This window comes from Pogona vitticeps, chromosome 1 (genome assembly GCF_051106095.1).
Source record: "Pogona vitticeps strain Pit_001003342236 chromosome 1, PviZW2.1, whole genome shotgun sequence".
Lineage (NCBI taxonomy): Eukaryota > Metazoa > Chordata > Lepidosauria > Squamata > Agamidae > Pogona > Pogona vitticeps.
Window position 1 is genome coordinate 160,802,924 of NC_135783.1, and position 133,443 is coordinate 160,936,366.

Consider the following 133,443-nt stretch of genomic DNA (forward strand, 5'->3'; position numbering starts at 1 on the left):
AGCAGCCACTTTGCAAATATGTTAGTAAAAGAAACGCATGATTTCACTGCTGATACTAGATTTAGATTTTTTTTTCTGAGGTGGGGATGGCCTACTGACATCAAGAGTAGTAGGGATGTTGTCTGTGTGCACGCGTGTGCATTCATACACCCACGTTTATGTTAATGTAACCTATAGTGGAAGGTCCTTCTCTGATTATTTCATCAATACTGATTACAGTTGTTGGATCCCTGCATCCTGTAGATTTTGACTGTACGAGTACACAGAGCATCGCTGTTCAGACTTGTGCTGAACAGGCTGTACCTGTTCTCTGACTTAACTCCTGAACAGCCCTAGGCGCTTACAGTAACGCTGCCGCTGCGGCTCTCCCCGTGTACTTACAGGGAGAGGGAGTGGGCAGGGCTTTTTACTATGCCTAACGGGCATGGACTTCTCTCGCAGCCTCCTCCCCTCCCCTCACGGGTGATGTGGGAGTGGGAGAAGCTATTCTTCGTATTTCTCCATTGCTTCCCCCCCACATCGCCCTTTTGGATACACCCTGGCCTCCCCTGGGGCGCTAGTTTGAGATCTCAGCCGCCCATTTGCAGCCCGTTTTCCCCGGCCTGGGTTTCTCCCTCGTCTTCCTACGGTGCCTCTTGCCTGACTCGGGTGTGTGTGTGTGGGGGGGGGGGGCGGGGAGTGACGGATAGGTGTCGGTAGCAATCAGGAAGTCCGACTTCCAGCAAAGAGGCTCTTAGGCCGGCGGTGGCCTCTTTGTTTCGCAAGCGAAGGTCGCTTGACTCCTTAGAGCCGCCGTAGCGTCCCAAGCCAGGAGCCGTAGCAACGGCGGGCGGCCGGCAACCGGCCAGCTGTCATTCGTCCGGAGAGCCATGGACGCGGCCCACCGAGCGGCGTTGCTCGCCGTCTCCTGTCTCCACACGCCGGTCCACCCACGGACCCGAGTCCCGATCGCGCGGTACGAGCGGGAGCCAGAGAGCCCCGCGGCTGGCCTTCGCGAGTGGCAGGTCGGTATGCGGGGGCCGCCCCCCTGTCGGCGGACCCCCAAGGACAGCAGTTGCTGCCACCTAGTGGCTCGGGCGGAGAAGGACGGGAGGAGCGCCGGGCTGGGGGCTGTGGTCTCTGCTTCTGGCTGTCATCGGGTGGGTGGAGGGGCTCAAATGGGGCATTAGGAGCTTGGCTGCGGGAATATTTTTTTTTTTTTTTTTTTGCGGGAAGAAGCGAATGTCTGTTGCTTGTACATCTCTTAAAGTCAAAGGAAGTGGGGGCTGGCAACTCCCATGGCAAACAGTTGGGACTTCGTCCTAAGCGTGCAGTGGTCACATTTAAGCCTGATTCTGTCACTTTCTTCCCAGAAGGCAGCCCACTTACATTTGTGGAAAGTTATTTCACTCCTTTCCTAAACTTGGAAAAATTATTCTGAGAGAAGATATTTGGTAACAATTAGAATGGCTTTTGATGGATCATCTAGATCAGTGTTTCTCAGCCTTTTATATCTCACACCTTAGCAGTCACTTTTTAAAAAATCAAAACAAAAAAACTGACCCAACCAAGAAAAGGGGGAAAATACTCTTTTCTGAAGAAGGCCATTTAAGTATCCATAGGCATTCTCTTATATTTACCATTTATGGTAAGTTTTGATGACATGAAAACTTTCAGTGATATTGTTGGGAATACAATCATTTGTAATTGAAAACTGATAATGCTATTGAGTGTAATTTTCACTGTGAAGGTAACACTGCAGTGGTGTTGGGAATAAACATTATGGCTACAACTCAAACACAGACGAAAATAATACTGTAATTTAATTGTTGCTTACAGCACTACATCCCATGAAAGCTACTTGTGGCATCTCACTAGTAGGATGTGCTGGAAATGAAAAACTAGAAGAGAAATTCTGCTAGGGATTGTTGAAAGCAGCAGAAAAGAAAACCCCAAGGCCAAATATGAGCTGGATTGATTCAGTAAAGAAACCACAGCCTTGAGTTTGCAAGAGCTAAGCAGAGTTGTTAATAACAGGACCTTCTGGAGATCACAAATTCATATGGTCACCTTAAATTATTATTATTATTATTATTATTATTATTATTATTATTATTATTATTATTATTATTATTATTATTATTATTATTATTATTATTATTATTATTATTATTATTATAATAATAATAATAATAATAATAATAATAATAATAATAATAATAATAATAATAATAATAATAATAATAATAATAATAATAATAATAATAATAATAATTCTATTTATATCCCACCTATCTAGTTGATTAAGACCACTCTAGGCGGCTTACAACAAGGGGTACAACAATGAATAAAAGCAGTTTTACATAAAAGAAAACTTTCAACAATTGGGTTAGACACTAGGAAAGAAAAGAAAAGTGGAATCAGGAATTAACTAGGGGGGAAGGCCTGCCGAAACATCAATGTTTTTAGTTGCTTTTTGAAAATACCCAGCGAGGGGGCCGCGCGAATATCAGGGGGTAAGTTGTTCCAGAGGCGAGGAGCCACTGCCGAGAAGGCCCGATTTCTTGTCTTTTCCTTCCGGGCTTCCCTCGGCGTTGGGCTCCTCAGCCTCACCTCCTGGCTCGCGTGAGTGACACGGGTAGATCTTGGTGGTAGAAGGCGTTCCGCCAAGTATTGAGGCCCTAAACCGTTTAGGGCTTTATACGTGAGCATCAACACTTTGAAGTTGATGTGGAATCGGATGGGCAGCCAGTGCAATGCGGCCAGAGTGGGTGAAATGTGTTGGTATTTTTTCACCCCACTAAGAAGTCTGGCCGCCGCATTCTGCACCACCTGAAGTTTCCGCAGCAGCCTCAAAGGTGATTTGACAGCACATGATAAAAGATGTGTACCACTAGTCCTGAACCACTAATCTAGAAAACAAATAATTATCCCATCTGGATGGATTATAGCTCAGTTAGTACATCCACGTTCTCACTTCCATTTCTACATGCTTAATTCTTGAAGCATTTTCATACAGAGAGCTGCACATGCCAGCAGTTAAAAGACACTATACAGCTGTCTATTACTCCTTAAAATATTTTCTGGAGGAACATTGGACAAACGGTGTCGTTGAAAAGCAGACATCATGATCACTTACTGCTCTTTTCCTCACCTAACAAATAAGGCAGAGCAATTGTTCGATGAAAGCCTCATCTGGACCCACTCTTGGACTTTTATCGGGAGCATGATGGGAAAAAAATAACAACTCAACCTTTAAGACTCACTGCACCTGCAGCATCTCAGCAGCTGAGAACTTCACAGACCTCCAGCTATGAGTACTAACATTTGTTTCCCTAGCCTGTAGTTATTTAGCTAGTTTTATAAAAGAAGAAAAGTTCTTCATTTAAGCATTGGAAGGCTTTTACCAAAATCAACTATGCTTGTGCTCTCTGCCCCCAGTGTCTCATACAGCTATGAGAGTAATGCTCATAGTAATGTTATTCTCAGCATAATGAAACTTTCTGCATGGTCTAGAGATTAATATCTCACATGCACTTTCTCTTGTAGGGAACTCTTTTTATAATGATACATTGGTGGTTTGAATCCAAAATTGACCATACTGCAAGTGTTTATTCCTGCTGGATACCTTGTTAAACTGTGTAAACTCCCGAATGGCTATAGGCCTCCTCCTCTGCTTGGCAACAATGATAGGAAAAAATATGGGTATATTTTATGAGAGGTTCCATGGCTTCATATGTCTCTCACTGTCAGCGGTGAGATGAAATGCACAGCAGCCAGCAGTGGGCGTAACTAGAGGCAAAAAGTGGCTACATGCATGTGTGCACAAAGAGAGAGACAAACAGGTGAGAGTTCTCTGTCTCTCTAACCCCTACCTCCCTTCTCCCAAAGGCAGGTAAGCAAACCTTCCTGCAAAGACTGCCTCACTCCTGGTCTGTTAATTCATTTTACAACTCAGCTGAGGAGCAGAAAAATGCACCTTACCAACTGATTTGTATTGATCCATTTTTCTCTGTGCTTGGGTCCAAAGATGGGCAATTAGCTTTCTCCACTCATGTTCTGTCTTATTAAAAATTTCATTTATCTCTCATTTTCTTTCTTCCTCCACTCGCCCTCACAGAGTGTGATGGAACTGTAGGTGTAGCAAAACAAGAAACTCAGGTGGGACTGTGACATTCTGCCTTTGGTAAGGAAGCAGGTAGGGGTGGATTGGCTGAGGGACCCTACACCTGAGGTGGGCAGTGATCGATTTGCTGGAATGGCCAAACTTCTGTTGCCTCCTGTACACCCTGCTGGCTGAGAATGGAGGTGATGTGGCAGTAACTTTGATGTGAGTATATATGGAAGGTGGTAAGAAGGAAAAGAATGCAGTTTAATGAGCTTTATTCTACCATTATAAGAGAAAAGATTCACATTTTAAAGTTTGCTTTCTACAAAAGGTTGAAGACTCATGTTTTAGAACTTTCAAATTTCTTCAGCTTAGGGAAATATCTTACTTTAGTCCTTTATGATAGTGCTTTAATTTTCATTGCACTGTATTACGTGGAGGAATTGTCACAGGTATTATTTGTAGGAATTTTAAAATAACAAATAGTGACATTTAGGTAGCATGGGTACAATTTGAAAGGGCAGATGCCAGATGGTTTTCTTGAAATCTGTCTAAATCTCTTAATGAGCTTTGTATCAAAGGACATGAAACACATTTATGCACAGCTGAACAGAACCGTGTACAGTGTTTCAGTATATGTATTGCTGAAATGTGATTATTTGTAGAATATTACAAACAGAAATATTACAAATAACTATATGAAACTGTTCCAGAAACTTTACATAGGTGCTGCTTTATAGTCTAGTCCTCTGTGTCAGCAAATGCCTCCTGCAGCACCTAAACTTTGACAGCAACATTCCCTTGCCTGTCATATGTTGTTGGTGTACTTTCTACTGGATTGGAGAAATAATATTTTCCTTTACGCTTATTGGGATAAACCATTGCTTCACGAAAGATGCTGTGGATGTTCTCACAGGATTCTCCTGTGCTTACTTGCCGAGGAGCAATCTCTTGGCGCTCTGACTATGACAGATAGCAGAGTTTTGATCTGATGTTGAAGTTGTAGAAAATGGACTCTGCTGACTTTGTCTGCTGCCCCAAAAGAACTTCTTTAAGTGATACCACATGAAACAGCTTGGGGAGTTGTGGCCATATGACAGTTACTGTACTTCATCTGGGCCATTACTACCTGCAGATTCAAACACTGAGATATGCTGAATTGTCAGATTTGCTTATGACACCTACTGTTTGCCAAATCATGTTCAGTTTAATAAAAGCTGTTTTGATAATATCTCTTTTTAGGACAATTTCAGCCCTGAGAGGGAGCAGAGTTCCACTGCATATACTGATTGTAAGGAATGCATAGACTTCTCTAAAATGTATCTTTCAAATCAAGAATATTACCTAAAGTTGGAAGAGCTTAAAAATGCTCACATGGAGACCATGGCCAAACTAGAGAGCATGTATCAGACTAAACTCTATCTAAAAGGAGTTCAGCCTTTATCCAGTGTGGATGTGAACCATAATATGAGTTACAGGTATGGCTTATAATAATCTTTTACTTCTGGATTTTCTTTTGTGTGAAAATGTTAAATATTTTAGTAGTGTTGCAGATTAATTTGCAGGCTGATGCCACTGCAATAAAATTTTGGCTCCATTTGACATACCAGATGCTAAGAGGTACTGTAAATACAAATCTTGATTTTTCAAAGTTCTGAAAGAATCTTGAATTCACCTAGATCCTATAACTGGGCACATTCTGAGCTACCTGCAGAACAAGGAAGAAGCCTAACGATAAGTGTTTTATTATATTTCACTCAATCAATATATTAGTTATCTATAAATATGGAGTCATAGATTTTTTTTAAAAACTGGCTTTGATTTTAATGTTTTTCAATGTAGTATAAAATGTTTGAGAAACCTCACACCTCTTGTGGTTTACAATTGGTTAGTTACAAACTTGAGCTTATATAAAGAGAAGGATCTTCCATTTGTGGAAGAGACCTTGTTCTAGTGGAGGGTTCTGTGGTGGGAAAAAATATATAGTGTTGCCTGTTATTGCTCTTCCATAGGGTTCTCCAGTGCTTTTGGGTGGCTTTTGGGGAGACACACGTCTGCAGGAGGAAAGATTAATCCAAAGTCTAGATCTAACCACAAGGATTTATATATTAGATGAGATATATTTATCCTTCAGAATTATCTTCTCCAAACTAGTGGTGTCCAGATGTTTTACCATCAGCTTCAGCTTCACTGGCCGTTAGTTAGAGATTGTGAGACTTGAAGTCTAAAACATTTGAGGGCACAAGGTTGGGGAAGACAGCTCCAGACTTACTAAGGGCTGGTATAAGTGTAACACAGACCCCTGGAGGCTGGTGGCTCCCGTTTTGTGGAAAGGGGCTGTAAATTCACTCAAGGTTTTAGTCTGCACTCTACAAGGGCTATCCAAAGTTAAGGTAACTAGGGTTAAGGTAACATAATAAAAAATATAATAATAATTTATATTGTGATTGGTAACCAGAGTACATTCCAATAAAATCAGTTACACACACACATACACACACGAACCTGAACATCAACATAAAACTCCTCAAAAGATGCAGTAATCAAAAAGAATTGGGACAGTCTACAGATGGCTAGACTTGCCACTTCTACTTTTTGGCTTCATGGTTGATGAAACAACAACATCAGCAACAACAACAATAATCATGTGCCATTAAGTCAATTCCAACTTAGGTTGACCTATTTAGTATTGTCTGGGTATAAAGTACCAAGAGGCAGTGCTTTACTCCTCCTGATAATGGCCTGGGCTATGCAAGTTACCCAAGGCTGAATAGATGGCAGGACACAAGATCCCCTCAATCACATATGCTTTGGGTGATTTTTGCTGGCTTCTCTCCCAAGAAGAACTCAAATTCCTAACCCCTGCCTCTGCAGAAAGATACCTAAGCCATTGAGATATACCACTCCCCCAAAAGCCCCCCCCCCCGTTTTGTTCTGGTACATTATATTGGCTGAGACCACAGAACAACACAACACACACAATAATACACAACTGTATCCCAGTGGGAAAAAAGCAATAATTTATTGGTACAATTTTTGTTCCTGCTCTATTTTGTCTGTTTTATAAAAATAAAAGCTACATGGGAAATGGTCGAACACTGAGACATCTGCTTCAGATAACAATGTCATAGAATACATACATTGCCCTGTTCTGTGTGTATTCTGCAGTGTGACTGTACAGAACTAAAATGACCCATCCTGCTGCATGAAGGTCAGCTGTGGATAAGCAATTGGAATAGGGATACAGATTGCTTCTTCCCATTGCTTTCTTCTAGAGGACAGAAGTGAACCACATTAGCATTAGTGAACCACAGGCAGATCTTCACACTGTCATTAAAATAACTTTCTGTGGGAGAGCTGAAGTCAGGTGGTTGACTTTTCCTTCATTTTTTTCAGTGTTCTATCTTAATTTGTTAGGTTAATGAATGTTGCAAAAGATGTAGTGGCTAACTTGCTGGGACCTGAACACTTCCATTGCCCCATCCACCAGCATGTTATGTGGTGTGAACCAATTGACATGTGTCTGATAAAGAGCCCACAAAAGCTTGTGTCAAATGAAAGTTGTTCTTTTTTATGGTTCCACAAGCACTTTCTTGTTTACATCCTCTAAAGTTAATATTCAGGTGTGCTAAAAGAAGAAAACTATTTATTACTATTACTATTTATTAATAAAACTGTATCAACACATTACATATTTTCTGAAAATGTTTGGCTATTTAAAATTTTGGCACAGAGAACTATTTCTTAGGCTTTCAGCAAGGAAAATGATGAGGCCCAGTCTACTACGCTATCTGCGTTCTGTAGACTTGAAGCATCCTCTGTGGATCCTGCTTCTGTTCTCATTCGCAAAGGCAGTGTGTTTCATTCAGTCTGGTTAGATTCTGATGCTTGCATTGAAATAGCTTTCACATTTTTTGTTGTCTTTAGGTCAACGTGGGACAAGAACATTTTTCAGCTTCAGAATCTGCATAAATCAGTTTCTGAGCCAGACTTAAGCAACTCTTTTAGTTCAAGTCTGTCTAATATATCTCATAAAGACTTAGAAGAAAATGATAGTGAAGATGGGTTGCTATTGTTTCATAATGATCAAACTGACAATGCATGGGATGGGTTATCCCTGGAGGATTATTCCCTATGTACCAAGAGTACTTTATTCAATCTACATACTATTAAAAAGAGCAGCAGGAAGAAGAAGAAATGGTCCCCAAAAGTTACAGTCCCCAGGCCCTTCCAGATGACTATTCGAGAAGCTAAGAAAAAACAACAGAACATCAAATCAAAGTCACTGATTGAACTGGAAAATAACTTGCTGAAGAAACAGTTAGAGGAGGAAGCAGAGTGTCAAAAGAAATTTCGAGCCAATCCAGTGCCAGCTTATGTCTTTGTCCCTCTCTATCATGAAATAATGCAGGAAAATGAAGAACGTAGGAAATCACTTAGAGAAAAGAGGAGAGAACTCCTTCTATCCACACAAAAGCCTTTTCAATTTATTGAGAGAGAAGCACAGAAGAAAGAAATGAGGAAACTACAACTGAACGACTTTTCCTCACCTCAAAAGGTGAAAGTTTTCAAAGCAAAGCCAGTTCCTAAATTTGTCTACAGCTCAGAAATTAATGAGAAGCTAAAGGAGGAAGAGCTGTATAGAGAAATTAGAATTCAGATGAGATCAGAAGAGCTTCTACGTAATTCCTCCCTTCCCAACACCAGGTTAGGAACAAGAGAAGCCAATAAATGTAGGCTTCAAAAATGTCTTGAACAAAGTAAAGAGCTGGAATGCAAGTCAAAGCTCAAAGCCAAGGTCCCAGATTTTGAGACATTACATAAAAAATTCAAGAAACAACTTCAGAGACAAAAGAACGTGATGCCCAGCACAGTCTGTGAACCCTTCAGCCTCTGCACGGCAACTCTCCCTTCCAACAAAGAGAAGATTCTTGAGGACATCCAAATGGATGAAGAAAAGTTAAAAGAAACACGTTGGCCTTATGCTTCTTTAAGATGCAGCCCTCAGATGAGGCGTCTGAGTGCAAGATCATCTTCAGGATGTAATGAATCTATAACTCCAAGGATTACAGAATCTACTAGAAGACGATTACAAGCCATTAGGTAAGTCATTTGTTGGCACAAACTGGTGCAGCCATGATAAATTAATTCCAAATTGTTGGTGGAAAGAAGAAAAAAGTTGCTAGAATAAGGTATCAAATATGTGTCTTAGCTGTTGTCATATGTCTTCAGTGAAGTGCTTATCACCTTTACTGAAATTCAAGGCTGATGTGAAACTGTCCAGAAAACTTGGTGTCTGGATTTAAGAGATCTGAACTATCACTAGAAGCTTAGTGTGACATTTACTCACGTGGCCCTTGCTTGTTTCACCAAAGACAGAGCTCACATGAATATCCCAACACGTCCTTTACCACACTGCTACCAGTTGACCTCTGTCAACACCCTTTAATTAGAAAGATTGAAGTCCAAGCTGAGTATAAAGTTGAATAACACCGGTTAATTGATTACAGTTTGCTTAAACAGGTTCTTCACAAACTTTAATGTGAATATTAGATTAATAGTAACTTGTTTCACTCTTAACTCTCTTAGTTCTCTCTAAGTTCCACACTCTTAAACTCCCAACTCTACTACCCTCTCTAACTACTGCAGACTAACTTCTACTTCAGACTCTCATCTCTCTTCCCTATCTCTTTCCACTCTGCTACAGCCCCCCTTCTATATAGCTGGCTCCGCCTCCCAACAACTCCCATTGCTGCAGGCTAATACCATTACATATATGGGAAGGCAGGGTGTCCGCTACACTTAGCACTTCTGTATGTCTTAAATGTCACTAATAACTCCCAGTTAGTATCCATTAATAGGCCTACTTACTCATACCTGTAATAAAAGGGGCTGAGCAATCAAGACAGATTGCAGACGATGTAGACCCACCAATTTTACATCTCTGCTCATCTTTTGTGTGGGTTTTGAGTAAAGTCCAATATTTTATATAGACAATTGTGGATCATAGTGTTAGGAAATGCATTTTTCCCATTGTGTCTTGATCTTTGCCTGATATGAATTACAAAGTACAATGGAAGTGGAAATTTTCCTGTCTTTGTCTTCCATTCCACACACACCCATGTTATCTGTTAAATTCTTAGATGCATAAGAACGAACTGGAAAGAGGGAAGAAACTGGAATGAGTGAAAAGTGATTGAGAAGGAGATAAAATACTAACACTTCTGTTCAAGTGACTGGTGGTATGAGGCACAAGCAAACGTTTTAGTTGTCCCTTAATCACAATGGACCTTAGAATCTTTGTTCCCACCTGATGCCATTTTACCAGCAGCTTACATAAAGACACTGCATGCCATTGTTCCTGAGAGAAACATGAGTAAAGATTTTTTTTTTCAGACACAATAGGTTTAATCCAGGAATGTGCAACTTTCAGAGGTTCCAAGGGCTACAAACACCCACTCCTGGAACTGTAAAGCTTCACTCGTTCCCATGGATATTCCTTGTACCATCTAGTGGCAATTACAATTTTACAATATTTTGAGAAGTGGGAGGGGGAATCCAGTAGTACTTGCTGCCCGCCTGCCCCCATCATGGTAAAGTTGCCTCTCACACCTCTTAAGAGTTAAGGGGACTTTAAAAGCCATTATTTTAACATTTAGAAATGGGGTGTGTGTGTGAGGGTCAAGAAGTCTGAATTGGGCCTGGCTAGGGAAGGGCACATGCAGCTCACAGGCTACACTTTCTCTATCCCTGGTTTAATGAATGGATGATTAAGGACCAAGACAGAGAAGCAGCACCCACTGCTCCCTTCCTTGGTTTAATCTTCAGATGGCTTCTGGACTATGTGTATGAGGATACAGTGGTGCTAATGATTTCCTGAGTCCAGTGGTCTTGAATGCAATTGGGACTGTCCCTCTGGCAATTTAGTGTATGGCTCCCTGTGTTCCCTAATACTAGAATGTAACCAAAATCGTACTTCTTAATCATTCATCATAAGCACTGTTTCTTGATCCATGTGGCTATAGCCTTTAGAAAGTCTTAGCAAACTTTTTTAGGATTTAAATTTGTTCAGTTCTAGTCTATTTTCTTATTTAGGGAATCAGCTGAAGAAAGACGAAAGGTAGAGGAAGAGCAGAAAAGGAGGAGAGCAAGACAGAAACAGAGAGCAAAAGAACTGCAGAGACTTATATCCATCCGGGCTGAGGCAAATGATCCGCATCAGAGCTTAGCTCAGATGTATAAATCGAAGTCAAAAACATTCAGGTATTGTGCAGTGTGTTCCCAAATCCTGGCCACTTAGCTGCAAGATCATTAGTGCAGTAGCAGGCAGCATAGCCTAGTATTGCTCCTTCCTTTGTTTCATTTTGCTTTAAAAAAAAAAGCTCACATTTAAATCCCATACCATTTCCATGTCACGGTGTATTAAACAACAGGAAGCATGAGAAGCAGAGAATGAAAGAATATCTGCAGGAACTGGAAGAAATGGAAGAAAGGGTGGAAAAGAGGCCACTGCTGTTGGAACAAGTTACGCAGGTTATTGATCTCTCTAATCTCTTTGCTAAGTTTATCTCTGATCATTGGGGTGCCACATTTTCTTTTTATTGGACATTCAGATATGCCACTTACCCCCTTCACAACACCCCCTTATGCCACGTACCCCCTTCACAATACTGGCATCATGCTTGCTGGTCTCATTTCATTTATGAAAGTTATCTCCACAAACCATGATTGTTGCCTGCTTGCTTATAACTGTCTACACTAATGTTCCAGTAAAGCTCTCACTTCTCTTATCTTGAAGTCCTAACCCACTCAAGTTAACAGACAGAATGAAGAGCAGGGATAACATCACACTATCAGACTTTGGAATTTTGCACAGATTGATTGCAGTCTGCCTTTTGAGCCAGAAGGATCCTAAGGTAGCTTATGTTAAACAGTACAATAACACAGGAATAGCTTACACCGCTTCTGGTGCATAGCAGTACCCTAGGATACAATGTCACTTCTTTTCCCCAGTACTGCAGGGTTGGGTTTTTTTGTTAGATTTTTGCTTTGTTTTGGATTTCGTTTGGTTTTGGTCCCCCCCCCATCCCCTTGGAGAAAGCTGAAGTATCTAGGAACAACAGCTGGAAAAAAAACCTGACATGTAATTGCTGAAATCCAGTAGTAACTCACAACTGAAGTAGATGCAGTGAAGCAATAGAATTTATGGAGAACTAGATTAAACAGATCCCCACTGATTTAGCGTGTCTACTTTAGTTGTGACTTACTACTGGATTTCAGCCAAAAAATATTTGCCAGCTGGGGGCTGTGAGTGCTTCATTAAAAATGCCACAGTTTGAAGCTGTATTCTGACAATATTGTAGTATTTATTATTTTCAAATATAGAATGGCTAATGGCTCTTAAGTCTTTTGTGTTTTGAACTAAGAACTATTTGATGACAGTGGCCAAAATCCTGTGAAGGAAAGCTATGCATAGAAGAGCACTGGCTCAGTGGATTTTCCCCTGGGTCTGTCCTTCACGTCATCAGTCATGCACTTAATTTTGCAGCTAATGGAAGTTAGTGACAAAATGGAGAGGTTGCTGAAAGATGCAGGAAGGATATTTATGCAATTGCCCTTCACATATTCATACTACATATTTGAAAAGGTTGGGACTATGATATTTAATGCTGTTATTCTTTTCTTTCTCCTTAAATAAAGAAAAATGCACGGATAGCAGCAGAAAAGCATTATACTGATATTCTTCGAGGGCTGGGCCTGTGTGAAGAGTTTGTTTCAAAGAAAGGCCACACTGCTGCAGAAATGCTTTTGGGAAGCCATGGTAGCAACGGTTCTGAAATCGTTGGAGAAAAAGATATTGGAAGGTAGATACAGCCAAAGTCTTTTACTAGAGCAGGGTAGACAGCACATACCTCCTATCAATTGCAGACAAAAAAAAATTGTTTTGTTTTGTTGCTTCCAACAATAATTTCTGCTCCTGGGGGCCTTCAGAAATGGTAATTCTCCTCGACTGAGCAAAGTCCTCTCTGCTCTTCAAAAAGGGCAAAAAGTAGGAACCAGGGAACTACAGACCGGTCAGCCTGACACCAATCCGAGATAAAATTCTGCAGCAGATTGTAATAAAGTCATTCTGCAAGCACCTTGAAAACAATGCAGTAATACCAAGAAGCTGACATGGATTTGTCAAGAACAAATCCTGCCAGACTAATCTTATCTCATTTTTGATCAGGTAATCTCCTTGGTAGATAGTGGGAATGCTGTAGACATAATATATAGAGATAGACATAATATATGGAGGTGGGCATGAACAAAAATCAACCAATAGCTGATCCTGTTTCTCTTCATACTCCACCTCCGCTGCCATGGTTTCCCTTCCCTTCCCTTCATGACTTTCTTCTCAGACCCCCAAAGCCAAAATGCTGTGTAAAATTTAATAGTTTCAAAGATAACCATTATGTCTCTACACAGCAACGTAAAATTGTGCTAGTTGTTGAGTGTGAAATAATTCCTTGTGACTGTGATGCAGTGGATATTTCAGAACTTAGTCTGTAAAATGTTTGTAAAGAAATGAACTGTCCTTTGGAAGATCCTGGCATGAAGAATTTTTTCCCTTTTTCCCTATAGTGATGATGAGAACAAGTTAGATGAAAACAAATCTCAAGTAGGGGAGAAGTCACAAGTCCAGCCAGTTGAATCGGAGGAGGAGGAGGAGGAGGCTGAGCAGAAGGGGAAAAAAACAGAAGATGAGGAGGAGGAAGAAGATGCAGAGCAGGAGAAGGACACTGAAGGGGAGGGAGAAGAGGAGGAGGAGGACGAGAAAGGAGAAGATACAGAGCAGAAGAAGGACACAGAAGAGGAGGAAGGTGAAGATGCGGAGGCTCAATCAAATCAGAGTGACCAAGATGCTCATGAGTATGAAGATGAAAATTTTGAAGAAGGTTCGATAGAAAAATCCAGTGACAATGAAAGCTAATTAAAATATACTTCTGCTCCATGTTGCTTGCTTTTTGGTGCTCAGAGCTTAATCTTTGGCTCATACGTGAGATGGATAGGTGTGAATAGAATTTTGAAGTGTTTTAAGTATGGAGGACTTCTGTGAATTATTAGTTGGCCTACCTCAAGTACTGGTTTTATTATGATGCGCAAAACAGCTAAAATGCCTCAGGTTTTCACCTGAGAATCACCTTATTTTACAAGAGTGCAAATGCATACTAATTTAGCTGATCTTTTTACTGATTTTGTTTAGCAAATTACAATTTACAATCCAATTCCCTTCCAACATTTCTACATATCATATTTTAATCTTAGCATTGTTAGAAGTGTACATATGTGTACCTATGAACTTCTAGCAGTATATTTTCAAAATATGAAACTTCTTGACTTTTCAGTTGACGTAGCCCTGGAAATAATACAATACAGGCTTCAAGGCATGACACTCTTATATGAAATATCTCCACCAGCTATGAATTATGTAAAGCAGCTTAGTTAAGAATATATGCTGGTAGCGTCAAGTCTCAGGTTAGACATGAAATCATAAAGTCATGTCTGTTAGACTGTTAGTTTTCACTCTCAGTTGCATGAAGGAACAGTGTCACCTAGATAGTAAAATCAGGAGCTTTTACTGAGATAATGGCTGGAATGCTGTTGCTCAGTTTAGCAAGTCACACTAGAGTAGGCCCACTGCCGCAGTGGAGATTTAGTGAGTCAAGACCTCTGTAAATTCTATTCATTTAAATGTGTCTACATTTAATGTAGATGAAATCCAAGTTATCTCAAGGTGTCTATCCTAACTATGAATCAGGTGTCGATCTGTCTGTAATTCTCACCATAGAAATAAAAGCTGAAATGCTTTATAAAACCACAAAGAAAAGCTCTATAAATGATTACTGTTCATGGTTACAATTATTACCCCCAGTATCAGAGGCAGTGTGACTCTCAGTATCGGTTGTTTGCCAACATGAGTGGGAAGGTGTGATTGCACTTCTATCCTGCCTGTAGTTCTCCCATCAAAGAAGCTGGAAGTGTTTAATGTCCAACAGACCACTGCTGCTGATGGCATCATCAGCTTTACATGGCATAAGTTATAGCAATAGGATGTCAGCTGTTGTGTCTTAACTAAACAAGGAATCCAGTGTCAAGGAAAACATGGAAATATTCATTCAATTCACAGTGTTCCCTGTATAGTTAGTAATAATTTTTCTGATGCAAAAACCCGCTCACAATTCTTATGCAAAGATGTGCTTAGTCACTGTATTATTAAGCTCGGGTCCAGAAGCTGACAAACAAATGGAAGATGAAGTCTTGGGCAGAGCTCCATAGGGATGCACAAGTCTTTTAAGAAGTAGTTACATAAAATACTCAGAGGGAGCTCACAAATAGGGTGAGTGAAAGAGGCATTTTGCATGGGTTTGGTGGAATTGACCGGAGATCATGTGGTTCTAATACAGGGGTGGACAATTAATTTCTATAGGGGGGGCCACATGAAAAATCTGAACTGTGTTCGAGGGCTGAACCAACTTAAAAATAAAATGAAACAGTGATGTTATGAATGTTTTTATTTTAAAGTTGTTAATCTTCACAAATAAAGAGGTTTTTTGTGGTATTTTAAAGATAAGCAACTGATCAACTTTAGACAAAAAGCTATAAATGGGAACATTCCTGCCAGTTCTGAGGGAAGGAGATGTGTGCTGGCAGAAAGTGACTCCCTGCTGAGAAGGCAGAGGCAGCACATTGTGGACCTGACAGGATGTCTTGGGAGGTGTGCTGTTTTCCTTGTGTGAAGGTCGAGGTTATGACAGAAGGCTTGTCAAGACTCATCAAGGCCAATTAACACTGTGCACTTCTGGGTAGGAAGTTGAAGGCACAAGTGGATTTTTTCATCACTCCTTCCTGTCAAAGTTTGTGGCCTAGGAAGAGAGCCAAGAATCCTGGCATTGAACAACTGGTTGCACAGATGGGGTGCTGAGAAATGCTTAACTACCTTGACCATAGTCTGTGCTTCCATGAGAAAGGACTCCTGGCAAGAGATGGCTTGCGTCTTACAGGAACTGGGAAGCAGATATTTGCCCAAAGTGTTGTGAATCAGGTCAGGAGAGCTTGCTTTAGCAAGCTGAGGGCATTTGAAACCAACAGGAATAGGGAACAGGCTGAATCGGGCATTTTTTGCATGCAAAACATGTGCTCTCCCATGATCTCCTGACTCCTCCTTCCATACTTGGTTACTCAAGAACTTTTGCTTGAAAGCAATCATGGTACATTTGCATTTGGCCAGACAAATTGCAAAGCACAGCAAAGATAGAAGCCATCTCTCCGAAGGTACCAAGTTACCTGGCTGATTAACTTCCCTCTAACAGGAGTACAAATGTTTTACAACTTTAGATTTCTTGCAAGCCTTTCTTGCAAGACAAACTGCAAAATGTCTTTATTTTATTTCCTATGACAATTTGGGGGAAAGGAGTCTTGATAGTAAAATATATTCTTTCTTTTATAATTCTTTTTTAAATTTAAGTAATAATTCTTTAAAAAAATATTTATTGTCTAGAGTGGTCGCAGTGACTAGATAGGCAGGATATAAACAAACAAACAAACAAACAAACAACTAACTAACTAACTAACTAACTAACTAACTAACTAACTAACTAACTAACTAACTAACTAACTAACTAAATAAATAAATAAATAAATAAATAAATAAATAAATAAATAAATAGTTTAGAGGCCCACAGTATATTGATCCAGATAATATTTGCTACCCAGTATGCAAATTTAATTCAGAAAAACAGCTTTGTGCATAGAGATGGGAAGGCATGGTGGAAAACATGTTTTCCCTCCATTTTTTTCCAAAGCTGTTTTATTTCCAGAAAAATTGAAAAAAAATTGAGAGTGTGAAATATGTTTTTTATAATGATAAATAATATGTCTATGACATGGTATTCAAACTATATAACATGAAGACCTTAATGAAATACTTCTGAGACACTGTGTATTTAGTAAGTTCTCTCTAGAGACAGAGGGACATGGTGGCGCTACAGGTTAAACTGCAGAAGCCTCTGTGCTGCAAGGTCAGAAGACCTGCAGTCGTAAGATTGAATCCACGCATTGGAGTGAGCCTCTGTTGCTTGTCCCAGCTCCCGCTATACCTAACTTACTTCATTGCCATCTCTTGTTGTATTATTATTGTTGTTCTATTTATATTGCCATTATTTGTACTGTTGTTAGCCGCCCAGAGTAGACTTCGGTCTAGATGGGTGGGGTATAAATTAAATAAATAAGTAAATAAATAAATAGGTTGCAGATCTCATGACTAATAAAAAATCTTTTAGCATCATAATAACAAAATGATTTATTAAAAGACAAGATTTCAAGGAACAGGGCCCCTTCGTCAGGTATGTATTCTTTCATTCTTCTGATAAAATAATTTAAAATTGTAGTAAAATCTTGATAAAATGGTCAGCAAAATCTTATGTCACAGAAAGGATAGTAGGTTCCACATCTGTATTCCAATTGGTTGGTTGGTTTGCTACAGTAGACTAACACAACTAAGGCATGTCTGTACTGGCATATAGTTGTGATATATAGCTTGCTGATGCCACAGTTTGGATTGATAAACCCCCAACCTTGTCCACTAGTGTTTCCACTTAGAATCATCCATCCTTCCCTTTAAGAGCTGTCGCGCACCTTTCTGCCCCAGCGGTAGGGTGTGCATTCTTTTTGGCATTGTTTGTCTTGTTTAGCCATCAGCAGCTGCAGATTCTGGGGGAGAGTTTGAGAAAGTGGGGGGAGAAAGAGGGAAGGGAAGCAGGGAAAGGGGGAAGGGAGAAATTGGAACAGCACTCAGATGATCAAGGGTCGTGCTTAATTGACAGCTGATAAGGCTACAAGGGGTCATTAGCTGTATGGATGGGAGGAGCTTGCCAAATGGCACATCGCTCCTCCTGACTTCAACAGTCCCTTTGTAGCTTGATCCACCCCACACTCAAAATAGCCAGTCTGGACAGTCCCTGGCTTTCCTCCTGAATACCGTGTTGTCGTGATTATGTGATCTAGTTAACGGAATGATGCCTTTGTTCTTTGCCTCAGGCACTCTCAACGGCTATATGAGTATCATTTCTAGCGTGACAGCTCAGGGTAGGAGTGGTTTTCTATTGTGGGATCATAGCCAAGATTTGGAAGTGGGACCTCTGCTATCTGTGCTGTTCTAATGGAATAATACTCTGTATTGAGACCCCTTTAGTATTCTGTGCTCCGTGAGTCTGGGTGTTGTGCACCGGGCAAAGGAATGGATGTGCAAAGGGACCTGCCATATCCCGCCCTATCAGTAGTCTTTAGGAATCCGCTTATTTGGGGGTATAGTTCAGGAGTTGTTACAATACTAAAAAGGTTTCGTCATAGCAGTAGTCCACATCTGTTGTTCCCAAGCTATAAAGTGGTTTCTGGGACTCGTTCTGTTGAGCTTCCTCCTCTAACTTCTATTTTCTCTTGGCTATGTGCCCCACTCCCATTGCAAAACTGTTTGTTCCTCTCAGACGTGAACAGGACAACTATATTTTATGGAGTATTCTGATGAATGTCTGAATAGGGGCACTCTTTCCATAACACTTTTGGGCTCTATGGGATAAACCTATAGAGATCTATCTCCTACCTACAGGCTTGTAGAAACATCCGAGTGTTATAGTCACTACTCTTTTCCTGAATGGCCTTGTATATGTCTCTTTTGGAAGAAGGTCTGTTTGCAGGCTGTGTTAGTGCTACAAGCGGATTCAGAGTAATTATGGCAGAAGTCTTTGACTCAGAGTGCTGACATATAGAAGACATAAAATTTGGTGGCTGGAAGGGCATGGACCCCTCCACTGATATTTCTTGCTGGAAGGGCATGAACAACGCTGTCCAGAAGGAAACAGAAAACAGGCTGGCTCAGCATTAAACCAATACAGCCCCAGGTGTTCCTTTCCATTCCTATATCCTCACAGGCCTATGTTTAACCAACAGGCCAACAAACCTCTGGGTACCAAGTTTTCTACTTACTACTCTGATTCAGTTTCCAGCTTGTAGGAAGCATGGCAATTTGGGATGACGGATATTTGCACCTCTCTTTCTGCTTGTCATTGTGCTCATGTCTGGCCTCCTGCCTGCTGTACTAGGATGGTCTCCTCTGAGAAAGTGTGTTCTGTTTGCTTGCCTGAGTCATCTGTGTGCAACAGATAGGGTCACACAGAAATAAAATCCACATTAGTGAAGCATCCTACCCTGCTCGGATAAACTCAGCATGATCAATGAACAATTGGGTTTATTGGAGAGCAGGGTCACCAGCGAAGTCTTGAATACATGCCCATCGATGTTGTTGTGCTGCCAACTCTTGGTTCTTCAGCTATTGTTGTGGGATTGCTTGGATTGCAAACTGAGCATAGGAACCTGATTACATTACATCTGGTGACGCAGCAGCAACTGTGATGTTGTGAGGCTGTCAGAATGCCCTGTAACCCATTCATTTTATAGTTCAGATTCCACTATTAGTATTTGATCAACCCTATCTGAACCTTTCTTGGGGTCACATGTATATCTGTGTTTATGATTTCTCCTGGGACTCTACAGTTGCAGAATTTCTCTCCACAATCTTTTTTTTTTTTTGCCTTTAATGCCACATTAGATGAAAGAAGATATACACATAGAAAGGAATTGATCAGTTTTTCAGTTCTGGAAACATGCTTACAACTTTCATTTGAACCTAAGGACGTGGATCATGAGGATAACGTTAAAGCAAGGGATGAATTTTTTGAGAATTCAGAGTTCTTCATTGAAGAGCAGAACTGTCATGGAGCAGGCTCTGTCATTTTATTTCAGTGGTGCACAGGCAAGAAGCAGGGCAATATTTCATGATTTTTGCATCCTTACACCCAGACATCTTTGCTAAGTCATTACAGTTGGCGTACTGATCCATATGCTTGCAAGGATTGGCTGAAAATGAAAGAACATTAGAACACATATGAAGAAAAGTAACATGACATCAAAGATTCAATTTCCAAGGGTTCCTTCTCTCAGGTATTGGGATTTTGGGCTTAATGTTTTGGAGCTTCAAATTAGACCTTGATTACTCAAAAGAAAGGAATGGCACAAAAAATACAATTTAGAAGTAGTTTAAATGCACTAGTAATTGGATTAGTAAGTAGTTTTGCAATCCTGGTCAAAATCTGGAGAAAGCTGGGCAAAATTTGAAATGCATTATGCCCAGGTCCTAACCTAACATGTTATGCAGAAGTTCTTCACATCTGTTAAAAATGGAAAGTTATCTAAATATGAAAAATTCCCTCTGTGTCTCAGTTTTAATACACACAATCTCAGTCTCTCTCTGTCTCTGCCTTAATTTAATATTACATGCTTTATATTCTATCTATTCATGTTTGAGTCCAATAAATTGGATAAATCTTGATATCTAGAGACCTTCACCATTAGCTGTGGCTCGCCATCTGCCTGCTTACTGGGATCTTCCTCTTTTTTCTTTTTCTTTTCTTCTTCTTTTTTAGCTAAACTTCCAGGGCTATTACATTTGTTTCGTGATGTGTATGAAATGCAAAAGCCAGCACACCATTAAACTAGGTGCAGGATTCAGGGCTTTCCCACCACATAGTCATTTTCAGTGTCCACAGAGGCAGATCTAGAAGAAACCGCCTGTGATGAGAAACTTGTCTCCTTGTCAGATTAAAATATATCCTCACATTCCCTTCTCTTATTCTGATTTAGTGGCAGTTGCCTAATGGTGCAAATTCTGTGCTCTAGTTGAATGTCGTTCCTTAATGTTAAAGACTGCTGTTTTGACATTTGAAGTTCTTTGCACTTACTGCATAGTCCTTTGTCACAAGCTGAAGGGCAGTCCCCGCATGGTGGTCCTGATGTGTATGGAGTATTAAGTGAACCTACGTTCCCTCTGCGAAGACAAGGGCAAAGAATCAGGCACTGTAAATGGTTATGAATGCACGTTTGCAGTACCTAGAACCCGAGACAGTTTTCTTTGAAAAAGAAATATGTATGTATTCATTAAATAAATATCTATAACATTTTAGTGATCCAACAAAAGTATTACCTGAACCTGATTTTTGCTTCTAGATATGGACTGCATAGCTACTTAGACTTTTTTTGAAAATTTGATGGATACTTTACAGAGATGGATTTCATAAACTCTCCTGTGCTGTTTTCACAATTTTCCTACTTAATTATCTATTAAATCATTTGTTGGCTGCCTTTCTCCCAGTGAAGGGACCCAACAGGAATCACAATGTTAAAAAACATAAAATAAAAAACACAATAAATTACTGATTAAAAACAATTAAACTATACTACTAATGAAAAATCAATCAAGTAATTTAAAAACATTTCAGACTATGAAGTCAAACTTTAAAAAAAAACAACCCAGGGGTTCAGCATCCAGGACTCAGTTATAATTGTTAAAAGTTATTCAAAGCCTGTCTAAAGAGTTGGGTCTTCAACTGTTGGCAGAGGGATAAAAAGGAGGGGACCAACTGTACCTCCCCTGTGTATAATATTAGCTGCATGAATAACTGATGACATTGCTGTCTCAGAAGTAAGCCCTGTGAGCTAGCATGAACAAATGGTATACTCAGAAAGAAGTTACAGTAACCCTAACCATATGGTTATCCCATGATTTTCTGGGGAATGACTTAAAAGCAGAAAGAATGACCAGGTTGCTTTTGTCATCTTGCTTGGCTGGCATTGAAGCGCTTTCAAAACCATGCCTCAGATGTTGCAACCAACACCAACAAGATACTACCTGTGATCTCTAGCTGGATTACTTCCAAACCTTCACCCAGTACAGAACATACTATCAAGCATCACCAGAGGTACAGGACCAATATTATATTACATAAATTATATGTCGGAAGAAATGGACTTGTCCACCAAAGCTCATATAAAATATAGCAGTTATTCTCTAACATTGCCCCCTTACCCCGGAATAATGACGTGAGGCCAGAATTATGGGTTAAACACAGGCCACACTTTATTGAAATAATCAATGTTGCCAATCCTTTGGCAAAGGAGGGTCCTGCTGTACTGCAGATTCAAACACAGAGGTCTGAACGGACCCTATAACAAACAAATGGGCAAGTCCCTGGCCCAGGTTTTTGCAGCCGTGAAGGCAGTGAAAAACCTGGCCGGTGCAATTTTGACCACGCCCGGACCCCAAGCGACCCTCTCCTTGTTGACTGTTGGTCTGGGTGTGGCCCGAGTGCATCTTTCCCCCTAAACACTGTAATCACATGATCTGCAGCGCTCGGAGTTCAGATGAGCTATACATTACCTGAGATTGTTATGGGACTCACCAAAAAACCTGTTTTATCCACACTACCCACCTGTGTGACCGAAAATCCCACCTCAAAACATGCCAATGCACCTTTACCAGTGCAGGATAGGTGAAAAATGCCTGCATCCAAAGGCCAATCAGGATGTGGGTCAAAAATTCCTATCTGGCCCCAAAGGTGACCAGATAAACTCACACCAGAATATAGGGCCGGGCGGGTGAGTGCCAGCAAAAGAGGAGGAAGAGGAGATGGGGAAAACAGTCTTTAAATAACCTGTTGTTCCCCCTCTCCCACTGAGTTGCTCACATGAGACTGTAAGGTCTTGCAGCCTTCGAGGAAGGAGGCAAAGGCAAGCCGTGCTTGGCTCAGCAGCAGCTCGATCAATGTCAGAAGAAATGGACTTGTCCACGAAAGTGCTATAAAACATAGCAGTTAGTCTTTAAGGTGCCACCATATTTTTGCCTTCTTTACATTTTCATTTTTTTTGTGTTGCCTGACATCCATAAATTATGTACCAATACCAATTAGTACTGACTGCTTGTTGGTTTCCATGTTAATTTACAATGGTTGTCTTGACTTTGAAAAGAAAATATGATGGCATTCAGGGCAGATCCTTCTTGGTGGTGATCTTAAACTGTACCATCTACTCATTTCCAGGAACTGTGTGTGACACTGCCCTTTGAAATATTCAGGAGGAAAATGTTTGTATTTCTACCCCCTTTTTAGTAACTATAGTGATTGAGTACAGTAATTGCTTATCATCAGTTTGGGTGTTGTGTTCTTATGCAACGGCTATCATTATTTATGCTTTTAATGGAATTTTGTATGCTCTCTCAGGGAATCAGTTAGGAGTGGAAATGTGTTTCTGAATGATAGATTGATAGATGATAGATATATTGAAAGTATAATCTTAGAACTGCAGAGCTGGAAGGGATTCTATGGATTATCAAGTCCAGTTCCTGTTAAGGAGGCACTCTGGGGAATCGAACTTCCAACCTCTGGCTCCTCAGCCGGAAACCTAAACCACTATTTAAGCAATTTGTTTTTGAAAGAAACATTTCCTACTCATTTTACTAGCGTTCTCATAAGGGTACACATATTCTTACAGTCATGGCCTATGGGTTTTTTCCTCAGATGTAAGCCCTACTGAATTTAATATGATGCTCTCCTTTGTAAATGGGCACGCAGTACAATCTTATAGATGTTTGCTCAGACATGTTCCAATTTAGGGGAGGACCCATAGCTTAATATTAGAACACATACTTTGTATAGAGATAATTGTAGGCTGAGTCTTTGGTATCTCCACTTGTTAGAAGGAGCAGATAATTAGTCATGAGACATACCTTTGCCAGAGGCAACAGAGAGAGGCACTTATTGTCAAAGACAATATTAAGCTACATGGACAAATGTTCTGAATTCTAATAATACATTTTGCTTTGCATATAATTGCAATTTGCTGTGTGCTGATTCCCAGATGGAAATGCCTGGGATTGTACCCTTATTTTTTTTAAAACATTCTTCATTTTAATTCAATCTACTTATACTCCAGTCTACTTTTTCCTTCTAAGTAAGAAAATCTGTGCAGAAGAACTAATAGAATAAGGAGTGACAGACCTGAAACACACCTGAAATATTCATTAAAACTAAACTTAACCAAGGATCTGATTCAGCCAGCGCCACACACACATTTAAGCCCCATTGTTTTCCCATTTTTGCAGTCAATGTGGTTTTAATGGAATTATGCCCTAGAGAAGACAATCATTGAAACAGATGGTTAATACATACGCAGGGCAGTACTGGCAAACGTAATAGTGCTTGAAGATGGCTGTAGGACACGAGGCAGCGTAACAGCCTATTAGATAAGACTTATACCAGACCACCTGCAGATATGAAAACATAGACATAAGAAACATTTTCATGTATATTTGTTCTGATACTGAGCTATGGAAACATACACACAAAGCTTGAAAGCTTAAACCATTGGAAGTGACATCATGGCCCTCTGAAAGGAGAAGCAAAAAATAAAACAAAACAAAAACCAGCAAGAAAAAACAAACAAATTCAATTCATGGCTTTGGGGAGCTGAGTGCAGTTTACTGCATCACAAATTGTATAGTTCTCAATTATATTATTTTAGAGTTGTTGTCTACTCCTAAATCCTCCAAACTTGGCACAATAATCTCATATGACAGCCATCAAATAAGCTTTCTAACAGTTCTTGTGGTCACCCTTATTGACTTAGCATTTAAGCACAATTTGACAAAATAAATAAAAGATCATTTGGGCTACCTGAGTGTAATGGCCTATTACGGCTTTTGGAGCAGTGGCTCCAACACCATACTTGAAATGTTTTGATTCATTGTACCAGCTCTCAATGACTTTAGACCATGAAGTAGCTGCAGTTGACATGTAGAGGTTTTCACCACATTGTATTCCATCTACAAGGGAGAACATAAATGGTCAGCAGGTAGTATGAAATATACTAGAAAGAAAATGAGTGAATATTTCTACTTGAACTTGGGGAGATCAGTGATTCTTCCACATCCCAGGAAAAGCAATGAGCAACCATGTGAGGTAAGTCAAGCTGAGCAACAACAACTGCCCAAGATCAACCAATAAATGTTCAGTTAGGGACTATCATTTAAAATTAAAAACAAAACACCAATTCAACAGTAAAGAGCTTTCTGGAAAAACACAAAATGGTGGTCACTAAAATTCTCTTTCTTCACACTTGTGTCTCCCTCTCTTGAGACAAAAAGTTCTTGAAATAAAACAAACCAAAAAATTAATTTGTTGCAATATGAATGAAATAGATGACATGCTCCTTATCACCATGGTCTTCTTCTAGTTCCAGCACCTCAGGAAATGAAAATATAACAATCATCTCATTTTGGAACATTACACTTGCTGCTGAAGAGGACTGCCTAGTGTTAGCTTCCTGGTCAAGGACTTTTCCATGGGTAGAGAAAGGGCTTCTACTGAGAAGCTTTTCTCGGTGGATGGAGATGAGTGGAGGTGCCGCTTCTCCAGATTTTAGTCACCACCAGGAATGAAATAAAATACAGTATATGACCTCTCTAAGGTAACTTTATACACAGTATTATTTTTCGTTTCAGCCACCTTCTCATCTGCTTAATGATGATCATATTAGTGATCTACTGATATTTCTGTGGATATACACAGGCATAAGCAATCAGGATCTATTGTAAGAATTTCTGAATTATATTTATACATAAACTTGTTAAACATAATTCCATTGGCCTTACTGGTAGTCATACTTACTGACAGTTCGGCTCTCTTTTGGGCTGTGTCTGAAAGTACACTTTTTTCCCCACCATTTGGAATTCTCCGCAGCTTTTGGATTCCATTCCTGTATGGGAAAAAATATACTGTAGAAAATTCCTAATGCAAACATGTAACAGATAGTATTGGTCTCTGTCAGGTTTTAGCATTGGTCACATCATGTGTGTGAGAATAGTTTTTAAATTGTCTGCTCCGATGTCATGCTGATTTCCTCTAAAACATTGTTTGAATATCTGAAGCTAGATCAGGAGCATGTATTCCCGTACCAAAGAGAGTGAAAGAATGCAGGCAGCTGCATCAACCCAGTGGTCAAGCCTCTTAAAGCTGTTTGTAAACCACTGTGCCTCCTTTTACCTGTGCAAGACCATGACATCCCAAAATACCTTGTGTTGCATTTGAGATAATTCAGAACAATCTACTATTCTTATCAAGAAAATCTATCATCACCATCATGGTACTATAGAACTGCTACCAGAGATGCCTAGGAGCCTGGTGACACTTTTTTCCTGAGGGAATGAAAAAAGTAGGGAGGAGAAGCAAGCCAAAGTGTAGACTTTATCTGTCCAAGGGAATGTGAAGCTAAGAGGTAGTGTGGTGTATCATTACGCTTTCAGTGTGCTCCACCTCATAATTATGTTTGCCCGTCATAATGTTTCCTCAGCCTGACCTCCTTAATGTGAATTTGCATGATCAACTCCTATGACTCTCATATGAGAAACTTATGACATAACAGATTTCTGGCTCGTTGGTGGGTAACAGCTCCAGGTGAGGAAGCAGCTTTATTTATGTTCACTGTTTCATTAGTATGCACCACTGTTCTGATTAAGAAAATAGTTTAGAATCCCTACCTCATCTGTCTTCACAGAAAAGCGTATGAAATCATTCTGTAAATGTGAAAGCAGCTTTTTCAAGGCAACTGCCCCCCCCCCGAAAAATACATTACAGATAACCTACCACTAGAAGAGAGAGCTCATCAGATGCTTTTCTCACCTCACAGGATTTGCAAATTTGCTTGCTTAGTTTTGTGTTTGGTCTTTTTTGTAAGCCTAATTTCTCAAATGTGAAAAACTCTCTTAATCACATTTCTTGACCACTGAGGTGATTCCAGCTGTTAATACAACTAAAGCACAATCCCTGGATTTAAGACTAGTATTTTGCTCAATCAATAAGAGAAAGAAAAGATGTTTGGTTCAGATCCTGATGGGCCATGATCCAAAGGGTGAGAGGAGACCCACTCTTTCATTATAGGATGAGGTGCTCTGTCCTACCTACAGTACTTAGATTGTGTGCTGCTCCTGGGTCAGATCTTAATGCCATGCCTGGAATCCTAAGTATGTTTCTATTTATTTATTTAATTTATATGCCACCCACACTACCCAAAGGTCTCTGGGCGGCTTACAACATTTAAAATACAATAAAAAGTCAAAGCGGTTAAAATGCAATTAAAATATAGGGAACAAGTGTCACTTAACCTGTAGGAATAATTTTTGAGTGAACATGCTTAGGATTGTATTGTCCGGGAAACAAACTGTTCTATGAATCTAGCTTTAGCTTTGATCATTGCTGTGAAAGGATCCCAAGCAAATGTTTTCTGCTGGCAAGGATGCATAGTTTAAGCAAGCAAAGCAAAGCATGCTGCTTACATAGCGCCCCTTAGCGTTTCAAGCACTCTCTGGGTGGCTTACAAATTAAGGATGCAGGCTACACATTCCTCCCCCCCCCTCCCATGAGATGGGTATTCATTTTACCGACCTCGAAAGGATAGAAGGCTGAGTCAACCTTGAACTGGTTACCTGGAATGAACTCCAGATTGTGAGCACAGTTTTGGCTGCAGTACAGCAGTTTGACCACTGCGCCACGAGTCTCTTTAACTTAAATATACTAAGCGTGCGCAACATTTAGCTTTTCAGGACTTACCATTCTTAGCATGTTCCTGGCAGTTGGCGTTACGCTTCTCCGTAAAGCATTGTGCTTACCAACAATCTCATTTTGTTGAGCTGGACTAATGGAGGATCTGGCAGCGAATTCTGTTGCCTCTGTCTAAAGTGAGATAGGAAGCAAGAGCCCTCTGGGATATCTATGTATATTATGAAATTATCTCCATGACATCAATAACACTTTCACATTATTTCTAGCCAACCTTAAGCATTTGCTTTTATTTGTTTTTATTCTTTTATTCTATTACTATTTTATTCTTGAGTACTGCTTTGTAATAGAAAGGTGCGGGTATAAATATGATACATAGGCAGATAGCCAGATAAAGAGATAATTTATGTCCCAATGTGCCAATACTGCTGACCCTTTATGCAAAGGTAAGAAACTTACATATCTGGCTGATTGTTGCACTATAGCAGCGAGACACAGCAGGAAAATGCACACAGTCATCTCTGGGGAAAAAAAGGACAAAAGGGCATTAAAAAAACATTCTGTGAACACAGCATATTTGCTGAAATTGAATGCTACCATGATATGCTGGTTAGAAAAGTGGCATGCATCTCTGTTAATAGCAGTTGACTCTCTCCAGGGAATCCTGGCCTCTCAGCTGTTGTTGTTGTTACAAACCATGAAGTCACTTTCAACTTATGAATTACCTAACAGGGTTTTCCAAGGTAGATGTTGAAGGAGTAGTTCTCTGTTGCTGCTACTACTTGATTGGCCCCAATGAGGGGCTAAGCAAGACTTGAACCCCCATCTCTTGAGTCCTTATCTATCCACTACACTATGTCCAACAGAACTGTAGTGAAGGATACAAAACTACAGCTCTTTGGTTTCTCTGTGGAAAACCACAGTAGTTTAACTAGTATAAAAGCAATATATATTGATAGTGTGGACAACCCTGCCCTCAAAGTAGACAACAATAATTGCCTTGTTGTATACCTTATGTACATGATCTTTTGTATAAAAAAAAAAGAGTCAAGAGCAGGTATCTTCCTGAGCTATTCTTTTCCAAAGTCATCTATTTGTTTAATTAGTTATTTGCTGTCAAGTCAGAACTGATTTACAGTGACTCCAATAGGGCTTTAAAGGGATGTGGTGGTGCCATGGGTTAAACCTCAGAAGCCTCTGGGCTGCAAGGTCAGAAGACCAGCAGTCGTAAGATCGAATCCACGCAACAGAGTAAGCTCCCGTCGCTTGTCCCAGCTCCTGCCAACCTAGCAGTTCGAAAGTATTTAAAAATGCAAGTAGATAAATAGGTACTACCACGGTGGGAAGGTAACGGCGTTCCGTGTCTAGTCGCACTGGCCACGTGACCACTGAAACTGTCTTCGGACAAATGCTGGCTTTAAAGGCAAGTGAGATATTTAAAGAGTGACTTTGCCAGATCCACTCTCCCAGTAAGTTTCCATCAGAACCCAAACCTCCTGAAATCTAGTTTGCCATCCTGTCCACTATGGCACACTGTTTATCAGTTTGTTTAACTGCAGAGATTTGAATGGGGTATCAATGGGCAAAATTAGAAAACTTACCTTGTTAGTTTGTGTAAGATTGAATATAGCTTCTTTGTAGCTCATGGGAGGTTCTAAATGCCAATGGGCAATGTTAATAGGTTTATATAGCTCCCATGTTTCCTGCATTGCAGTGACGCAGCGCCTAGCAGTAAATTACACACCTGCAGTTTTGACTTGTCAGATGTTTTTTTAAAAAATGATTTTATTTCCTGGAGTCTGTGGATGATTTCCCATCAAACAGCAAAACTTTGCATCTTAATATATTCATTAGTGCCATCCAACACCTTATAAAGAAATGAAAAATTGACATTGTATGTTGTCTTCTTCATCTGCCTTGACTCTAAGCTTGAATTCATCCCAAAATATACGTACTGTATAATTCTTTTCAGTATGATGAGAACTGCAGACAGTAAATCTCTGGTACTGCAATATATATATGTATGTGGTTTATTTCTACATGCAGAAAACAACACTCACACATTTAATGGAGTTAAGAGATTTAAGGATTTTTACTCTAGATATTAGAGTATTAGAAAAATTTATTTGAAAGTTTGCCCCATGTTAGCAACCTCTTCCCTCCCACCTACTTATTCTTCTTGGTTTGTAATGATGACACCCAGCTGGTATTTCCGGAGGTGACGTTATGGTAAATCAACAGTCAGCAATTGCTCACATTCAATTTTGATGAGGATGGAGATCCAATTGTTGCACATGTCTTGCACAGCATAGGTTTCCTATTATCATCTTACATGGAACAAACATTCAGTGCGGCATGAGAATTCCTTGTGGAAAACAATAGACAGCAACCAATTGTGGAACTTTGCATTGGAGTAAATCACTCTCAGAGTACTGGAAGTAGTTCATATAAATTGATTTGACGCTTCCTATCCTCACCCCTTCAACCTCTGGGGTGCCCTATGGCTCCATCTTGCCCTGGAGAGTTCTTCGAGAACCTTGGGAAAAAGTGTATGTAAATCAAAAATTGCTGCCCAAGGTCCCAATCTAATGGCAATGTTTGACTTTTAAAGTCTCCCCAACCCCTGATCTCAAGGCTTCTGATGCGCTCCGCAGGACAAAGGAGTGGTCTAGAGAGCCTTGGATCTGAGATAGGGTTGCGATTGGGTTGTTGTTATTTAGTCGTTAAGTTGTGTCCGACTCTTCGTGACCCCTTGGACCAGAGCACGCCAGGCCCTCCTGTCTTCCACTGCCTCCCGGAGTTGGGTCAAATTCATGTTGGTCGCTTCAGTGACACTGTCCAACCATCTTGTCCTCTGTCATCCCCTTCTCTTCTTGCCTTCATACTTTCCCAACATCAGCGTCTTTTCCAGGGAGTCGTCTCTTCTCATGAGATAGCCAAAATATTGGAGCCTTAGCTTCAGGATCTGTCCTTCCAATGTGCACTCAGGGTTGATTTCCTTCAGAATTGATAAGTTTGTTCTCTTTGTGGTCCAGGGGACTCTCAAGAGTCTCCTCCAGCACCACAATTCAAAAGCATCAATTCTTCGGCAGTCAGCCTTCTTTATGGTCCAGCTCTCACTTCCATACATTGCTACTGGAAAAACCATAGCTTTGACTATGTGGACCTTAGTCGACAAGGTGATGTCTCTACATTTTAAGATGCTGGCTAGGTTTGTCAATGCTTTCCTCCCAAGAAGCAGGTGTTTAATTAATTTCATGGCTGCTGTCACCATCTGCAGTGATCATGGAGCCAAGAAATTAAAATCTGTCACTGCCTCCATATCTTCCCCCTCTTTTTCCCAGGAGGTGATGGGACCAGTGACCATGATCTTAGTTTTTTTGATGTCGAGCTTCAGACCATTTTTGCGCTCTCCTCTTTCACCCTCATTAAGAGGTTCTTTAAGTCCTCCTCACTTTCTGCCATCAGAGTGATATCATCTGCATATCTGAGGCTGTTGATATTTCTTCCGGCAATCTTAATTCCAGCTTGGGATCCATCCAGTCCTGTCTTTTGCATGATGTATTCTGCATATAAATTAAATAAGCAGGGAGACAATATACAGCCTTGTCATACTCCTTTCCCAATTGTGAAACAATCAGTTGTTCCATATCCAATTCTAACTGTTGCTTCCTGTCACAAATATAGATTTCTCAGGAGGTAGATAAGGTGGTCAGGCACTCCCATTTTTTTAAGGACTTGCCATATTTTGCTGTGGTCCACACAGTCAAAGGCTTTTGCATAGTCAATGAAGCAGAAGTAGATATTTTTCTGGAACTCTCTGGCTTTCTCCATGATCCAGTTTGTACTTCTGGGAGTTCTCAGTCCACATACTGCTGAAGCCTACCTTGTAGGATTTTGAGCATAACCTTGCTAGTGTGTAAAATGAGTGCAATTGTACGATAGTTGGAGCATTCTTTGGCACTGCCCTTCTTTGGGATTGGGATGTAGACTGATCTTTTCCAATCCTCTGGCCACTGCTGAGTTTTCCAAACTTGCTGGCATATTGAATGTAGCACCTTAACAGTGTCATCTTTTAAGATTTTAAATAGTTCAACTGGAATGCCATCATCTCCACTGGCCATGAAGTTAGCAATTCTTTCTAAGACTTCACTCTCCAGGATGTCTGGCTCCAGGTCTGCAACCACACTATTTCTGTTGTCTGGCACATCCAGATCTTTCTGGTATAATTCCTCTGTGTATTCTTGCCACCTCTTCTTGATGTCTTCTGCTTCTGTGAGGTCCCTACCATTTTTGTCTTTTATCATGTCCATCTTTGGACACAATCAGCTCCAGGTCTTGTTTTTGCTGACTGTATAGAGGTTCTCCATCTTTGGCTGCAGAGAACATAATCAATTTGATTTCAGTATTGCTCATCTCGTGATGTCCATGTGTAGAGAGGCCGCTTGTGTTGTTGGAAAAGAGTGTTTATGATGACCAGGTTATTCTCTTTGCCCTGCTTCGTTTTGAACTCCAAGGCCAAATTTACCTGTTGTTCCTTTTATCTCTTGACTCCCTACTTTAGCATTCCAGTCACCTATAATGTGAAGAACATCTTTCTTTGGTGTGAGTTCTAAAAGGTGTTGTAAGTCTTTATAGAATTGGTCAATTTCAGCCTCTTCAGCATCAGTTGTTGGTGCATGAAGATGGATTACTGTGATGTTGAAAGGTCTGCCTTGGATTCATATTGAAATAATTCTACATTTTTGAGACTGTATCCCAGTACAGCTTTTCCCACTCTTTTGTTGACTATGAGGACTATTCCATTTCTTCTATGGGCTTCTTGCCCACAATAGTAGATATGATAATCATTTGAATTGAATTCGCCGATTCCCATCCATTTTACTTTACTGATGCCCAGGATGTCAATGTTTATTCTTGCCATCTCCTGTTTGACCACATCCAGCTTCCCAAGGTTCATAGATCTTACATTCCAGGTTCCCATGCAGTATTTTTCTTTGCAGCATTGGACTTTCCTTTCACTTCCAGGCGCTTCTGCAGCTGAGTGCCCTTTCGGCTTTGGCCCAACCACTTCATTCTCTCTGGAGCTATTTGTACTTGTCCTCTGCTCTTCCTCAGTAGCATGCTGGACACCTTGTGACCTGAGGGGCTCATCTTCCAGCGTCATATCTTTTCGTTTCTGTCCATGGAGTTTTCTGTCCATGGAGTTTTCTTGGCAAAGATACTGAAGTGGCTAGCCAGTTCCTGCTCCAGGTGGATCATGTTTAGTCAGAACTCTCCACTATGACCTCTCCGTCTTGGGTGTCACTGCATTGCACAGCACAGCCCATAGCTTCTTTGAATTACTCAAGCCCCTTCACCATGGCAAGGCAGCAATCTGTGAAGGGGTGGTATTGGGTTAAGAAGCTTCAAATCAATTTAAATTAATTATTTCAGCACCTTTATCCATTTTACAGCAGTGCAAGGTTATGCAACAGGATTTTGCCTAATGACTACATTGTGTTACTGGGAAATCTCAGAGTTGTATAAGCAGAAGGCTATTCCATCTAAACTACACACACAAAGAAAAGGCAGTGGGGAGGTTAGACTGGGAAGCCATCAATGTGTGGGAAAAAATACTCCCAGAAAATTGATTAGGGGTGACAAAAATTACCTCTCATTAGTCTTGTTAGATTGTCTTGAAGCTGGGGAGCGTTGGAACTTCAGCTGGAACAATGGAAGGGATAAGCAGAAGCAAAGTTCAGGCAGAAATAGACACAGCAAGAAGATGCGTTCTAGAAGATTCACCCTGGAACTCTTAATATTGCTAGTGTGCCTCTTGTTATATGGTTTCTGGCTAGGCTGCTTAAAGTGGATATGGCCCCTTGTTAGTCATGTGCCCACTTAACCTGCTTATCCCTGATCATAATCTCGGCCACCTGGCTAATCCTATTTGCTGGTCTAGGGACAATAGAAATCAAATGAGCCACTTGATGAAATAGGAAAAAGAAGATAGGGAGATTCTGTTTACAAAAATGCAAAACATTATAGGTTGTTTGCTGTCTCAGACCTCCAGACAATCATGTACAAAAACAAAAGAAGGAGATCCAATTCATATAGTTTCTATGCAGAAGAGCTGTCCTAGAAGGTGATTCTTCTGCTGGGGCATTCATGTCTTTTATGTAATTTGGATGAGAGTTGTTTGAAGATTTAGGCATCTGGCCTGGAGCTAGAGGTTGGAAGTCTGATTCCCCCCTGGGCCTCCTTGACAAGGGTTGGACTTGGTGATCCATAGAGTCCCTTCCAGCTCTGCAGGTCTAAGATTATACTTTCAATCTATCCATCAGTCTATCATTGAGAAAAACCCTTTTCAGTCTAACTGATTTCCTGAGACAGCATACAAAATTCCATTAAAACATAATAATAAAATATGGTCATTGCATAAAAGAACAACACCCAAACTGATGATAAGCAATCACTCAATCGCCATAGTTGGGGATAGAAATACAAATATTTTCCCCTTTTAAAAAATTATAACTACAACATAAAATACATAAACCAAAATACAAATCAACTGTGTTTCCCACCACCCTAGTCGGGACCTCTTGCAGTAGTCTTCTTCTTCCTTTATCTTTGTTCTTCTTCTTCCTTTATCGTCCTCTTCTCCAGAACTGCACTGAGTCCTGCTTTGGAACTTTCCCTTTCCCTTTTATTAGCACATATTCAATAAATCTGCCCCATATATCATAAAAAATTACTTTTTTATCTCTTCTTTCATGACCTTTAAATTACAAGTTAATTTATCACAGCAGCCTAGAGTGGTCGCAATGACGAGATAGGCAGGGTATTAAATAAATAAATAAATAAATAAATAAATAAATAAATAAATAAATAAATAAATAAATAAATAAATAAATAAAATTTATAGCAATATTCCCTATTCATTATACCATTCTTCCATTTGAAATTCAAGTTTTGTTTTCCAATTTCTGGCTATTATTAATCTGGCTGCTATTAATAAATTGGTAATCAACTCTCTAGTCATCATATCATATCATATCCCACATTTACAAAAACTGATAACAAAGCTATCTCAGGATTAAATTCTATATTGCTTCCACATATATCACTTCATTCCTGTTGTAGTCCGGCTCCGGCAATCCGTGGTGAAGAGAGAGATCTCTGAAAGGACCAGACTGCAGTCATCAAAATGGAGTGCGAAGCGTGTTCCAGCGAGCTCTCCAGCAAAAGCTAGCTAGCCATCCTGGATACCCCCTTTTAATAACCCAACAGGTTACATAACTCAGTGACATCACATATCATACGACACATCTTAACCAATCGGGCGTCAAGTATATTCTGCCTAGAAACAGTAATGCACATGTACAATGCATACATCTACCATATAACTATAATTAATGTATATGTGGCATACAACATAACTATATATGTGATTACAAAACATCAAACAAGCATTTCCCATAAACATAGCAGTTTCTCATACAGGCCCAGTTGTTACATGATGACGTCTTCAGTTATGGGCAGTATTTACAGGCAGCTAGGATTTCCACAAATTCCTTAAAGATTAGTTTAGAAAATCTTTGTATTTTTTCGCATTCCCACCACGTATGAAAGTATGTACAAATTTCCTTCTCACATTTCCAAAAGATATTCAGATAATTAGAGTTAATTGTATTCAATTTTGTCAGTGTCAAATACCATCTTAAACTTGGTTTTAATAAAATTTCTTTTATTCTCACTGACCCATATTTTCCATATCATCATCCAGTCTTCACAATTTTTTCTTTTTCCTAAATCTTGTTCCCACACTAGCGTCAATCCTCCATTTTTGGTCTCTTCTCCTAAATCTATCAGGAGTCTATAAATTTTACTTACTACACCTTTCACTGACTCATTCATCTAAATACCTTCATATGATAATAGAAATTGTTCGTACTTTGTACATTCTTTACATTTGTTATACTCCTTTACCCATTCATTAGTCCATATTTCTAATTGCGTATAATACAATCATGATATATTCTTATTTTGAAAAATTTGTTTCATTTGATCTTTCAAACTCATTTTATCCAATCAATCTTTTAATCTACTCATTTTTTTCTTTAAATAATTCTAATGGATTTTTAACTGTCAAAAGGGAATCATTAGCAAATAAGTAAATCTTTATTTTGTTATATTCATACATACCACTAATTAAATCATCATTCCTTATTGCATTTGCTAATATTTCAATAATCAAACAAAACAGAACTGGGGAAAGGGGGCAACCTTGTCTAGTGCCTTGGCCTAGAGCTATCTGTTTTGTCATCCCGTCATTAACTATTACTATGGACATGTTCTCCAAATATAGTTGATCTATTACCCCCATAAATTTCTTTCCAAAATCCCAACCCTTTAAAAGAATCTTTAATGTTTGCCATTCTACACAATCAAATGCCTTAAAAATATCTAATGATAAAATACCTGCCTTTATCTTATCTTTTTCTATATTATATATAATATTCAAAACCCTCCTAGTTAAATTTACCATTTGTTGTCCCTTTAAAAAACCATTCTGATTCTCTTTAATATATTTTATAATGAATTTATTCATTGTATTTGCTAAAATTGCTGTAAATATCTTTGCATCTTGATTTAATTATGAGATAGGCCTGTACGGGCTTGGATCTGTCAGATCTTTATTTGGTTTTGGGATAAGAGCTGTTAGTGAATATTTCCAAGATCCTGGTATGTTCTTTCCTTCCAATATTCCATTATAGAATATTTTCAGTGTTGAGCTAAAAAATTTATAATATTCTGCGACCATTCCATCAAAGCCTGGAGTTCTACCATTTGTTAATTTATTGATAACCTTTGCAATCTCTTCATCCTTTCTCTCTTTTTCTAATTCTCTTTTATCATTCTCTAATAGTTTACTCTTTACATTTTATTTAATATAACTTTCTATCCCTTCTTTCGGTATATTATTTCCTTTATATAAATCTGGATAAAATTCTTGTGATATTATTAATTTATCTTTCATCAGGCTGCAATTCTTCCCTGTTTTATCTCTAATCATTCCAATATTATTTTTTAATCTTTTTGTTTGAGATATTCTGGCTAAAAGCTTTGAATTTTTATTACTATACTCAAAAAAATTCCTCTTCAAGTATATCAATTCCCTCTGAACCTTTTCTAACTCTAGAAAAGGCACAAGTGGGGAACCAAACTCCCAACCTCTGGCTCTGCAGCCAAAGACCTAAGCCACTGAGCTATCCAGAAGTTCATACTCCCTTCATAATGCCCCTTGCCGTTGGTAGAGATATTATCTAAAAGTCTAAATTGTCATATTGCTTGGTATATGTTATCTATTTTCACAGCTAACCCAGCCAGCTAGTGTTGCTGTTGTTATTATTGTCATTGTTAATTTTTTGACTTTCCGTCTTCACTGCTCAGGGCGATACGCATAGTTTCCTACTGTCCAATGACTATGTGGGCTAAGGCTGATGGAAGGTATAGGTTAAAAATACATTTTCCCCTCTCCTACCTGAAGGATGTGGCTGCCATCCCTACCTACTCATTCCAAAGAAAAAGTCATATTGAACAGGCCTAATTTTCTTTCTTAAGGAAGCATGCAGAGAATTCTACTACATGTCACCTATCAGTATAAGGAGTGGAGTTTGGAATACAGTGGTGCCTCACATAGCTAGCGCCCCGTTTAACGACGAATCCGCATAGCAACGTGTTTTTTATGATTGCAAAAGCGATCCCATTGCAACATTCTCAATGGCCAAAAATTGCATTGCGATGATTGGTAAGTGTTTCACTTACCGATCTTCGCATTGCGATGTTTTAAAAACAGCTGATCGGCGGTTCCAAAATGGCCACCAGAAAAAATGGCCACCCGCAGCATTTTTGCATGGTTTCCCTCGCACACCGGGCGGTGAAAATGGCGGCCGTATGGAGGATTTCCACATAGCAGTGAGTTTACAGTCCATAGGAACGCATTAAACATGTTTTAATGCGCTCCTATGGGGTTTTTAGTCCTGCATAGCGATGAATCCGGATAGTGACGATTTTTTCAGAATGCATTATCATCGCTATGCGGGGAACCACTGTTCATAGTTTTTCCCCCCTAAAAGGTTCTCTTTGAACTGCTCACTGCTTTCCAGCAAGGTTGCTATTATTATCATCATTACTATTATTCTGAACAGAAAAAGAATAACCTGAAATTCATATTGGTAACATGTTACTTTTTCTTTATCACCATGACATGAAAAGTAGGGGAGAGTAATCTCTGGTTCCCTGAAGTGGCCAATGCTTATTTTTCTCCTTGGAAATACTTACAAAAATTTGGAAGATGAGACATTATACTTTCTTTTCAACTTGAGATTGCTAAGAGAATGGCCTCTTCCACCACTGGGGCTTCTATGTTTTTTAAAAGCAGAATCATTTGCATCAGTTCTGACAGTGTGATCACTTGAACCAATACAGAAGAGCATGTGCAGGGCTGGTGCTGGTTGGTGTGATAGCACAGCAGCTGTTAGAACACTAGGAGGGCCAAATCTTTGCAAATAATACTATTTATTTATTTCTGTTAAAGACTTGGTGCCAGCTAGGACACCTAGACACACATACATAGAGAACGAGAGAGAGAGAGAGAGAGAGAGAGAGAGAGAGAAGGAAGAAAATTGCCATTTGGCTCTAGTTTACATCTCATTAAGGCAATTCTCCTGGAGCCAAGCCTCCTGCAATACAGGAGAGCAACAACAGAGCTACATTAACAATTTGCAAACAAGGTTGTTTTTCAATTTCCTCTTCTCTACATATGGCTAGTTAAAAAAAAGTTACTGTGGGAAGCCCAACTTCCCAGGTGCAGGTCTATGAACATTTTTCTGGCTGTGTAGTTTACAGCCTTAGTTCTTCCCTCATTACCTAAAAATGTAACTAGTTTCACATAAATTATATTCTTGGTGGATAGTTACTTCCAGAGTCAGATAGGTAGTTTGTTACGGAGAGGTTAACCATTTTTGTAGCTATCGCATCAGAAAAACAATCTAGGAAAATTCAAACCTCCCTCTTCGCACTGGCAAAATAAGGATAAGAACACCAGGGATCTGGCCAGCACTTTTGCCAGCATGTCACAAAGGAGCGATGCCAAGTGAAAAGCCAACAGTGGTGAAATCACCGGCATCAGTCACAGACCGTTAAAGCTCATCTGTCAATAGTCCAAATGAATAGACAAAGGGTTGTCACCACAGAGGGGTTGCGAAATAACCATCAACACCTTGGCTTATACATTACAATATCAAACTTCATTTTCTCACTAGCAAGAGATTATTACTAAAGCCATCTGCATTCATCTGCTCTAACAGGCAGGATTCAGCAAACTTTAAGCCATGGAGCTGTATGAAATCTTTTGTCTTTGCTGGAGAGAAGTTGGGGTACCACAGGACATGAAGGATGCAAACATTGTAACATTGTATAAGAACAAAGGTGACAGGGGCGACTGCAGTAACTACCATGGCATCTCTCTTCTCAATGTTGTAGGGAAGCTGCTGGCCCGTGTTGTGCTGAAGAGGCTACAGATGCTTGCAGGCAGAGTCTATCCAGAATCACAGTGTGGATTTCAAGTTAATAGATCCACCACTGACATGGTATTTTCCCTCAGACAGTTGCAGGAGCAATGTAGAGAACAGCGACAGCCACTCTTTGTTGCCTTCATAGATCTTACAAAGGCTTTTGATTTGGTTAGCAGGGACGGCCTTTTAAAAATACTTCCCAAGATCGGATGCCCATTTCGACTCCTTAACATCACCAGGTCCTTTCATGAGGAAATGAAGGGCACTGTAGTTTTTGATGGCTCAAAATCAGATCCCTTTGACATTTGAAGCAGAGCGAGACAGGGCTGTCTCTTCATGCTGACCCTCTTTGGGATCTTTTTTGCTGTAGCACGCCTTTGGAACCGCAACAGAAGATGTCAATCTCCAGACTAGATCAGATTGAAAGTTCTTTAATCTCTCTAGATTGAGAGTGAAGACCAAAGTCCAGCTGAAATGCATGTGGGATTTCCTCTTTGCCGATGACACAGCTGTTGTCACCCACTCTGGTGAAGACCTCCAACAACTTATGAATCGTTTTAGCAAGGGCTGCCAAGACTTTGGATTAACAATCAGCCTGAAGAAAACAGGAGTCATGGGCCAGGGCATGGACACACCTCCCTCTATTACCATCTCCACACAAGAATTGGAAGTTGTTCATTATTTTGTGTACCTTGGCTCAATGATCTCTGTCACGTTTCCGTGGGGTTTAACAGGCAAAAGTCCAATAAACCAGTCTAGTATCAGAAGTCCACTAGATGCAAAATAGATACCAAAATGCCAGAGCCAAAACACAAACCGTAGTCAGAAGTCAGAGTCCAAAGCTGAGGGTCCCGAAGACAAGGTTCAAGATGAGCAGGAGTGTGGATGCAAGCTAGGGAATTGACTTGTTGCTTCCACAACTTGCAAGCCTCTGGGTGCAGATTTTATAGCAACAACAGCCATCTAAACCCCTCATCCTGCTAATAGGGCTGGTTGACCTTTTGTTCCTATAGAAAGCATTCATGTGGGCTTCAGATTTTTGTGTCATGAGTCCTTGCCGAAGCTTCTCCCTTACCCTGGCTACTGGGTGAGGAGAATCTGGTGGTGATTCAGCTGCCTGCGATTCTGATTGCCCAGTGTTCTCCTCAGTTGTAATTAACCCCCCAGATTCCAGATCTTCTTTGGCAGAACTCACGACACTATCCCCTCCTCAGGGTTCCCCCCTTCAGAAGGGCTGGGTTGATCAGGATAGGCGGCATGGAACTGTTGTACAAGGTTGGGGGAGTGTAAGTTGCTTGCGGGTTCATATGATTGATCCTCAGGACCATAGCCCTCCCAGTCCACATGGTACTGAAGGACTCCTCGGTGGATTTGGGAGTCTAGGATCTGATGAACCCCGTATTCTTCCTTGCCATCAACCAAAATATGGATATGAACATCTCAGCTGGGTGAATCTGTGAGCTAGCCTGTTGTGTTATTTTTAACTATGGTAGATGTCAGCAGTAGATTTTAAAAATAAATATTATACCTCTGAAAGGAATTCTTTTTTCAGTGCTGTGTCTGTTCTTAAAAGTTCCCCTCATTTCTTATCACCTCAGAATACACATTTCCAAAAATGCTTTGGCATGTTGATGTGCATGACTGGTGGAAATGCAAATAATTGTCTTTCTGGGTTGATTGCTGAACCTTGCTGTGGGTCATTGTGGACTGAGATGTGTGTTGCATAAAAGATCTCTGTCCTGAAGTGAGATCCAAAAGCAATGCTTTATTCAATATGTACTATAGAGATACCCTTGTTTGTTTGCTTGTTGGTTTTAGAAATGGGGAGAGGAAAGGATGATCCAGTCATGAGCTACTGCTCAGGAGATACTCAAAAGCAAAGTTTGGAAAAATTATCTTTTGGGACTACAATAACATATAAAAATTACCTTTTTATGCCAAAATGCCTGTGGGGTACTACAGGTAGTACTCCCAAAAATTTACTTACCCAAATATGAAGAGAAAATAATTACCTTAACAAACTAAATGAGGAGCTGGAGAAGAGAATATTGAAATGATGGGGGAGACGGGGGCAGAGAAATTCTTGGACGGCAGCTACTAGACAGGAGCACTAGCAGAAAGAGGATCTAACTTTTGTTATTACTGCACAGAAAAAGGCAATGGCAAGCCACTTTAGAAAGTTTTGTACCTTGAAAGCTCTATGATGGGGCAATCCAAAATGAAACAAGAGATAATACTTGAATATGAGACTCATGGGTCTCCCAAGGCATTCAATCGACTACAGTACTAAGGAAGAGCAAAGGGCAAGGACAATTGATCTGTTGCTAATAAAGCAAATCCAAAAGGATGTTAAGTGGCCAGCAGGTAGAGAGGTAAAAGAAAAGCCAGGTGCTGTTTAACGCATATAATTGGAACAGGGAACTCAGAAATGTAAGTCAAGCTAAAAGAGAAACTATAAAGCAAGCAATGGAACACTTAAACACTGCAGTAGGTTGTATGGATGAATTAAAATGGGTTGTAATGGAACATTTTCAGTCATACAATTACAAAGAGTTTTGCTCTAGAGATGAGAAATGCAGAAGAAATTCTGTGGTTCTAATACAGAAGCAATATGTAGCACGAACAGTTTTGGGTTATAATGCTAAGTCTTAAGAGGAAAGATGTGTTATAGGAGACCAATGCCAATATCAGCCACAATGGTTAAAAAAGCTGACAGGAAAAAAAAAATAGATTCATTTGACATATGGTGCTGAAGGAGAGCTTTGCAGAAACCCAGGACTGCCAGAAAGAGAGATGTTAGCCCTAGATCAAATCAAGCATGAACTCTCTCTATAAGCAGAAATAAGAAAAACTGAATCTGTCATACTTTGGGCACATCCTGAGGAAAGAAGACTTGGTGAAAAAGACAAAAAAATGTTAGGAAAGGTTGAAAGCAGCAGGGAAAGAGGAAGGCCAAACAAGAAAGAGAGAGAGAGAGATTGACTCAATGAAGTAAGCAACGGTCTTGAGTTTGCAAGAGCTCCGTTAATGAGAGGATCTTCTGAACATTGCTCATTCATAGGATGGCCATGAATTGGAGGAAATCTGATGGAGCATCACAACAAACTTTTCTGCTTTAATGATTTCTAAAAGGTGCATGGTGCTTGGAAAAGTTACCTTTTTGATTTACAGTTGGCCATGTTGGACTATGAGTTATGAGAATTGCAGTGCAAAAGAGTAACGTTTTAAAGGCTTGAAGGAGCATCCGGAACCATGGGGTGCGACCGGAGCACATGCTTGTGTTTCTGAATGGGAAAACTGAACTGATGACCTGTTCCTTCTGCCTCCTCCACCCCCTCATCCCAAAAGGTTAAATTAGCTTCTAGAGGACAGATAAGATAAAAGAGAGATAAAAAGGCTGATCTTCTGGCAAGATTCCCTTGTTGCCTCTGGTACCCTCCAGCTTTCTCTACCTATCTCAGAAGGATCAGAGTTTTCAGCTGTTCCTATCTTATCTCTCCTGCAAAGGCTAATTCTCCATGTCTGTGTAGAGAAAGACAAATAGGGAGGAAGAAACCTTAAAAGGAAAGTAAGATAAGATAAACAGAGATAAAACTATGGCTAGCAGCCAGCAGCTCCTGTCTCCTGTTTGCTCATCTCTATTACTAATTTTTTTTGCCCCGGTGGATTCAGAAATAGTCAACGTCACTGCTTAAATTACACATAGCCGCTTTCAAAGTAATCATGGGTGAGAATTATCTCCTTTCAGGTGAGATAGGATTAACATAGATAAATAAAGGATGTTACAGGAAGCTTCCATGAGTGTTTGTCAAGCTGCAGCACACAAGGGTTTGGGAAGCTGTAGCCCTTCAGCTACCTCTGGACTGGAAGTCTCAACAACATCTTGATCTCCAGCTAGGGCCAGTGGGAATTAAGAGAAACAACTTTTGGATGACTGCATGTTGTTTGTCCCACGGGGCTTCAGAAGTTAGGTTCTCTCGTCTTAATAACTCGTATTGCTTTTGTTTAATTACTCACAATTACTGAAATTTCCTGATCAGATTCATGATACATGGAAATAAGTAATGGCTGTCCCTGACATAATACCATTGGTTTTTAAGTTTGTGTCTATTCTATGAACCCAGTTGCACTTTTAAAATATAACATGTTTTTTTATTATTATTTATTATTTATTTACTGGCCAGGTATGTAAACCATACCCGGAATTTAATATGGCTGCCGGCCACACTTAAAAACACTACACACGGCCACACTTAAAAACACTACACACACACACACACCATAAACAGTGAATACACAAGACAATAAAAGCAAATTTCTACAAAAAAACAATTGCCTCAACTCCCAGTTGCGTCAGATAGTTACAAATTCAACAATTTGATGGCACAGGGAAAAAAGCTATTTTTGTGCCTCGATGTTTTAGTATATAGCGTCTTATATCGCTGACCAGAGGGGAGAAGATTAAACAAGTTGTGACCAGGATGCCGTGGATCTGCTGCAATCTTTTCCGCTCTCTTTTTAACCCGTGCAATGTACAACTCTTCCATTGATGGCAAATCAGCTCTGATTATTTTTCCAGCAATTCTGACAGTCCTTTGAAGCCTGTTCTTGTCCAGTTTGGTTGCCGAACCGAACCAAACAGTTATGGAAGAACAGAGGACAGATTCTATAATGCCTCTGTAAAACTGGACAAGCAGCTCCCGAGGCAGATTGAATTTCCGAAGTTGTCGTAGGAAGTACAGACGCTGGTGAGCTTTTTTAATGATGCCATCGATGTTAATTGACCATTTCAGATCCCGAGAGAGTACAGAGCCCAGGAACCTGAACAACTCTACTACAGAGACCATGCTGCCTAAGATGGAAAGTGGGAGTATACAAGGGGGGTGTTTACGAAAGTCCACTACCATCTCCACCGTTTTCTGTGAGTTGAGCACTAAGCTATTACTGTTGCACCATGAGACAAGATGCTCAACTTCCTGTCTATATGCCGACTCGTCACCGTTCTTAATAAGTCCAATGACCGTCGTATCATCTGCAAACTTTAGAATCTTAACAGAGGGATTCGTAGAAATACAATCGTTCGTATATAAGGAGAAAAGCAATGGGGAAAGTACACACCCTTGGGGGGCTCCTATACTAATTGTGCGGATATCGGATGTTATTTTCCCCAGTCTCACTTGCTGTTTCCTATTTATCAGAAAGCTATGTATCCATTTACAAACAGAGATGGGTACCTTTAGTTGAATCAATTTAAGATACAATTTAGATGGTACAATTGTATTAAACGCGGAACTGAAGTCGACAAAAAGAACCCGTGCATAAGACCCTGAGGAATCCAGATGTTGTAGGATATAGTGCATAGCCATATTGACAGCATCATCTGCTGATCTGTTGGGATCATAGCCATATTGACAGCATCATCTGCTGATCAGTTAGGATAGTCCTAACTATCCTGATTCCCATGCCTGATTGTCCTGACTGAAGCCCACGATTCTTACATTTATGGATCACAAAATTATGTTTTGTGTATATAGGATATTGCAATGACTTTTTCAATGAAGAGAAAATCTGATAATTCTTGGTGATGTAATACAACCGAGTGCCTCTCTGAATATGCTCGGGGTTGCATCCAGACATAGGTAGTTTTAGATGTTGGAGTTACAATCTACCATTGTATTGGAACAATCCCTAAATTTTGTAGAACATATTTTGCTTAAACCATTTGTTTGTTTCATTGACATAGTCAACTATCAATGGAAATAGATTCTCCTTGTCGTTATGGTAATATTGTAACAATGGAAGGACGAAGACCCAATTCTGTTAATCTATGGATCAGTTCTTTCAGCATTCAAACGTGTGACATATAGACAACAACAGTAAGTGGATTTCTACCTGGACATTTGGCCAGCTTTCATCAAAGTTTGTGTCTGGATTTTGATTCAGGCTTAGAGACTTTGTTTTAACAGCTGTTCTTCATTTTGATTTTGTGCTTGCAAAGCTCCTGTTTGCTGGCTGAAGCAATCCCATACTCTGCCAACCCAATGTTATCTTTTCAGCAGAACTTATTACATTTTTTTTTTCTTCCTCTACTGTCCAGAACACTCAGTAAGTCACAGGGCCAACAAGAGCACAGTTCAGGTCCAAGAAGGCTGTGTTTGAGGAGGAGAGTGGCAGTCTACCAAAAACATTTGGGGATTCCCCCCCCCCGCTTGGACCAATTTCTTCTGCATGTATTTCTTCTGCATATTTTTCTTCAATATATGCAGATTAATTTGTCTTTTCACCTTTAAGCCATGTTAAAAAGATAGAGACTGTAAGACTCCTTAAAACTAGACCCGTGAGAACATCAGACTAGGCTGTGGAACAAACAGTCAAGGAAACTGCATAAAGATTGATTACATCACTGTGGAGATAGTATGTGATTCATCTAGCACTATTCAGTGCTCAGCAGGGCACCATTTTAGTAGTTTCCCTAAATAAATTGTCCTTATTTCGACTTGTTTTAACTATAAATGCAATAATTTAGATAGTATGTCCAGAGCTTACTTCTGCTCTAACATTTGCTGTCAACAAAGAAGTACCTAAGTTTATGTACCAAAATCATTGTATACAAGACTGATAAACGTTGCAGCAGTTACCTTTTTGTGCAGGTTTCCGGGAATGGAATATGATGATGTACAGATCTGTTGTTGTCTGTAGCTGATTTTGCTTCCTCATATACCTCTGCCTGTACCCAACAACAACCTGAACAATGGATCTTCAGAAGACCTGAATGGCTCATTCATGACTTAAGAGGAGAGTGGGGTGGGGCGTATTGAGGAGACAAGTTAACTCTTTGCAAATTTGATCTTTCAGTAGGGAATGGCCACTTTTTTGTTACATAAAACACTACCTCAGCCTGTGGTGACTTAAAAGTAACATTTGAATCACATTTTATTATCCCACACATTGATATCAATATCAACAGTAATATTAAAACTGTTATTTTCTGTTCACTACTTTTGCCTGTTATTATCCCTTGCAATTTTGATTGTAAGCTAATACACAGATAAACCAACCACACTTGGTCATATAGTTAAGGCCTATTTCAGACATCCATCTAGGAGAGGCCTGTGAACAAATCTCCTCAGTGCTGCAATAGAAGCTACAGCAGTGGTTCCCAATCATGTGTCTGCAGATATTCCTGGACTACAACTCCCAGAAACCCTGGCCAGCACAGGTAGTGGTGAAGGCTTCTGGAAGTTGCAGTTCAAGAACATCTGGCAACCCAGGACTGGGAGCTACTGAGTTTCAGGAATGTTGAAACTTCTCAGGTGACTCTTGTGTCTGTGTTGGATCAGCATGGATAATACTCAGTGGCCCTTAGGACATTGTAATGTTGATTTTTTTCCATGATTTTTATTTTTTTTTAACATAAGGGGTGACAAAAAGGAAAAGGGGACTTGGAATTTATGAGGAAGAGGAGAGACAATAAAATACTAACAACCATTCTATACTTATTGCCATATCAAAGTTTTAAGTTATTCTGTTTACTCTTTTCCGCCTTCTAGATTAAGTTCTCATTTCAGTATATGCTATTTACACATTGCCTGTTAATTTAGTCCATTTGTTGAATAGGTCCCATCTTTCTGTTGCCTTTTGTAGGGGATAGTCCTTCATGACTTCTGATAAAATGTCCATTTCTGCTATTTCCCGTATTTTTTCAATAAGATCTTCTTGTTTCGGTATCGTCGGACTTTTCCAATTTTTAGAGCATTGTAGGGTTGATTGAAAGGGCTGAAGTGTTTGCATCCTTGCTTTAACCCTGGAATTTCAGGAATATTCTGCTGGTCTAGCAATCTTAAATTTTGGGGGGTGGGGAGAGTATCAGGAGTTATGTCTTTAGGAGAGCCATTTAGACTTGCTCAAAAACACCTTTGTCTTTTTCGTTGACTTGCATGTTGCTGTTGTTGATGTTGTTAGAAGTCATGTGTTGACAATGCTGTTTTCTTCATCTTTCTCAGAGGTAGATAATTTCAAGAAATTATTAAAAACATTCCTTTTCAGACAGGCCTTCCAAGACTCTACTCTATTTTGATTCAACTTATTGATCAGCCCCACCATATTTTTCTTTTTTTATGTTACTGTTCATTGATATTATTTTTATCTGTTTAGTTTTGTATTGATTAATTTATACTTTGTCTTGCTATTGTATTGTTTTGTTTCATACCATGTTTCGTGCTATGTAAACCACCCAGAGTGGCCTGGGTTGCCAGATGAGCGGTAAACAAACAAATAAGCAACAAACAAACAAACAACATTGCTTTTTTGGACTGCAGCACCCAGAATCTCCAATAGACCATTTTACCTGTGGATTCTGGGAATTATAGTCCAAAATTTTGATGTTGTGGGCCAAACTCTCAGGACAGATAACTCAAATATAAATTCTGTTTTACAGATGTACAGTCATGACCCTTTCAATTCTGTCAGAAAATGCAACCCTTCTCTCAGAAAATTGTTGCAGTTGCAAATATTTTGGTACTCACATGTTCATTTATTTGGTTTGCGTTGGAACAACACCCAAAAAAGAGAAGAAAAGTCAAATCTGTTATAATCCCACACAGAAATGCCAATTGCTGTTTTGAGATCTCTCTACAGGTGTTCTATGGGATTCAGATCTGAATTGCTGTCCATTTCAGAACTCTCCAGTGTTTTGTTGTAACCATTTCTGAGTGCTTTTTGAAGTGTGTTTTGGGTCATTGTCCTGCTGGAAGACCCATGACCTCTGGTGGAGACGCAGCTTTCTGATCCTGGCCACTATGTTGTGCCCCAAAATTCTTTGGTAATCATCAGATTTTATAATACTGTTCACACAGTCAAGGCATCCAATGCCAGAAGCAGCAAAGCAATCCCAAAATCTTTGAACCTCCACCATGTTTGACTGTAGGGACTGTGTTCTTTTCTTTGAATGCCTCATTTCTTTTTCTGTAAATGGTGCCATGATGTCCTTTACCAGAAAGCTCTACTTTTGTCTCATCTGTCCACAGTACATTTTCCCAGAAGGATTGTGGTTTTGTCACATACGTTTTGGCATATTCCAGTCTTGCTTTTTTACGCCTTTGTGTCAGCAGTGGTATCCTCCTGGGTCTCCTTCCATAACGTCCCTTTTCATTCAGATGGCAACAGATAGTGCGAGCTGACACTGTTGTACCCTGTGTCTGCAGATCAACTTGACTATTTGAACAATCCTTCATTGCAATTTTTCAATAATTTTGCTCTTCCGTCCACAACTAGGGAGGTTACTTACAGTGCCATGGGCTGTAAACCTCTTGATGATATTGCACACAGTGGACACAGGAACATTAAGATCTCTGGAGATGAAGTTGATATTTTTTGACATTTTTTTCTCTGAAATCCACAGACAACTCTTTACATTTTATTCTTTTCTCCATGCTCAGTGTCACACACAACACAAAGGTTGAGCCAACTTTCCTCCATCTTATCTGGTTGCAAGTGCGATTACTATATTGCCCACACCTCTTACTTGTGACAGGTGTGTCTAAATACAAATTAAAGGAGCATCACATGCTTGAAAAGCAATTATTTCTTACAATTTAAACAGGGTGCCAATAATTTTGGCCAGTGCCTTTTTGGGTTTCTGTGTGGGATTGTATCAGATTTGACTTTTCTTCTCTGTTTTTTTTTCCAATACAAACCAAAGAAATGAACGTGTGAGTTCCAAAACATTTGCAACTGCAACAATTTTCTCAGAGAAGGGTTCCATTTTCTGACAGAATTGCAAGGGTGTCAATATTTTTGGCATGACTGTATATCCCTTTCTAGTTGCTTCTGGAGAACTCAATTTCCACTACTTCTGGTTTAAAAAACAGTGTTCCTTTTCTTTTCCATTTGCTTCCCATTGGGTGTTGCAGTGTTCAGCCCACAAATTTCTTCCAGCAGACTCTGGGAAGGAAGCACTTGGTAGCACCAAGAAAGACTTAGTAGTTAGGGATCTGGCGGCAGAGCCAGAAGTTGGGAGTTTGATTTCCCATTGTGCTTCCAGGAGCTGGACTATATGAGCCATAGGACCCTTTCTAGCTTTGCTGTTCTAAGATTACACTGCCCTTTAAATTCATTATTATGTTGACATGTAACCTGTCTGTCCCATGCAGAAGGCCTTGCCCGCTCTGTCATCACACAGTTAATGACATCACATGGGCACACCTCTGTGTCTGAGGTTTTAGGCCTGACATCACAGGGCTCCAGGGATGTGCAATGAAGGAAACATCACAGGAATACTGAATGCTATGTGCACTTGCCACCCACATGCAACCTCCCCCCAGTTGTTTGTGATGCAGATTACTGCAGCTCCAGACTAGGCTCTGACTAAAGTCAAAACCTGTCAAAATGGTCAGATGCTTCAGCAGTTTTTAAAAAATAAATAAAGCATTGGTTGTTCTGGGTTTTTCGGGCTCTTTGGCCATGTTCTGAAGGTTGTTCTTCCTAACATTTCACCAGTCTCTGTGGCCGGCATCTTCAGAGGACAGCAACCTGTGCTCTCAAGATGCCGGCTGTCCTGTGAAGATGCCAGCCACAGAGACTGGCGAAACGTTAGGAAGAACAACCTTCAGAACATGGCCAAAGAGCCCGAAAAACCCACAACAACCATTAGATCCCGGCCGTGAATGCCTTCGCGAATATATTAAATAAAGCATTCACCAGAATGTAGCATATGTGGACACTGCCCATCCTTTAAAAAAAGGAAACAAAAGACAACATATTCCCTGTCCTATCAGTTTGACTGGAGGTACAGCTTGGAGAAGTTTGCATTTAGGGACTCCAGCTTCAGAATGCTCCAGCCATCATGGCAGTTTCCTAAAAGGTGATGGAAGTCATATCAGATTAAGTTATCTGTCTAATTTAATAATGTCAGATGCCCTCTTCACTGTTCTTGGCAATGTTAATTGCATTGCTTTTTTCTTGATATGAGAGGGACTGAAATGAGAACCCAGTAAAATTAAGTTATGTTACAGAGACCTGACTTTGGCATCACTGTATTTTTAATTGCAGACTTCTCAGCAAATATACTTCAGTAAATTACACACTAGATTATATTTTTCCCCTTCTATTTTTTTTATTATAGTCATAATAATGCAAAAGCATACTAGAACAATAACAGTAAATAAGAGTGGTGATGTTGAATAAGCGTCTGAATGAGAAAACAAGAACAGAAAAATTCAAATACAGTTAAAGAAATGAGAAAGAAAATTTAATCATAAGAGAAGAAGAAAAATCGTGTCGTAATGGCACATTAATATTCAAGAGAACTACAAATACTTAGCTTTCAGGAATAGATCACAACAATATACCGGCTGAAATCCTGATATGCAGTTATGCAAATAATGTGACTTTTAGAAAAAATTGCTGTAAATTAAGAAATATCCATAGGCATTATTTGTTGCATGCTGAATCATGTGACTCGGCATGTAACAAGTCATATCTACAGAGATTTCTTGATTTAATTTTAGAGGAATCACTTCTGAAACTCATGCTGTCTGTGTAATGGTGCAGTAGGATTTCAGTTATTGTTTCTTCTAGTAGGTTTTCTGAGAATTGCAGCAAAGTTCAGAGGAAAAAGAGAAGTGTGGCATGGCAGCGACTGATGATGTCATCATCCATATTAATCAAAAAAGCTTAAAGGGTGTTCTAACCCTTGAAGCTCTTGTTCCACTAAATCATTGTGGGTGGTTAGATGGAATCTTTGCACAAAGCGTACAAATCCATTTCCAGATTTGTAGTGTGGAACTAGAAAAACTAGAACTCCATAAGAATATCAGACTTATGAATCAGACCAATGCTCTCTTTCTTTCAGCATTCTATTTTGTACACTGGTCACCCAAGTCCCTGTGGGAGCCCCTCACATAGGATATGAAGGCAACAGGTCTCGTTTGGGGCTGCTCCCCTTAGAGGCCTCCCCCTGCCCCAGAAGCAAGAAACATACAACCTCGGAAGCTTGCAGCTGTGATGACTGGTTGACCTAATTCGGCTTCCTCTCTGTTTTCCTCTCATTACATTATTCATTGTCAATATTGTGCTGCTTCTCTCATGAACGCTATTGTGGCTTTACAGTCATATTTTCAGAGTGTTCCCTGCTATCTGGTTACACAATTTAAAACAATAACAGCAATAGCACACCCCGAAAAACTTTTTCAGGTTACAGTTACAAAATCCCACAGCCAAAATGGGGTGGTCTGGCCAAAAACCGAATTTTCTAAGGTAGAGTCATTGTTATATGGATCTGTGTGAACCTCAGAGGTCCTAAGTGTGTGTCATGGACCTATAGGCATATGTACAAATACCATATAGATAGGCCAGTATCCTATTGCTAGTCTGAAACCCTTGAATTAAATTCTTGAATAGTAAATCAACAGCTAAGTAAATTCTATGGGTGTATTCCTTAATTTATTGCTGCAAATTATTGCTGTGATTCAGTAATTTGGAAGAAGTATAACTATTGTGGTGAAATGTGTATGATGTTAATCTCTGGATTTTCTTTACTTTGGTCTCACAACTGGCGGAGAACTTCCACAGCACGTTGTGACCTCATTTTAAAAAGAGTTTTAAAGTTTGTCTTCTATTGTAATGTACAAATTATTTGGTGAAATCTGCATGTTTCTCCTACTACGGACTTGTACCTTCCTCTGAAAGCAATTACTCATTAATTTATGTTTCCTTTCTTCAGACAGCATTAGTTTTCCATGTTATTAAGAAATATTGGTGTAACGTCAGAACCAAATATTAATGCTAAGAACACAGCATTAAGTGTGGGCTGCAAATTGTGAAACACTGAAATTGTCTCTGGTGGTTGAGATTACATTTATGCTTAGTTTCAAAATGATCAGGATGAGGTTTTTTTAAATTTGTTTCCAGAGTTCATTCCTGGTTTTTGATTTTGTTGAGTACACAGTGAAAGAACCATTGTTCTTTCTAGCATTTACTGCACACCGAACTTTGAAGGAAGTAGAAGCAAGCTGATATGTCATTTGGCTGTCACCAGGAAGGGAGTTATGAAAACAGAGGTAACTATGAGGCAACACTAAGCTTTCTGTGACATGTCATATTTGTTCTTTCTGTAGACTATGGAACAAAAACAGCCGGACACATTTGTGTTTTGCAACAAATGAAATATATGTCCCCAGGGGGACAGGGTGGGAGAATGTCTTTCTGGAAAAATATATTTGCTGTAAAAAAAAAGAAGAAGAAGAAGAAAGAGAAAAAGAGAAAAAAAAAGAAATCAGGTGAACATTCTAAGACGATGAATAACTTGGTACACCTAATGATCACATTTTTTCACTTCCTAGCCATTTATCTATGTGATAGATTTATACCCATGTTTTCTCTTTTAACAGATTCTGTTAAACAAGTCAATATTTAATTAAATTAAAAACATAGTTTAAGTGTATCAACAAAAAAAGCTCTTTCTCAGCAACTAATCAATTGTCAAAAGGCTCTCTGAACAAAAATGTCTGGCAGAAAGACAAGCAAGTGGGAGCTGGGCTATCCTGTCTTCCACAACCTGAGAGTAATACGCCGAGAAAGCGGCCTCTCCTGTTTGCACCAAATATGCCCTCAAGGATGGTGGGACTGGTATGTGTGTGTGTGGGGGGGGGAGGAAGACTCCCCTAAAAATCTCAAAGTGTGGGCAGTCTTTAATGGGAGAATAGAGTCCTTCTGATAGTTTGGCTCCAGGTTCATATACAACTGTAGTCCCCAACGTTGGCCCTCGAGATGTTCTTTGACTACTACTCCCAGAAGCCTTCACCACCACCTCTGCTGGCCAGGATTTCTGGGAGTTGCAGTCCAAGAACATCTGGAGGTCCATGGTTGGTGACCGCTGATATACAGTACTTCTTAAAGATAATAACCAACATTTTGAATGGTGGCTGGATAACAGAGCTGCAGCAGGGAAGCTATCATTGCAATGGAGTTATATGCTGCCTGTAACTGGCTGAGGTCCACGGCTTGGCTGCACCCAATTAGACTGATGGAAGTTTCTGAACATTTCTCAAAGGCAGCCCTGCATGGAGAGTTTTAGAGTGTGTTGCAGCATATAATGCCACCATGGCCAGATGAGACATCTGAAGTAACAAGCATACAGTACCTGTTCCACAATCCTTTGCTGACACACACCCATCCTGATTTAGGGCTGCATGTAGGAGTATGCCCGTACTGGGATCAGCTCATAAATATAAAACAGGCCTTCATTGCATTCTATTTTTATCTAAGTTCCTGAAATCCAGGGAGGCTGATCTGCACATCATGCTCAGGTTCCTCAGGCTCATCCTTGCTGTAGAACTACCCTGATGAGGTCATGACAATAATAGGCTAACTATTGTGAATTTTCAATATTAAGCACATTAATTATTGCATTATTTTCCCACTAATATATTTAACTTTGAAATCATTCATACAGCGACCACTGATTTGAGGCAGCTAGTATAAAGTGCAATGATTGGAATGATAGAATTTGATCAAGGGATGCGATCAAGGGATAGCCTTGGTTAGGCCTCACCTTGAGTATGGTGTCCAGTTCTGGACACCACACTTCAAGAAGGATGCTGACAAATTGGAACAAGTTCAGAGGAAGGTGACAAGGATGATCAGGGAGCTGGAAACCAAGCCTTATGAGGAAAGGCTGAAAGAATTTGGCATGCTTAGCCTTGAGAAAAGAAGACTGAGGGGCGATATGATAGCACTTTTCAAGTATTTGAAATGCTGTCATACAGAGAAGGGACAAGATCAGTTCTCAATCACCCCAGAGTGCAGGACACGCCGCAATGAGCTCAGGTTAAAGGAAGCCAGATTTCGGTTGAAGATCAGGAAAAATGTCCTAACTGTTAGAGTGGTATGACAGTGGAACCAGTTGGGAGTTGGTGAGTGCTCCAACACTGGAGGCATTCAAGAAAAACTTAGATTATCACCTGGCAGATGTGCTTTGACTGTATTCCTGCATTGAGCAGGGGGTTGGACTTGATGGCCTTGTAGGCCCCTTCCAACTTCACTTTCCTATGATTCTATGCTAGCAATGTGCTTTTCATGTTTATACAAAAGGCTCAAAACACAAAAACATCTCTCTTAGAATTCATGATCTTTCAGCAATTGTGGAGACAGAAACTATTAAATATGATCGATTTACATTTATTTAAAATGGGTACATGAAAGCTTTATGTTTCTTTCATGTTCCCTCTTTCAAGTAACTTTTTGCTATCCTACTTTGTGTTAAACTGCCTGAGAAATTTTCTATCCAATTGTGTTGCAAGAGCTATTTTAAAGACCTGGTGGTGTGACTGGTGAGGCTCTCAACAGGCAGTCAGAATTTTGGTTCTGTAGACGGTGCTGGAGCCAAAGGAGGATTGTTCTTTTTTGCTTCAAGAAAACAAAAAGCACCAGCAAACAAATAAAGGCAAAAAATACAGTTAAAGCTATCCCAACACAGAACTATTATGAGAAGACTTTCCCTCCCAGACACTACTTGATGCTTTCTTTTCTTTTCTTTGAGTCTAGTAGCTTTGTTCTTTGTGTATGGTGTTACTGTGTACTCAGCTCTTGCGCCATCATTTTAAAGAATTTTCCCTTCAAAAACATTAGGACAAATCACCGACTCTACACTTTGCTTTCTATCTGAATGGGTACCTGATGGCACCTCTAAAACCCAGGGTGGTGGTTGTTGTTTCCAACTAAACAAATATTATGATAACCCTACATGTAACTTCATCCATTGTAGATCAAATCCCTGATCTGCCTTTCAACACGCTAGGAGCACTGCTGTGTCTCAACATAGAAAAACGTTATAATCTGAACAGAATCAGAAACTTAATTACTTCAGTAAATTTCATTATAGAGCATAAAAGAAGGCAAATATGTAAAATACGTTTTTTTAAAATAAGCAGAAAGTATGGCATGGAAAGAGATATTGAAAAAGAAATGTTTTTGTTTTTTTTTAAAAAAGAGATAATTAGTTTATAAAACTGTAGATGTGCACAATATTTTCCGAGTGATACTCAAATTTAAATGATTGTCTTAATAAAGTAAAAGGTCAATGTTATAGCTCGACTACAGGGAGATGACTGGCACAGGCAATTTATTCTGGAGCCTTATTTTATTTCTGTGGTACATTTACAAGAAGCCTTGCAGTCTTTTGTTAGATGATGGTTGCATCCCCACCGATTCTTTAAATCTGGACAGTTACGGAATTTATCCATATACTTGCATGGATTGGCTAAACACAAAACAAAACAAAACATCAGTGCTACCTACACTGGAAAATGAACAATACATACAGTAAACTATCCAGCTCATTTTTTAAAAAAAGAACCCGGTTGTTTAAGAAATCATCTCTCTAGTCAGTGCTTTGTTTTCAACAGGAGCAAAACATAGCTACAGTACTCCGATCTCCCCAGAGGGGGCATGAAGGCACCATCTTATATAATTATTATGATTTTTTTGGACATGTTTCCACATTATAATCTTTGGTCCTGAGTTTCAAAAATCTAAATATTTCCTTTTATGATCTATAAATCAGAATCTCCAAATTCCTTTGATATAGCAGATCGTAGAAATTTAGCAAGTAATTTACATTTAGAATTGCTTCTGTAAAACTCTTTTTCTTCTTCTTGGTACATTATGCTAGCATAAGTGCAATGGTATACGCTGCGGTGGCAAATTGCTCTCCTGAATGAGCTGTTCTTGGCATCTCTTGCCATGCACCAATTTGCGAGGCTGGTTCGTGGGTGAGGGATACCAGCAGCAATTTGCAGCTTTATTTATTTATTTATTTATTTATTTATTTATTTATTTATTTATTTATTTATTTATTTATTTATTTATTTATTTATTTATTTATTTATTTACTTATTTATTTATTTATTTATTTATTCATTCATTCATTCATTCATTCATTCATTCATTCATTCATTCATTCATTTATTTGATTTCTACCCCGCCCCTCTAGACAACGTCTGCTTGGGGCGGCTGTAGATTTCTGTCACTGCACGTATGCTGGTAACCAATAGGATTCTGGTGATTGGTGGTGGTGGTGATGATTGTGAATATGATGATTTGAGTGATAACAAGAGAATTCTACAGTTAATAGTTATCAGTGTTTTATAGTGCTTATGAACAAGCTATGATTTTTATCTTTGTAGATTGGTTGGCTAATTTCACAAACCTATCTAAGAATACCTCTGTACATGACCACCTTTTTGTCTCTTGATAGTCCAACTTACTGCATAATCCTTTGTCACAAGCATTTGGGCAGTCCTCACATGGCTTTCCTGTTTTATAGGGAGTGTTCATGATGTCTGCCCGGTTCCCTCTGGAATGTCAAATGGAAATATATATCATGCAATTAGCGGTGTTAATACATCCAGGGCTGTGGAGAGATATCCTCGTTACAATGCTCCAGGAGCCCCTCTTTTATACCAGTTAGAAAATACTGATAGATGCACTTCCTACCATTGGACCAAGGGGAGGGGGCTTTTACCAAGGAGAAACAGAGGGACCCCTGAGGATTAGGTGTAAGTGGCTGGTGTCTGTGTGCTCCCAAACATATGAGTTGACCACTGCTGGTATCATCTCCAGTAAACTCCCACTTGTAAAGGCTGAATTTATTTATTTATTTATTTATTTATTTGATTTATATCCCACTCATCTGGTAAATCTATACCACTCTGAGCGGCTAGAAGCATTATTTTCCCCCAACTGGTGTTTCTTTGAACTATTTGCATGGCACCACGTCATACAGAGCCTTTGGTTCTTTCTCTCCATCTAGAGTGATTGCTGTATATGCTTTTTCTTCAAGAGTTTGTACTGCTTGACAGTGCCCAGAAGAAGCTTGATGAACTTGGTGCCTTTGAACTCCCTCTTACCAGGACTTCTTTGGGCCTCTGTTTTCTCCCACCATCATTATCATAGTTGCTTTCACTCTATTTATTTATATCACAACCTGCACCTTTGCTTTCAGCAAGGGTTGAGATGTAATAGACTTGAAGCTTACAGGCTTAGCTCAGAATCCTCTTTGGGAGTGTTGTTAAGTGGCATTAAAGCACTCCAAACATGCCAGAGGGTGGAAAGAAAGATCAGTGGTGTACTCTGTAGATGACAGTCTAGGAAACTGCCCCCACCCCAGCTTGCACCTGTCCTGCAGAGTTAGGGAGCATATTTTCAGTGATTGCTATATTGGCATGTTTTCATTGTTGCACCCTGAGATGGAGGAGGGGAGAAGGAGGAACGTGAGGACAAGGATCATGTGAAGTGTAGTAAGCAGAGGGCAGAACCAACTTTCAAGTGAAATTCAACAAAGAATCTTCAAAATTGAAAAAAAAGTAGAACAGCAACCATTTCTGTTAGTTCATGATTGTTAGTAAGAAAGTAGAGCTTTTTGAGCAGCAATTGGTAATGGACAGTATCATATTTCACTATAAGGTCGACAAAGGCTGCTCCTAAACACACCTTTTAAATGCTGGGTACAATTTAAGATTTGAGCTATACAGCTTTTGGCCTGCTTCTCGTGGAATTAGAAGAGGTTCAATCTGAGGGGCTAGATGATTTAATAGTATTTGTTCAAATACTTTGTATAAGTGACAGAGTAGGGAAATTGCTTTGTAGCTTTTGGGGTCTGATGATTCTTCGCCTGGTTCCAATATAGGGATTACTTTTGTATTCTGACATATTTTTGGGATTTGTTTGCTTGTCCAGCAGTTATTAAACAGTTGAAAGAGCCATTCCATTGTGTTTTGCCCAAAATGTTTAATTTGCTTGAATTAAATATCATTGAGTCCCACTGCTTTGCCATTCCTACATCATCTTATGGCTTCCTCCAATATGAAGGCAGGAAAAAGTCCATTGGAATCACTCTGAATATCTCTTTGATGTTTCATTTTTATTACGCCTTGGTTGATCTTCCCTGCCAGGAGCAGCTGGTGTGCTTTTTGGTTCGAGGTTATATTTCCATACAGTGTCCTTTTGTTTGGATCATTGTTCAGTCTTTTCAATAGTCTCCAAGCTTTCTGGATGCTACTTGATCGAACTCCGCTGCAGTCTCTATCCAGTGAGGTCTTTTTGTTTCTGTAAGAATGAAGATCAAAATCCTCCCAGCTTTTACTGCATATCCACTAAAAGGATGTAGTTGGTCCAGCACCCTCTTGATATGGAGGCATCAGAACAGTCCCAAATGGAAGTCACAAACTGATCATAGCTTTCTGGTTGAGGGGCAACCTGCATTGATGCATCAGTTAGGTGAGAATGACCAGCCAGCTCATAAGAACCTGGATTTCATGTTCAGCACAGAAGATCATCTCACACTGCTGTGACTTTGGATGTCCATAGTGACCTTGCTTTGATCAGACATACTGGGGAAGCAAGCGTTTTGTGGAGCCCAGCATCTGTCAAAGGTAGACTTGGCTATATGTAAGATCACCTGAGCAGCTGTTCATGTAGTGGTGAAATGTGGGTCCATCACTGGGACAAAGTGCATACCAAGGCTGCCTTTTTTTCTAGGGATTATGGGTTCATCTTTCAGATGTGGGGCAGGAACAGTGGTTGGGGGACATCTGGTAGGGTCTCTTGGAGTGACTGCAATGGAAACAGATTAGCTGGAGGCAGTCAGGCTTGGGACAATATTGGCTTGCTTCTAGTAGTGGTTTTGTACATAGGAGCAGATCCTGGACAAAGGAGATGAGTGGTTGACCATATTTCAGGCAAAGAGATCCTCTCAGATGGGGATCAGGAATTTTGGAGGAGGCGGAAGACTAGAAAGGATGTGTCTGGCTCAGCGATTCTGCTACAATCCTCCACAATAGGTGGCAGTGGGTCTCCCCCTAATGGTTTTGTACCCAGGAGTTATTTATGTTCACATATTAGTTACTCAGATCAAAGGGGGCTGGGAGGTTGGCATCAGCTGACAATCAGGTCACCCTGATGCTGGGATTCGCTCCTGATGCTGCACCAATGCTTTCTTGCTGCAATCAATGCAAGCTATGTTCCAGTTTTATCCACTTACATTTTATTCTGCAAAAAAAGGTATAACTTGTCAATGTTGTGTGTTACTGAAAGCTGTGGGGCCTGCAGGAGAAATTATACACCTGGATGTACAAACCTATACTGTGAAGAAAACTGGTAGGGAATAAAGCAATGCATTACAAATGTTGAAGAAGAGCTGTATGGATATCACAGACTGCCGGAAAGATAAATAAGTGGGTGCTAAATCATATAAAACCCAACCTCTCTCCAGAAATAGAAATGACTAAAGCTATAGTTCTCTGGATATATCGTGAGAAGACAAGACTCTCTGGAAAAGTCAATAATACTGGGAAAATTGAAGTGAAGAGGAAAAAAATGAAAGTTGATCATGAGATGGATGGATTCAATAAAGGAAACCAGGGCCTTGAGTTTGCAAGGTCCAAGTAGGGCCATTAATGACATTAATTCAATGGATCATCATAGAAACAACTTGATAATTCATAAGAACAACCGCAACTCTGAACTTAAATGTTCTTGTGTCATATGTGAAAAAAAATTGTTTCACCAAGAAATTGTACATTTTTAATGGATACGTACGCAGGACAGTACTGGCAAACGTAAAAGTACTTGTAGTCTGGCTGATAAGGACAGTAGGCGATACCACATCCCACTTGGTATGAATTATACCAAATCACCTGCAGATGCACACAAAAATATGAATGTACAGTAGTCACTTTATAAATGCTTACTATGGACAATCTGAAACTAAATTAGAAAAGAGATCTACACAAGGCCACACTTCTGTGTACAGTATTAGCTGCAGAACTGTTCGTCGTTTCATCTCACAAACTCCTCCCATGTCCTTTCTTAATGTGGCAGAGAGCTTAATATGCTTAAATGATGGTTTGAGGCTGTGCTTCCCCTCCTTTTGTGATGGAATGCACAGCTAGCCAGTATTGCTTTTTCTCAAAACCAAACAAAGCGATTGGCTGGCAGTCTCATAAATATGCCCTCTCCATCACTTCAGGACTGGTAATATTCCAAATTCTGATTGTGGAAGGTTTTTTCATTATGATGTTTGTCATTCTTTAATAGGATGGAGAGGTAAATAGAAATCCTGTTTCAACTGACATCATGATAGGGCTCTTCTGGTGGGCAAAAGAGATGGGCAGAGAGGCTGGTGCCTATCAATGCTGCTGCTCACTCCGCATCTGTGCAGAGAATTCCAGGTCCTGCTTAAAGGGAAGTTGGGGACCACTGCTGCCAGTATCAGAGGGATTTATAATGTGGGCACATTCAGTCACTACTTGTGCATTGTGTATGCCGGAGATGTGTCACTACCATTATGAGTTTAGTGGCTCACTCCATGTGTGGGCAGTGTGTAGATGTCACCAGCACAGACCCAGATATATGGGCTTTGCCAGTGTTTCCAGGGGCCCTATTTTTCTTTTGTTGTTCTTGTATTTTCGATTTGTGCAGATTTCCTCTGTCTTTTGCAACTGAAAGAGCTAGTGTGGAGTAACAGTTCTAATACTGAACTAGGGCTCATGAGGTCTGGGTTCAGGTTCCCATTCGGCCATGATTTTCATTGGGTAACCTTGGATCAATCACATCTTCTTAGCCTGACTCTCCTCATAGTTGTTATGAGCATAAAGTGGGTAAGAGGAGAGTCATGTACATATGCTACCATGAGATTACTGGAAGATAGGTGAAATGGAAATATGGCAAAAATTACAGCTAATAAATAAAATGAACACACTTTATTTTTAGTGGCAGCTTCTGTCAATACAGTGGTGCCTCGCATAGCGATTGCTCCGTATAGCGATGAAATAGCTTTGTGATGGACTTTTTGCCATCACAAGAGCGATCGCTTTGCGATGGCCCCTATGGGGAAATTTCGCTTTGCGATGATCACAGGGAAGAGATCATCGCAAAGCCCCCATTTTCGGCCAGCTGATCAGCGGTTCCAAAATGGCCGCCAAGTAAACAAAATGGCTGCCCGCTGTTTTGCCTCGCTTTAGAGGTACCAAAAATGGCCACCGCAGTGGAGGATTTTCGCATAAGGTTAGGTTTTAAGCCCATAGGAACGCATTAAACTCATTTTAATGAATTTCTATGGGCTTTTTAAAATCGCTTAGCAATGAAATCACTTAGCAGCGATTTTTGCTGCACCAATTAACATCGCTAAGCAAGGCACCACTGTATAAAGTCTCAGCATTGCTCCAGTCTTTTATGAATACAGGATCAATTGCCTTGCACTGGAAGAACTGATACCTTTGCTTGCTAGCTTGCTCCTTCCAAAAAAAAGATAGGTTCATGTTCACCGTGTCTCAAATAGTTAGCAATGATACACTTATAAAAGGAAGTACATTGACACTGTGTGGCCAGTCTTTTACCTGAGTGTAATGGCCAATTACACGGTTTTCTGATGTTGGTCCAAAACCGTACCGAAAGAATTTTACTTCATCATACCATGTCTGAATGGCCCTAGACCAAGAATGACGCCGACTTGACATAAAGAGATTTTCACCACAGCTTTTGTCTTCTAAAAACAGAAATAGAGTTATTAACAAATAAACTTGAGAGCTTGCCTACTTCAGCAACTGAATATAATTACTTCAGGAAAAGTGGCATTAATATCAGCTATGTCCTTGTCCCTTTTCTAGAGTACATTATTGTCTTACCAAGAATGTTAATGTCTCACTTGGAGACAAATTTTACTACTGATTCCAAACTAGTGCCAATCTGTACTCTTCTGCCACCTGAGACAAGGAAAGAAATACCACCACTATTCCGTTATCTTGGAAACATTAATTACTTGCATCAATTCCAAAAGCAAATAAGGACCCAACTGACCCTAGAGCTTACGGACCTATTTCATTAATAAAACAAGATGCTAAGATACATACAGCAGTTTTAAAAAAAGAAAACGAATGTTTTCATTGCAAAATGTATTAAAGATCAAAGTAGTTTTATAATTGGAAGTCAAATGGTAGATCTGACAAAGAGAGTATTAAATATAATAAATGTCATAAGAAAACTAAAAATTAAGGTGGGAATAGTCTCATTATTTACTTTTAAGGCATTTGATTGTGTGGAACATTAGCCAACATTAAAACTGGTAATAAGGTGAGAATAAGAGAAAAAAAAAGTTAAGATGGGTTTAAGATGGTATTTGACATCAACAAAATCGAATAAAATTAACGCTAGTTATCTGTCTGTTGGAAATGTGAGAAGGAAATTGGTACATACTTTCATATGTGGTGGTGATGCGAAAAGTACAAAGATTTTGGAAACTAATCTTTAAAGAACTAAATGACATATGAGAAAAAGATATAGAATTTAATCCTGAGATAGCTCTATGAATATTTGAGAATACAGAATATGATAAAATGACTAGAGAATTGATTACCAATTTATTAACAGCAGCCAGATTAAGAATAGCTAGGAATTGGAAATCAAGGTCTGAATTTCGAATGGAAGAATGGTATAATGAAATATGGAACATTGCTATAAATGATAAGTTAACTGGTAACTTAAAGGTTAAGAAAGGAGAGATGAAAAAGAATAATTTCTATGATATATGAGGCAGATTTCTTGAATATGTGCTAACAAGAGGAAAAGGGAAAGCTCCAAATCAAGAATCAATGTAGTTCTGGAGAAGACAATAAAGGAAGAAGAAGAAGAAGAACAAAGATAAAGGAAGAAGAAGTACTGCAAGAGGTCCCGACTATGGTGGTGGGGAACACAGTCAATATGTATTTTGGTTTATGTATTTTATGTTTATGTTTATGTTGTAGTTTAAGAGAAAAATGGTAATAAAACATTAGTTTATGAGGAGCAATTTAAAGGTATAAAATCAATTACATGTAGAGAATATTGCAATTGTGCTAGTAAATGACATAGCAGAACAGATATCTCTTTGTTATGGCGTTAGATGAAGATGCCCGCTTTCCCCAATATCATTTGCTTTAGTTATAGAATTGTTAGCAAATGTTATCACCAGAGAAGATACATTAATTTGCGGTATAGATTTTACAGATAGAATTAAGATTAGTTTATTTGATGAATATATTTCATTAACTACATAAAATCCATTAATAGTTATGGATCAAGTAAAATCACTAGAAAGAATGTGGAGGACAACAAAATAGATAAATTGATGTAAATAAGATGTTGTTTAATTTTAAGAAGATAATTAGGAAAAATGGATCTTAATGTCTGAAAGTTTATTAGATTTTGGGGTACAAATATTCCAAAGAATTTAGAACTTTTGAAAGAGGAATTTTTTTGACAAATTCAAGCAAGAAATTATGATTTATTATTTCATTTTTTTAAAAAAATATTTTTATCCCAGCTTTCTCCTTAAAAAGGCTTATGTCACTTCCTGGAAGCTCCCCCTCTTCAGAACAGGGGACTGCACCCTCCCCCATAAGTTCCATGTGGTTGGGAGAAAGCAACCTTCCATGAGGAGGCACAGACTAACAGAAAACTATATGTTATACCTTCAGTTTGTGTCATGTTTTGGAATACCCGTTTTCCAAAAACCAGCCTTTTAACTTACGTATTGTTCTGCTCCTTGCTGAACTGTGTTTGAAAGCACATTCGCTTGCCCACCGCTTGGCGTTTCTTGCAATATCTATGTTCCATTCCTACATGTCATATGACAATGTTAGTGCACTGTAAGATGGTAGAATTGTGATCAGATCAAATTTACTTGGGAAGAAGTTAAATACTCTATATTTTAATTTATCCCCTTTGATAGCTTTAGTAAGATTTGTCCATAGACATTTGAGTTGCTACTGCTGATCTGGCTTCTGTATCTTGAAAAACTACTGAAACCTGCTTTAGAAAATCATTGGAGATAGGGAAAATAAAGCAAAACATTAATATTAAAAATATTTTTAAGCCCCCCAATTGTTATACCCAGGCCATAGACTCATGTAATGTGCATATTACACAACCTTTGGGTGTAATTTTATCATACAAATTATTTGGGCAGAACAATGCACAACACAATGGGAAAAGGATGGAACATAATCCTTCACTACACTTGAGGGTACCATTTTAGGTTGGAGTGAGAGTAACAGGCTGCCTGCCACACCTAGCTCTGTTTCTCAACATAGCAGATGGGGAACGGGCACTATCTGTGTACCTGCCAGCATCTTCTGCAGGAGGTAACTTTCTCCCTCTGCCTCATTGTGAGACTGGTCCCATTTAGGGATTTATCATAGAGTTATACTAAATACCAATATTGTGATAATACATAAGATACGTATGGCATCCCGATGCCCTTGATTTTCCTGCTCTCCATTTTTATCCTTACAGCTGCAACTCTTAAGGGGAGGAGCAAAGAACCTCCACCCAGAGTCCATGAGCAGATCCAGACTAGCCAGCATAGAGTCCAGAGGTGTCCGTCACCCTTCTTAAGCCCCTCTTCACCCCCACTGTCCCCAAACTAGGGCGTCCTTCCCAGGTATACATCCTCCCAATCTGAACCAAAGCACAAGGAAGGAGTATTTGTATCTCCAATCAAAGAGAATAATAGGTACTTTGTTCTGCTCTGCATTTTCTCTGATGGAGGAAAGCACAGGCCATGCAAAGCTTCCCAGGCCCATGTGCTGGCCGCAGAGGTGTTCCCGAAGACTACCAATTGATTTCACCAGTGAAGCTAATGAAGGAAAGTTAGGGGGTGGAAGAAGCTTCCCAAATCTGCACACCAACTTCAAGCACACCCCTTTAGTTTGCATTTGGGTATGACTGAAGTCTGCCATCCCTTCATTGTCTCCTCACATGGGGAAGCTGAGGAAGGAACGAAACAGGGTCCCTGGCTGCAAAATGTCAGGGGACTTGGTTATGCCCATCAACACTATCCAGTCTGCAATTGTTTAGGGTTCAAAAACGATATGGAGAGCAAGCCAAAGATAATTTTATTCTGTAGAGCCTCTAGAAATTTCCCAGCAAGCACACTCATAGGTCTCCTTTGTGACTGCCTACTGTATCTTCAGGACCATGTCCTAACTCCTTAACACTAAGAGACTGTCAGTAAACTACAAAACAATGTTACATGTGTTAAGACTACATTACATGGCCACAAGTGGTCAGAGAAGTGAGATGTGGGTCATCTGGGGAATTTTGGGTATTCCTTTCAGTTGGCAGAGTATGCAGTAGAAAAAACAGCAGCAGCACAGAGAAAAATGTGGAGAGATCTGCTCACTCTCAGTTTCTGCTCACTCCTTTGGTTTCTTTTCCCCACAGACTAGCACTTTGCTTTGATAAAATACTCAAGAAGCATTTAAAGTAGAAAATGTACCTTTACTTACAGTTACCATCTGTAGTTACATCCAGAAGGATAAAAAGGGGAAAATAGAGTCTCTACCAAATGGAAGAGCCTCCCATGCTTGTTGCTTGTTTGTAGGTCAGAAAAGGAAGAAGGCATCAACAACAAAGACAATGGAAGCAGGAAAACAAACAGGAAGAGAGGGAGGGGACATGTCTCAAATTCCAAAGGTGATAAAAGAATGTTACCAATGTGGTTACTGGCAAAGGACAATTACATTAGGTTGTAAAAGCCCCCTACTACTGATACTCAGCGTTACTGCATTCAAGATTGCTATTATGTTACTGGATTCAAGATTGCTATTACCCTAACAGGTCAGATCACAAAACTTGTTCCCCACCAGTGTTTTAAATGAATATTGATCTGGGGGATAGAGACTGGCCTCAGATTACCCAGTATGGTAGAGCAGGGTCCTGAATCCGGGACTCTCCAATTCTAGTTGTACACCACCATTAATGTATTTATTAGGAATATTTTATCCTTACAACTGCAACTCTTAAGGGGAGGAGCAAAGAACCTCCATAAATACTTGCTGGGTATCTTTAAAAATCAACTAAAATCATGGATGTTTCGGCAGGCCTTCCCTCCAGTCAATCCCTGATGCCCTCCTTTCTCCCTTCCCCATTGTTTGCTCCCAGTTTTTGAAATATCTATCTTTATGTAAAATTGTTTTATATATATTTATTGTCCTATTTTTATGCTGTTAGCCGCCTAGAGTGGTCTTAACCGACCAGATAGGCAGGATATTTAATAAATAAATAAATAAATAAATAAATAAATAAATAAATAAATAAATAAATAAATAAATAAATAAATAAATAAATAAATAAATAAATAAATAAATAAATAAATAAATAAATTTACAGCTAGTGATGATGAGATAATGGAGATAGCTGAAACATTGCAGTATCTGTCCTATCTGCATATCTTTGTGCTAATTAACCATTGCCCTACCATCTAGACTAGTCTAGTGTTCTTCTGCAACAACTTAATGAGATAAAGTTATTATGTATTTTTGCTTCTAAGAAATGAATGCAGCAAATTCTGGCACTACAACTAGGTCTCCATGCAATTCTTTTAAATTTTCAGAACATAAACCTTACCATCCTCAGCATGTTGCGGGCAGGTGGCTGCACTCTTCTCCGCAAGGCATTGTGCTTCTCAACAATTTCCTTCTGGTGTATGACAGTGTTCATTGAAGCAGTAACATGGCTAGAGGCCTGCAAACAGAGATATTATTCCACCCTTAACTTTCATTACTTGATTAGATGATGATTGTGTTGACCAAGTTGTATCGATATTAAAAGAAAGATATAAAATAGTGGATAATATATGCTTACTGGTGAAATTTACTTAGGGGAAAAATTCTTATCTACAGTACTTTTCCATACCCTTTTTGAGATTGTCAAGTTGGAAGTTCTCTTTGCTGTTACAGGAAGCTTTGCACAAATATGTCTTTCTAGACTATTGTGTGTGTGAAGTAGTATCATGTTGCATCCAAGCTATGGTGACTCATAGGTTTTTAAGGTATGTGAGATGTTTAAGGAGGGGGTTTTATAAGTACTATCGTGCCAGTGAATCTCCATGGCTGAGTGCATATTTGAACACAAGATTCTTGAGTCCTAGTCCATTACTCCATCCGCTACAATGACTACAACCACACTGGGTACCTGTTCTTATTGGCTCATATTGATTAGCTACAGCTTAAGAAAGTTACATTTTGGACAATAATTTTCCAGATCTCTGGGTAGTGTGGTCACCTGCCATGCTAGCTGGGGATATTGGGAACTGTAGTTCAAAACAATGATTTTGCTAAGCTGTGGCGAAACAGTCTTTGAATTTCCTGTTTTATATAAATTCACACGTGCCTTACCTTAACCGTGGGTTGCTGCAACCATACAGCCAGACACACAGATAAGCTGAGCAAGACCATTACTGAAAAGAAAAGAGAAATACGTCTTATTTGTTACCTGTGATTACTATAAATTTCCATCTTTGAAACATTTGGCAAGACCTTAGATGTAGCTACTTAATTTTTGGGTAACAAGCAATGTAACAAGTGGTTATCAAATTGCACTAAATATTGTAGCAAGCCATTAAAGTTCCTTTTAGGTAAAATAAATCATATTTTCTAGTTACTTTAAAACTTCTAAGGGGATCTGAGGCACTTTGATAGGAAGATTTTTTTTGGTTTTATACCTTTCTCTTATCAATCTTATGTTTTAAGGAACATGTTTTAAAAAGGCCATCTCAGCTAACCATATCAAAGGCCTTTGTAAGATCTATGAAGGGCACAAAGAGTGGCTGCCGCTGTTCCCTGCATTTCTCCTGCAACTGTCTGAGGGAAAATACCATGTCAGTGGTGGATTTATTAGCTCGAAATCCACACTGTGATTTTGGATAGCCTCTGCCTGCAAGCATCTGGAGCCTCTTCAGCACAACACGGGCAAGCAGCTTCCCTACAACATTGAGAAGAGAGATGCCATGGTAGTTACTGCAGTCGCCCCTGTCTCCTTTGTGCTTATACAATGTTACAATGTTTGCATCCTTCTACAATGTTACAATGTTTACCCCATCTTCTCTTCAGCAAAGACAAAAGATTTCATACAGCTCCGTGGCTTAAAGTTTGCTGAATCCTGCCTGTTAGAGCAGGTGAATGCAGATGGCTTTAGTAATAATCTCTTGCTAGTGAGAAAATGAAGTTTGATATTATAACATACAGTATAAGCCATATAAACTACACGGCCAGAAAAATGTTCATAGACCTGCACCTGGGAGGGTGGGTTTCCCACAGTAAATTTTTATTGACTAGCCACATGGAGAGAAGAGGAAATTGAAAAACAACCTTGTTTGCAAATTATTATCATAGCTCTCTTGTATCTCTCCTGAATTGCAGGAGGCTTGGCTCCAGGAGAACTGCCTTAATGAGATGTAAACAAGAGCCAAATGGCAATTTTCTTCCTTCTCTCTCTCGTTCACTGTGTATGTGTGTCTAGGTGTCCTAGCTGGCACCAAGTCTTTAACAGAAATAAATAAATAGTATTATTTGCAAACATTTGGGCCTCCTAGTGTTCTAACAGCTGCCGTGCTATCACACCAACCAGCACCAGCCCTGAACATGCTCTTCTGTATTGGTTCAAGTGATTGCACTGTCTGAACTGATGCAAATAGTTCTGCTTTTAAAAAACATAGAAGCCCCAGTGGTGGAAGAGGCCATTCTCTTAGCAATCTCAAGTTGAAAAGAAAGTATAATGTCTCGTCTTTCAAATTTTTGTAAGTATTTTCAAAGAGAAAAATAAGCATTGGCTATTCTCTCCCACTTTTCATGTCATGGTGGTAAAGAAAAAGTAACATGTCACCAATATGAATTTCAGGTTATTCTTTTTCTGTGCAGAATAATAGTAATGATGATGATAATAATAGCAACCTTGCTGGAAAGCAGTGAGCAGTGCAAAGAGAACATTTAGGAAAAAAAAAACAACTACAAACATTCCAAGCTCCACTCCTTCTACTGATAGGTGACAAGTAGCAGAATTATTTGCATGCTTACTTAAGAAAGATAATTAAGTCTGTTCAATGTGATTTTCTTTGGTATTAGTAGTTAAGGATGGCAGCCACATCCTTCAGGTAGGAGAGGGGAAAATGTATTTTTAGCATATACCTTCCATCAGCCTTAGCCAGCATAGTCATTGGACACTAGGAAACTGTGACGGCTGCGATGACGTCACCTGCCTATCAATGTTATGCTGGAGCTCATCTGCCTATAGCAGGGCAGGAGGTGGGACTCCAGGAGGTGGAGCTATGTATATAAGGGGGGAGTGAATGATGTGTGAGGGGAGAGCTAGGATGAGAAGATAGAGATAGATTGGGAGTTAGGGCATGTATGTTATGAAGTACTGTGTTAGATAAGGTCTGAGTGATAGAGTGATTGAAGGGATTCTTTATTTTAATGATTGGCTTATTCAGTTCATATGTTGATTTACTATATATTAAGTTGTACCAATAAACAATAATTTTTATTTTTAAAATCCATACCTTTGTCTGAGGAGTCAGATATATGTGTGTGGTTGGTGGCAGCGTGTTGAGAGAAAGAAAGTGTGAAGTGGCGTCCCCTCTGTGACGTATGAGGAGGCGGCCACAGAAACTATGCGTATCGCCCTGAGCAGTGAAGACGGAAAGTCAAAAAATTAACAATGAGATTAATAGCAACAGCAACACTGGCTGGCTGGGTTGGCTGTGAAAATAAATAACATACACCAAGCAATATGACAATTTAGACTTTTTTTTAGATAATATCTCTACCAATGGCAAGGGGCATTATGAAAAGCGTATGAACTTCTGGATAGCTCAGTGGCTTAGGTCTTTGGCTGCAGATCCAGAGGATGGGAGTTTGGTTCCCCACTTGTGCCTCCTTGAGAGGGGCTGGACTTGATTCAGTCCCTTCTACCTCTGCAGTGTGAAGATGTTGATGTTGATTATCTATTAGAACATAATTGATGCTTTATTTTGACCTCCATTCTACTCTTAAATTAGACTCTCACTTGGTCTTGCCTGTGGTATTTCCCTGATCCAGAGAGTTCAATTCCTATACTTTAATTCTTTCAGAAACCTCCTTCTGCAAATGCCATGAAACAGCTGTGATATATATTTATGAATCTTCACAAGACAGTGGTTTCTATAGTTTACATGTAAAAACTATAGGAGCACATTTTTATGATGTTGCCTATTTAAAACAAATTCAGGAATTTTGTCCTAAGACAGAGTATTCTAAAACTGATTTTTCAAAAGTTTTATGATTCTTACCTTTCTTTTCCAGGAAGTTGTGAAGAATTTGCTGCCTCATGTGTGGATTTCCTTGCTTCACTTAAGTGCCTTATATGTGTGTTTATATAAACATACATCTCAGCCCAGGTGCTTCCTGCTTCACAAGGTGAGATACCCAGGGGTTCTAAGCAATAGGATGTGAAACCTGTGTCACAGTCTTCTGTGAAAATAGCTCGTGTCTTCAGATATCTTCCTGTATCTTCCCGACTGTCTGATCTAAAAACAATATTATAGCTGTTATCCTCTTAAAGTTGACAATGACCGTGACAATTTGTTCCAACTCCACAAAAAAGGAATTACGGGGTGGGGATGGGAAATGAGTCAGACGGGGTCTTTGGAGACTGTCCCCTGGCTATCTTAGTGCTCCTCTGAAGCTTTTGTGTTGTTGTTGCTACCCAATGTGCTGCTGGAGAGGTAATGATAGCATCTACCCATTTTTTTCATATAAAACAAGCACTCTCCGTGAACCTTGCTTCAAGAGGAGTGCTTGCTTCTGACAGACTTCTGGAAGTGTGACTCTCCTTATAAAGAAGGTATTTATTCCTTTGCAGCAGCAAATGTCCTGGTGGTGGCAGCAGTGGAGACACAGGCAGCAACAACAGCAGCAGCAGTGTGGTGTAGTGCCCCAGTGTGTGTTCAAATCGAATTTAGTTTATTGCATAGCACACAGGCCTTGGCAGAATACACAATATAAATATCAATTCAACACAGTGCACCAAGCCCCCTTATATTTGAGGTCCACATTCCTGAAGTTTCATTAAATCATTGAACAGGCAGTTCCTTTCCAATAGATCAGACTGAAGTGACAGGAGCCATTGTACTGAAATAGCCCCTGCACTTCAGCTCAAAATACAGCAAACCTAACGGGTGATTTCATGCTTGAACTGAAAGGGAAAATTTATGCAAAGACATCAGCTCTGCTTTGGCACTGTATGGTAAATCAAGCAAAACTTTAAGACCCTTCCTGACTAAGAAGGTAGGAGCAGCAGGAGGAGGTTTTCTAGAAGATGACAGGCTGATAACAATTGGTTTGATAAAGAATGAGGAATTAGCAAACAGCAATTAAGAGATGCTCTCAAGCTGCATAAACAAAACAATTTTAAAAGCCTAGCCAGATCCTATTTTGATCTTTGTAATTATTACAAACCCAGCATGTTCAGGAAGTGCCAGTGTGGTCTGTGACCCACCAAAGTTATGCACTCCTGAGGTAAATCTTATTTTCTCCCCAACTTTTAAAATGTCAATTAACTCCCCACCCAAAAAAAGAAAGAAAGAAAGAAAGAAAGAAAAAGAAAAGAAAAGACAGATCACTACAATACCTCAGACTCCCCCACTGTTCTTAGAGGAGATGTCTGTAAGTAGTGTGCACATCATCTTTTTTTAAAGCCTGGTATTGGTCTATCAGGAATGTGGTGGTGCTACGGGTTAAACCTCAGAAGCCTCTGTGCTACAAGGTCAGAAGACCAGCAGTCGTAAGATCAAATTCACGTGACAGAGTGAGCTCTTGTCATTTGTCCCAGCTCCTGCCAACCTAGCAGTTCGCAAGCATATAAATGCGAGTAGATAAATAGGTACCACCTTGGTAGGAAGGTAACGGTGTTCCGTGTCTAGTTGTGCTGGCCACGTGACTATGGAAACTGTCTTTGGACAAATGCTGGCTCTACGGTTTGGAAACTGGGATGAGCATCGTGCCCTAGAGTTGGACACGACTGTACTAAATGTCAAGGGGAACCTTTACCTTTACCTTATTGGTCTATCAGGATGGGGTGCAAGTACCTTTTGGTGCTAGAAACAGGAACCTTTCGCCATTGGAATCTACAGGGCTGGAGCAAAAGGATGCAGCCGACCTCTCTCATCCATGATGGTGGCTGAACTCAGGTCATCCAAATAGGATCACAATTAGGTCTGCATTGGGTTTATGTCTGATCTGCTGTCGTCAAACGGTCTTTCTGGAACGTCATTTGTAAAAGCACGCTTCACTTTTAAGTTTAGAAACCAGTGGCCCATGAAGAGCCAGCAGTATTATTTTGTCCTTTAATAATGTAGGATAATTGCTTAACTGGCAACGCTAACGTGTCTTGGTAAATTAACTGGCTGATTGTACTTGATAAATAAGGTTCATATAATACTAACTGTGTTTCACCTTTCAAAACAGTAATTGTGTCTGTTCTTTAGGAATTGTTTATAATCTGGAAACACAGGAACTTCCTTTTCAGCTTGCTATAGCCAGATTTCAGTGGTTTAGATATCTGGTTGTGGAGCCAGAAATTGGGAATTCAATTAACCAGTGTGCCTCCTGCAATACAGCCAGCCAGCCTGCCACTTCCCAGCCCATACAACAGATTCCAGTTGTACTGTACCTTAATACTGACACATTTTATTGGGTTTAAATGTTTGAGAATTGCAGCATGCTTCATCAGTTGATGTTGGCTGCAATCCACAAAAGCTTCTACACAATATCACTGGTTTGTCTTCAAAGATCCTTTCTTGGTTTTGCTGGGACAGACTAAAGGGGCAGCTGAATTACAGTTTATCATACATTTTGTCCCCCAGTTGGGACAGTCTGGTTCAACCCTACTACCAGCGCTACATAATGTACAAGTAATTGTGAACTGGCGTGACTCTTGGCTACCTTCTCCTTTTCTGGATTACTGGTAAGGCTACGATTTTTAGGGTGAGTAGGATTACTTCATTTTAGTTCCATTTCTGGAATCTATTATCACTGGGTTTTTTAAGTTTATTTTTTTATTTTTAACAACTAGGGAAAAGGTAAGGAATACAAAAGGTAAAGGGGGATATGGGGGGGAAAGACGGGGAAGGAGAACACAAAATGTACTGTCATCCAAACTGTTCATGTTGAGCTATCAAGTTGACTTTCTGCCTTTCTACAACTTGATTGCCCTCCAGGTTTCAACTTACAGTTACATCTTAGTTTAATTCTATGTTATTCAAGTACTATCTGGTGACTCAAGCCATTTATATAATGAATACCATCGTTCAGTTGCCTTTTGTACTGGACAGTCTTTCAACAGTTATCTTTTTTATACCATAGAAAAGCATGCCAACCTAACTGTAAATCATGTCCTTCCAGCTTGAGTAGTCTATCATTATCTAAAGTTATCAATTCCTTTATCCAGATACACAGGCTCTATAATACAATACCCAATCTGGGAGACCAAAACCTGCTCTTTGTTTGGCATCTTGCATTGCTTTGATTTTAATCCTAGCCACACAAATCTCAGGATTATTTTGTTAAATTCTTTAAAAAATGACTGTTTTAATATTATGGGAATTGTCTGAAATGAAAATAAAATTTTAGTTAGAACATTCATTTTGATGGTTGCTGTTCTTCCCATCAATGATAGCTGTAATTTGTCCCATCTCTCCAAGCTAATCTGTATTGATTCCTGGCATACTGTGCATAATCTATATTGTTGGTAAATTGCTTAATTGGTTTATCATCCAAGTGATATAGTTCTGGAATCCACAGAAAAAAGAAGAAGAAAAGAAATCTACTTCTGCATCTTCTCTTGTCTTCTCCTCCAAGGGAAGGGAAGGGAAGCTGGACTCTTTTCTATATATATTCCCCTTCTATTTGCCAGGAGTATCATAAGGTGGCTTAATAAGTGAGCTGATTCAGGATACTGACAAATTCAACATTTCTCTTGCTCCTCTGTGAAGGGGCAGGGAAAGTGAAATTATTATTATTTTGCCGGTGCTAGACTGTTGCTGTTGCACTGAATCACTTAGATTAAATTAAAACAACCCTCCCTTTATGTTAAGTGCTGATAGAAAATACAGCTGCAGGTGGTTTTGACTGGCACTATACACAAGCCAAAGGAAAAAAATATATACATTTCATCTAAGTGATTCAGTGCATCCACAGTGATTGAACACAGGCAAAAATAATAATTTTACTTCCCCTGCCTCTCTAGGGAGAAACAGGGGAAGTGACAATTGACAGAAGAAGGGGCTGGAGGGTTGCTTTTTTAACAAGAGGCTCGCATCCAATGGCATATTGCTTCTTCCCTGGCCTCAAGTGGCCCTATTTAGACTGCACCAATCCATACTAAAAGGACCAGTGCAGTCATATCTTATGTAGTCTACATCGTTCTTGCCTCAGCCTGTTTCCCTCACACATCCCTTCATTTTTTCCTCAACTTTTAAGCATGGCAGTCTTCTCTAATAATGTCAATAAATTCTTCGATGATCATACTTGGGTGTTATAATAGCTACAATGAGTACTATAATAGCTTTGTGAAAAGCAGGACACCTTAGCTTCATAAAAAACAGAAAGGACTGAAAATAAAGCTGTCTGCCATACTGGCTTAGATATTAACAAACCAAAAGCTGTAAGATAAGGTTCTAAGGCTTTCTAGATTTTTACTGGACAATTAAGTCACTTCATCACTGACTTAATTGTGATGATAACATGGGGCCATCTGATGACATGGGGCCATTCTCCTATGGAAGTAGTTTCAAAGTTTGGGTATTTGAGCCATAAAGAGGTTATTGAGGTGAACAATTCTATGCTTGCCCATTTTTTGTGGCAAATAAAGGCACTTTTTACATACCTCTGGATAATGGGAATGCTATTTTGACAGGATGACTATTTAAATCATCAAGATCGCTGTACTTCTAGTCCACAGTTCCAATAGACTGTTAATACTACTTTTTTCTTTTGTATTGAACTTCACTCTATAAAAATAATTATTCTCAGTAACTGTTTATGTTTCTTATGGTTTATACTGAGATTTATGTGGATGTCTAGATATTTCTAGGTTTTCTGCTGTCACACACATTGAATTGACTGTCCATTATTGAACTCGTAATAAGTGCTCTCTGAACATTCCCCCTTTTCATGTGGATAATAGCACATTTGTTAACACCAAAATTCATTTTGATATTTGTGCTGTGAGATTCAATGATGTTTAAGAGACTATTCAGTTTATCAGGAGAGCTTTCTAATAACTTAATATTGCCCAGGTTCATTAAGTGTGAAACATCAAGGCTATTTCTCTGATAATTAAGCTTGTAATCCTTGGCACTATCATTCAGCTGTCTAGAGCAAGTATTTAATGCCTGACAGACCCATGAAGAGCTTTAAAAATCACCTGAAAAATGCCTCTTCTAATAAATATATTGTTGGAAGGTGGGTCCCTGCACTTTAATTTTGCTGTCTACTTCATTATAAATTTAGATAGTAAAAAATTAATTCTATTATTAATTTTGTAAACTCTCAAAATTTTAAGAAGCCACGAGTGGGGCACAGAATCAAATGCCTTTTGGTAATCAATATAAGCAACTGATAAATTTGATTCAACATGAAAACAGGGGCTGTTGCCATAATCACTCATTCTCCTGAAAAGGACAAAAAGCTGATCCCACAGCTATAAATACTTAATTATGCCACAAAACTGCACCAGAACACAGACAGAGTTCTGACTCCTGTCCTCTGAAGATGCCAGCCACAGAGACTGGCAAAACATTAGGAAGAAAAATATCAAGAACATGGCCAGACAGCCCAAAAAACCTAGAACAACCAGCGGATCCCAGCCATGAAAGCCTTCGATAATAAAGTAGGAAAATACTAGGAAAATATTTTGTTCCAACATTTCTGTTATATCAAGCCAATATTTCAAACTTGGTGAAGGAAGGATCTAGTTAATATTACACCCTCCTCCACAATATTTTCATATGGCTTGTCTTGTATATTTGCACACATGCATGTGTGTATGCATTAGAAACGCTCTCTGTTTTGGCAAGGTCTGTTCCTGCACGTTTACAAACAGTGGCTCGGCAGAATTTTATTTATTTATTTACAAGATTTGTTTTAGCTGCACCATTACCAGTGGTCTCTTTCGACCTCTTTGAAAAAGATTCTCTGCATTCAGCTCCCGCTGCAGAATCAAAGAAGAGAACCAGGCAAATTGGCTCCATTAGAACACACAGTTTCTTATCCAGCAGGATATGCACACATAATGCTTTTATTTACACAATGCCTTTTTGTTGATCAGGGCCTCACTGTGTTTTGTCATACCATATAATTATTGCATAGTAACTGACCACAGCAAGAGATCATGAGAAATGTCTTTTCTTTAAACTAATTTCCTCAAACAATAAGGAAAGAGATTTCAGTGAGCATACCAGGAAAAACATCAGTAGTCTTTGTCAATCATGTTTAATAGCAAAGTAACCACTATTTTTTCCAGGAAGAGGGAACAAAGCAGGTTACCTTCATTATGTTGCAATGTTGATTCAAACCAGTGTACCTGACCATTCAAATGCATATTTCAGTGAAAGAGCAGAGAATTTTTCTGCTAACAGAATCGTCTGGATGTTAGCCAACAGTGCATTGGAACTACCCTTATTTGGTCCTACTTTTTGAAATGCCATATTTTTCAGAGTATAAGACACCCCCCTCCACTTTTCTAATCCAAATTAAGAAATCCAAGTGAGGCTTAGCAAGTGTAGGGGGAAATGGATAAAAGCGCTGCAGAATCGCTTTGATCCCTGCTTTCCCCTCCACCTGTTTTTGTTCTCTCCTCAGCTTTCTTTCATGCATAAGACGACCCTCAATTTTTAGTCTAAAGATTTTAGACAAAAGTATAGTCTTATACATGGAAAAATATGGTAATATTTACGAACATTAGTGCTTTTAAAAATATCTACATTTCAGGGCTTATGAACTTCCTTTTCACAATAACTCAAGCTTCTACTGATTTGATCCCATTTCACTCATTGTTTCCCTGGAATGCTGGTGTCCATCCCAGCAGATACCAACATATGAAGTGTTCAGTCAGATTTTTAATTAAAAGGGTATTTTGCTGGTAAGAGAACACTGACATATGACATTTGAAAACCAGTTAGTAGCAATTCCAGGGACTCAGAAGATATTCTCAAATCCAAATGCATTTGTACTTCAGATTAAATGCCCTAATCCTTCCTCCCAGAGAAACTGGCATGCAGTCAGGTCTGTGAGCTTGTTATAACTGCTTTTGGTACAAGTGGTATAATAACCTGCCTTGCTTTGCTTTTGAGAAAAAAGGTGGGATAGAAACAAACAAGCAAACATATTCTCTGACACTGAGGCTTCTCCTGTATTTCTGGCTACTTGGACAGTTTAATTTATTTTAAAGTTATTCACATGGTATAAAATAGCTACCTGTTTCAGTACTCTGATTATCCCAAGAAAAGTATAGGCTCAGCTATCCATGTTCACCTCAACATTGTTCACACTTTGCTTGACATCATTGTCACAAGATGCCTTTACACACTTTCTTACACCCTAATTGTCCTATGGGAAGCCTGATTCCTAAATTTTTAAAAATAGCAGCAAGAAACTGACTCCCTCTCCAGCAAGATTCAGTTGCTGAATGGGCTAACAATGGAAGGGAGTGTTAGACTGACGAATGTAAGTAACAGAATTATAGCCGCTGTATTTGTCTGTCACAGGAATAAGCACATTTTCCGTCTGCTCAGAAAGGAAAACTTTATTCGTTTACTAAATATGGCTGCAGATCATAGAAATAAGGAAGTTTCATGCAAGTATTGATTTTTAAAAAATAATTGGAAAGAATTACATGGAAAACACATTTAACAACAATGTATTAAACAATTTGCAAAAATATTGTTCAGCCCTGTAGTTGATTATGATAGTTGTACAGCAATACTGAGATCTAGACACTATAGTATTAAAGCAATTATATAATTGTAATTTTAATTATGAAATGGTAAGTAGCTCGCATGAGCAACTGTTTCTTGAGTCTTATTTTATTTCTGGGGCACATTTGCATGAAGCCGGGCATTGTCACATTACAGGAATGCCACACCCACGTAATTTCTTCAGTTCAGAACAATTGCTGTATCTATCTGTATACTTGCATAGATTGGCTAAAAATGAAAATGAAAAAAGAAAAGAAAAGGTGGAAAACAAAATACAGTTGTCATATAATGTATGTTGTATGAAAACAAAACATTACAAAAGCATCTCCAAAGGAGTCCATGGCATGAAATCAAAGGCCCATTAAATCCATCCATATCCTGTATTCCGCAGAGGAACACAGTTCTGAACTGTTATGGTAGCGATGATGTCATCCGCCTGTCATTGCTGTGACTGGAGTTCATCTGCCTATAGCATGACAGGAGGTGGGACTTCAGAGGGTGGAGCCATGGTATTTAAGGGGGGAGTGAATGAGGTGAGAGTCAGATAGGGATTTGGTTAGGGACTTAGGGCTTGTACCTGTCGTGAAGTACTGTGCTATATATAGAGAGAGAAGGTCTGAAAGAGAGTGTGTGTGTGTGATACTTTATATTGATTGCCTTATTATTTCGTTGATACAGTGATTTACCATTCCTTTTGTTCTCACTAATAAACATACGTTTTTATTTTTTAAATAAAATCATATTTTTGTCTGAAGAGATTTATGAGGGAATGGTTGGTGAATAGAAACAACCTTAGAGCTTTAATATTGTTTTTGCTTTTGGATTCAGAAAGGATGTATTGTGTTTCCCAGAACACCACTGGTGTTTGTGTAAAGTTTGTGCCACTTTCTGTAGGCATGGTGCTGGGGCACATCTTGCTTGTGCAATTGGATGCATGACCAGGCATGTGTCTGAGAAGCAGTACTATGCCTAGGTGCAAGCTACTCAAACTTTACATAAACACCAGTAGGATTCGAGCCACTGTCAGAGATTATACACAGCTGCATATTATCCTCTCAATGCATTATATTCATATTGATTAAACATATATTTGGCAGGAATATCTCAGATTTTTTTTCCTGCACTGCCCTCCAGCAATAACTGTACTGTAAAAAAATTATGTTAGTGATCATCTCTATGAAAAAGTGCTTGGGTAGCAATTCTAAAATATTTGCATGTTACAAGTGAAGAGAACAGGTTTGCCAAAAAGCAGTAATTAACTGAATGAATACATACGCAGGACAATACTGGCAAACATAAAGATAGACTCGCTGACCAGGACAAAAGGCAAGAGCACATCCCACTTGGTAAGAGTTATGCCACACTACCTGCAGAGACACAAATGAACATGGACATGATCACCCTGTAAATTAAAGTGCATCTCAAAGGCAACCTCCAGGTAATCTAGGGAATATTATTGTACCATTCTTGCTCAGGAATGCAATACACATCTGTATTCCCAGCTGCAAACTACTCCTCTCAGTTCAGGGAACAAGCCCTTGTAGAACTTGAGTGATTGAGGGGGGGGGAGTTTTGGTCAAATACATCAGGGGAAGTTTTTCTGTGCAGCCCTGGTCCATTCTGCTAGAGGTAAGCTGGTATGAGCATAGTACAACTGGCCCCTAAACTAACAAGCTTGCTGCAATGCCATATTGCATAGAAATGCATCTGCTTAGATTGTGGTCTATATAGTGGAATATTTCTATTCTGAAGAGCCCCTGAAGATGTGTTTTCAGATGACAGCATATGACAAAAATGTAAACAAAATGCAGGGGGCTACTGTTGCCAACAGAGAAGTGCTAGAACAGCCATGACTCAAAGAGGTTGTATGGTGATGCTTTAGCTAGCACAGCTAGATTTGACAAGTATTGCATGTAAACACTTTCAAGAAAGCTTGCCATATTTTTGTAAAAAAAAAGGTACAATTTTGCTTCACTCAGGCCACGGTCACACTAGAGAAATGCCCCCCTTCTTTCTTGCATCTTCTGCTTCCGGTATAGTCACACTTTGTGGTCATGTGACATATATCCTGTGATAATGGTTCATCCTTTTAAAAAAACTGTTCTGCTTTTTTGGGGGATGAATTAGATGTGGTATGTTCATCTATACCTCTCAAGCGGGACATGTCCCCTTCCTTTTCTTGTGCCTTTCTCTGCCCCCTTTCCTTTAAAAAAAATTGTGTGGGTACATTGATGTGTCAGCAAAATGCTCTTGGTGACCATGTACTGATCAGGGCCATTTCTTCCTAGATCTGTGCTTCATTATGTATTGGAAGCCACCTAGAATGGTCTGGTAGTCCAGATAGGCAGGGTATAAATAAATAAATAAATAAATAAATAAATAAATAAATAAATAAATAAATAAATAAATAAATAAATAAATAAATAAATAAATAAATAAATAAATAAATAAGGCTGAGGCTGCAGTACTTTGGCCATCTCATGAGAAGAGAAGACTCCCTGGAAAAGACCCTGATGTTGGGAAAGTGTGAAGGCAAGAGGAGAAGGGGACAACAGAGGACGAGCTGGTTGGACAGTGTCACCGAAGCTACCAACATGAATTTGACCCAACTCCAGGAGGCAGTGGAAGAAGGAGGGCCTGGCATGCTCTGGTCCATGGGGTCATGAAGGGTCGGACATGACTAAATGACTAAACAACAATAAACAACATACTCACTTCTGTGATATACTGTAGATCATAACTAGAGAAGGGTATATTCATATTCATATACGAATACCCCTGCACTGCTGGACATACTGAGGGTCTGGCCCCTGTGGGCAGACCATCCACTTATGCGTCCGCTGCCGCCACTGGCTCTGCTCCCTCTTCCAATCGCTTTGAGCTCACAGTTGGCTAGCCACTCCTGGCAGAAGGAGGGAAACCAAGTCTCCCGGCCAGGCTGACAAGTGGATAGCCGACCGCAAGCTCCGGAGCAATTGGAAGGGAGAGTAGAGCCAGGGGCAGCAGCAGAGGCATGAGTGGATGGTCAGGCCCCAGGGGCCGGACTCTCATTATGTCCACCTGTGCAGGGATATTCATATATGAATGCTCCATCTCTAATAATAACTTTGTACAGATTTCTTTTGACATTTGGAAGCCTTTTATAGAAGAATTATTACTGTACAACTATCTATCTATCTATCTATCTATCTATCTATCTATCTATCTATCTATCTATCTATCTATCTATCTATCTATCTATCTATCTATCTATCTATCTATCTATCTATCTATCTATCTATCAACCACAACTTCATTTTCAATGTCAATCTTTTTCAGTTCCTACCTTTCTTCCTATTTTCCTTCCTTCCCTTAACAAAATAAATTATAAATTATAAGAAAGGTTCACATTCTGATGCAATATCCAGCTGGCAGAATTTAAATGACCCAGTCATTTTTTTCTTTTAATTTTAAACTGAAGTAGAAACAAATCCATAGAAGATATCAACATCTCAGGAAATATCAGACAGTCATACATTACAACTGAACAGTGTAACTCTCTCAGCAAAATGTATATAGTGTACTAGAGTTTAAATTTTGTGAATATGATTCCTTTACTTACTTAGTTTTCTGCTTTCAACTGTACCTTGCTTCAAGGTACATTGATTTGCCCGGTGTTGTGCATTACTTGCAATTTCAGAATTCCATTCCTAAATGTCAGAGAGGAATATGTCAAAGAGTTGTGAGATGGGGGAGATTATAAACTGATTAAATAATCTTGGATTGGCATTAATTACATTTAAAGTACAATATTCAGTTTACTTTTGGATTTACCCCTTTAGTAGGCTTACTAGAATTTATATAAAATTTTTACAACAAAGTATATTATTTATTAATGACAACAATGACGTGGTGGCACTGCGGGCTAAACCGCAGAAGCCTCTGTGCTGCAGGGTCAGAAGACCAGCAGTTGTAAGATCGAATCCACACGACAGAGTGAGCTCCCATTGCTTTGTCCCAGCTCCTCATCAACCTAGCAGTTCGAAAGCATGCAAGTCCAAGTAGATAAATAGGTACCACCTCGGTGGGAAGGTATAATGGTGTTCCCTAGTCACGCTGGCCACGTGGCAATGGAAACTGTCTTTGGACAAGTGCTGGCTCTACGGCTTGAAAACGGGATGAGCACCGCCCCCTAGAGTCGGACATGACTGGACTAAATATGTCAAAGGTAACCTTTACCTTTTACCTTTTATGCTTCCTACTACTAAGTTCTTGCTCTTGTTGCTATTAATATTGATGGGGACAATTATTGTTATATGCTGGCTTGGCTGTAAAGCTCAGTGAGTTGGGAGATTCTGGCTGTTGAGCCAGGAGTCAGGCACTTGATTCCCCATTGTGTCTCCGAAGAGATAAACTAGTCAGTGTAGTCTTAGGCAATGTGCACAGTCCTAGAAGACTGCCAGATAAAGATACTTTATATCGAGGAAATCCTGAAAAGGGTTGCCATAAATAATAATTGTCTTGATGGCACATTGGTCTCATTCTTATTGTATTTATAGATAATTACACTTTTGTAAAACCACATTTGTTAGATCCCTCTTCAAAACTCTGTGGAACTGTGATCATGGGATGATGGTCAACTGAATCCTGTTCTCCTTTCAGCAATCCCAGCTCCATGAAGCCAGTCTAGAGAGTTGGGTGCACTGGTATTGGCATGGGGAGATCTGGAGGGAGAAGGAAAAATCTGCAAAAATTGCTTTCTGCTTTTATCTGTGGGATGCCCACAGCATCCAGTTCCAGGAAGGTTCTGGACCCAAGCCATTGCAGAGCCAGAACTAGTATCTAGCACTATGTAACTCATATGTTAGAAACATGTGTTATATTTATATTGATATTGTGTGCTCTCAAGCCAAATCTGACTTATGGTGATCCTTTACAGGGTTTCCAGGTAGGGAATACACAGAAGTGGTTTACTGTTCCATTCTTCTGGGGACACTCTGGGACTATGCAGCTTGCCTGAGGCTACACAGGCTAGCTCTTCTCATGGGAGGCACAGTGGGGAATCAAACTCTCAGCTATTGGTTCTGCAGCCAGATATCCAAACCGCTGAGCTATCCAGCCAGCTGTGTTGTCCTTATTATATTATATAAACATACCTAAACCTCATGTTTTTAAAATGATAAATACAGTATTGCCTTTACTGTATTTAATTATCATTTAGAAAAATTGAATGATTTACACAAGTTTATTCAGCAGTAGTTCTTTTCTTTCTTCTGTAATCAGGGATATCAAGTGGAACTGGAATAAAACAAATATTTAATTAATATCTATGGGCCAACTAATTTAACGCAGGAAGGCAAACATTTAGAAATGATTACCCTTCAGACAAGCTGGTACTGTAAACAGCAAGGGTGTTTCTCTTGAAAAAAAAAAAGACAGAGAAGAAAAGTTTGCAGAGTCCTTATACAGAAAATACTAAAAATGAGTGGGTAATGCCATATTGGATTCCCAGTGTATAGTGTAGTGAATAGAATGATGGACTAGGACTCTGGACAGGTTTTGAATCCCCACTTGGCCAAGGAAGCTCACTGGGGGAGTGGTACAGCCACTCCTTAAATATCTCACTTACCTTCAAAGCCCTTTTAGGGTTACAATAAGCTGCTTCAAATTTTATGGCACAGAACACACAATACCATTCTTACATTACTCAAGTATCAAAAATGGTCAGCAAGATTCAAAAGCTTGCCTATGAAAAATATATTTTGGTCTAACAAAGATATTATTGACCCTTTTTGGATGTGTTGACAAAAGACAAGAACAGTTTAGCAGCAAATGTATTTCCATTAGAGGTTGGTTACTAAGTCAGGTAAGTCTGCATTTGCACTTAAAATTAGTAAAATGAACTTCCAAAATGTCCATATTCCTAATGGGTCAGCATAACATTTCCTTTTAATGTTTCAGAATACTTCTTACCATCTTCAGCATGTTGCTGGCAGGTGGCTGTACTGATCTTCTCAGACTGTTGTGCTTGTTAACTATCTTCTTCTGCTGGTTGACATTGGTGGTCATAAAAAGCACTGTGATCTGTGGTCTTCAGATAAACAAGGAGACTTGTATAATAGGTTTTTTAAAATATAGAATTAAAGGAAAGATACCAAGGATAAGATAATAGGCTTGATTAGGAAGTGATAGGCTGGGATTGAATCCTCTTCTTAAAATTCACATACAAATCAGAAAAGTCTTACCTGGGCACCAGACTGATGGAGCAGCATGGCAAGAAGACACACATAGAGGCTAAGTGTAGCCATTTCTGAAAAGCAAAGAGAAATTGAAAACAGGTGTTACTCCTGACAACTGCACTTTGAAATAGTTGGATTTCCCCTCCTCTCCAACTTATATGTGGGGGAAATGTTTCAGTGACTCCAGTTTTATTTAAGTTGTTTGGCTCATATATACTGATTCTGAAAGGCTGATTGTTAGGGCCTGTCATAAATCCAAAAGAAACAATTCATCATGTTATAGCTGGATGCCAGAAGGTAGCAACAATGGATTATACAGTATGTGCAGGAATAACCAAGAAGAAGGGATCATTTTTTCAGCTGTTGGCTATATCGTATGTACTACTCACGTCTTTCCCTCCATATTACAAATTCCAGCCTCCTCTAGTTTTAGAAAATGGAACCATAATACTGTCATGGAACAAGTGAGTTTTCATGAATAAAATATTTGATTTTAATAAGCCAGATATCATCCTTTTAGATAAGCAACTAACTGAAGTGTACCTTATAGAAGAAGTACAGAATGCACTAAGGCAAGAAATTAAAATAATATGGAAGCAAGATCAGGTCATCCTCCGCTCCGTACTGATTTCAGCAGCTGGAGTCCTTCCACAGTCTTTGGCTACTAATTTAAAACAATTATAAATAGCTGTTATTTTGCTTTCTGAATTAAAAAAAAATCAGCGATTTTGTAAACCTATGACTCAAATGTAAATGTTTATGACTTAGTTTTCCGGCTTGACACTTGGGTTTCCCCACAGGCACCAGCAATGCTGAGAAACAACAAGTATTCATCATCATCATCATCATCATCATCATCATCATCATATATATATAGTTCTTACTGCTCAGTTTGTATTTATCTTCAAAGGTAAGCCACTTAAAGTGGCATTGATGTTGTTGTTGCTGTTATTATGTTCCATCAAGTCAGAACTGACCTACAGTGACTGTAATATGGTTGTCAAGGTAAGTGAGGTATTTTAGGAGTGATTTTACCATTTCCACTCTGAAAGCCAGGAAATCAAATCCAGGTTTCATAAATCCTAGTCCATCACTCTATAAGGTCAATTGATGCTGTCCTGTCTATTGGACATACAGCTTCTAAGGCACGTGATATTTTCCAGTCAAACAAAGTTAAAGGAGAAAAATAGGGCTTAAATCATGCAATTAAAAAAAATCTATTCATAACAAAGAATATCAAAAATATTTAAAATCATTTTGTAAATACATATATATAAGTTTTTTACTTTTATAATTCAAAGATCAGAAGAATTCACTTTACCTTTAGATGGATTTTCTTTGGATGTAACTATTTGGTTCTTAGGTATGTGAAAGGTTGATTGTTAGGGTCTGCCACAAATCCAATGAAACACTGAAGTGACACCATACATTTATATCTATGCATATATAAATAGTCATACACATATGCACATGCATGCCCCAGTTACTCCTTTCTTTGGAAGGTGAGTGACATACGGATTTATAACTGATCGTGGGGAAGGATGCAAGGTGTCCATCAGAATGTGTCTTATTTTATGAAACCCGTCTGGCCCTACTGTTGTAAAATGTTGACATTATGGTGTGGGGTGAGACAGCAAAAGACAGCCAGAGAAAGTAATCAGAGATTTTGTCTTCACAAATTTTATGCAAAGCCTATTTCTGTCCCCTTTTTTCCATTGGAAATGGCTGATACCCTGTTGCTCAGTTACACAAATGACATAACTTTTAGATGCAAATCGCCATAAGATAATAAATATTCGTAAGTATTATCAGTTACACAATGAGTAGTGTGACTCCATGTGAATCAGATAATGTCTATGGAGATTTTTTTAATTTAAAGAAAGCAGTAATGGGTATGTGCATATGTGTATGCATATTTATATAACCATTTAAATATAGATATAGATATAGATATAGATGATATAGATATAGATATAGATAGATAGTGTCATGTCAGTGAAAAACCAATGCCAGTTGCATCAAAAAAAAATTCACTCAAAGATACAGTGAATTCTTCTGATCTTTGAATTACAAAAGTAAAAAGTACACAAAAATTATAATTATTCTTTATTTGAAATAGCTTTTAAAATTTAAGAGGGGCTTAATTTCTTTTTATGCATACAACCTGATTGGCTATCAAGCAATAAAGTATTCAAATAGGGGTTTTTTAATTGCTTGGTTTATACCCTGCCTCTCTCCCATAACTTTGTTTAACTAGAGAGCATCATTGTTCTACTTTTTGATTATTTCAGTTAATTGACAATGGGGGGAGGGAGGGGAATGGAAGGGCATATTTGAAGAACTGCAGTTCACTAGGAGATTGGCTTATTAGCAATATCAAAATATTAATAAACTCTTTTAAAAGTATACTAATGTTGATTGCTAGTATATCAACCAAATAGAGTGGGAATACAAAGAACCATGTTGTGATACTAGGAATTCTTCATACAGCAGCAGTTTTACTTGAACATCATTTATGAAATGCTGAGCTGAATTTTAGCAAGTCTGAATCTGTGCATGACCATGGAGATGCCCTGGTCTGCTTTTGACATGGTTCTGGAGGTAGAGCAGACTTAGGGGCTCTGTGTTATCACATGTCATCAGATCCTTGGGATGACTGAGGCTGCCATTCATTCTTGAAAATATGCTTCACTAAAGATCATGGTCCTTAGTGTCATCCAGTTCAGCTTCAAACTTCTCAGACTCATTTTAATATTTTAATTGCTTTCTTAAACTCTTTGTCCTTCTAAAGTTGTGTGGCAGTCATCTGATCTGGAAGTGCAAAGCTTCTTGTATTTATGGCTTTCTGTTTTTCCTTAAATAAGATATTGTTGTAAGTTCAGCAAACAGTGGGTAAATCCATAGTACCCTCTTCACTTAACTGTAGTTTCTTTTCTTTTATCCTATCTGGTTTCATCACACCAGGATATCCAAATACTGTTCTGTGTTGCACATTGTCATGCACCACATTAGGCTTGGCTGAACTCCCAGTTTCTGGGAGGGGTGTTTGTAGTATGGATGTAGTGTGGTTTGGGAAATCTAAGGAGGTGAATGGAGGGGTGAATTTAATTCTGGAGGTGGTTGCAAAAATCTTTTGCTGAAAATGCTTCCCACACCATCTAAGAGGCATGAGTGGGTGGAGTGCCCCTTTTTCTTCAGTACTAGAAGTTACTACTGGATGTCAGCCATTATTTATTTATTTATTTATTTTATTTATTGGACTTATATACCGCCCCATAGCGCTACAAGCACTCTCCGGGCGGTTTACAATTTTAATTATAAAGGCTACACATTGCCCCCCCAGCAAGCTGGGTACTCATTTTACCGACCTCGGAAGGATGGAAGGCTGAGTCAACCTTGAGCCGGCTACCTGGGATTTGAACCCCAGGTCGTGAGCACAGTTTTAGCTGCAGTACAGCGTTTTAACCACTGCGCCACGAGGCTCTTAATGGCCGGCAGATGGTCTTTGGCTCCTTCTGGGTGTAGGCACGATGGTCTGGTGTGGTCCCAGGGGCAGCTCCGGTCTGAAAGCTTTCTCTCCCCCTAGGCCAGGTGGTTGATGTTGAGAGGGGGTGAGGCAGCCAGGAGCAGCAGGCCGCAAGGCCTGTAACCACAGAGGGAGATCCAGTAGGGGCCCAACCACAGACTCACTGCCTCTCACACAGTGAGCTATGGCCGGCAGATGATCTTTGGCTCCTTCTGGGTGTAGGCACGATGGTCTAGTGCGGTCCCAGGGGCAGCTCCGGCCTGTAAGCTCTCTCTCCCCCTAGGCCAGGTGGTTGATGTTGAGAGGGGGTCTCTTATTGTAACTGCTCCTGCAGTGTAGTAACATTTTTCTTCTTTTAAAGAATAATCTTAATACTTGGTCAGTCTCTGAATTCTGAACATACTGTCTTTGCAATACGGCCACCAATCACAAAGGACTCCCCCCTACCCCAAGAGCTCTGTTCTAGGGTTTTCCAGAACACAGTGCACTTTTCATGGGCACATGAGCTGGGCATCCTCGTTCAATTGTGTTATTACATTCATTTCCCAGGGCAAGCAGAAGCTTGTGTTAACAGAGCACCACTTCAGGCTGCCTCATATTGAGTGTATTGTTACTGAAGTGGTTACTTTCCCCTCCTTTTATTTTCATTTTCAAGGTTGTATCTATTTGTCTGGAAGTTATAGAACTGTTTACTGCTCAATCCTTCATGTTATAATCACATTTCCAGTGTTACATTTCTTATACTCTTACTCATTTAATACTTTATTCATGCAATTCATACAAAATTTCAAACGTTAACAGTCTCCCCCCCCCTCCACAAATGTATCTCCCTCTCACCCTGATACTGGAGACTGGAATTCTAATGCCAGATAGACATGTGTAGGCTCACTGTCCATTGAGGTTCTGAGACCGTATATCTATGGAGCTTTGTCCTCAAAGCTTTGAAGGGGAATTTCTAATCTATCTTTTGACCCCTGGGTGAAATTAGGATTTCACTGATTTTTGATAGCTATGTGTTGTGATTCTCCTGTGAGCTGCTTGGAGAAACCTTTATTCAGACGTGTAGAATATTAGGCCAATAGAGTCCTGTTACTATCGTGCACTGTAAACCAGAAATTGCACTAGTACAGTGTGTGATCTTGCCCACATTGTACAATTTGTTGAACACACGCAGTCACACATCCAACTGTAGAATTTCACAATAGGATTTTCACTTGTCTTTGAAATAATATAATTAAGTATTAATATTTAAATCCTATTGATGCGTGTGGGAAGACTTTCCTCATAGAGTATTAAAAATCAAAACTATTCACCAGATTGTGGCTTGAATAGAACTATTGATAAATTTTTGGATTTGTTTCCAGGATGATACTTCCTTCACAAAATTCAGAAGGCCTGGGGAATAAAAATAATACACTGACAGATTGGCTAATATATTTTAATAGATACATATAGTGTGTGTGTGTGTGTGTGTGGGGAGGGGTATAGACATGAAGAACTGATTGTTTAATTAGTTGGGCATTTCAGAAAGACTCAGTCTTGAAAGGATATAGGAAGGGGACAGATGTGAACGGGCAAACTAAAGTACGTCATACGTTTTAGTGTACTCTTTGTTTAAAAAAAGGGTCCTTTTAAGTGAGAGACTTAACAGAGATTAGATGAGAGTAATGTTAATGTAATATTGGAGGTAAGTCCAATAGCTAGCTAAGAAGGGATAGCTGGATCGTAGTATTAGAATGAGTAAATCTTAAAGAACTTGAGGGTTGGAGCACATAAGGCCAATAAGCAAGTTAAGGTTACAGCAGGGGAATTACCCTAAAATATCATTATTTATACATTTGGCTAATCATAGTACCTGGACCTAAGAAGAGACTGGAAATGAGAGTAATAAATGAAATGAAAAAGTGTAGATCAGAAGGGGCTATCACTTGAATACATATTGGATAGAAAGAGAACAAGAATATGGAAGAATTATTGGATTGTTTAGACTAGTAGAAGGGAAATGAGAAATCAGAGTGGGATGGTTGAGGTGGGATGTGGGACGGATACCCAACCCCCTGTGTTTGGGATGAGGGATTCCTCGTGGATTCATGGGGAGGAAAAGGTTTTGTATGGGGCATGGAAGAATTACATTTGAATTGGGTAAATAACCTCTTCTTAAAAGATATATCAATTATTTCCTTAAAACGTTTTAACAATTTGGAACTGATATAAGAAACTTTTATTCTGCCAGTTTCTCCATTATGCCTTGTTTGCTGGTCCTTGACTGTAATAAAGTTATCCTATCCTATCCATTATGCCTTGTGACAGAGCTGGAAAAACTTCCAGAAAAGACAGATTGAGAAGTTATTAATAATGAGACAAGTTTTTTAGAAAAAAGTTTGATTAGAAAAAATGAATAATAATGAACAAATAAAAGAAGTGCTAGGTAAGGATGTTGGCATAATATTACCTAATTAGATCAATGGACAAAGAATTGGATAAAAAGAAATGGCAAATGTAGGGAATTGATGAAATATTAAGGAACTGTAGTACAGAAGAAAAGGGAAGAAGATAAGAAGGTAAAGAAGGGGACTACAAGTAAAATTTATAGTTTATTATTAGAAATAGAAGAATAGGAGGGCTTACCTAAAATAATAGGGGTATTTGACATAGGATAATACGTTGTAATGCTTGGAAAAAATGCATGGAACACCAGAATATTGAAATGTTTGTCAACAAGGATAAAAGATAATTTTTATAAATTAGTGTGAAAATGGTACTTGACTCCAGAGAAACTTAATCAAATAGTTGATAAATATTCTAAGATGTACTGGAGAGGGTACCAAAAATTAGGCACTTAATTCCATATGCGGTGGGAATGTTAATACAGTACATATATGAATTTTTGCAATCAATTTTTAAAGAAATATATATATAATATCCAATTTAAATTGGTCGAGGGCTAACAGGCTGAAATTGAATCCTGACTAAACAGAAAGCATGTTTTGCTCCATGGGGTCATGAAGAGTCGGACACAACTTAACGACTAAACAACAAAAACAATTTGCCACACCAAACCTCCAATTTTACCCACAACCCTTTGGCCTGAGCATGAGATTGCTGGGGTGGGGGTTTATAAACATTAATCAGGAATAATATACAGTATATAAATTAAATTTCAGAATTGTAGCAGTGGCCAACTGACGGACAAGATCAAGGTTAAGGACAGAAGCTTGTAGCTTAGTTGATATGAATATGCCCAAATTGCCCTTAAGCCAAACACCTCTTTTGCTGGGAACTACTTTGAGAGAATGTGTCATATAACAGGCCAATATCATATCCTTTTGTGTCTGTGCCTCCTGAAATAGTAAGATATCAAAACTGGCCTAATATGTTTTAAAAGTAATGTCCCAAGCTTTGGTTGACCATCCCACTATGTTCCAGGACAATAACATAAGTGCAGGTATTTCTTGAGAGAGAGAAGATTGAACGACACAAGTTGAAGGGAGATATTTGATGCTTAGATCACTTGGATGATTAATAGCATTGTCTAACTGGATCGACTGTTGTTCCATCTGGCATTTATATAAAGACTGCTGTGGGAGAGCACGCTGATGGTAATATGTGTCTCTTAATTTCATTGGTGTGATGTTTTAAAAGCTTTTATATCCTTCAATGCTGCTGGCTAACTTAGAATTTCTTTATTAACTTTAATGTCTTTAAAAGAGCCAGACGGTGCACTGTTGGTGACATGTGTTGTCCAATGTCTTTTTGTATGCTTTTTTAATCTTCCTGGTCATTGACCTAAATGAATGAATGAATGAATGAATGAATGAATGAATGAATGAATGAATATGCATCAATTCCAGCAGATGTAACTAACAGATTTCTAGCCACTGCATTTCACTGCCAAAGAAATACATTTTCTATCTGCTCAGAAACAAACATTTATTAACAAAACTAAAGATAGCTAAAGATCACATACATTTCATGCAAGTATTGATTTAAAAAATGATTGGAAAGAATTTTAAAGGGATAAGTAATTTAAAAACAATGTATTAAACAATTTGTTAGTACAATTGTTTGATCCTATAGTTGACTATGGTATTTGAGATCTAAATGCTATAAGATTGGATAAATGATATAATATGGATAAGTTATATCATGAAGAGGTAAGTAGCTTGCATGAACAACTGTTTCTGGAGTCTTATTTTATTTCTGTAGTACATTTGCATGAAGCCGGGCATTGCTTCATTAGAGGAATGTCACACCCATATAATTTCTTCATTTCAGGACAATTGGTGTATACATCTTTATACTTGCATGGATTGGCTAAAAATGAAAAAGAAAAAAAGAAAAGGAAGAAAACAAAATACAGTTGTCATATAATGTATGTTGTATGAAAACAAAACATTACAAAAGCATCTCCAAAGGAGTCCATGGCATGAGATCAAAGGCCCACCATGTTCATCATCCTGTTTTCCCCAATAGCAAAGTGCACAACCAAGGCATGAGAGCTACACTTTCTTAGAGGAACGCAGCTCTGAACGTTCTGAAATATTAGCACTCCTTTCACATTTTAATCATTGATTATAATTATGGCAACTCTGAACACAAGAGTACTCTGCATTTTTGATGTGTGACCAGGACCACCACTTTCCTTGGCTTTAAAAGGCCACGTGCCCAATGCCTGTGGTGATCCTGCCAAAACATTTTAATGAATAAGAAGTAGAGAACCCACTCTTTTGCAGCAGTGAATTCTAAGAGGCCATGCCAAATCATCAACTGCTTAGAATTGTGTGTTTCCCCAGTCTTCTCCAATGCTCTGGGTTTCTCTGGCAGAAGCTCATGGGGTCTTGGCAGCCAAATAAATGAGCAAAAGATTGAAAGTAGAATATTTTGGAAACCAAAACCCCATAATAACAGTTCATGCCAGACGTGGCTTGTGGACTTTGGGGGTGACAGCTCACTCTAAGTGTGTAGAGGTTAGTTGGATGGTGCAACAAGTGTTTTAATTTGCACACAGTGGCTAATAAAGTAAAGGTTTCCCTTGACAAATGTCCAGTCGTGTCCGACTCTAGTGGGCAGTGCTCATCCCCATTTCCAAGCCGCAGAGCCAGAGTTTGTCTGTAGATAGTTTCGGTGGTGACGTGGACAGCATTACTAGACACAGAACACTGTTACCTTCCCATTGTGGTGGTACCTATTTATCTACTTGCATTTTTTACATGCTTTCGAACTGCTAGGTTGGCAGGAGCTGGGACAAGTGTCACATGGATTCAAACTGCTGATCTTTCAACCTTGCTGCCCACAGGCTTTGCAGTTTAACCCTTAGCACCACCAAACTCCCACAAAGTGGCTAATATCCAATAATAAATCCCAACTAGAGAAGACCCATTGAATCAATGGGGATTTGATGACCACTCCTTTGTAAACTCTATTGATTCAATGGGCCTACTTCACTTCTGGATTTCAGGCAATATTTATTAATATATAAATATTATTTATTATGTACTTTTTAAAAATCTTGCCTTTCTTCCATTGCAGGTACCCAAGGCAGCTTACGAAAAGGTTAACATGTCATTATGATAAGAATGAGCTAATGCGACAGCTGTGCTAAAATGTAAACAATTTTGAAGCAGTTTATTTTAAACGTTAGAAGCCCGTCCTCAGTGATCTGTTCATTTCTCAAAAGTCCCTATGATAATAATTATGTTTGTTTTTTTTGTTTCCTGATAGTTCATCTTTTTCTTTTTTTTTGAGAAACAGGAGTTATTTTATGTGTGGTTCCAGGCAAATACATAAAATATAGAATATGTAAAATGACTCATAAAAGAGATAAAGAAAGTTGAAATATATACATGGGTAATGATCTATATACTGTACTGATGATAAACATATCAATAAAGAAAAAAGAAAAAAGAATGTAATAATAGGAAATATAGTGTCTGATTAACACTGTACCTCAAATATTTTCAAACTTACTGCACAATCCATTGTCACAGGCATCTGGGCAAGCTCCACATGGTTCCCCTTTTGTATAGGGAGTACTAATCTTGTCTTCACGGTTTCCTCTGAAATGTGAAACAGAAGTACAGAACATGCAGTGAGCCCTATATATAGGCATCCAGGGATGTATGTCAAAGGCTGGAAATTATCCATGGACAGATGACCTCATTAAAAAGCATCACATGCCCATTTTTTTTTCATATCACTCAGAAGATATAAAGGATAGAAAGAAAATCCTGCAACCAGCCTTTTATGTCCTTACTGGAAAGAGGAAGAGGGGAGAAGAGAAAGTTAGGAAAAAAGCTGTCGTTTTTTTTGGTTCAGAAGAGGTGTTTTGGTTACCAGCCATCTCAGACTAATGTGTTTGCTACTGAAGGTGGCTGGGAAGAGATTTTTTTGTTTGGTCACTTTACTTGCACTGATATCTCAGGTGATTTTTCTCTGAGCAAGCCTTCCCATGTCACACCATTGTTTATTCTGCTTTTTGCCCCAGCTGGCACATCTGCCTTGAGCAAGCATTCAGAGATTACAGGTTGTATGGTTTTGGAGCACCCTGAAAAAATAGCTTGGAGGGACCTTGTTAAGATATGATAAAATGTTCAGGGATTCTAGCAACAGTGAAAAGGTTTCAGTTGTGCAGCTAGTAGTTGAAAGAGAGTATTTCAGTCTCCATTAGCATTTGGTTAAAGCATTCGTCCTCCCAATTCCTAATCCAATGTAAGAGCTAAATTCTTTTATAAGCTGAAGCCAAATTTATAGAAGTATTGTGTTCAGTTGAAGTTTATTCCATTATATTCCAGGTTCTAATTTATTTCCCAGTGCCACTGTGAGTGCAAACGTATCTGCATTTTCCAGGCAAAGGGTCTTGACATTTCCTTAGTTTCCTATTCACCCATCAGTGCCAGATGAGAAACTTGGTGAGACTGTATTATAGTCCCAGCATTCCTCCAGAAATTATAATGCATCAAGGCACACTTTATTGGAATGGGGGGGGGGGGAGGGAGCTAACCCCAGGAACATCTTTATGGATTTCCAAAAGTGTCCTCTCCTTAAGTACAGCCTCTAAACCTCTGCTACTCAATGATAGTTTTGAATAAAGTAAAACACAGGGCAAAATGTGACACATGCAGCTGAACACATGAATGTGTGCTTGACATCTCCCCTCTCGAAAAATGTCCGCAATATTTAAGTTCTTGATTAGTTCAGGAAACCAGTATGCACAAGTATGATAATGCAGGCGGTGCTATAAAAAAAGTAGACGACCATTACTGAAAGAAGCAACTTCAAAGTCATGACATTGGTTTTGACTTTGGTTATGGTTTCTGAAAGGTGTTTCAAAAATCACTATTTTGCTATATTATTCATATGCTGTTCCAGTTAACCTCCTGGTACCAGGTGAAAAAGACCTCTCCGTTTGCTTGGCAGGTACAGTTCTGGCTTCCTGCCCTGGGGGATCACACCATGGAGGAATTATGTTCCTGTGCTAAAGCTGAGATACATGCATATCTGTATGTATGTATTGATTTAACTACGGGGAAATTTTCAAATACAATGTATTATATTCATATTGATTAAACATATACATGGCAGAAATATCCCAGATTTGGTTTCTTCTCTGTACTGCCCCTCCAGCAATTGCTGTACTGTAAAAAAATGATGTTAGCAGTCAACCCTATGAAAAAGTGCTTGGGTAGCAATTCTACAATATTTGCATGTCACAAGTGAAGACAAGAGACTTGCCAAAAAGCACTAAATATGTGAATGAATACATACGCAGGACAATACTGGCAAGCATAAAAATACTTGAAGACTGGTTGACCAGGACAAAAGGCAACAGCACATCCCACTTGGTAAGAATTATACCACACCACCTACGAGACACAAATGAACACAGACATGATTGCTCTGTAAACCGAAGCGCCTTCCCCAAAAGCAGCTTTCAGGCAACACAGGGAGTATTACTGCACACTCTTGCTAAGGACTAGGATATGTACTTGTATACATGGGTGCAAAACAATTTTCTGGCTTCAGGGAGTAGCAGGGCATGATTGGTTCAGTTATCAATCCAAATGGAGCCTGCAACAAAGAAATCAGATGCAGACCGAGACTCGGAAGGGCAGCAGTGAAGGAACTAGAAAATATCGTCAAGTGTAGAGATGTGTCACTGGAGACCAAGATTAAGAGCTTCCACACTCTTGTATTTCCAGTCACCATGTATGGGTGTGAATGCTGGAGAATAAAGAAAGCCGACAGGGGAAAAATGATTTGTTTGAAATGTGGTGCTTGAGGAAAGGTTTGTGGAAATCCTGGACTGCCAGAAAGACAAACTACTGGGTCGTAGATCAAATCAAGCCTGAACTATCTCTGGAGGCAAAAAAAAGTTGAAGCTGAGGCTGCCCAACTTCGGGCACATCATGAGAAGACAGGATTCTCTGGAAAAGACAAAACTGGGAGAGGTTAAAGGCATCAGGAAAAGAGGAAGAACACATATGAGGTGGATTGACTCCCTAAAGGAACTACAGGCTTGAGTTTAGAGGTGCTAAGCAGGGCTGTTGAGGACATTTGGAGGATCACTTATTCATGGGGTCACCATAAGTCATTATGCAACAGAACAGGAAGGACTGTGGAGCTTTCTGGTGAAATATGGAAGAACTTTTTTCCTCAATTAACTCTGGTTCTTTCTGCCAGAGGACAGGCTGATATCAATGCAGTAGAGCTGGGCTCTCAACTTGCCAGTTTGCTGAAATGATGCTGAAATGATTACTGGTCTATCACTTTAGATTGTAGTCTACATAGCAGAGTGCTCCTGTTCAGAGGAGACCAAATCTTGCCCTGTAGAGCAGGGGTGCCCAATCCCTGGCCCGCGACCCAATGCCGGTCTGTGGGCTTTCTTGAACTGGGCCGCAGATGCAGATCTCCGCTCCCTGCACACAAGCACGGTGGGCGAGTTGCACTTGCAGAGGGGTGTGTCATGCTCGCGGATTGGTGTGTTGTGCGTGCCGAGGGGCATGTTGCACTTGTGTGCATGCGCACAAGAATGACATGCCTCTCCACAAGCGTGACACGCCAACCCTCAAGCATAATACACCCTCCATGAACGCAACACGCCCGCCCGTGAGTGTGACACATCCACCCATGGGCGCAGGGGTGCCTCTGCCCCCTGCTCATCGAGCCCTCACCTCTCAACCGGTCTGCAGTCCCCAAAAGGTTGGGGACCACTGCTGTAGAGTATATTTGAATGACACCATGTAACGAAAGATAATTTATTGGCTACTAGAGAGAAGGATAGGAATAGCAGAACTGCCATTATTAAAGGAGGTTGTCTGGGAATGTTCCATCTACCTTACTCGGACCAGACAAGTACTAGGTGCAACCGTTTTTCAAGAAACTTAGCTGTGCTCCTGTTTAAAAAAAAGATGGGGGGACAAATTTGCTTCATCCAGTTTAATTGTACCTGTGTGTAAACACGAATCTTTGTATTTGTTGATGTTGCTGCAGAACCATACTCAAAGGTTTTTCCTTCATCATACCATTTCTGAATGACTTGGGACCATGAGAGTATTATACTTGACATGAAGATATTTTCACCACAGACCACGCCATCTGGAATTAGAAAGAGAATTATTCACACAAATGTGAATGCTTGGCTACTTCTTAGGGCTGGAACTTTCAGAAATGTTTATATCTGAGTCCTCGCAATTCACCAGAAATTCCCCCAGCATGAATTGCGGGAACTGTTGCCAAAAAACAAAACAAAATAGAACAAAAAAAAACAAAAAACAAACAAAAAACCAAATAAAAAACACAACCACAACAATCAGTTTTTTAATTTCTCACACATAGAGAATGAAACCTCAGTTGGAACCATTACATTCCTGTGAAGAAGAAAATGGGCTGTGTGTGGATGTAACCAAGCTCCATGAGAGCTGCAAGAAATTAGAAACTGGTTGTTTTTATGCCCATTGTGCTCTGTACAAGGTTTCTTTTTTTTAAAAAAGTCTCCTAATCCCTTTTAGCTCCCATGGAATTTAGCTACTCCTCCTCCTCTGAAGACTAAAATTTTTTTGGCAGCAGCTCCCAGAATTCTTGGTGAATTCAAGGGGATGAAGCCCGAATAATGCAGAAGTCTTGTGCCTACTGCTTCTACTATTGGGGACAACTGAATCATGGAATGTTGCAGGTGTGACTTGAAGGAGGGAAAAAAAGGGAAATTGAATGGGTAGAAGGAAAGTGCTTGTTAGGGCCCTAAACATGAGCCTGTTTGTGTATTGGGGGGGGGGGGCTGTGGCATTGCTGCAAAAGGAAAGCAACTTGCATAGCCCTCCAGAGTTTCACCAGTATCCTGCCTGGGGGAGCATTTTCTGCAGCCTGATAAAATGATGCACACTGTGTGGTATCTTTTGGCAAGTGACTTGCAAACTTTAAGGCAAGAGTGGGGATTTTTGGATGCCTGAAAACCAGTTTAAGGCTTTTGAATTGGTGAAGTAGGGTGTTGTTGAAAGAATGGCCACCTCAGAATCCTAATGCTTCCCTATTCCTTCTCATCTGTACTTACTGCCATCTACCATCCCATGTCTATAACCACAACTACAATCCGTCCCACAAAGTATAATAATTGGAGAGCTCTTGGTAAAATGTGCCTCAATTTTAAAAAGTGTCTTAGGGCTTAACTACATTATTGATTAACCCCATCTTATGTGTAGGAATGTTTCGCTGCGTTCTAAAATCATTTGACAGTCACATGGCATATGAACCACTCTCTGCATGTCCTTCAGGTAGTGGTTAATGCATTACATTTTTATACTGCTCCCCTTCGGAAAACTTTTAATATGTTTTAAAGTTTTGCTGTATCTCAGTTGAGGTGGGCTATATTGGCTTTTAAAACCATTTCATTTGAGGCTTGCCCCCTCTGCCCTCATGCTGGTCACTCACACCAACTGCTGTGGGAGAGAGAGAGAGAGAGAGAGAGAGAGAGGAGACAAAACTGCTTGTCCCTTTATAAAGCTTGGCTGCTTCTGTCCCTTTAAGAAGGCTCCAGCCATCCCCACAGAATGCCAGACAGAAATGAGCAGTGCCTGGTGTAAAAACACTGACCCAATCATGGATCCTCCTGAATCCCCATGACTTTTACATGGGATCTGCCCCCAAACACGGTCAAATCAGAAGTCCCATTTGTATCCACTGAATACAACACAGACAAGAGAGGTGGGGCTCAGAGGTGAGCAAGAGAGCAAAGCAGGGGAGATTGGGCAGAGAAGGTGAGTGAGGTGACAGGGAGGCAAGGAGCAGGGTGGCAGAATGTGATCAGGCAGGGAGCAATTTATAGTGGAAGACGAGGGCACATTGGACAATTCGAAGCATTATACCGCAACTCAAGCCCTAAGCTAAAATAAACCATCCTGCCAGGAGGAGGTTTAATGATGTGCTTCCAAACAGAATAACACAAATCGGGGGGGGGGGGGGGGGGGGGAGAGAAGATCTGCTGTGTGTCTAGGGATCAACTTTTTATAACATCGATGCAAATGCAGCTAAATGCGGTTCAAATACCAGTTATTTTACCAATATAATCATGACCTTACTCCCAGTCAGTTTTAGTCCCTCTGGTTTCTACCATCCATTTCTTTTAGTTTTAGAATGAATTGTAAGACATCTACAAGAGACACCAGCACTTCATGGAATTTTAGACAGTCATATATTAACATGAAACATAATTGTGAAGATTCTCAGTCATGCAAGTGAGCTTATTTGGAAGTTGAGTCATGGCAACTAGACTAAGTGGAGGACATATCAGGGACTTCCTACTGACTCTCCTCAGACTGAAGAAGTATATCAAAACATTTCAGCCTAACAAGAAAGAAATCCCATTCCCATGACTCAAGTTCCAGATTAACATGGAACATTTTAACTCTTTCAGCTGAACTCTAGCTTATACAGTGTACGTGAATTTATACTTTTTGAACACAATTCTTTTACTTACTTAGTTTTCTGCTTTCCGGTGGACTTGATTTTAACAAACATTGGTTTACCCAGCTCTGTGCATGGCTTGCTGCTTCAGAGTTCCATTCCTAAGGGTCACAGAGAAAGGTAGTGGAATTTATAAAGAACATTGTAGATATGAACAAAAAAAAATAATTGTAAATGTATTTGTGACATCTATGAATGAGAGCATTACTGTCTCACAAGACTATGGGCATTGTAACATTTCATTGGACGGTGGTTAAAAAAAATCACAGCAGAAATGAGTTAGTCTTTAATATAAACATTTATAACACATTCACACACACACACATCCAAAATATCTTCTAAGTGGAACCGTGCTCTTGATTCTCCCTTCTCACTGCAGTCCTCTGGGCTCCCTAAATCAGGGTGTTGACACGGGAGACTGTGGCAAGGAAGGTGAATTCTGCAGAATGTGACTCCTGGTCCCACTTTGGCTTGTTAGAGTTCCATGTCATTATATTTACAAAGCTAATTTCAACATAATGCTAGCAATGTTTTAAAATAAAAATGCAGAAATAATAATGTCTACCATATCAATAATAAAATATTATTATGTAGAAACACATGTTGTGCTTACTTTACTTGATCTTTAGTTTTTGAAATTGCTGAATGGTTTATGAAAGCTTTTTTTTAAAAAAAAGCAATACTTCTTTTCCTTCTTTTGTAATCAAGCAGCACAGGAGTAAACAAACTATTTGACCAACATTGACAAGGCAGCTAATTTAAAAAGGCAAAGGAAATATTTAGAAATGATTCTATTTAGCCAAAAAGCTAACATAAACCAGGGAGAATGCATTACACTGTTGACCAGCAAAAAATAAAAATAAAGAAGAAGCTGTGTAGTCCTTATTCAAAAGTTAAAAAAAGGAGGGTAGTGCCTTTATTAAATCATTACAATATAAACAAGCAAAATCTGAGGCCTGTAATTCTCGAAAAGCTGCCTGTTTCTGATATACTAATAGCCTTATCAATAGCTGGTTTTTGATATGTTCATGACAAATGGCATGGGTGGTCACAAGTACTGAACATGTTTCTATTACAGGTTGGTTCCCTGAGACAGAAAAGTCTGTTTGCACTTTATTGAATTAAAACTACAAAATGCTCATGCTTTTAATAGGCCTACATAAAATTCCTTTTAATTTTCTTAGAATGCCTCTTACCATCTTGAGCATGTCGCTGGCAGGTGGCTGCACCGCTCTCCTCAGGCTGTTGTGCTTGTCCACAATCTCCTGCTGCTGGTTGGCATTGGTGGTCATGTAAGGATCAAGATCTGAGGCCTTCAGGTAAATAAGAGGTTTGTACAATTATGTGATTGTGCTGACCCACTTATACAGAATTAAAGATATCAAACATTGGATAATGTTTGCTACTAAAATTTGCTTATAAGACCGAGTCCGTAGGTACCACAAACTATATTCCAAATCAGAGCTTCTGTTTGGAAAAGCTACTGGAAGGATGTTTGCACAGATCATCAACATGGTCCACTTCTGAGAACTAAGCTGAGACCTTGAGGAATTTTGAAGATGGGCTGTGAGGGTGGTTACCCTTTTCCTGGCAAGATTTCCATGGATTTGATTGATAGAGGTGGGCTTAAGCAAAACCTTTGGAAACCTCAGAAGTCAAGTTTGAATCAGCCTTCTGATGCAACTAATACAAACTCAGAAATGTCTTACCTGAATGCTAGGATGCAGCAGCAACAATGCAACGAGACCCACACATGGACTGAACATGGCCATTGCTGAAAAGCAAAAGCAAAATAAAATCGAGTCTTACTTGTTACTCCTGACTACTATATATAGCTACATTTTAAAGCATGTGAAATAGTTGACATGTTCCATCTGGTTTGTGCTGGACATGCCTTAATGACCGTAGTTTTTTCTCCTGCTTTCTCTTCCTCTTTCAGCCTCTCCCTAATAATATGTGGCCCTAAGCTATAGTATTGTTTGTTTGTAAGTCAAGCCTTGCAAAGTTGTTTTCAGATGCTACTGTGGTGAATATATTTTGCATCAGAATGTCCAGAGACAAACTAAGAAATGGGAGATGTGGAGAATTCCCCAGAGTTTAATGTTTCCAGATCAGCAGCATTCAATTCCTTGAAATTTCAAGGCCCTGAACGGGCAGGTCCTTGTGATATCAGAGAGCTAAGACAGGCAAGGATTGTGAGGGAGGCCAAAATTGCTTCTGGGCCAACTGTTTGTGGAGTCAACACAAGGAAGATCTGGATAAATCTCAGCTGACAGATAACTGGGCAACCCATCACCAAGGGCCCAGTGCTCCTCAGTATTTTTATTAATGACTTGGATGAGGGATTGCAGGGAATGCTTGTCAGATTTGCAGATCATACCAAACTGGGTGGAATAGCTAATACTGTAATGCATATGACATGAATGGATTTGCCAGGCTCTGTCCTGCTGCTGCTGGTGGGGTGTGTATTGTGGAAAGCTCATCACAAACTCAGGGAGAGCCTTTCCTTCTTGATGCTCTCAGGGCTTATGCTGCAAAAAGTCTCATGAGTTCCAACTCTGACCTTGCTGCAAATTTTACAATGAGGCTTAGTACACGCACCTACGGACTCTTCCCCCAGTTCCTTCTCCTTATTTTCGGCTTTTTGGTACACCAACATTTCATGAGCACAATGCACACAAAAATACACAAACCTGATACAATTTGGGACATGGTAGAGAAGTGTCCAGCCTTTAAAACACCTTATAGAGAAAAATCAAATGTTATTTCCTGTCACTGTTTGCCCTGGATTTTTCCTCTCTCATAGCAGTTCCATAGGACTCTAGCCACTGGCCAGAAACCTAACTGTCTTACCAGAGCAGCTTGAAAAACATGAAGTCCCTTTGTGAAGACCCTCCCTGTCCCATCAAGAATATGGGAAAGTACCTTACTGGGGATTATAGAAATCTGAGTAGTGATTAGCCATGATTGGTCTTTGTTCAGCTGGAAACTTGGGCTTCTAACATTGTAGTTGTATGGACACTTCCACTGAACAAAGTAGATATATTCACAGATTAAGCTTCTGTGGTCTGTTCTCCATAGATAAAGCTTGCCCCTTTAAAAACAATGAGACAGAATTCCACCCCCCCATGATGTATTCCTATGCATATTTATTTAGAGATAAGAACTTAGCAGAAGATGGAAATGCCATGTTAATTGACTGCTGACTGTTATTCTGAAATCTTTGAAGACCTGACTCTACCATGGTGGTGTTTCAGGCAGCTGAGTTGGAGTGTCATGAAGGATGGTTAGTTTGGTATTGCCAGATTTTTACTGTTAAAGACGGGGATATTTCCCATGGGATCTTCTTTAGATGCCAAAATAATTTGATTGGCTTTAGTTGCTATGTGCCTTTTGAGGGCACTGTTTGTTGCACTGCTTCAGGTAGCAGAATGTCTTGAGCTGAGCCTGAAAGCATACTGTGTCTCTGATTCCCCCCCCCCCCCCAAATAAAAGAACTTTCTGTTGCTTTAGTACTGTGGGTTGAATGAAAAGTACTCATGGTCTAATAGCCATTTCCTAGATCAGGTTTAATATTGTTGTTTTGGTAAACCTATACATGTTGACCATGCTGTCAACATCAAAGTGGTGTAGAGGGCAAATTGGGAAAGCAACGCCACCTTCGGGTCTGCTGCGGAATCAGCTTTGTGACACTGCCTTTATGGAAGCTTCCTCCAGCAATAGTTCAATCAGGCTGTAGAAGAGAGGCAGATGGGAAGCAGGGCCACTAGTTCTCTCAAGGCTTCCATGGGCCCTTTGCTGTTTGAACTGTTTTCTGTCCCAGCAGTTCAGGAAAACCAGCAATGGGCATTTTTAGAACAGGTTTTCATTGTGTTCTTCTTCACTGCCTGCTTTAATCCTCCTGATCAACCAAATCTTGTGTTGATCCCATTGTCAGCTCATGGTAATCCCAGTACTGATCCCATTCTTTGCTTGGCCTCAGATATTTCAGTACCATCACTAATCTGACCATAGTTCCAATAAGAGATAGGGTGTTGAACATTCATACAGGTACAGTGTATAGCTTTTGGAGGTAGTTTTTAAAGTCATGCCACTTCTCTTATGGCTTGATGCACCTAAACTGTTTGATTACCAGAATAGTTTAGCATCTGTGTAGCAATGTTTGCTGAACAAACAACATTTTGTGATATTTTCTTGCCAGGGTGAAAATGTGCAACATATTTCACTCCTCCTTAAATGAAAGAAGAGAACAGAGAAACAGGACTTCAAGAAAGAATAAGAGATGTTCCACACTTAGGGTGGGAGTGAACCACAGAAAAACATGATATTGAGAGGAGGGGGGGAATGTTAGAAAAATTAGAAAATATCTCAGAAGCATGGAAAACTGAAGTGGGAGTAGAAAAGACAGTAGGTGTGGGATTCAAACTAACATTCACGAAGAAATGAACATTTTGATAGAAAAGGAACAAGTATGTTGGCAAGTGGTTGTTGTGGGTTTTTTGGGTTCTTTGGCCGGTTCTGAAGGCTGTTCTTCCTAACGTTGCCCCAGTATCTATGGCCGGCATCTTCAGAGGATTGGAGTAGGAACTCTGTCCATGATCTGTTGCTGTTTGTTGAATAGTTGAGTATTTATAGCTGTGGGAAAAGCTTTTGTCTTTTTTCTGGAGATAGGGTGATCAGCATGTTTTTGTTGTGATAAGGGGGGGAGAGATTATCTGTCACTGTGATTGATGGGTGTCATTAGCTGGTCTTTTTTGTGCACTGTGATTGATGGGTGGCCCTTAGTCTTGCATTTGGTAGCGCGGAGGGAGGAAGAGTTAAACCCTTCCAAGGATACATCATAAATCAACCAAGTTTCCTGGAGGAGTATGATCTCTTGCTCCAATAAGAGCCCTCTGATCTCAGGGTCATGAATTTCTGCAGCCCATCTTGCTGCATTCCAAGAAAGAAACCTTAAGGGGTGGGAATTATTCCTGAAGGGGGGCATATGCCGGGTTTCAAACCAACTGAATGATGCAATTGGAAGGTTAAACCACCACTTCACTGAGAGGGGTCATCCCCATCACTGAGGTTGAGATCGTGGCACCCTGTTCATTCAATGTGCAATGGAATAATTCTGGCAGGGTGAACTTTAGGTGTAGCCCAGTTCAAGCTGGGAAGTTCTCGTGCTGCTGCTGGAGTTTCTCCAGGAGGGACCTCCAGATGTGGAAGGCTCTGGGCTGTGGTAATTACTTGGTTGCAAGGGACAGTGGAGCAAGGCATGATTCCCACTTCATGTTGATCTGTTGAATGTGTGCCCAAGATGCCCTTACTACTCTTTTTATGGGACAGGAGAGCTTTCTCCAAGTTGGCAGTCTGGGCTGACATTTGGGTAAATCTTTCCTCATCTTGAGAGAGAGCGATACGAGTGTCACTAGGCACTGAGCATTTTGTATGCCTGCACAAGCTGGCCAATTCTGGAGCAGCTGTTAAGATTGCCACTCATATTACAGTATTATCAGTGGATGTGGAAGGTGAAGGCAACTTCCCTGGTCAGGAAGGGCAGGGAGGCAAGAGAGGTGTAGGAACCACCTCATGAAAATATCTTTTAGGTCTTATGTAGAAGGTAGACAGGTAACTGGTCATCTTGGGAACACCATTGGGATTACCGGGCTAAAGAATTTTAGTAGCAATCTTGTTTGTGCCCAGGGAACAGGCAGCCTCTCATATTCCTCCAAGTCAATATAGCACTGGTCCATGTGAAGAAGGCAGCTGAGAGAATGTATAATCTGCATTCTACTCCATCATCTCCCCTGTTTCACTGGAGCGTTTGCAATTTCTAGACAGAGCTGTCTCAACTGAAGGGTATGCATCACCGGCTCATATGCTTTAACTGAAGTGCTTCCAAGATGTAAAGGAGAGAGCTCCTTAGAATATGTTGGGATTGCTTTGGATCTGGAGTTGGAGCTGGGGGTACCTCTAATGGTATGATGCTCTACAGGACACAATGCTGGCTGCCCATTTAATGCAAGTTGATCAGCAAGATGATCTAGCTTTTAGAATATTGTCATCACTGCTTTGCCTGTAAGCATGACATATTCACCCAGGAGTTCAAGAAGCTGAGTAGTGGAAAAGTGCTCTTGCTCTGGGGTTGAGAATGCTGTGTCATCTGGAAATGCTCCCGGACAATCCTGGGGGCCCTGTAGAGAGGAAAACACGTCACGCTCCATCTGAGGGTTTGGAGGTAGTGATGATGTAGATTCTGCAGTGACACTTCTGAAAGGACCAACAAGTAAATTGCTTGTTGAGACACACCCATCCTCACACATTGATGGATCAGGTAGATCAGGTAGATCTGGGACCGGTTGAGAGTCCATCAGGGCAGGTTCCCCAGGAATTGGGGACTTATCCAGGCACCTACCCAGGGACCCATCCAGACACTGCTATGGGCCAGTTGCCACGGATGGGTCTGACAAGTTGGAGTCATTGGTCAAAGAGCCGAGCTTCATATCCTTCAAAGCCTCTTCAATACGGAGCTGTTTTGAGGGCTTAAGTGAGGGGGAATCTCCCGAAAAAGCTCATTGTCATAGGGTTAATTACAGTCAGGGAGACTGAGTAGAGTAAGTTCAAAGTAAAGTAAGTTCAGAGTAAAAGCTCAAAACAGAAGAGTGAGCGTAGAGCTTGAGTTGGTTACCAGCCAGCAGTCATCATTATGTTTGCTTATGTTCTCTTTACTTCCTCATGTAGCTCCTTTAAGAGGTGCAATCTTCAGGATAAGCTGCCGTCAACTCCCTTAGAAGGTCAAATGCCTTGTCTCGCAGGTGGTTTCTTAATAAGACAAACAAACTAAAAGCATACTAAAATCTCCCTGACTTTACTGGTTGGAATTCAAGTTGTATCGGACACGACGACTGACAACGGCCAGCACAGAGGGAGCTTTAAAATCTTAAAATCTTACAAGCAGTGGAGACCTTCACAAGCCACCTTCTCCCTAACTAACAAGTAGGGAAAACCAAGCAGCAAGTAGCCTTCTGAAATTAACTAGATGGCATTTAGTCAGGTATAGGAGATATTTAAAATGGAATGTTCCCTTAGTAACAAAGGAATCTAGAAAGTACATCCCCACAGGTATACCTTGAAAGATACTTGGAGAGTGACCATGGCATGAGAGAAGGACTCAAAGAGTTCATAGAGAGCAACATGCCATCAATGATGTGGAGAAAGCATGAGTGCAAAGTTTCAACAATAAAACTGCATTTCACTCAAAATGGCACGGTGGCAGCTACGCAGGACTAGCTCCATCTGGAAGCATCTATATATCTTCACTTTGTTACTGTTTCATTAGAGCTGATCATTATTACAATAACAGGGAGGGGAAAAGTCTTTTCATATTGAAACAAGCTATTGTGACATACGGAGACAGCATTTTGAGGAACTGCTCCTCCTAAAAAGAGTCCAATTTTTGGTTGTGAGGTGGGAATATTACTCCCACCTTCACCTTGGGGGGGCATTACACTTTTTCTGTGAAGGGTTCAGAAATTTGTGCAGAAAATCTCTAAGTAAAACAGACCTTTTTCCTTTGGGAAGCAAAGCAACACATACATACAGAGCAAACAAAAAAAAAATACAAATTGATCAAAAGACACAAAAAGCCCACCCAATGTTGCTAATTTTTAAAGGCCCATACAATAAAGCAGTAGCAATCCCATTTTGTGTCATCAGACGTATTGCACAAAAGCTGGCCTTAAGGGTATGAGGGCTCTTGTTGAGACCTACGGAAAATATCTTCCTTCCAAATGTGGAGGTTTTTTTATTTTGGCAAAGTCTCATTCTTGCATGCAATAAAAAGACAAGTGAGGATTTATGTACATTCACTTTATAAAGACTACGTATATTAACTCTCTGACTTGGTCCCTGAGGTTTTCTGTTTACTTTTTGCTACTCCACCCTTTTTGCCTTGTGTCCTTTTAGACTGAAGCCTTACTACAGGCAGGAGGGTATTGAGTCTGAAGTCCTTCCCAACTCTGCCTGTGCCACACCCTCATCTTCCCTCCCTCCCCTTTCAAAGACAAGGACCACAGACCTCTCTGTAAGGGCCAGAGAGAGGTCTCTCCTCCAGAGAGGCGACACATTCTTTCCAATGGCCCTAGCATGCTGTCCTCACGGCCACAATGTGAATTTGTACAGTGAATTCACTGTGGCTTTTGACTAATCTTAGATTTTAACATAAATGATCCATTATATATGTTTATATTTATATAGTAGAAACAGAGTGGTATAATGGATAGAGATTTAGACGAGGGTTTGGGAGACCTGGAGACAGATACCCACTTGGCTGTGGAAGGTCAGTGGGGTGTGGCAATGTAAACATTCCTGAAAAATTTCACATATTGCAAAACTTCTATGGGATTTGTCAAAAGCTGGAAGTTTTAATGGCAAACAATAACAACAGACTTTTATATGGAATTCTTTTCCATTTTGGAATGGTTAAGAGAGTAACAGTGAGGTTCTAATGTTTCTTTGCTCCTCAAATAATTATGGTCTGAAGCCCCGTTCTGGCGTTATGCCTGAAAGTGTGCAGGACTCAAAGGTTAAAGATGACAGAGAGATACAGATAAGCCCCACTCTTATGTCCCCACCCCACCTGCATGTCATTCAGGCCATAGTGTATTCTGTGTGGAGATCCACAGAGATGTTGTAAGTATATTCAGCTGGACCAGCTTACAACATTTCCATGGCAGGCAGGTTTAACAAGGAAGAATTGCTGATAGTGAAAACACTACAAACACATTCAGTTGAATGCACCTAGAAAAATTTTGCAAATCTTTGCATTCACACTGTCTATGCAGGCTTTTGGACTCAACACTAGTAGGGAGCGTGGAGTGGGTCATGTTTGTGTACACACATCCCCACCATTTTTTGAGTCCTGCAGTCTTTCCTGCTTAATGCCTGAAGAGGGCTTTGATGCTGCGACTCATACACAGTTGGGTTATCTTCTGATTTAGCTCCCTTTCTCATATCTTATAATAACATCGGTTTAACATGAAACACATAAAATAACAAGAACAAGAAGTAGCCATGTAGTCGTTGTTACTTAATGACATGCCGCTTCCACAATGAGCAACCTAGAGTAGGATATGTAAGGTTAATTAATGCTATCCTAACTGTTAGACATACAGCTTCAAAGGCACATGATGCTTCCCAGTTAAACAACATTATGGAGGAAATTAAATCAATCAATCAAGCAATCAAGCAATCAAATAAACAGAATTCTATTCATAACCAACAATGTTGAAAATTATTTTGAAATACATATATGTCATTTTTATCAGAGAATATCAGAATAAATCACTGTACCTTTGGGTGAATATCCTTTGGATATAATGTGTGATTCTTCCAATGACATGGGACTATATATCTGTATCTATAACTCTCTGAATATTTACACACATACAGTATGCACACCCACACCCACCTCTGTTACTCCTTTCTTTGGAGGATGAGTCATACGCAGATTTATAAGTTGGGATGGGGAAGAATGCATTGGTTTGTTCAGTAACGTTTACTTTATGATATTTGTCTGGGCCCACTGTTGTAAAACCTTCACACAGTTTCACAGGGTTAAGAAACAAGTTGCTATGGTTCAACTTGTTTCTTAGCCTGTGCAACAATGCCTGTTGTGGTGGTATTTGATAGGGCCTTGGGGGCAAAGCAGAATCAGGGACTCTGTGTTGTCATGGGTCATCAGATCCATGTTGGGAATGAAGCTGCCATGCATTCTTCAAAACTAGCTCTTCTTAAGATCATGATCCTTAGTGTTGTTCATTTTGGCTTCAGACATCTCAGGTGCCTCGTTTTAATATTTCAATTGCTTTGTTAACCTTTCCGTCCTTCTACATTTATGTGACAACCTTTGGGAAACAAAGCTTCTAATATTTATGGCTTTTTGTTTCACCTTCAAACAAGATGTTTCCTTATCATTGTAAATTCAGCAGACAGTGGAAGTTACCCTTATTATCTCTTTCAGTGGTTTTCCACAGGTCCCGTAGAAGTGCACAGGAGGGCTTATAGTCTACTATGATACATGGATTCACAATGCTTAGGAAAGAACAGAGTTTGCTCCAAATGGGAAAGTGAAGAGTCACATTAGGAGTGCATTTAAAAGTTTTTGTTAGTTTTTTTTCCATCAGAAAAATGGAAACCAACCAAGTCCACCTCTTTGTTGCACTCTTGCACACACACTCTTGGGAGTGTGGGAGCCAATCCCCTTGAATTCAGTGGCACATTTTCAGATAAAGTTAGATAGATCTGGCAGCACAGAGCTGATAGCTTTTTGAACTTCCTATGGACAGAATATTATGCCTGCAAAGCAACATGGGATCATAGTAAAGTGCATAGGTTTTCTTTCTTCATAAAGAAAACATACCCTAATTTTGCATAATGGCAAGATGTTCAGTCCCATATTACTGTACTGGTGGGATTTTTTCACTCACTTGAAGCTCTATAGCAGTGATCCCCAACCTTGAGCCTCCAGATGTTCTTGGACTTCAACTCCCAGAAATCCTGACCAGCAGAGGTGGTGGTGAAGGCTTCTGGGAGTTGTAGTCCAAGAACATCTGGAGGCCCAAGGTGAGGACCACTGCTCTATAGGATACTAGCCCAAATATGTGCAGAATGGTAATTAGCATGTTTGGATTTAGTAGTAGTCTGCCTCCCTTTCCTTGAAGCGACCATCATGAATTTGACCCAACTCCGGGAGGCAGTGGAAGACAGGAGGGCCTGGTGTGCTCTGGTCCATGGAGTCACGAAGAGTCAGACATGACTAAACGACTAAACAACAACAACAGAGAAATAAGGGAGAAACTCTCTTGGAGTAATGTTGCCCTGAGAATATTCCTTTCATCTCCCTTGAAGGAACAATATTCAGTCTCACATAGAAAAAGGCGCTGCAGTAACATGGAATAATAGTTAGTTTAAAAAAATTGCAAAGGAGGATGGAGAACATACTCATCCAACTCTCATTTGGGTACTAGCCAGATGTTATTTGGTCAATCTGCTTCCTTATATAGAATCTTGATTCTCTTTCACTCAAGAGAAGGCCTGTTTTCATGCTCTTTCCTCAATAGATGGTTGTACAAATTACATCCGTACAACAACATTGGCCACACACCATGGGATATTCATTAACAGCCTTAAAAAGGAAGAGGGGTGGTGGTCTGGGCCAGTTTTGGAAGAAAACAAGGTTCATCAAAGTAGAGGGCAGGACTGTTTAAAAAGAAATTAAACAACAAAGACATCTTTGTTGTACGTCTTTGTTTAAGTTGAATGGGCTTGCCATTTTCCCCTCCAAACCACAGCACACTAGGGCTATGTAACCAACATAAAGCCTTTGAATCAGCCCTAGCAAGCTTTTAATTGATTGTAGAGTTATCTAATTTCTGCCTTAATTTATCATAATTAATTGAATCAAAGGCCCCTTTCAGGTCCATGAAGACCACAAAAAAGGCATCCATTAAAATAGCTGTATATTTTTCTGTGAAATGTTTCAACATCAGGCATTGGGCAACTGTAGAACAATTTTCTTCAATTCCTTCAAAAGCCAATTTGTTCTTGGCCTATAATGTTCTTGGCCTTTAGCCACTCCTTCAATTGGTCTAAGAGATCATGAGTAAATAATTTGCCTAAAGAAGAAAGAAGGCTATTTGGTCAGTGGCACTCAGGATTGGATCTCTGACTTCTAAAAAATACTGCTATGATTGTGGTACATTTCCATATGTACAGGATGGCTCCTGTGTCATTGACCCGGTTGAATATTGGGGTGCGAACTGATGCTCACCATTGAGGATTAACCCTAAACAACACATTTGGAATCAGGTCTGGACCTGGTGCTTTGCCTTGAGCTTGTGATTTTATATGAGTTTCAGTCTCTTCCATATTCACTGTATCCCAAAGGGGGGTTTCTTTTAGCTGGACTCATTTCCATCTTGCTATTGCAGAGAATAACGTCTTGAAGCCTCTTCCCCAAACATAGAGGCAAGTATTCTTTGGGGAATTCCACACATGCAGCTAACACTGAGGAAGCAATTGAACTATTTAGCAAGGTGCCTGTTGTGCAAGCGATTGTGTAACCAATTGTGCAACCAGTTGCACAATAAGACACCTTGCCATGCAAGATACGCTTTGTCAAACGGTGCAACTGCTTGTAGCAATGTTAGTCCAACAGCATACTGGGCAGAATTTTCTGTCCCCTCTCTTGCTACATGTGTTTCCTCTTTAGCAGATTTCTAGCTAGGTAATACTTTTTCAATACAATGGATAAAAGTCTCTTGCATAATTTTGCACCAGCATAAACCACATAGGGGCATTGAAAATAATCATTTTAAAGGAATTAAAAGCTTCATATCCCCCTCCTTTTTGGCCAGAGGCTTTCTAGGGCTACTTTTTATTTGGCAGAAGCCTTAGGGAGCTTCTGAACAGGGAAGGGAAAGACATAAAAAAAAACAACCCACACTGTTGGATTGCTGTCACACTGGCAGCAACCCAGTGGTGTTTTTTTTTTTAATTTTAAAGTCTCTCCTCTCCATCATGAAGTTCCTTAGTCTTCCCTGCATCAAAAGGGAGCCTTGGAAGCCAAAGCAGAGGAACAGGAAGTATTTAATTCATTTAATCAATTATCTCCAGCACTCTAATCTGGTTTCCACCACTAGAACTGCACCAGCAGGATTTTGCAAAGTGGGTCTTCTGTAGTTGTTTCTTTTCTAACAGAGGAGTCATTGACTTTTGATGATCTGACTAAATGTCATTTTATTCTAACATGAGAAGCTTTTCCCTGAAATTGCCATATATATCTTTCAAATAAAGTAAATAAATAATCAGATTCCATATTTGTGGAAAAGCTTTCACCAGGTGATAGGAAAAATCCAGATGCTTAGCCTGGTTTCTGTTGTGCTGAGAGGAATTTGTAGTTTGGATAAAAATACTCTTGAACAGTATTTCTCCAGGAAAAAACTTCCACTTGGCACAGTGTCAAATCCCTGTGCTTTGAAAAAGTGTGCAAACTATAATGAAAAAGCCTTTATTTAATTTCAGGCAGGACAACCGAATCTAGTTTACATTTCTTCTTTAAAAATGCATTTTCTGAAACAATATGAATGAATGAATACTTTATTATGGTCAAAGACCAGGAAAACCAAATCAATATAAAATAGATACATATAATTATAGTTTGGTAAAGTCAGTCAGGGTAATAAAATTCCATTAAAACATGATAAAACAACCCCTTCTTTCCAGTTAATAACATCATATATCCTTAATATAAGTAAAACCTCAGACAGAGTTATATTAAAAAACATATCCATCTAAAATCACCTACCCAAACATTTGATTATGAATAATCATTGCTGCTGCACAGAATTTGGCCACTTGTCTCATAATATAAGGGGCATTGCCAGAGAGTAGCAGCTGGACATAATCCTCCTCTGATCTCCCGGGGGATTTACAGGTAATAGGTGAGAAAAGCTCCATACGAAGATCCCCATAACAAGTACAGAAAAGGAGAACATGACCAATATGTATGCAGAATTTTTGATCTAACAAATACAGTAGTGCCTCGCATAACGAGCGCACCGTATAACGATGAATCCGCATAGCGATCCCTTCTCTGGGATCGCTAATGCGGAGGCATAGCGTCCGTCCATATGGAGAAAACTCACTTACCGAAGGGTGCCAGGAAGGAGCCGCCGCCGCTGCTGCCGCGAGAGTGATGCGGGGCCGCGCTGGCCGGGAAGAGGAAGGCAGGCTGCAAGGCAGGCAGGCGAAGGGAGGGAAGCCGTGCGTTCGCGCGTCCTCCCCCCCTACTTTCCCTCTTCCTCCTCGTCCTTCTCCTGCTGCCCCCAGAGATGAAGGCAGGCTGCAAGGCAGGCAGGCGAAGGGAGGGAAGCCGCGCACTCGCGCGTCCTCCCCCTCCCACTTTCCCTCTTCTCCTCCTCTTGCTGCTTACCCCCCAAACCTCCCACAGAGTCGGGCGATCAGCTGTTTGGCGGTTCTAAAATGGCCGCCTGACGCCCGAAATGTCCGCATGCAGCGTTTTTGCACCCTCCCCTTGCTTAACGAGGGCACGAAAATGGCTGCTGCTATGGAGGAAACTTTGCTGAACGGTAAGTTTAGGGCCAATTGGGCTTTTACATTCCGTTTAGCGACGATTTCACATAGCGAGGGTTAATCCGGAATGGATTAACCTCGCTATGCGGGGCACCACTGTATACATAAAAATGCGTTCCCTGAGATTGTGTCAGGGTAATGCAAAAGTGGCCATCTTTTCAAGAGAAACTGAAGGTTTTTTTTTTAATTACAGGAGAATCAATTTGTCATTTGTTTCTGGTAAATTGGTGGCAGCTATCCTTAAAGATAATAAACACAGATTCTGCAAAGGTAAGTCTTGTGTCACAGAACTTGTGCAATTCTTCGAAAGTGGCCTCAAGCATGGAGATAAGATGATCTGCTAGGACTTCCAAGAGCCCTTAAAAACAAAGTCACAAGGCCAAAACAAAACAAAGCATCCCAGCAGAGACCCCAGAGCAAACTTTACACACAATTTTTTTTGTGTATGGCGAAGTGCAAAAGAGGATGGGAGTAGCTCTGGCCCTGCCCATGTTTGGTATTGACACTTTTTGTTCCAGCCTTGCCCACTACTGGTGCAGAAATCAAGAAGGTTCCCCATGCAGGAAGGTGGTATTTGGGTTGAAAATGCCTTCTCTACCTCTGGTCTGGTCCCTTTACGGGATGGGAATGCCCTCTAATCAGCCTCCAGCATTTTTTGGCTTTCCGTTACTGAGTTGAAACCCACCCAGCCATCCTTGAAACACAAGCACTAAAAGCCAGTTTTGCATATTTTCTCTGCATGTACAGCTACCATCTGTGAATTAACTAAATGTCATTTTGTTTAGTCAGTTTTGGCTCCTTGCTTAATTAGGGTACTTGAACATAGAGTTTAGATCTCTTCAGATGCATTATTTCATTATAATGCTGTGGGATCAATGAGCTGTGCTACCCCCACGTTGTAGTAAGACTAAGGCAAGAATAATCCCTGAGTAAATTTATGAAAAACAACCTGATTAGCTCCTTGTAACAAGTTAAAAGATCACATGTCATCTTAGGCGAGTAATGTTTACCAAATCTATTGTGGACGTGTCCTCTCTGTTGTAACCTTGTAGTGGCACCATATACATTGTTATAAAACTGTTCCCCTGCCAAACAGAACTAGAATTATGCTCTACATTAAACCACGTCTTATAAGAATTGTTCAATGCCACATTCTCCCCACCCCCTTAATATCACACTAACCAGCCTGAGAAATTAGTACAAACATATTCTGATGTTTCTGATGAGCCTTAAAAAAAGAATTAATCATCCAAATGGTTTGGAAAACATAGTAAACAGAGCACGTATATCTCATGCTGAAGAACTACTCAGAGCATCTCCCATTCTATGAATGGATACTCCTGAATATCCTCTCTTAGGCAGGACATAAACTATGGAACAATCTCCTGCCTAAAATTCACTTGGCCTCTTCATTGGGAACTTTTAAAAACTATTAAAATGTGGTTATTCAGACAGACCTTCATGGATATTAATACACCATGATACAATATTGCTTTTAATTTACTTATTATGCTTTTATTATGAGGTTTTTTTAAAGTGTAACTCATTTAGTACCTCTTATATTTTGTTTGGTCCTTGTTGATTATCTTGTTTGTTATGTTATTGCTTTATTCTAGTTTTGTAAACCACCCAGAGTGGCCTTGGCAGCCAGATAGGCGGTGTAAGAATCAATCAATCAATCAATCAGTCAGTCAGTCAGTCAATCAATCAATCAGTCAGTCAGTCAGTCAGTCAGTCAGTCAATCAATCAATCAAACAAACAAACAAACAAAGAAACAAACAAAGTTGGCCACTCACTGACATATGTTATTTCTTCACAGCACCTGGTAATCAAGAAACATAATATGGGTTCTTCCTGAAGGAGCATTTGTACCCTTTAAGTCCATACGAAGCACGGAATTTCTACTGAAATTCTCCTGAAATCCAAACAATGTTCCAATTACCTCACTTTGTACTGCTTTTTCTTGATGGGTTCCTGAAATTCTTTGAGCTGCGCCACCCTTAAAAATTCATTGCTTTGCTTTTTCATAGAGCTTTATACCAGAGGGCTATGACAAAGCCCTAGGACAGGTGACAAGCTGCCACCAGTTAAAAATCTGAGGGGCAGGGAGGGAGAATAAGGAATGTACCTCACTGCATAAACCCTGAGATACAACTTTCAAGAAGCCATACTTGAGATGCATGCTGTCTTGCTTGTTATCTGCTGAGCTGCTAATATGGAAGAAATATCTCAAATCTTTTAAAAAATGTTGTCTATTGGGCTGCCTGGTGGTGGAGGATGAGGAGTGGGGTAGAAGCAGCACCTGCTTTGCCCTCTTCTCCTTTGTAACTTCTCCACATGATAATTGATCTAGAAGTTCCTATAGTACACAGTTCAATCAATCATATACTCTCTTCCTTCAGATCAGAAACAAATATAAAAATGCTCGGTGATTTTGGTGCTGTTTCCTTTCTTAGGTCAGCAACACACAGCAGAGTTCTGAAAACACCTCCTTCTGTGCTTTAAGTCCAGTGCTATTGAGCACTCAGCTTCCTCAGATATATTAAGAAGTCCAGGGGCAGTGCTTCCAGATTCTGTTTTTGTTGGCTGAGAAATCATGGGACTCTTATGCTGTCTTGACATTTTTCTGTTACTTATCAAATCTGCACCATGAATACATTGGCAACTTGTATAGACTCTTACAGAGGGCAGCAAAAGCTTTCCCATAGAGAACAACTGCTAAGACAGATCTCCTATCTGCTCCTGATGCAGCTACACTTGTAGCTCCTTCTCACTAACCAAGTCTTCAAATATGAGTGGGTAACTTCACCAGAGATGGGTAACTTGTGGGTGTCAGTAGATCACAACTCCCATGGTTCCTCACCCTTAGGCTGGGATCACTAGACTGGAATCTCAGCGGTCACAGTTCGAGCCTCACTGAGTTATACAACTCATTGGGTAACCTTGGCCAGTCATTCCTTCTGCCTGACTCACCTCACAGGTTTGTTGTGAGGGTAAAGTGGGCAAGAGGAGAACTATAGTATGTACAATGCCTTGAGACCACTGGCATAAAGGGTGGAATATAACTGTAATTTATGTACTACTAATTGAAGACGCACTAGACTTTCCATTATTATGAGTAGAATATGGTGCTCTTTGATCTGTTTCCTTGGTAACCCAAGAGTTTTTAGACTGCAGTTCCCAGAAGCCTTCACTGCTAGCTGTGCTGGCTTGAGTTTCTAGAAATTGCAGTTCAAGAACACCTGGGTTACCCAAGGTTGGGAATTACAGTGTACTGATCTAGAACAGTGGTTCTAAACCTTTGTTACTCGGATGCTTTTGAACTGCAACTCCCAGAAACCCCAGTCAGGACAGCTGGTGGTGAAGGCTTCTGGGAGTTGCAGTCCAAAACTCCTGAGTAACCCAAGGTTAAGAACCAGTGATCTAGAAGATGGCTTTCCTTTCATACTGCAACTTTGCTCTATTCAGGTGTCACTACTTATTCAAACTTCAGAGGGTGGTCTTATATAGGAGCGCATGGGTGTGCAGGACATCAGAAATACTTGCTTTGTTGTCAGCCAACGAGCACTTATTGACTTGGAGAACCGGTTAGCAAATGAACACTCTTTGTTTTCAAGCTGACTGACCAAACTGCCTTACTTAATGAGCCTGTGGCTTTTAGTTTCCTTTTTATTATAGGTTGGGTCATGTTATTTCAGCAGCAGGTGAACAATGGAAGATATAGGAAATATAAAATATCCTGAGCATCGGCTCTGGCAAGGTGTGGATTAGACTCAGCAGAATCTTATCTCTAAAGATAAGAACTTCCATTGTGAATAAGTCATCAACCAGAACATGTTCCTCCTAAAGAAAATCGTTGTTCAGCACCTCGTGATATTAACTCCCATTTCATAATTCCCAAGTATGACATTATTGTTCTTTGCCCTATAGAACATTTCCCTAAATGTACAATGGAAGTTTTGTTTATTCTTTCTCTTTCCTGTTGGAGTAATTCTAAGATTAATCTCAAGAGTAATTTTATTAATTTTACTTTTCATGGAACCTAAATTTTGTTTTAGGAAAGGAGGGGTCCATGTCTCCTGGAACCTGGTTGTTTACATTTCCAAAAGACCAGTATGTTGGAGTTGATACTGATGTGGGCTTCATCACTGCAGTTTTACCGCCTCCAGGTGGACTGTGTATATATATATATATATATTTTAAATTGAGTAATGAATGAAAATATCCAATAAAATACACATTTTGGTTGCAAGTGATTGTTAAGTGACACTTAAAGTTGTCTACCATATGGCTCATAAATTCATCTTATCAAATTCAGTGTTTCATAGGACATGAATGGTAAACATTAAAATGCAAATATTGTAAATAATGTAGCCATGTATGCTGCGGGTTAAACCGCAGAAGCCTCTTTGCTGCAAGGTCAGAAGACCTGCTGTTGTAAAATTGAATCCACGCGATGGAGTGAGCCCCTGTCGCTTGTCCTAGCTCCTGCCAACCTAGCAGTTTGAAAGCATGCAAAAATGTAAAATGTGAGTAGATAACTAGGTTCCACCACGGTGGGAAGGTAACAGCGTTCCATGTCTAGTCGCACTGGCCACGTGACCACGGAATATTGTCTTTGGATAAAATGCTGGCTCTATGGCTTAGAAACGGAGATGAGCACTGCCCCCTAGAGTTGGACATGACTGACAAATTGTCAAGGGGAACCTTTACCTTTACACAGTTGAAAGAGTGGTGGCTATTTTTCATTTTACATTGATACCATCGTAATTAGATGTTTCCATTTTTATATGCCCAATTGAATACAAAGTAGAAAATCCAGTGGCAATCAATACCTCTCTTAAGGTCTACTGTGGATGCACAAAACATGGAGGCTTTTAGCTCTATTGAAATTCTTCATCTGTCTAGATGGTGAAAAATTGGGGAGTGGGTGGAGTGAAAATGGATGCCCAAATGCATAGCCAAGTGTTTCAAGAGTTGATGAACTGTAATTTAATAAATTTCCAGGTTGAACATGTGTGGGATTTTTGTCAGAGAGATAGGCACACACAGTTTATCCAAGCCCTTAGTGAAATCAGCCCAAACAAAAGTGGGTGATGCTTCAGGAGGAGGCTTCAAAGTGCCTTCAAGGAGATGAAAACAGTACGTAGACTTACACTAAAATGGAAAAAAAGTCAGTCCCATGCATTTTTATAGGATTCTTGCAGTGATTTACTGCAATGACTTGGCCCACTTGTGAGTCCTATTTCTCAGGCAGACTATAATCTTGCACTCTAGGTCAATCCTTTCTCATGATCATGGTATTAACAAACAATTCAATGGCCAAGATAGTCCACTGGGCTACTGCTGGGAGATAATAGAAGGTGTTTGACTTTCAATTAATTTGAACTGATAAAGGCAGGATATACAGTAGGTGATTTCCTGCAGCAGCAAACTCTTTGTCTGGGAGGTATTCATGCATCATGCCTCATTGATTGCACTATCTACATTCTGTCAAATGTTACTGACTAGGATCACTCAGGGTTATATTCTTGGTGATTTCAATATCTTGTGAGGCTACCAGGGAGGCTTTGATTTTCCATTTTTTTTCTGGTTTAAATCTCCTGTTCTGGGATGGTGGCCTCCACAGCTTCCCTCCCAAACAGGTTCCCAGTTTTCACCAGCATCTCTGCACAGTACATGCACGCACGCACGCACGCACGCACGCATGCACGCACACACACACAGAGGTAATGGCAGATGTAAGGCTTTGCAAAGATGTTGGATATCTGGTAACACTACCTACACTGCCTGAAATTTGCTAAGATTGGTACAGTATATTAGAGCTTTTTCTTCCAGGATTTGGAAGTAAGTAGGGTTCCTTTATCAAAGAGGTCTCACACCCAGAAAACTCATTTTCTCCTCCAATTTTTATAGTGCTTAAATTTCTCTGGAGAGTGAAACTAATGGGAATTGTGAAAAAGACACAGAGGAGAATGCAGAGTGTCTCAGAATTTTACCCAAGGTTTTCATGCCTGGAGAGTTGTTGCTAAAAGGGAACTAGTGATCCTCATTACATATATTTTTTAAATTAAAAGTTAGGGATGTTAATATGATTCTAACACATCCATTGTGGCGTCCACCTAGGTCATAATTATTCTTATGCTATCTGTGTAGACCAATGGGAGTGCTGGAGAGGTGGAGTCATGAGATATAAGAGACTCAGCAGGAGGAGTTTTTAGTCAGAGAGTTAAGGAGATTGAAAGTTGAGGGGAGAAAGAGAATTAAGAGAGTTTTGGGAGTTTGGGCTTGAGAGTGGTGGTTGATAGTGGATGAAGGAGGATGTTTGTTAAGAGTTAACAAAATTGCTTGAACAATCATCATCTGTAACAATAACCAATTTCTATTTGGTTCTTTTAAAAATGACACATTGCCTGGACCTCCATTATTAATATTAAACAATGTTGATGTAATCAACTGGTGGCAGCTGAAGGACACGTAGTGTGAGCTCTTAATTTGGTGAAACAGTTTCTTGCATTATATTCTTTGACTAAAATGAGCAACTGTTGTGACTGAGGGGAGGTGAAATATAAGTTCAGGTTGGGGAATGCTATCCATCCATGAGATAGGGCTATAATGGTTATCTTACTGAATTTCAATTTCAACCCCCCACTAATTTCTAGAAATTTTATTATTTAAAAAAATCTGGAGACCCTAGGCTGAAGAGATATACTGTAATCTAAAATAAGGAAAAGAATTTGGAAAGGAGAAACATTTTGATGATACCTACCCAATACAGCATCAAAAGTTGGAGTGTCCGCCATGATTTCAAATTTGTCTGATTTATCTCCTTGATTTATCTGATCCAACAGTGGATAAGTTCTGGGAACAAGTGGCTACATATCTTTAGGGATCAGAATTCTTACGTATTTAAAACTGGAATACCTTAGTATTTATCTAGTTGTAACATTTCATTCATGTTGTATTGGTAACAGAGCATAGATGCAAAATAACTCAGACTATGAATAGTTAATCATTAACCTGTATAGATTTGAAAGTGATCTAGTATTTGTTTTAAGGCTGGAACTGTTTGCTTAGGACTGGACAGTAAAAGCAGGACATAAGTGGTAAATAAACGGATTAAGTTTTGTTTGCCACTTACTGTGATAACAGAATTTGAACATATGTGTTCCCCTGAGATCTCGAGAGTAATAGTAAACAGAAAGGGCAACAGGGAGCGGTTTTGGCTTGTCCTCCAAGGGATGTTTTATGAGGCACATTCTAACTACTATAGTTTGGAAAATGGGTAGGTATTTGATGGCTTCTTCCTCCTTAGGGCTCTTTATGGTTAAGTATTTAAAAAGCCTTCTGTTGGATTTCAAGCACCACAGTTTCCCCAGCCTTTATACCTGTCCTTTTGGAACTTTGGAGTTTGCCAAAACAAGGAGTAAAAAAATAAAAATAAGAACAAACTTAAAGCAGAAGTGAATCATTGTCCCCAGCACCACTAAAAGAAGAATGCCATTTTACTGCTGCATTACCCTTCTGGAGCTTTCCTGGTTTCTTTCTTATTCGTGGTCACCTCAAAGCTGACTTCTCATTTCCATATCAATGGTCCACAACACCAGAAGATTAAACATGGCTTTTCTGTAGGGATTTCTGAATATTGACTCAGGTTCGGGACCTGAGTAGAAGTGGACTGGCTCTAAGTGGAAGTGTTCACAACAGAAGCTGTGCTTTTCAAAGCATCAGATTCATGTCTAGGACAATCTTGGGGTCCATGTACACCCCTTACTAATGATTCCTGGATTGGACTGAGAATCTGCCTTTTTCTGAGTAGAAAGGCTCTGTTCACAGAAGACTCATCTATCTGTTTTTGGGTGATTCCCCTTCCTATTTCTAGTACAAAAGCTTACTCCATTTAGTTGTCGTCGTTTAGTCATGTCCGACTCTTCATGACCCCATGGACCAGAGCACGCCAGGCCCTCCTGTCTTCCACTGTCTCCCAGAGTTGGGTCAAATTCATGTTGGTAGCTTTGATGACACTGTCCAGCCATCTCATCCTCGGTCGTCCCCTTCTCCTCCTGCCTTCACATTTTGTCAACATCAGGGGCTTTTCCAGGGAGACTTCTCTTCTCATTAGATGGCCAAAGTACTGGAGCCTCAGCTTCAGGATCTATCCTTCCAGTGAGCACTCAGGGTTGATTTCCTTTAGAACTGATAAGTTTGTTCTCCTTGCAGTCCAGGGAACTCTCAAGAGTCTCCTCCAGCACCACAATTCAAAAGCATCAATTCTTCGGCGGTCAGTTTTCTTTATGGTCCAGCTCTCACTTCCATACATTGCTACTGGAAAAACCATAGCTTTGACAATACGGATCTTACCCCATTTAGCAGGAGTAAGTTTTCGTACTTACAGTCTCCTGTGCTGCATTTTCAAGGGCACAGAAGTCCTCCTGAACAGTGCTTTGAAGGGTGTTGAAACCTCCCACAAGGCCAGTTACACATACGTAATTCAGGATCTACCCCATATTAACTATAATCAGGTTTTTTAAAATTGTAATCAAAAGCATTTAAAATCATTTGAAATTGTTGGCCTCCCCTTAGCTACAATCTTTGTAAGGTAAAACTGGGATCATACCTGAATCATAGGATAAACTGGCAGTAGTCTTGAAGGGGTCCAGTTAATACATATAAAATATATCTTAGCCTAACCATAGCCATCTTGCTTTCTGTAACTTGCTTCGCTATATAAACGTGTAAACCAGATATATTAATGTTTTGCTTAGGCAGGCAAGAATGAACAAGGGAGGAGGGGGTGTCCGTCTGAGTTTCTTGCAATTTATAATTAAGGTATTACTAAACTGGAAGCCTGGCCTTCGGGAAGTGGGGCGTCCAACGGAGAAATGAATTACTGCCCACAACCCAGCTCTTGCAGAAATTCCTACCAATTATAGAATCCCCTCCCATTTCTCCTCCTCCTCCCAACTCCCTCAGCCCCTCTTTCCTCTTTCGCCTTATAAAATTGTGCACTTTTTGTATCTGGCATTTTCCTTCTCTACATGTTTTCTGTGTGTGAAGTTTACTCTAATTTGCTTGCTTTTAGTTGAAAATAAACAAATATCTATTGGATCTCTCTGTCTCTGGCTGATTGATTAATGTATTAGAGACAGGAATAACCAGGAAATAGTCCTGGTACCCTTCAGTCCATTAAAAAAGAAGAAGATATAAAGACACCAGTAAATTATTGTTTGATACATCTCTTGCCCAGTGTGAACATTTAGCCAAGTTGTTTAGTTGGGCAGAAGACCAAGAATACTGAGGTACAGAACAGCTTACTTTCTGTCCTACGTGATGTACCCTGGAGCACTATATTGTTACCAGATGGTAAGGAGTGACCAACAGCCTTGTAAAGCTTTACCTCTGCAAGTGCCTTTATATGTTTGTGTGTATTGCACAGAGATGCCGGTGAAAACTGGGAATCTGTTTGGAAAGGAAGCTGTGGAGGCTGCATTCCTAAAGCAGGGATGTTTAAATTTAAAAAATGGAGACAAAATAAGACCTCACTGGTCAGAGTATTTCAGGAGCTTCCCAAGACATTAGAGGGAATATAAGTGTGAGCAATCCCATTCAATGAAGTCTGCCAAAATGTAGGTACTGCAATCAATGAGACATTAGACATGAATTTCTCCCTGGCACAGTTGGCTATGGCAGGAAATCTCAACAAGAAATCACCTGCATCCTGCCTTTATCAGTTCACAGTGATTAGATATAAAGCCACTCCTGGTATCTTCCAGCCCTAGCTCATTGAACATTGGCCATTCTATTGTTTACGGATACTTTGATAATCAGAAAGGATTAGCCAGGTGTGGAAGATTAGGATCTGGTTGAGAAATAGGTGGTAGACACATGACTGAGAGGGGACCTTAATCACTGCAGCAGATCACCTCAAGTATCCCATAGAAAGGTGTGAGATTGCTATATTTGTCATTCTGGTGAGGGTCTACATGCTGTTTCCATCTCTTCCTCAGGTTATCTTGAAGAATCATCCTAAAACAAACCCAACTTTTGTTAATTAGGCCCGATTTTAAGATATAACACTACACTAGACAAAAGGCATGTAGACATGTGGATTGGACTGATCTACAGATATATGGTATCAAGGAAATCTTTGGTCTGTTTCATTAACAGCATGAGTTAGCCAGACCTGCTCTCCTATCACATTCCTTTTTTTAAAAACTTTCTTTTGCTTATCTTGAGTCCTCATCTTGCTTTAGTTTTCTCTAGTTCCCATCTCTTCTGCTCATGTGTCTGCTGACTGTTTGGTCCTTTTGTCATTTTCTAATTAGTTGGGCGTTGCTTATTAATGAAACCAAAATAACCTCAAGTAAGACCCTGAATATCAGTTTGTTTGAACAAGGGAGAAGTTAGTTGTTATCAGTTTGTGAGGAGAAGTTAGCTAGCCAAAAACAAAACAAAACAAAAATTTTAAAATGTTCCACCATCAAGGACCTTACCTGAGTCTTGCTTCAAAGAAAATGAAAGTACAAGAGAAGGAAAGGAAGCAAGAAATTAATACCAGGGTTCCTCCTGAGTATTATCCTAACAGTATTATCAGCCTGCTATTTGTTTTTCTGCTGCCTCAGATTTTGCTTATGCTTGACTGCGTGGAGTCTGTCAACACCAAATCAAATGAAGTGAAGTCCAGTGAGCTAGTTTTATCTTTCTGTTATCCTTCAAGTTGTAATTGTCTCAAATTTCATGTAAGGAGTTGAGCAGAGAGGCAATTCAAGAGAAAACACAAAGGACTGCTCTCTTTGCTGTTAAAGCAGCCACTTTCAGGAAGAAGGAGTGGTAGATACACCATGTAATGTTTTTTTAATCTCAAGTGGGATTTTACAGGAATAATACAAGTTTTTTTTCTTTTTGACTAGCTAAATTGTATATATAATTTTAGTATTTTATAAATTTAACCATTTGTTAGTTGAATGTTTGCTGTTGTTTTTGTTATTAGTTTGTGTTTATTGTATTTCAAAATGAATACTTCTTCAGAAAAGTACTTACATTGCCTCATAGGCAGCACTACTGACTGTTTCCTGTAGTCAAAAAGGACTGAGGATTTCTCCCAGCCTGGACTTTCGCACAATGGAATGAGCAAAAATAAAGACAGATACATGACTGATGAGGCAACAAGGCATCGGCTAGAAGCTTTGTTGAAGACAATGGAAAAGTATGGACAGGGTACAAGTTTAGATACTTTCAGTAACTCCAGGCCCAGAGTGTATGTACCCTGATAAGATACTATGGTCACATCATATGCTGCAAGACAAAGGGATGATTTGCCTTCTGGGAACAAAGAAAGATGGTGGAATGCACGTTTTCTCCCAGCTTTCCATCTGCCAACACAGAACTAAATTTTACAAGTGAACGTAAGGAAGTCAGTCAAATGCAGGGTATAAGTAGAACAAACAACAAAAAGGGACAAGGTGACTCAGACTCAGTCACGTTCTCACTCTCTCTCTTTCTATTTCTTTCTGAACATAGCCAGCTTCATTTAGAAGGCTGGTGGAAGACTAGGAGCAATGTCATGTTTTACAAAAGGCTAATTTGTAATCCCTTTGTGGATTGCTGCCTTGTCATGGTGAAGGGGCTTGAGTAATTCAGAGAAGCAATGGGCTACACAGTGCAGAGACATCCAAGACGGAAAGGTCATAGTGGAGAGTTCTGACTAAATGCAATCCACCTGGAGCAGGAACTGGCAATCCACTCGAGTATCATTACCTAGGAGACCCCATGAACAGAAACAAAAGGCTAAAAGATATGACACTGGAAGATGGGCCTCTCAGGTTGGAAGGGGTCCAACATGCTACTAAGGAAGAGTGAAGGACAAGGACAAGTACCTCCAGACTAATGAAGTGGTTGGGCCAAAGCCGAAAGGACACTCAGCTGCGGACGCGCCTGGAAGTGAAAGGAAAGTCCGATGCTGCAAAGAAAAATACTGCATAGGGACCTGGAATGTAAGATCTATGATCCTTGGTAAGCTGATGTGGTCAAACAAGAGATGGCAAGAATAAACATTGACATCCTAGGCGTCAGCGAACTAAAATGGATGGGAATGGGTGAATTCAAGCCAGACGATTATCATATCTATTACTGTGGGCAAGAAGAAATGGAGTAGCCCTCATAGTCAACAAAAGAGTGGGAAAAGCTGTACAGTACTGGGATACAATCTCAAAAATGATAGAATGATTTCAGTATGAATCCAAGGAAGACCTTTCAACATCACAGAAATCCAAGTTTATGCACCAACCACTGATGCTGAAGAGGCTGAAATTGACAGATTCTGTGAAGACTTACAACACCTTCCTAAAAGGACACTAGGTAAGTTTGGCCTTGGAGTTCGAAACGAAGCAGGGCAAAGGCTAATAGAGTTTTGTTAAGCGAACAAGATGGTCATCACAAACGCTCTTTTCCAACAACACAAGAGGTGACTCTACACATGGACATCACCAGATGGGCAATATCGAAATCAGATTGATTATGTTCTCCGCAGCCAAAGATGGAGAAGCTCTATACAGTCAGCAAAAACAAGATCTGGAGCTGATTGTGGCTCTGATCATCAGCTTCTCATAGAAAAAATTAAGCTTAAATTGAAGAAAGTAGGGAAAACCACCGAGTTAGTCAGCTATAATCTAAACCAAATCCCTTATGAATACACAGTGGAAGTGAAGAACAGATTTAAGGAACTAGATTTGGTGGGCAGAGTGCCTGAAGAACTTTGGATAGAGGCTTGTAACATATTACACCTCTCTTAAAAGATATGACAAGCCAATCAGACTCGAACTACTGTAACCAATTGTTAATTGATCAAAACCAGACTACTACAGAACTAGTAGCGACATTTTGGGTGGCATGCCATAGTAGCCAGAATAGACAGCCAAACCCTTAGACATTGGTCTTATATTGTTATATTTGTTGTTCTATTGCTTTTTGTTTATTTGATTTGGCGTTTGCATTATATATCTGTACTTGAAGCTTTGCATTCAATTTTGTTTTATGTATGGCTTGATGCTGTAAAAATAAAGTATGTATGCATGTAATGCTTATATGTATTTGGTACTCTTGAATTTTATTCCCACATTATTATTATTTTATAGCAATTTCTATGTAGAACTGTGAGATTGTAAAATTAACCCTCTCTTGTGTAAATTTCAATGTTTTTGGTTAGTTATGCATTGCCTATCTGACCTGGAACCCACAGTACAAGACAGAAGAAACCAGATAATCTGTGTTACTCGAAAGTACATAGTTAAAATATTACATTACAGGACATGTTGAAATGTCATGAAACGTGATGAAATTTTGTGCATTCAGCAAAAAAACAAACAAACTGAGTTATACAAGCATATCTTTCTGGCCTTCCTTGAGGCTTTTGCCATTTATCAGGACAAAAGGGTAATAAATCTAGAAGTAATTCAGCAAACTTTAAAAAATTGTGAAAATAAATACATTTGTTTTTCATGCACTTAAAGGGATAATTAGATCATCGTGAAATACACCCACACTCTGTCTTCTGTTTGTTCAGTTTTGTTCTCTTGTGTGTTGTAGTTGCTAAAGGTTTAAGTGCCCATATTTGCCATCCCCAATGACTCAGGATCGGATGCAGCTTAAGATTTTGATCTTTTTGTCTCATTGTGATACTTAAGAAGAATCAAAAGTAAACAAAAAGCTTGAATTTTGGTGCTTTAAAATGTATTTATTAAGCTGCCTTTAGTGCATTGCCTTCACAATATGTTTTTTGAATAATAAATAAATTTGTTCATTAGCAATTGGCATTTTCTCCCTTCCCTGATATATCCTTAAAATGCATAGGTCAGACTGTGTACTGTAAAAATGTAGATCCTGGTGACATGAATGTATAGAAAAAGGGGAAACCGGACTATTGCTGTCAGGCATTCAAGGGCTCCACTGAAACAGGCAGAAAAAGCTAGAGGAGATCCTAGGTGAGTTACAGAAAGTAAGAGCTGTTAGTTGCCAGACATTATTCATCTTTCATTATTCATTCATTCATTTATTAGACTTTCATCCCGCCCTTCTAGACAATGTCTACTCAGGGCGGGTCACAATAAAATCATTCATAAAAACAGTATAAAAGAATAAGTTAAATTGACCTATTAGTTTTGATCAAGATGGGAGACTAGACAAAAAACTAAGTAAAAGTAAAAGTCAAGTATTGACAGGAGGGAACTTGTTATTCTTTGAGAAGTTCATTCCAACCATGTTTGTAAAGGAAAGGGTAACCAATAAAATTAAAATATGGGCTGACAGTTGCAGTATGAACTAAAGGAAGCTTCCAAACACCTTTGGAAGACAGCCTCAGATTGAATCTGTTACAGTAGATGTTATCTACGTGTTGAACACCATAGGAGAGGTTACCCCATAATTTTAGGATGGGCCACTTCCCTGCTTTCAAAATCTAGCAGAACTGGCATCATAGCTTAGCAATATATCTGACACACACATAAATGAACACAAACCATGTAAAGCTCAGTGAAACACTCCAGTTTGAGTGTATCACGAAGGTGGGCAAAGTGGGACACTGGGGCTGAATGTGGTTCCAATACTGTTTTTGTGACCCTCCCCCAGGTGAATTGCAGTTTTCTTACTGCTGCAGGAGTAATTGCTCACCTATGCAGTAGGTCACAGACCCTCAGCCTAGGACACCCAAACTGGAAGTAAATATTTAGTTTTCCTTCTTTCCTTCCCTCTTCTTTCTGAGTGTGTGTGTGTTTGGGCATTCCTTGTGGTCTGTGCAGATAGTCCCCATGAGGTCTGCAAAGCAGAAAACTGGCCTCCAGATCTGCCAAATTTGCCCTTCCTTATCTTACAGGCTTCTAGCAAAAGCGGTTCTGGTTGGATTACCACAACTTTCTCAGGTTGTGTCTCTGCTTCAGACAGTTTCTGAGAGGTATGCTATTTCTGAGAGATCCAGGCCAGGGCTCCTCTGAAGGGTGGACAATTTTTTCCCTCTCAAGTGTTCTAATCTACTTTGGAGGTTCCTGTTCCTGTTAAGTGAAAAACAAATAAGCATTAGGAGACTTTGGATGTTCTGCATAATACATGGTTTGAGATTCAGAGCTTGGCTTACAAAAGTCTAGTTTTTATGTGATTGGTGTAACAGGTAACCAGGTTTGGAGTAGGGGTGATCTTCAGCCCAACATCCTCTTATGTACCCATGTAAACAGCATAAGTTTTAGAGGCAAATTGCCTCAAGTTTAAGAAATCACCACAGACATTATTAGTATTATATCTCTGAGGATATCTTAACTTGAGGCAGTGATTTTGCCATTTGTATGGTTAGATAAGAGGATTTTTTTCTGAAGATCACTCCTACTCAAAACTGGCTACCTGTTACACCAATCACATTGGCAGGAACAGGGAAGAGGATTTTGGGCTCTGGCTCTTATCAGTTCAACAGCAGCAAGCAGGACTGAAGATAAAATTCTTCCAGCCAATGGCAATCTTGCACTAATTACTTATCATTCTGCCCCAGCGTAATCCATTTGCAAAACACAAATACAATCGATTGCCTTTGGCCAAGTCTTTGTACATCTCTCTTCCCTGGTTTTAGAACAGTTGGTGGTTAAAATGTCTAATATTTAGTAATTAAGAAGTGAAACTGTCCTTGAATATGACTCATAGATTTCTATTCTTCAGTCACCATTTGAACTCAGCACAAACTGCCTCCAGAATGCTGCTTTCATACTTGATTTCTCCTGGTAGATCTTAACAATAGCAATACAAAATGAAATATGAGGGGACGCTGATTCAGCCTTTCCCAGAAAAAAATGAGCTAGGAAGCTATAAATTGCAGGGTATATTGGCTAAGTTGTCTATATTCAACGTTGCAAAAATCAACTAACTTTGATTTTAACTTATCTTTCATATTCAGGTCCAAAGTGAACATGGTGGCACCTCCAGAAAAGTTCAGGAGCATAATCAAGTTCCTGCTTCTCCAAGGGAAAGGTGCAAAGCAGATGCATGATGAAATGTCACAAACTATAGGTGACAGTGGCCCTTCATATGCAACAGTTAAACATTGGGTTGTCAGTTTTAAAACTGGCCATTTCAGTGTTGAAAGTGAGAAACCCAGTGGAAGGCCTGTTTCTGCCTCTGTGCCTGCAAATGTGAAAACCTTTTTCCTCTAGTTTAGCCATAGCACTAAAGTGATATACAACTAATTCAGATGCTTACCGAGTCTTGTCAGTTCAGTGCTGTTTCTCTTGCTACACGTTTTGCAGAAAGAAGAGATTTGAACATTGGCAAAAGGGATGGATAAGAGGGTGGTCATAATGGCACAGAAGGGTGAGGGAGAAAGGGGCTGTGTGATATGCAGGCACATGAAATGCACCTTTGCAGAACAATCAGAAAGTTCTGTGTAAACAGTGGGAGTAATTTAATTGCCAGGATATGGTACAAGGAAGTTTGCATCAACCTGAGATAAACATCTTTGTGGTCATACGCTATGGTCATATCCCTGGCTGTTTCCACAGAATTGGATATAAAGTAGTAGTAGGTAACACATGGCACAAATATTAATATTTTTGCAGTCATGTGTTAATGGAAGAGAAGCCAAATCCCTTCCACTGAAGAGAGCTCCATTCCTGAAAATTTAATAGAGAAACAAAACTAATTATCTGCATCCCATTTCATTTTCCAGAAGCAAAGCAGAATCCTTACTCTTTGATCTTCTAGCTGTGAAGTCCTACCTTATCTGCCATCCAAACAGCATTCAGTATGAACAATTCCCTTTATTATCAGCAATAAAATAACATATTTTACTGACCTGTTTCTATAGCTGTAAGTACAGCTACACAGTAACAAGGTTAGCAAAAATCAAATCTGTAGACATGAGCAGGTGACAATAAAGCTAATTTGCCATGAAAAATTTTATTTTAATATTTCTGCAAAAAAAAATCCCTTTACCACCATGTATGTATGTGGTCCCTATGAAGGGACGTGGTGGCGCTGTGGGCTAAACCGCAGAAGCCTGTGCTGCAGGGTCAGAAGATCCGGCAGTCATAAGATCGAATCCACGCAATGAAATGAGCACCCGTCGTTTGTCCCAGCTCCCGCCAACCTAGTGGTTCGAAAGCATGCAAATGCGAGTAGATAAATAGGGACCACCTCGGTGGGAAGGTAAACAGCGTTCCGTGTCTAAATCACACTGGCCATGTGACCACGGAAAGATTGTCTTCGGATAAAATGCTGGCTCTATGGCTTGAAGAGCGGGATGAGCGCCGCCCCCTAGAGTCGGACACGACTGGACAAAAATTGTCAAGGGGAACCTTTACCTTTACCTTTACCTTTACCTATGTATGTTTAGAATATTTTACCCCATCGTTCTGCATAAAAGGATCCAACAAAAAAACCCAAAACCCACACACGAAAGAAATTTTGCCAGTGAAATAAATACAAAAAGAGACAGCAAGAAACATAGTAGAAACAGTGAGTGTCTAAGGACAGATGAAAGGGAAGTATGATAAATAGGAGATAAATGGTATCTAAGGCCTCCACCCCTTTTGAGTGAGGGATTTTCTATATGCACTTGTATGGCCTCCCTGTCCACTCTCTCAAACCACCTATCTTCTCGGTCCAAAATGAGTACATCTTGGCCATCAAATGAGTGTCCTTTGTCTTTCAAATGAAGGACCACTGATGATTTTGGTCTTGAGCCATTGTCCCTCCTGTGCTGGGCCATTCTCCTGTTTAGTGACTGTTTTCTCCAATGTAGAGCTCTGAACACTTCTCTTTGCATTGGACCACATATACTATATTGCTCCTGTTGTGTTTTGGTGTCCAGTCTTTTGCATGGACGAGTCTCTGCCTTAGTCTGTTTGTGGGTTTAAAGTGCACGGGTATGTGATGTTTACCAAAAATCATTTTGAGTTTTTCAGACACACCCACTATGTAGGGAATGACCAGGTTTTTCTGTCGGGTCTGGGTCTCAGACTGTTCCATTGTCCTCCTGGGTCGGGACATTGCCTTGTCCTATCTGTCTCCTACTTATCATGCTGCCCTTTCCTTCGTCCCCAGAAAGATTAGGACCACAGACTGAAGAAGCTACTTGAATGAGTAGCAAAACATTTCAACCTAACAAGAAAGAAGTCCAATTGCCAGTTGTTCCAGATCAGTCCATGAAGGTTCTCCATGAAAGCCAGAAAATGGAAAAAACCAACCTGTTACTTTACACAGGCAAAGTGATGGTGGTAAGGTAAAGGTAAAGGTTCCCCTTGACAATTTTTTGTCCAGTCCTGTTCGACTCTAGGGGGCAGTGCTCATCCCCGTTTCCAAGCCATAGAGCCAGCCTTTTTGTCTGAAGACAATCTTCTGTGGTCACATGGCCAGTGTGATTTAGACACGGAACGCTGTTTACCTTCCCACCGAGGTGGTCCCTATTGATCTACTCACATTTGCATGCTTTTGAACCACTAGGTTGGCGGGAGCTGGGACAAGCGACGGGCGCTCACTCCGTCGCGTGGATTCGATCTTACGACTGCTTGGTCTTCTGACCCTGCAGCACAGGCTTCTGCGGTTTAGCCCACAGCGCCACCACGTCCCATCTAAGTGATGGTGGAGGGGCAGGAAATATCCATGTTCCCTATTCATATATTTAGTCCACCCAGATACTGAACTAATGAACAGAGCTTAAATGCTCTAGCATTTTAATGCAAATTTCAAATCCGTCCAAAGTAAGCACAGTGACCTTTCAGGAAAGCATTCACTATATTCCTTAAGCTGTTTTACTTAATTTTTTATTATCCACCCTTCATTATAATTCCCTGTTGCTAACACAGCAAAGCTGAGGAAGGCTTTGTTATGACCAAGTTCTCCTGCTGCCTTTTTTGTTTGCTTTCGAGCTTTGCATTAAAATGTCAGAAGTACTTAAACCTTTGCCCCCACTCTCTCAGTCTATAATTCTTCTCTCTGTATCCATCTGTCAACCAAGGATAATACTTCAGGTACATGGGAAAGTAGGTCCTACACAAAACTTCAATTCACAACATATTGGCCCATCTTTAAATTTAAGATACTTCAAGAATCCTTTATTGTTTTTGCAAAATCCACTGCTGATCAGAATCCTACTTGAAAGTTTGAATGGAATCTTTAGTTATTTAACACTAATGTAAATAATCTGATTAAAGGTTATGTCAACAAAATAATTGTTCCTTTAAGGAATGGAGCTGAATATTTGTGCACTAAAGCCCCTCACACAGGTCTTTAAGATAAATATACTATTCACTAGCACATTCATTAAGGATTGTTTGGAGCAATGAAGCAATGCTAATATTTGTAAATCCTTGTCCTTTCCTCTATCCTCTGTCCAACTTCATTTGGCATAGTTTTCAAGGAGGCAGCTGTGTCAGTCTTCTGCAGAGAAAGAATTAAAATAATGGGTTGCATATATAACACCCCTTAAGCCATGAGTATTTGTTTAACTTCACTTGTATCCATGATGTGTGTGCGTTCAGTCCCATCACATCGGAACTGACTTATTGCAACCCTAATAGGGCTTTCAAGGTGAGATGTTTAAGGAGTGGCTTTACCAGTTCCACTTCCCCATTTTGTTTCCATGGCCAAGTCGGGATCTGAACTGTGTTCTCCAGGGTCCT

The 133,443-nt window shown here is 39.8% G+C and overlaps 4 protein-coding genes across 12 annotated transcripts; 1 reads left to right on the plus strand and 3 right to left on the minus strand.

Moving 5' to 3' along the window:
* The first annotated feature begins 672 nt into the window (after positions 1-672).
* FAM161A (FAM161 centrosomal protein A) lies at positions 673-17,371 on the plus strand. Of its 5 annotated transcripts, none has more exons than XM_020790633.3 (7): positions 686-1,004; positions 5,330-5,565; positions 8,015-9,190; positions 11,183-11,350; positions 11,521-11,620; positions 12,788-12,951; positions 13,712-17,371. In XM_020790633.3, exons 1-7 carry the CDS (start codon positions 870-872, stop codon positions 14,058-14,060), a joined length of 2,328 nt encoding a protein of 775 aa, XP_020646292.3. In that variant the 5' UTR covers positions 686-869; the 3' UTR covers positions 14,061-17,371. The 5 variants fall into 5 exon arrangements, with proteins under 5 accessions (XP_078233793.1, XP_072860143.2, XP_020646292.3 ...); XM_073004047.2 differs by lacking the exon at positions 686-1,004 and adding an exon at positions 2,845-4,309; XM_073004042.2 differs by lacking the exon at positions 11,183-11,350 and having other exon boundaries at positions 685-1,004.
* LOC110077509 (serotriflin) lies at positions 14,612-45,953 on the minus strand. 2 transcript variants are annotated; one of them, XM_020790624.3, is made up of 9 exons: positions 45,767-45,879; positions 33,221-33,273; positions 28,027-28,088; positions 27,619-27,741; positions 25,681-25,768; positions 24,688-24,836; positions 24,184-24,278; positions 20,923-21,008; positions 14,612-20,041 (listed from the first exon to the last, which is right to left on the minus strand). In XM_020790624.3, exons 2-9 carry the CDS (start codon positions 33,225-33,227, stop codon positions 19,914-19,916), a joined length of 738 nt encoding a protein of 245 aa, XP_020646283.3. In that variant the 5' UTR covers positions 33,228-33,273; positions 45,767-45,879; the 3' UTR covers positions 14,612-19,913. The 2 variants fall into 2 exon arrangements, with proteins under 2 accessions (XP_020646283.3, XP_020646282.3); XM_020790623.3 differs by lacking the exon at positions 33,221-33,273 and having other exon boundaries at positions 45,767-45,953.
* A 1,314-nt stretch (positions 45,954-47,267) lies between these two features.
* Positions 47,268-84,242, minus strand: LOC110077510 (cysteine-rich venom protein helothermine-like). 2 transcript variants are annotated; one of them, XM_078377678.1, is made up of 8 exons: positions 70,270-73,795; positions 67,340-67,401; positions 66,570-66,686; positions 63,691-63,778; positions 61,523-61,671; positions 59,724-59,821; positions 56,393-56,481; positions 47,268-55,386 (listed from the first exon to the last, which is right to left on the minus strand). In XM_078377678.1, the coding sequence occupies exons 1-8, from the start codon at positions 70,307-70,309 to the stop codon at positions 55,262-55,264; spliced, it is 768 nt and encodes a 255-aa protein (XP_078233804.1). In that variant the 5' UTR covers positions 70,310-73,795; the 3' UTR covers positions 47,268-55,261. The 2 variants fall into 2 exon arrangements, with proteins under 2 accessions (XP_078233804.1, XP_078233810.1); XM_078377684.1 differs by lacking the exons at positions 63,691-63,778; positions 66,570-66,686; positions 67,340-67,401; positions 70,270-73,795 and adding exons at positions 81,557-81,644; positions 83,908-84,018; positions 84,180-84,242.
* A 7,370-nt stretch (positions 84,243-91,612) lies between these two features.
* LOC110077501 (cysteine-rich venom protein helothermine) lies at positions 91,613-124,377 on the minus strand. 3 transcript variants are annotated; one of them, XM_078377693.1, is made up of 8 exons: positions 124,288-124,377; positions 101,364-101,428; positions 100,851-100,967; positions 99,668-99,755; positions 97,145-97,293; positions 95,464-95,561; positions 93,667-93,755; positions 91,613-92,013 (listed from the first exon to the last, which is right to left on the minus strand). In XM_078377693.1, exons 2-8 carry the CDS (start codon positions 101,424-101,426, stop codon positions 91,889-91,891), a joined length of 729 nt encoding a protein of 242 aa, XP_078233819.1. In that variant the 5' UTR covers positions 101,427-101,428; positions 124,288-124,377; the 3' UTR covers positions 91,613-91,888. The 3 variants fall into 3 exon arrangements, with proteins under 3 accessions (XP_078233819.1, XP_020646268.3, XP_072860171.2); XM_020790609.3 differs by lacking the exon at positions 124,288-124,377 and adding an exon at positions 108,991-109,079; XM_073004070.2 differs by lacking the exon at positions 124,288-124,377 and adding an exon at positions 108,991-109,079 and having other exon boundaries at positions 91,961-92,013; positions 93,646-93,755.
* Between the last annotated feature and the right edge of the window lie 9,066 nt (positions 124,378-133,443).

Excerpts from the sequence above, each read along its gene's own strand:
- FAM161A (XM_020790633.3), top strand. The coding sequence starts at position 870 with ATGGACGCGGCCCACCGAGCGGCGTTGCTCGCCGTCTCCTGTCTCCAC. Across the intron at positions 1,005-5,329 it reads CTGGCCTTCGCGAGTGGCAG|GACAATTTCAGCCCTGAGAG; the intron begins GTCGGTATGCGG and ends ATCTCTTTTTAG. Across the intron at positions 5,566-8,014 it reads AACCATAATATGAGTTACAG|GTCAACGTGGGACAAGAACA; the intron begins GTATGGCTTATA and ends TGTTGTCTTTAG.
- LOC110077510 (XM_078377678.1), bottom strand. The coding sequence starts at position 70,309 with ATGAGGCAGCAAATTCTTCACAACTTCCTGGAAAAGAAAG. Across the intron at positions 66,687-67,339 it reads TGCAGCAACCCACGGTTAAG|GCCTCTAGCCATGTTACTGC; the intron begins GTAAGGCACGTG and ends CTCTGTTTGCAG. Across the intron at positions 56,482-59,723 it reads GTTTGCCAGTACTGTCCTGC|AGGGAACCGGGCAGACATCA; the intron begins GTACGTATCCAT and ends TTGACATTCCAG.
- LOC110077501 (XM_020790609.3), bottom strand. The coding sequence starts at position 109,039 with ATGTCATTGGAAGAATCACACATTATATCCAAAGGATATTCACCCAAA. Across the intron at positions 93,756-95,463 it reads GCTTGCCAGTATTGTCCTGC|AGGAAACCGTGAAGACAAGA; the intron begins GTATGTATTCAT and ends TTCACATTTCAG. Across the intron at positions 92,014-93,666 it reads CTGTGACAATGGATTGTGCA|CCAATCCATGCAAGTATAAA; the intron begins GTAAGTTTGAAA and ends TTTCATTTTTAG.
- LOC110077509 (XM_020790623.3), bottom strand. The coding sequence starts at position 45,845 with ATGAGGAAGCAAAATCAGCTACAGACAACAACAGATCTGTACATCATC. Across the intron at positions 28,089-45,766 it reads CCGGAAACCTGCACAAAAAG|AGATGACTGTGTGCATTTTC; the intron begins GTAACTGCTGCA and ends TTTTTTCCCCAG. Across the intron at positions 21,009-24,183 it reads GTTTGCCAGTACTGCCCTGC|AGGGAACGTAGGTTCACTTA; the intron begins GTATGTATTAAC and ends TTGTCTTCGCAG.